Raw genomic sequence first — 141,061 nt, 5'->3', positions numbered from 1 at the left:
GTTATCTGTGGCGCCACGTAGCAATACGATCACAGCTCATACGAATTTCGGGGTGATACGAATTTTTTCGTTGGTCTCGGCCAAGGCCCATTGGCCTGCAATGTATGGAGTACGGTTGTTGCGAACCGATTTTCACCCAGCGACGTTTGATACGAACGTACGCTACCGCCCATGTACGAAGAGGTGCTGTCCACGCTGTCGCGGAAGACGCGCCAAGCACGTGCAAGCGCGGGAACGCAAGCGTGGGCATGCGCGCCGCACCGCCAAATCGTCAGAATCACGGTGTAAGAAAAACACTTTTCTTAGAGACGCGTCATGGCCTCCGAGATTGTGTGCGCGAATCTTTGAGGCTCATATGTGCCTCCGTGTGCCTTCGCGTTTAGATTACAGAGGACGTACATTAGCGCCATGCTTTTTTTTTTCTAACGCGTCGACGCAGGCTGCTGTCGTTGTGCTGTGTTTACACGTGCCTGCCTCGTGCATCAGACATCCTATGAAATGTGGACGAGGACCGAAAGAAGGCGAGGACGGTTTTGGCGAAGGAGTCAGGCCTCACAACGTCAACATGCGCGACGGTTGAGATCGCACTTGTGCGGGCACGGCCGTAAATCTCCCAAAAAAGATCCCCAACACCTCCGCAACAACAAAATCGTAACACAGGACGTGGTTTTGTAACTTTTTGGCCTTGATCCATCTCGTCAAAGCGCTTCTTTCGTTACTTTTGCTGCAGTACTCCGCTGTCACGCAAAAACAGCATACTAAAATTAGGAAGGCACTACTGCTGTCGCGGTTCACAACGCACATGGTTCATTAATTAAATACGCGTGTACGGGCCGTATATTGACATGTGCTGGTGTGGTCGCCAGCAATCATTCAGGGTTCTTCCTGACGTCGCTGCGGCGCTGAAAAACAATAAGTGAAAATGTACGCCCGCTTTCTTTTGTCGCATGCGAACTTTCCATGATTTCTGGTGATACGAATTTTGGATGATACGAATATTTTTCATGGTCCCGTGAGATTCGTATCACCGAGGTTTCACTGTAATGCTTCGCTGAACCGATGTTACGAATGCACACTGTCGGCTAAGTGTATATACAGTAAAACTCGCATACATCGGAATCAAAGGGCATCGCTAAATAGTTCGATATATCCGTAATTAAATATGCATAAAATGCCTGTCTGAAGCTTAAATATTAATTCTTGAAGGATCCGTTGATGGGCATCTCGGACTGTCCCTCGAGACAATTGTTCGTTCTAAAGCTGCTGTGAAGCCGTGAAAGTTTTCCTATTACTTATTTTTCATCAATATGGTCGTGTGAAACGTGTACGTATCGGACCAGAGAACACTTTGCGCCACTGAAGCAACCTGGCGATACTCTTTCCAGCAACTACTGCAGCCACAGGTAGCAAGCTTCACAGCGTGGCATTTAGTTTTCGTCGCATTACACCTCTGTGTAGCGGTAAAACTTACAAAACAATTCCTTCATTGTCGAGCGCAAAGAAATCTGTGCTGCGCACGCCGCCCATATTTTGACTCGTACCCTGCGTGTTCACGCCATGCTTGCACTGCCCCTTGGATTCAATGCACTACATATTTACATTATATATACGTGCTACAAGATGACAGATTCACTATAGTCAGCTTTATGGCACTGCAGCTGTGTTATGCCACAAAGTATGTACTATTTGTGCCACGGCCGCTGGATAAAAAAGCGCACGGGTACGGCCTGCCGCGTGCTCCGAAACCGGCGTGACGGGGCTAGTTTCCCGCACCGCCGCCGCGGCGCCACCGGGAAGGGGGGGTGGGGGGGTTCGCGGACGCCCGCGGGATCCCATGTGCGGCGCGCTTGCGGCAGTTATGCTTGAGCGCGTGCGTCTTCATGTGACGCCCGAAATTTACTTCTAAAATCCATCTAGCCTGTAAACATCAGTTACTTACCGATATTTCTCATCATTGATCAGTTAATTACCGATACTTGCAGCTCTTGGGAATTTTTGGTCTTGCCTTGCCCAAGATGCAACTTCGCGCACCGATCGCTTTTTGCGGAAGTAATCGCGTGGGCATATTTTTCTGGTATCCTAGAAGGCCACAACTAACCAACCTGGAGGCGCTGCACCTTTCCTAATGCGTCGAAATTCTTTATTTTGGCTCTGAGTATGTTGCTTCAGATTTAATCATTTCATTTCGAAAAAGTGATCTCATAAATTACAGCGGCCACTGTTCATTTTACACAAAATAAGATAAACTTTTGACTTCCTCCAACCATGTTTATAGTACACATACAATACGGTATCGCATGCAACTGCCATGAAATAATGCTTATCATGAGTACGACCATCTCGATCATAGAAGGAGATTCGAGCCACTTTGAAATTTCAGTGACTAATATATCTTCAATACTGACAATTTGGCGAGCTGTTACGGATTAATTAATATGAAAACGGTCAGACGGAAAGGTGGTGAAAAGGCTGAAAAACACACGAACACCGCTGCTTGCATTCCTGCGCTTTTCAATATTTGTCTCTTCCCGTCACGCCGTTTTCATGATAATGTAACGAATTCAACAGTGAGCATAAAGTCCGGACAAAAGGTTAGAAGTTATTTTATTTATTATCAATTCAGGGCTCATCCCCGCCAGCTGCAAACGGCGGCTGGTTGCAAACGTAGAAATCCAGCGGCCGTGACACCACCTTCCCGTTTTCTCTTATCTCTCGTTTTTTTCTAGTTCCCACCTTTCAGCCCGCGGCACCTTTGTCATCGGTTCCGGTTGTTTCCGAACGTGTCGCGTAGCGGTGGCGTGCGTTGCCCCGCAATGCCATGTGGTACTGATGTTGGTTGCCGTGAATAGCACGTATATCCCTTTCATTCAGAGAGTTTGGTTGTCTGTGGTCATTTGCGGAAAGGGGCACAGACTCAAGCTTACCTCAGCAAAACATGCAGAGCGGCTGGTGGGCGACGACAAGATTTCACTTCAAACAAATATACATGACAGCCAACAAACACGTTGCGAGCGACTCACAGGGACAAAGTTAAGGTGGGCCGCTTTTGACAGCGTATACGGTAAACAACAACAACAACAAAAAAAATTACACCATCTCCCGCTAAAGGGGACCATGAGGCGATGCGAAGCCGGAGCACTTGCACGATCGCGTTCCGTTGGCGTTCGTTGGGCATGCTACCGACCTCGCGTCGTGGAACGCGAAGAGGGACGCTACGCGCGTCGTATCTTCCATCTAGCCTGGCCGTTAATTCTCACAGGGCGAGCGGGGAACGCGGTCGACAGGCGGGCGAGAGGGGGGCAGCGTAGGAGAGGAGAGAGAAGGGGAGGGGACGCGCATGCGCTCGAGCTCATCGCGGCGTTGCGCAGGAGAGAATTTGGGCATGTCTAGCCCGCGTTTCAGAGGAAGAGTGGAAAGGGGGAGGGGAGAGGGTATGAGAGAGGGGAGGGGGGAGGGAAAGTGGAGAGGGAATGTGGAGAGGGGAAGGGGAGAGGGAAAGTGGAGAGGGAAAGTGGGGAGGGGAAGGGGAGAGGGTGAGTGGAGAGGAGGTGTGTGGAGAGGGTATGCGCATGCGCAGTAAGGGTGGTCACGCCGCACACCACCACCACCACCACCGCCGGATTGAGCTCGACCTTAAGATACTTCGCATCTAAAAAAAAAGAAGGGGGCGGGGGTAAACGCTTTCCTTATACTCGTCTCTGTTTTCTTCTTATTTTTTATTATTGTTTTGTTATGCCTCCAGCTTGTGAGCCCAAATTTTGGCTTCCCTGTCTACTTCCAGTCTGTGCACACCATAAAGCTATTCGTTTTGGTCCTTTGATGTTAGCTGCTGTACAGGCACTGGCGAATCTTCGTTGCACATCAACGTGATTGTCTTCTGGCAGTCTCCGTCATGTGGTTCTGTCATCCATAACTGTTTATTTTCTCTATTATGTATTGTCTACAAAGGCACCCGTGCTCGACCCAACAAAAGCACGTATACTCGACTGTCCTACAGCAGCCGTGGTTTTCCATGTTACTATACGCCTAGTGCACGCCGACCGAAGCGCCAGTGGTGGCGAACTTGCTCGCTACTCTCGGGGCAGTGAGCAGACGTCCGCCGTACGTTTCTACGTCGTTGTTCGTGTGTCACCGCGTCGTTCACGTTTTCGGAGTGAAATTAGTAGTGTCCGACGCATGTGTGTGGTGGCCGAAGCTTCAAGATATGTCAAAGAACAATTGCTGTGTGGTGGGGTGCTCGAACATCTACAAAAACTCGCCCGCAACGCGGTTTTACTCGTTCCCCGCGAGGCCTCATGAACGGGAACGACGGAAACAACGGATCGCCGCCGTTCGTCGGGAAAGGTGAGCCCCTTCACTATTCTCCGCGTTATTAATGCTTCGCTTCTTGCTCCCACGCTTTCGTTCTGCGATATCGGTGTTTGATGCGCTCGATCATGTTGACACCGGATAGCGACGAAGGTTATCGCGGCCTGCCCATGTTTTGGTTCGGTTCGACCTTAGTGCTGAGTGCAGGCTTTTCGCTGATGTTCGACGCAAACTTACCGTGCTGAGGGCGCAGCACGGTAAATTGCTATTTATTGCTATTTTCTTCATGAATAACTCTTGTTTTTTAATTTCGTGTCTTTACCTCTCCTCGTTTGTAATGAAGTTAAATCACGCAGTCTTTTTCCGAAATTATTACAGACCGATTCTTCTTTAACAGTATCTTTATTTTCGCTCGCAGGTATCTTCGATGCTAAGATCTCCTCGTCTGTGTTACCTTGCATTCCATTTCCACGGCACAGTTCAGAAGAACGAAAATGGCCCTTTACAATTTGTTCCTCATGCACCTGAGCTTCTCGTTGAGGATCTTGAGGAATCGTCACTGACAGCTCATGCTTTATGGCTGCAACGAGTGTACAATTGTAGTTCCACAAACCATCAAGCAGTTCAGCCACCACAGTTGCATCCTGACTAGGTGGTACAGCTGGTGGCAGTGGCACAACATCTTCTACTGCCTTGCCGAGGAAGCCGTCCAAGCATGAGCCTTTCTTGTAGGTTCCAAGAGCACGCACAGAAGGCTTGCCCCACAGCCTTAGACCACTTGTGCACGACCTGTTTTCTTCACTGTTGATGTAATGCACGACAGCGGCAATGTGTTTGCACCGGCTTCCTTTACCTGCCTTGCAGGTGCAGAGTGCATCTTGCAGCAGGAAGTCTGGTACTGATGCCTGGCAAGTAAACAAAAAATATTAAAGGTTACTAATGCAGTTGCAGGATTTCCTTTCGCATGCAAGCCGTTTTGTACATCTACCATCACACTTATCTTAGAACATAAATCAAGCACAATTTGAAATCTCCTGCTCTCAGACTTTCAGTTTCCTGGTAGCAGCAACACATGTACTTATTCGCCTTCCCCCTCTTTTTTTTTTTTGACGATTGGTGACAGTTCGCACAATTTCACACGCAACTCGACAGGCTCTCGGGTTAGTAATTTCAAGAGCGTGCATGCCCCCCAAATGAAAACGAACATTACAAACATGCAGCACAATTGTGATCCATGAAAAACTAAAAATACTTTTGGTGCATGCTGACGATAACACAATAAAATCTTTCTCACGGATGGCTGAGACAATGCTCGCCGGCAAAACACTGCTACCGTGCCCTCGATGCAAGTAACACAATTTGAAACCTACGCAGGTCAATAGAGCTCTAAATCAATGTAAGATATTGCAGGCATACTTAACATACATCTATGACGAAATATCGTGTAAAACACGACGAATCTCTTGAGTATCTATGTAAACTACCGTAATTATTGTTACTTGCATCTCAACGACGGAACAAATTCCGGCCTTCCGGAATTCCGGAACAAATACCAGGGCATTCCATCTGCAATATTAATGCCACAACTGATTTTCTTGGTGGCACTTGTTCGGCGATGGCACGCGTAATCAGCGGTAGCACGATCGCTACATGTGCCGGCATCTCGCCATGCGAGTTCGGAACATTTAAATATCAGTCCGCCCATACGATGTGTATTATTAATAATAGGTACAGAAACAACATTGCAGCAAAGGTTGAATTTGAAGAACAACGAGGACTGAACGAGGCGTCGCATCAGTGAACAAAACAAACCGGCTACTTACCACGAGCTCCACTTCATAGCTAGGCTTTGTCACGCTGGTCTGCGGGACGCACTTGGCACGTATACGCACTGGGTTGTCCCAAATTCCGTTGACGTCGTGCACGTGGCCACTTTTGTAGAGGGCCGCGCCTTTCCTGCAGCTGTCACCGCAGAAGTAGCTGTCAGGCACCCGAACGCAGGGAAAATCGCAGCCGCGTACTTCAGCCATCCCCTGCAGCAATGCTATGCAATGCGCCGTCGTCTGCTCGGCTCCCCGAGTGTACTGTCGCCGGCGGCCGCTAGGTGGCTTTCAGTGGCGCCTCTATAGACGGCGCACTACGCGTATATGGTTCGGCCTTTAGGACAGCCTGGGAAGGCCCCAAAATCCGGACAGCTGGAGGTCACCTCGTAACGCCGGAGGGAATCTGCACAGCGAGACTCACCATTAACAACCGGATTTATCCCGCGAACTTCGTAATCCTGCCGCGTTGCTCGAGAGATGACATCCTTGGCATGGACTTCTTAGGCCTTATGGTGCAATTATCGACCTGAGGTCTAAGTCAATAACACTGTCCACGGAAAAGGCACTACCGCCGCACACTCCGCCAAGAAAGCACGCCTTGAATATGCTGGAAGACCAGGTCACCATTTCCTCTCGCTCCAGCGTCATCATTTCCGTCGGCACTCAGAAATCAGCAGACCTGGAAGGCGTTGTTGAAGGCGACCAGCACCACTTGATTAACCGCAAGATTTGCGTCGCAAGAGGAGTAGCAGAGCTGCGGGCAGGGAAAGCAACAGTTATGCTCACGAATTTCAGCAACGAGTACAAGCACGTGAGCAAAGGCACGACGCTCGCCTACATAGAAGAAATCGTAGAAGCCAGCAATGCTTTCGGCCTCACGGATTCTCCCGAGCCTACTCCGACGAATAAAGCGCCGCAACCAGCTTTCGACATCAATCCCAGCCTTCAGAAGCACAAACAAGAACAGCTCAAAACTCTGCTCTTGCAATACAAGGACTGCTTTTCGTCGTCGTCAAGAATTCGGCAGACTCCCGTGGCAAAACATCGCATCATAACAGAGGAAAGCGCCAGACCACTCCGTCAGAGCCCGTACAGAGTTTCGACGCGAGAACGCGAGGCCGTGAAGAAACAGGTCCACGAAATGCTACGCGACGACATCATTCAGCCGTCGAAGAGTCCATGGGCATCCCCGGTGGTGCTAGTGAAGAAGAAGGATGGGACTCTACGTTTTTGCGTCGATTATCGTCGCCTGAACAAAGTCACGAAGAAGGACGTGTATCCCCTTCCTCGGATAGACGACACCCTGGATCGATTACACAACGCAAAGTATTTTTCGTCGATGGACCTCAAGACCGGTTACTGGCAAATAGAAGTCGACGAGAGAGACCGAGCAAAGACTGCTTTTATAACACCAGACGGCCTGTTCGAGTTCAAGGTCATGCCCTTTGGTCTTTGCTCGGCACCTGCGACTTTTCAACGGGTTATGGATACAGTACTGGCCGGCTTGAAGTGGCAGACGTGCCTCGTGTACTTGGACGACGTCGTTGTGTTTTCCTCAAACTTCGACGAACACCTTCGGCGCCTTGAAGTTGTACTTCAAGCAATCAAGACCTCCGGACTCACGCTGAAGCCCGAAAAGTGCCGCTTCGCGTACGAGGAGCTCTTGTTCTTGGGTCACGTGATCAGCAAGGATGGTGTTCGCCCGGACCCGCGGAAAACAGCTGCCATCGCTGACTTCCCGACGCCCACCGACAAGAAGGCCGTATGCCGTTTTCTCGGCTTGTGCGCCTATTACAGACGTTTCGTCAAGGAATTTTCACGGATCATCGAGCCACTGACGGAACTCACGACGGCCGACGTCAAATTCAGGTGGGAAAAGTCACAAGTTCAAGCATTTCAGGAATTGAAACGGCGCCTGCAGACGCCTCCGATACTTGCGCATTTCGACGAATACGCCGATACGGAAATCCACACCGACGCAAGCAGCGTAGGACTCGGCGCCGTCCTTGTGCAAAAGACCGACGGATTCGAAAGGGTCATCAGTTATGCTAGCCGGTCGCTATCAAAGGCAGAAATGAACTACTCCACAACAGAAAAGGAGTGCGTGGCCATCATCTGGGCTACATCGAAGTTTCGCCCCTACCTCTACGGCCGGCCCTTCAAAGTTGTGAGCGACCACCACGCCTTGTGTTGGCTAGCTAACTTGAAGGACCCTTCAGGTCGACTCGCACGGTGGAGCCTACGACTTCAAGAATATGACATAACCGTTGTTTACAATTCCGGAAGGAAACACTCCGACGCTGACTGCCTGTCCCGCGCCCCCGTCGACCCACCGCCGCAGAACGACATGGAGGATGACTGCTTCTTGGGAACCATAAGTGCCGAAGACTTCGCCGAACGACAGCGAGCGGACCCAGAACTCAGGGGCCTTGTGGAATACCTCGAGGGCAGGACCACCGTTGTTCCCAAAGTATTCACGCGAGGACTGACGTCGTTTTTCTTGCGCAACGGTGTTCTCCTTAAGAAGAACTTCTCGCCGCTTCGAGCCGATTCCCTTCTCGTAGTGCCCTCGACATTGCGACCAGAGGTCCTCCAGGCTCTGCATGACGACCCGACGTCAGGACACCTGGGTGTTTCTAGCACGCTCGCAAGAATACAGGAAAAGTACTACTGGCCGCGCCTTGTCGCCGACGTAACTCGCTACGTCAAGACCTGCCGGGACTGTCAGCGACGCAAGACACCGCCGACTAGGCCAGCCGGACTTCTGCAGCCTATCGAGCCACCTCGACGGCCGTTCCAGCAAATTGGGATGGACTTACTGGGGCCGTTCCCGACGTCCAATACCGGAAACAAATGGATGGTCGTAGCTACCGACTACATCACCCGCCACGCCTAGACAAGGGCCCTACCCAGAGGCAGTGCCGCCGAGGTAGCGAAGTTCTTCGTTGAGAACATCGTTCTGCGTCATGGCGCCCTAGAGGTCCTGATCACCGACAGAGGTACGGCGTTTACTGCTGACCTAACTCAGGCAATACTGAGATACAGCCAAACAAGCCACCGCCGGACCACAGCGTACCACCCACAGACCAATGGCCTCACCGAGCGGCTAAACAAGACCATCGCCGAGATGCTGGCCATGTATGTCGACGTCGAACACAAGACGTGGGATGCCATCCTTCCGTATGTGACCTTCGCATACAACACGGCCATGCAAGAAACGACGCAAACGACGCCGTACAAGCTGGTCTACGGAAGGAGCCCGGCAACGACGCTCGACGCAATGCTACCAACCGCCACCGACGAAGACGATCTCGACGTTGCCGCCTATTTGCAACGCGCCGAAGAAGCTCGACAGCTCGCCCGCCTGCGCATCAAGAACCAGCAGAGGGTCGAAAGCCGTCACTATAATCTTCGACGACGCCACATGGAGTACCAACCCGGTGACCGTGTGTGGGTCTGGACGCCGATACGCCGATACGCCGACGTGGGCTCAGTGAAAAACTTTTTCGGCGATACTTCGGGCCATACAAGGTGCTTCGACGTTGCGGCGCTTTTGACTACGAGGTCGTCCCGGACGGCATTACGAACTCCCAGCGACGCCGCGCACGACCTGAAGTCGTCCATGTCGTGCGCCTTAAGCCGTTTTTTGCGCGTTAGCGAACCTGGGGACTCTACTTTTTCCTTTGTTATTGTAATTTATTTGTCATGCAGTTGTTTTTTTCCTTTCCATGTTCTTTTGCAAGCATCGGGACGATGCTTTTTCAGAAGGGGGCAATGCCACGCCCGCTTCTTCTTTTATTTTGATGTGTTCGAGTTTGACCAGCAAGGACGGTTATCAACTCTCGACGCTGGCCGCGAAGCAGTGTTCGATGATGATGATGAAAACATTCCTTTATTAAAGTGCAAAGAAAACGGGGAGGGTCCCTATTCCGGGACTCCTATGGCAACCTCTGCGATAGCCCGGGCCCGCTGGACGAGCGCCCGACAGACCTCGGGGGCGCCTTCGCGAAGGATGCCTTCCCACTGCTCTGCGGTACGGGTGGACCGAAGGATTGGTGGGAGGGGAGGGAAGTAGGCAGCGGTGCACTCTACGGTGACGTGAAATGCTGTGGGCAGGGGCGTAGCCAGAAATTTTTTTCGGGGGGGGGGGTTCAACCATACTTTATGTATGTTCGTGCGTGTGTTTGTATGTGTGCGTGTATATATACGCAAGCAAAACTGAAAAATTTCGAGGGGGGTTTGAACCCCCAACCCCCCCCCCCTTGGCTACGCCCCTGGCTGTGGGGATGGCGCCACATCCTGGACAGGCGTTGGTATTGGCCTCGAGGCCCACCACTGGAAACGCAGGCGCCACCGTCGGCGTGACGTGCTTGGCAGGATCACGTGGTCTCAGCGGCCGCGTCGGCTGCTTGTGGCGCACTGCCGCGTGCTTTGAAAACGAGTTTCAAGTCCCACATGCGCTGCGGTCTGTTCAAATTCGGAAGTTTTCTCTCATTTTCTACTCAACTGAAACCATTGTAATAGATTGGCTGCCTCCGAAGGCGACGAACATAGGGCTCTACCGCTCGGTGCCGCAGTGCCGCGCTTACGCAAAGGAGCCCAGTGTCAGCCTGCACTGGTAACCGCGGGACAAGAAAAAGCGTGAAGCATGGGTTGTAAAGCTAAGAACCGGCAAGTAGCCATCCGCTACGAGTCTTGTGTGCAACAAGCACTTCCGCGACGAAGACTTGTTACTGCTTCGGGCCTGCGATGTTCGGTGAGTAGCAGACAGCGCGCACTGAGACGATGGCTCGCGCGCGCTTCCCGCCGGCAAATGATGCTTATCTGCCGCAGGATGGTAAAAGCGCTACCTTTTACCACGTGCGATGCCATCTCAGAACCCTCCAATGCGACCTCTTGATCGTCGGCCCCGTGCTCAGCGTCCACAAAATCGGCTGCAGATGCGCAAGTCATTGTTTAGATACATTAAATTAAAAAACGCACAGGGTCCCTTATGCATTCGTTAATGATGACTAGAAGGCGAAAGCCATCTTCTTCTTGTCAGTCGATGTACTGATTCTCCCGCGGCCCCCCCCCCCCCCAAAAAGCGTTCTGCGCCTAACGCGGTTTTGCACGGCCTCCGTGACCGATCACGGAGGCAATTCAAAGCGACCATGACGTGTGAATACGTCATCATGTGACTTCACATTATGTGACGTCATAATGACGCTACATATTTTGGCGATCTGTGACGTCATGATGACGTCATATGGTGACACCATCACGTGACGATTATTTTTTGCATCACTCGTGTTGACGCCGCCGACGCGGGACGCCGACGGGCAACCTTCCTATTTGATGAGGCATGCATTGCTTAATAAGCTACATAAATTTTGCATTGCCTCCGTGATCGGCCCACCGGCCAACCCCATGTATTTTCTTGGAGCCTCATTTATTTACGTGGGAAAGATGCCACCCTGTTGGCGTTAGACACGACACTGCTGCCAAAATTGCTGGGGTACATGCCAAATAATTACTATGCTGTTTTGCGGCTGTTGGTTGCTGCAATAACTTCTATTTTATTCACCGCTATTTCAAGTTCATGTGGGTCCTAGTTCAGAGCCGACGTTTGCAGAACAAGTCCGCAAACGTTACTGTATTTTCTTTCTTTTCCTAGGCGTCGCATGCTACTACATGCTCGGTCTCGTAGACTGGTTCTTCTTCCACCAGCAATCTCGAAGTGGTGAAGCTCTGGTCTATGAATTTGTTGATGACAGAGAGCGGCAAGTTCACTGGAATGCAAACGGAACGATAATTAAGGAGCATTAAAAAAAGGCGTCGCATTTGCTCACGTTTTGTGTGAGCACCAAACGAAACGAATGCGCTGAATAAAGAAACAGAAGCAGCGGCATTTGCCCGCTGAGAAGACCGATCAATACGCAGTGCGAGACAACTTGTCAAATGACATTGAAACGTACCCGAATTTAGACCGAAAAAGAAAAACAAAACACTGAATCATCGGGACGGCAGATCACAAAGTTGCCATGCGCACCGAAGCCGCAGTTGTAAGGAAATTGTTTTCGAACTGCTCTGATAGCGTCCGCGCAACAGTAGTTGTTTGTTTACTCACAAATTCTCATATTTTGCGGCCTAAAGTACACAGCGCGGTGCCAAAATGCGCTCGTAGCAAAAGCGAAACCATCAGTACGAACATACATGCAGACGCTCATACATGCAGAGGCACCGTCAGTCGTCGCGAACCCGTGCGATCGCTGGCTTGGGGCTTCTTTCTGTTATGCTCCGTTTGGTTATACAGGCAGTCTACTCTAACGAGATATTTCACATAGTTTGCATTCAGCGAGTGACTACCTTTCACGCAAGAAGCCGGTTCAGGGGTCTGCAACGCGGTGACAGCGTGAAGCGGGTGCTCGGTTTTCTGCAAAGAGACAGCGACTGTAGACTATCTTGTGCTTTCAGTTCGTCGAAAATGATTATTTTGACATTAAAGAACACAGTTCATTTCGAAAGTACTTACAGAAATGCCCTGGAGGGCTCCCGCGAGGTGTTTTTGTAGAGCGCCGACAGCAAAACCTATGGGGAGCGGGCCGGCGGTATCCTGCCTAGCACGCAATCGAGGCGCGTCCGATAGAGGGCGACTCCGTAACTCCTCGAGGCCAATAGCGCGTTGGATATAGTTTGTGCAGGAAGTGCAGATTTGGAAACGTTCGGGTCTGCAGTCGGCGAAGTGCGACAGCCTCCTCTCGTGTGAAGGGCGCTGGTGGTGGTTGATATCGCTGTCGTTGGCGTATGTAATGCTGTGTGACCTCGTGATAAGTGAGAAGTGGGGAACCTAGCTCTGTGTTGGCCGCCTCACTGCGCGGGGCTGCTCGGAGGGTGAGTTCTCGAGCGGCCGCATGAGCGCGTTCATTACCCGACAGTGAGGCATGACAGTCCAGAGCAGGTGTATTGTGTGGCTGATGTCTGATGGAACTTTGGATGTACGTAAAAGAATAGAATATGAGGTTTTGGGAATGCCGCGACCTGTTAGGAAAGCCCGACATGCCGCTTGCGAATCGGTGATTATGTAGTACGTTTCCGCGGGGAGGCTCAAGGTGTGTTGAATGGCCAGGGTAACCGCCAGAATCTCGCCCGAGTCGGTGGCTGAACATGGTGAGGAGATCGAGGCAGCACTTACTATCTCATGAGTGCAGCTAACGAGAAGCTTCACGATTTTAGTAGATCGTTTTGTTAAGATTGCGCGCCGCACGCGAATGTTCCAGCTTTGTCGAGAGATAACGCCGCCACCAGCGATATTGCTGGAAAGTTCCATAGCGCCTGTATAAAAGCCGACGCGCTTGACCGCTTGTCAGTTGATCGACGGTCGACGCTCTGTTCGCCGCTATCAGTGTATTGCTGTAGCTTTCAGTTTCTCGGCCACAAGTTTGGCCTAATAAAGAGTTTCATCTCGACGTGCTGACTGCTGCCTTCGTCGACGTCGCGACCACGTGACAATATGTTAAAATAACAAACGATGCATTCATTACACGCACATAAATAAAAACCACTTTTTCACACATTCAGCGCCATATAATGTTGCTACGCGCATTGTGGAATATTCTTTCAGACACAAAGCAAAAAGTTAGTCTTGGAAAAAAAAAATGCCAGGAGCTCGGCACGTACACGGAAACTTAAGTGGCTATTTAACAAGATTACGTGAACGGACTCAACTGAATGCATGATATGTCATGACTGCGATAGATGAGATGGAAAAAGAAACCGCTTAGAACAGCTGAGTGAGATCACTCTTGTGGCACCACCAACTAATCTGCTGCGGCTGCTGCCCCAACGGAGCCGCCGGCACCCGTTTCCCCTTCCCCGCCCCGTCGCGCCGCAGCGGCCGCAAACTAGGGCCAACACGCGCTCTTCCATAGACGAGCTGCTTTCACAAAAAGAGCCCAACGTACGCTGCCCCACCTATCGCAAGACATGGAGGAAACCACCCACTGGATACTCGAAGATCCACTCATCAGAGCAAGGTTGAATATACGGTGCAATGACTTGCGCAAGACGGCCATCCCCTACCCAGCAATAACAAGCACAACAAGCTCACCAGTTTGACAAAATCACCTTTTTATCCTTTTTTTTCTCTTTCCCATTTTTTTCACCATGGTGCTGAAGCGAACAAGCGAGAGCACTTTGTATATATTCCAATAAAGTTTTCACTCAATCAATCAATCAATCAATCAATCAATCAATCAATCAATCAATCAATCAATCAATCAATCAATCAATCAATCAATCAATCAATCAATCAATCAATCCCATAGAAAGCCGCCCGACGCGGCAGGCTGTACCGTGCGCTCTTTCATCCAGCGGCCGTGGTTGTGCATTACGGTGTCGACGATTCCCTGTGCAGCGAAGCCCACCAGCAGGGGAAATCGTATAACTGCCACATACGTTACCTCATGCTTTGTCTTCTTTAATTACAAAATAGGCGCCCACGCAGTCTCCAGTCACCGTACGAGCACCCAAACGTCTAATAAATGCGCAAGTGCATAGCAAAGGTTTCTTCAATTCTTCTACCTGCCACGTAAACGAATTAGCAGCAACCCTCTTCATTAGAGAACAAACCAAGCCACTTCTTGCAGTAGTGTCATGGAGAAACTTAATTATGCCAACAGAGATTATTAAAGATACCAATGAATCAGGTGGCCTGAAGAATGATCGCATAGTGAACTTGCTGCACAATTGCGACGAGCCGCTACGGATGTCTACTTGAAACGCCAGCTGCTACATTTCAGGTCAAATAATAAAGGCAGCGTCTCGTGCGCCGCGCGGTGCAGGAGCCGATCCCACACAGAACTGGCTCCTGCACCGCACGGAAGTGACGTCACCTCGTTAAAGTAAACTTAAAACTCAAATGGACAGATTGTTACTTTATAATGTGTTAAACCTACAAAAATATTAAACAAAACGTGTTTGACGACTTATTTAATGCGCATTTGTTAATTAATGACATATCGCAACCACCTTAAATCCAGGGGGCGCTGCGAAAGGTAACAGCAGGGGTGCAATCGCGGAACCATGGAGGAAAGAAAAAAATATAGGAGGGAGCACGCCTAGCGTTCACAAGCCAACCTGCTCTGAAGCCGCGCAATCCTCCTCTGAAACCGCGCCAACCTCCTCTGAAGCCGCTTGCTGCTCGCAATCGAGGCTCATTTCCCATGATGCTCCTGTTTCATTTCCTTTTTTGGTGGGCTCATGAACAAAAACAAAAATTGACGAGCGCGCGCGTCTAGCGTCCACAAGCCAACCTCCTCGGACGCCGCTCCCCCACTCTCACCGCTTGCCTATCACGTGAGGGTGCTCATTTCCCAGCATGCCCCTGTTTTATTTGTTTTGGCTGGGCTTCAAAAATGTCACGTGACGCTCCCTCCTGTTTTTCTTTTCCTCCATGCGCGGAACGATGCTATTTCCGATTCCAATGCCATATTCTATGCTATTCTTATCATCCACCACCCGCGGCTGGCTGATCGCGTTGATAACGCGGACGGACCGTCGTTCTGACCAATGGCCAAGCGCGAAAAGCACGAAAAGCATTGGAATAAAAAAATAGAATCGTTCCGCGATAGCACCCCAGGCAAACATAGCAGCCAGTAGCAGCCGCGAGAAAATCGATGTGCGGCAGAGTTTGATGATCTGCGGATTGTTGTGTTGCTGTTGGAAGTACTGCATTTTCTAGTTTGCGATGTAAAAACGTGGTGTTGTCGAGGGTGAAAGTGTACTTGCAACCGAGTACATACCTCATTTTGCTTGTCGCGAAGGGTGACGTTGACGATGAAATAAATGTTGTTGCACAGTTCGTGTGAACGTCCGGACGCACAAGAAATCCCAGTGCGGCTGCGAAGTGTTTTTACTAAGCCTGTGATCTCCGATGGCCAATTCTCCTGCACTGCAGGTTTTTCGCAAAGTGCGAACACATAGCGGCCGTTCATTCGTTGCTAGGTAAATCCTGCTGTGCTGTCACCGGCCGTGTTATTCAGCAAGGCAGACAAACTGTGCGGCACTGTTTTGTAGGTAGGTGGGCTAACGCAGTCGGCTGTTGCCATTGGGCATCGTTTATCAAGTGCTGATCGCCTAAAGTACAGTGTAGCCTAGAGCATCACGGCGACACTTCAGTACTTTGAAGCGACTTAGTCTGCCGATTACTTCGTGAGGTGGTGACGGTACCAACGGTGCACTGAGCTACATAAGATTTCGTGTTGCATATTCGGCGTGGCTACAAGAGGCGAAGAGAAACAGTGACTGCTAGCTGCTAAAAAAATGATGGCAGGAAACTTGTCCATCATTATTTGTTATGGTTATCATCTACCAGTCATGCCTTGCACTCGGAACACACACGCAATGCGATAGCGCCAGTGGCCGCCATCTTGGGGGACTAGCGGGTTGAGACGCTCCATGAGCTTTTGTTCGAACGCGCCGAGCAAGAAACGGTGACGGCTCGCCATCAGATTAGTGCCGGTGCACCCAAGCATCTTTCACACCAAAACCTCCGCGTTTCTTTGTGTTCCCCCTTGGCTCGGCTGGCGAACAAAAGAAAGCGGGGAGAGCACAAAAGAGCGCGGGGACCAAACACCTGGGTGTCCTCTGCACTGACACACTCTAATGAGATAAAAAAGTCACGGTTGCCGCCATGTTGGGGACCAAGCGCAAAGAACCTGTCTTTGACGTCACGTGCAAGGCATGCTACAGTGACGCCGGCCGAAAGCACAGATTCGCCCAGCGATATTCAAAGCATGCTGGAGTTCGACTGTGCCTAAAGCCACGCTTTACGCAGTTCGCGTTTCTTTTCATCGCGATATAGTACGTCACCACGAGCCGTTCGCGAAATCTAGGCGCCCAATGACTCAGTTCTGAAACCACGTCCTGTCATCGGAGCCTTGATAAGCCGTGCAAATCAACATTCCTGACGCGGATGCCGGAGAAACCGATGCAGCCAGCTGCATCTGATCATCAAACATCCAATATCAAAGGGCCTGTAGACAGGACCACCAGCAGCGCAGCAACAGCAAGTCCGGCTGACGGGAGGCCGATGGGGAGGCATACTCGCTTGCCGACTCGGCGAATACACGGCATATCCAAACGGCGCGCCTAACTGGAAAACGCACGACGTCACTTCCGTGCGGTGCAGGAGTCGTTTCTGTGTTGGAGCGGCTCGTGCACCGCGCGGCACAGCAGTCTCTGCCAATAATAAATGCGCAGATGATGGATTTCTTAGCGCAGCTGATAGCAGGAGCGTCAGCAGGATTTTGTCTTGGGGGGTGCAAAGCAGTGTTGCATGGCAGCTGGGGGAGGGGGAGAGTACTGGTGTAGGTTGGGTGGGGGCAAGTGCTGATGTGGCTTGAAGGGGGCAAGTGCTCCCTTTGCACCCCCCTGCCGACGCCCATGGCTGATAGTCTTAACAATCTGTACCAATTCAAGTGAACACTCGCGATGTAACATAAAGCAGGACATACACACAAATTTGAACGCAGCGCACGCTCTCGAGTGCCTCAAGTACAGTGTACTAGAAACGGGCAGTGGAACGAACCAGAGCCGTCGATGGGGAGAGTCTGGCGAATGGGCGGGGCAGTGACGTCGCAGCGCGGCGATGACGCTGTTCACGTCACCGACACGCCTCCGCTCCGGCGTCGTCCGCCATACCATAGCCATATATTGGCCTCGAGGCCCACCACTGGAAACACCGGCGCCACCGTCGGCGTGACGTGCTTGGCAGGATCACGTGGTCTCAGCGGCCGCGTCGGCTGCTTGTGGAGCGCTGCCGCGTGCTTTGAAAACGAGTTTCAAGTCCCACATGCGCTGCGGACTGTTCAAATACGGAAGTTTTCTCGCATTTTCTGCTCAATTGAAACCATTGTAATAGAGTGGCTGCCTCCGAAGGCGACGAACATGGGGCTCTACCGCTCGGTGCCGCAGTGCCGCGCTTACGCAAAGGAGCCCAGTGTCAGCCTGTACTGGTAACCGCGGGACAAGAAACAGCCTAGAAGCATGGGTTGTAAAGCTAAGAACCGGCAAGTAGCCATCCGCTACGAGTCTTGTGTGCAACAAGCACTTCCGCGACGAAAACTTTTGCTACTGCGTCGGGCCTGCGATGTTCGGTGAGTAGCAGACAGCGCGAACTGAGACGATGGCTCGCGCGCGCTTCCCGCCGACAAATGATGCTTATCTCCCACAGGATAGTAAAAGCGCTACCTTTTACCACGTGCGATGCCATCTCAGAACCCTCCCGTGCGACCTCTTGATCGTCGGCCCCGTGCTCAGCGTCCACAAAATCGGCTGCAGATGCGCAAGTCATTGTTTAGATACGTTGAATTAAAAAACTCACAGGGTCCCTTATGCACTCGCCAAAGATGACAGGAAGGCGAAAGCCATCTTCTTCTTCTTGTCAGTCGATGTATTGATTCTCCCGCGCTCCCCTCCAAAAGCGTTCTGCACCTAACGCGGTTTTGCACGGCCTCCGTGACCGATCACGGAGGCAATGCAAAGCGACCATGACGTTGAATACGTCATGTGACGTCACGTTATGTGACGTCATAATGACGCTTTATATTTTGGCGATCTGTGACGTCATGATGACGTCATATGATAACGCCATCACCGATCACGGAGGCAATGCAAAGGGACCATGCCGTGTGAATACGTCATCGTGTGACACCACGATATGTCACGTCATGGTGATGTCATAATGAAGTTACAAATTTAGGAGGTCTGTGACGTCGTGATGACGTCATATGGTGACCTCATCACGTGACGATTATTTTTTGCGTCACTCGTCTCGACGCCGCGACGGTCAATCTTCCCGTTTGAAGAGGCATCTGGCTTTCGCCTTCATAAGCTACTCGACGTTTGCTGGTGGACGTACATAGCGAGAGAGTCAAATGCTGCGGCTGTGTGCTGCATTTATGTTGGCAGTAACATTTTTTTCAGTCAAGCTTGTGTTCCCTTGACGCAAACACATTATGTCCCAAATTTATTTGTGTCACTCACAAACTGACGTTGGGCCTCTCCAACCCCATGTATTTTCTTGGAGCGCTTCATTTATTTACGTGGGAAAGATGCCACCCTGTGTGCGTTAAACACGACACTGCTGCCAAAATTGCTGGGGTACTCGTCAAATATTTACTATCTTGTTTTGCGGCTGCTGGTTGCTGCAATAACTTCTATTTTATTCACCGCTATTTCAAGTTCACGTGGGTCCTAGTTCACAGCCGACATTTGCAGAACAAGTCCGGCGAACGTTACTGCATTTTCTTTCTTTTCCTTCACGTTGCATGCTACTACCACGTACGCTCGGTCTCGTAGACTACTTCTCCTTCCACCAGCAATCTCGAAGTGGTGAAGCTTTGGTCTATGAATTTGTTGATGACCAAGAGCGGCAAGTTCACTGGAATGCAAATGCAACGACAATTAAGGAGCATTAAAAAAAGGCGTCGCATTTGCTCACGTTTTGTGTGAGCACCAAACGAAACGAATGCACTGAATAAAGAAACAGATGCAGCGGCATTTGCCCGCTGAGAAGGCCGATGAATGCGCAGTGCGAGACAACTTCAGCGCGGTGCCAAAACGCGCTCAAAAGCGAAACCATCAGTACGAGCATACATGCAGACGCTCATACATGCAGAGGCACCGTCAGTCGTCACGAACCCGTGCGATCGCTGTCTTGAGGCTTCTTTCTGTTATTCTCCGTTTGGTTATACAGGCAGTCTACTCTAACGAGATATTTCACATATTTTGCACTCAGCGAGTGACTACCTTTCACGCAAGAAGCTGGTTCAGGGGCCTCCAACGCGGTGACCGCGTGAAGCGGGTGCTCGGTTTTCTGCAGAGAGACAGCGACTGTAGACTATCTTGTGCTTTCTGTTCGTCGAAAATTATTCTTTTGACAAGAAAGAACATATTTATTTTCGAAAGTACCCGCAGAAATGTCCCGGAGGGCTTCCGCGAGGTGATTTTGTAGAGCGCCGACAGCAAAACCTATGGGGCGCGCGCCGGCGGCATCCTGCCTAGCACGCAATCGAGGCGCGTCCGATAGAGGGCGACTTCGTAACTCCTCGCCGCCAATAGTCCGCGCGACGGGCGCACGGATGAGGCTATGTACGCGCTGTTCATTCGTGAAATCTAGCGCTCCTAAACAAATTGCGAAAGCGAAATTGTGCAAGAACATTGTTATACAAATTTAATGAAGAATATCACGTGGGAGACCTAAAGCCCAGTCGGCGAAAGCTCTGCCGGACCATCAATAAAGTTGTTACCAACCAAATGGAATGAATGAGAAGTGTCCAAATAATCGTGAAACTGAGTTGTGCACGCCGATTCGAGTCCACGACGTTCTACGATACGCGCTGTGCTTTTAGAGCGCAGCTCTTAGGCGTCTGTTCCTGCGTTGTTCGGCATCGCCGTTGGCGTAGTCGGCGTAACCGATAGAGCGAACGAGGACGAAAGACAGCGAACGTGGATTCTGTCGATATCACGAGCCACTGCATCGCTTTCTTCCTCCGTCATGCGTGCTCGCCCTTCGGTCGGAGCTCGTGCGCACGCAGGGCTGGTGGGTGCGCTGCAACTGTCTCGCTTGTCGTGACGGGGATGTCGATGACGCCTGCAGTGCACAGAGTGGCGTGCGTAGCACTCGAGCACTGGCAGTTTCTGTGGCAATGTGTAACGAATGTTCCAATGCGGATAGCCAGAAATTCAAACACAGTTCGCCTTGCCTCAACACAAAGCTGCGCTCAGAATTCGCATGAGGGATTATCGTGATCATCGGTGAATTTTCGAGCTATGAAGATCTGTGGGTTTGCGTCTATCTTGGTTTTTTTAAATGCGAAGCATTTCTTAGCGAACTTCTGCGCCTTTGAGCGTATCTATCTGTCTATCTACCTATCTATCCACCTACGAATTTGTGCTCTCCTGGCGGTTTCGTTCATGGGGTGTACACCAAAATTGGCATGGCATAATGTGACTGTATGACAAACATAAATGACTGGTCATAACATGAAAATCATGACATGCATGGCATGTACAGCATGATTTACATGCCACAGTCTTGCTGCTCTTGCGGCCGTTTCGTTAATTTGATATTTACCAAAATTGGTATGGCTTGACAACAGTGTATGGCGAACATAAAAAACAAGAGTTATTATGAAAATCATGACACGCGTGTCATGTACAGCATGACTTACGTGCCACGCTCATGGTGCGCTGGCGGCCGTTGCGCTAGCTTGATATACACCAAAATTGGTAGTGCGCGGCATCACTGTGTGACGAACATAAATAACGGGAGTTAATGTGAAAATCATTACACGCGTGTTATGTACAGCATGACTTACGTGCCACGCTCATGGTGCGCTGGCGGCCGTTGCGCTAGCTTGATATACACCAAAATTGGTAGTGCGCGACATCACTGTGTGACGAACATAAATAACGGGAGTTAATGTGAAAATCATTACACGCGTGTCATGTACAGCATGACTTACGTGCCACGCTCATGGTGCGCTGGCGGCCGTTGCGCTAGCTTGATATACACCAAAATTGGTAGTGCGCGACATCACTGTGTGACGAACATAAATAACGGGAGTTAATGTGAAAATCATTACACGCGTGTCATGTACAGCATGACTTACGTGCCACGCTCATGGTGCGCTGGCGGCCGTTGCGCTAGCTTGATATACACCAAAATTGGTAGTGCGCGACATCACTGTGTGACGAACATAAATAACGGGAGTTAATGTGAAAATCATTACACGCGTGTTATGTACAGCATGACTTACGTGCCACGCTCATGGTGCGCTGGCGGCCGTTGCGCTAGCTTGATATACACCAAAATTGGTAGTGCGCGACATCACTGTGTGACGAACATAAATAACGGGAGTTAATGTGAAAATCATTACACGCGTGTCATGTACAGCATGACTTACGTGCCACGCTCATGGTGCGCTGGCGGCCGTTGCGCTAGCTTGATATACACCAAAATTGGTAGTGCGCGACATCACTGTGTGACGAACATAAATAACGGGAGTTAATGTGAAAATCATTACACGCGTGTCATGTACAGCATGACTTACGTGCCACGCTCATGGTGCGCTGGCGGCCGTTGCGCTAGCTTGATATACACCAAAATTGGTAGTGCGCGACATCACTGTGTGACGAACATAAATAACGGGAGTTAATGTGAAAATCATTACACGCGTGTCATGTACAGCATGACTTACGTGCCACGCTCATGGTGCGCTGGCGGCCGTTGCGCTAGCTTGATATACACCAAAATTGGTAGTGCGCGACATCACTGTGTGACGAACATAAATAACGGGAGTTAATGTGAAAATCATTACACGCGTGTCATGTACAGCATGACTTACGTGCCACGCTCATGGTGCGCTGGCGGCCGTTGCGCTAGCTTGATATACATCAAAATTGGTAGTGCGCGACATCACTGTGTGACGAACATAAATAACGGGAGTTAATGTGAAAATCGTTACACGCGTGTCATGTACAGCATGACTTACGTGCCACGCTCATGGTGCGCTGGCGGCCGTTGCGCTAGCTTGATATACACCAAAATTGGTAGTGCGCGACATCACTGTGTGAGGAACATAAATAACGGGAGTTAATGTGAAAATCATTACACGCGTGTCATGTACAGCATGACTTACGTGCCACGCTCATGGTGCGCTGGCGGCCGTTGCGCTAGCTTGATATACACCAAAATTGGTAGTGCGCGACATCACTGTGTGACGAACATAAATAACGGGAGTTAATGTGAAAATCATTACACGCGTGTCATGTACAGCATGACTTACGTGCCACGCTCATGGTGCGCTGGCGGCCGTTGCGCTAGCTTGATATACACCAAAATTGGTAGTGCGCGACATCACTGTGTGACGAACATAAATAACGGGAGTTAATGTGAAAATCATTACACGCGTGTCATGTACAGCATGACTTACGTGCCACGCTCATGGTGCGCTGGCGGCCGTTGCGCTAGCTTGATTACACCAAAATTGGTAGTGCGCGACATCACTGCGTGACGAACATAAATAACGGGAGTTAATGTGAAAATCATTACACGCGTGTCATGTGCAGCATGACTTACGTGCCACGCTCATGGTGCGCTGGCGGCCGTTGCGCTAGCTTGATATACATCAAAATTGGTAGTGCGCGACATCACTGTGTGACGAACATAAATAACGGGAGTTAATGTGAAAATCATTACACGCGTGTCATGTACAGCATGACTTACGTGCCACGCTCATGGTGCGCTGGCGGCCGTTGCGCTAGCTTGATGTACACCAAAATTGGTAGTGCGCGACATCACTGTGTGACGAACATAAATAACGGGAGTTAATGTGAAAATCATTACACGCGTGTCATGTACAGCATGACTTACGTGCCACGCTCATGGTGCGCTGGCGGCCGTTGCGCTAGCTTGATATACACCAAAATTGGTAGTGCGCGACATCACTGTGTGACGAACATAAATAACGGGAGTTAATGTGAAAATCATTACACGCGTGTCATGTACAGCATGACTTACGTGCCACGCTCATGGTGCGCTGGCGGCCGTTGCGCTAGCTTGATATACATCAAAATTGGTAGTGCGCGACATCACTGCGTGACGAACATAAATAACGGGAGTTAATGTGAAAATCATTACACGCGTGTCATGTACAGCATGACTTACGTGCCACGCTCATGGTGCGCTGGCGGCCGTTGCGCTAGCTTGATATACACCAAAATTGGTAGTGCGCGACATCACTGTGTGACGAACATAAATAACGGGAGTTAATGTGAAAATCATTACACGCGTGTCATGTACAGCATGACTTACGTGCCACGCTCATGGTGCGCTGGCGGCCGTTGCGCTAGCTTGATATACACCAAAATTGGTAGTGCGCGACATCACTGCGTGACGAACATAAATAACGGGTGTTAATGTGAAAATCATTACACGCGTGTCATGTACAGCATGACTTACGTGCCACGCTCATGGTGCGCTGGCGGCCGTTGCGCTGGCTTGATATACACCAAAATTGGTAGTGCGCGACATCACTGTGTGACGAACATAAATAACGGGAGTTTATGTGAAAATTATTACACGCGTGTCATGTACAGCATGACTTACGTGCCACGCTCATGGTGCGCTGGCGGCCGTTGCGCTAGCTTGATATACACCAAAATTGGTAGTGCGCGACATCACTGTGTGACGAACATAAATAACGGGAGTTAATGTGAAAATCATTACACGCGTGTTATGTACAGCATGACTTACGTGCCACGCTCATGGTGCGCTGGCGGCCGTTGCGCTAGCTTGATATACACCAAAATTGGTAGTGCGCGACATCACTGTGTGACGAACATAAATAACGGGAGTTAATGTGAAAATCATTACACGCGTGTCATGTACAGCATGACTTACGTGCCACGGTCATGGTGCGCTGGCGGCCGTTGCGCTAGCTTGATATACACCAAAATTCGTAGTGCGCGACATGACTGTGTGACGAACATAAATAACGGCAGTTAATGTGAATGTCATGACACGCGTGTCATGTACAGCATGACTTACGTGCCACGCTCATGGTGCGATGGCGGCCGTTCCGCCAGATTGATATACACCAAAATTGGTAGTGCGCGACATCACTGCGTGACGAACATAAATAACGGGAGTTAATGTGAAAATCATTACACGCGTGTCATGTACAGCATGACTTACGTGCCACGCTCATGGTGCGCTGGCGGCCGTTGCGCTAGCTTGATATACACCAAAATTGGTAGTGCGCGACATCACTGTGTGACGAACATAAATAACGGGAGTTTATGTGAAAATTATTACACGCGTGTCATGTACAGCATGACTTACGTGCCACGCTCATGGTGCGCTGGCGGCCGTTGCGCTAGCTTGATATACACCAAAATTGGTAGTGCGCGACATCACTGTGTGACGAACATAAATAACGGGAGTTAATGTGAAAATCATTACACGCGTGTTATGTACAGCATGACTTACGTGCCACGCTCATGGTGCGCTGGCGGCCGTTGCGCTAGCTTGATATACACCAAAATTGGTAGTGCGCGACATCACTGTGTGACGAACATAAATAACGGGAGTTAATGTGAAAATCATTACACGCGTGTCATGTACAGCATGACTTACGTGCCACGGTCATGGTGCGCTGGCGGCCGTTGCGCTAGCTTGATATACACCAAAATTCGTAGTGCGCGACATGACTGTGTGACGAACATAAATAACGGCAGTTAATGTGAATGTCATGACACGCGTGTCATGTACAGCATGACTTACGTGCCACGCTCATGGTGCGATGGCGGCCGTTCCGCCAGATTGATATACACCAAAATTGGTATTGCGTGATGTGACTCTGTGACGAGCATATATAACAGGTGTGATTTTTGGAACATGTCACGTGACCAGTGTTACATGAGAATCATTGCATACCACGCCGGAAAAGTCTGTGCACGCGTGCTGGCAGCAAAGAAAATAAAGAACAGGACGGATTGCGTGCCGGTTCATGATGATGACAATTTTTATTCGCCACTAACGGGGATTCTCCAAGCTTAAACAGCTCTGCTTTTAAAAGAAACAGAGATACCAGCGCACGTAATCGTATTAAGGCCATAAAACCGCAAAAGCGGGCGTACACAAGCGGCTTGGGGATCTCGAGCCCTAAAATTCCCTCTTAGAGAATTTTAGTGCCGGGACCCCAAAGTGCCTTGCGTACGTAAGCTCCTTACGTTTCTTTGTACAGTCCATGGGTGCGGCTGAGAGTACACGGGAACGTAAGAGGGTGAATAAGGAAGCGGCTTGGAGTCCCCGGCACTAAAACTCTCTAATAAGAGAGAAAAAAAAACTCACAGGATCCCTTATGCATTCGCCTAAGACCACTCGAAGGCTAAAGCCGTCTTCATTTTCTTCAGTTGACGTATTGTTCCTCACCCCCCCCCCCCCCTCGAAAGCTTTGTTACCTAACATTGTTTTGCACTGCCTCCAAGATCGGAGGCACTGCAATATTTCTACACCACATCTGGTCATGTGCTGACTTCATCGCGTGAAGTCGCGTTATTCGACGTCATGATGACATCAAATCTTTGGTCGTATGGTCACGTCATTACGCGATGATTTTTGACATCCCTCGTGTTGACGCCGCCGATGCGGGACGCCGACGCCGCGGACGCCGGCGGTAAATTTTCGCGTTTGCGGAAGCATCTCAGGTTTCGTCAGAGCAGTTGCAGGGCCCCCAGTAGGCGCGTGTTAAATGAAAACAATACCTCGTTCGGCTATAGTCTGATAGCGGACATCCTGTTGGCTTACTTTACAAAATCATTTTTCTGCTCTACTTCTTCGCGCTCTATACTTCCTAATCACGAAATTTAATTGAAGAGCTTCCTGCACGAGCACAGACATCGTGCACTATACGTGCATGACTAAAAAGCGCAAGGCACATTCGCTTAGCACAGAGGCGCAGATTAATTTACATGCGCGAATTAAACGTGAAACTGGTAGCATGTACACAAGCGGCAACACAGCGGTAAATGACATCATAGGCTGACAGCCACAGAAACGCAGACCACGTACATAACGTACAACACATGTCAGGTAACCGCCGCAGCTGACGCGCGGCTGCATTAACCTGCGATATCGAAATAAGTCTTCCCCTCACAACATCACGGTAGCATCCCAAGCTCGTGCTTACGTAATTACGTAAACGCAACACATCACGCTTGACACTTACAGCGTGATCGCTGCAAAATTTTAGTCTGCCCAAGCGATCGAACCGGAATCATAAAATTCCTTTTTTTTCAGCGTGACAAAATTATTTTTAAAGTTTGTGCGCTGAAAGGGCCCCATTTCACAACAAATAATAAGTGTGTGTTAATGCTACGTTGTTTATGATACCAGCAATATTCAAGCTAAATACTCAAGTACGTATCTCGCATAGCACGGAGCAGTCGGTCGGGGTCCATTTGCTGCGTCTGATGTTTCTGATCCAAAGGCGTCGTCGCTTCTTTTCCTTGGGAAGCCTAAAAGGCGGAAACCCTGCGCGCTGCTGTTTGAACAGCCAACCGCAACAGCAGCCCATCGCACGCAACAAATTCACGCTTGAATGCGAGGAGCAGTCGCCATGAATACGTGCGGCTTCGCACAAAGCTTCGTAACCTACGCGCGCTCCTCAGCGATCGTGTAAGTGCGGCGCGCCGGCGTCTCTCCGTCGCGGCAGCGCCGCACTCTGCGCCGCGCTGTCGGCACTGCCGCCCGCCGCCGCCGGCGAGGAGAGAGGGTTTACGTCACAAGAAGAGGGCGGCGCTGGGGCGGAGCTCGGAGAGCGGCGAGATGAAACAATCGCCAAACTCTCCCGAAAGGTATATATGGCTCTGCGCTCTTCGAGCCCTTCGCGCCATCTCACTAGTGATAACGAAAACACGCTGATGTACCACCGATCTCTGTGTACTGCCACCGGGAAATGGTGTACATAAATAGCTCGCCGTTAGCATGGCAAAGAACGTGCCGTCTGTGGCCGAATCGTTTCGCGCCGCGCGCTGCGGATCGACGGGTCGTAAGTTCGACTCCGGCGATGGAACATATTCTTCTAGCTTTTTTTATTTGCCATCTGTTATTCTCTATTTTACGTCATATCCGTGACGGAAATACGTCAGTGGAGCCATGGTCGACCCCGGCGTAGAACACTTTCGTGTTAAAAAGGAAGTCGATAATCGCAAAACAAATCAGATAATCACAAGAAAAGAACAGGAAAGGATATATCACATAATCGCGCGAAAACGAAAGAGCAGATAAACACAACACGGGTCCGCAGTCACTTTGGGACTCAGGGCTTGGGGTGGAACTGACTGATTTTTTTTTAGTTCAGGTTCAGTTCGTGTTCAGGCACATTTGGAGAATATCGGTTCCGGTATAAATTCAGTTCCGGATAACATTTCGGTTCGGGCTCAGTTCGACACCCTGATAAGAAAAAACGCATTCACCACGAAATGGTGTAGCTGTAATTCGGGTGCCAGCCTGCCTGAATCCGAAGAGCTCCTGACGCACTCACCTTTCTCAAACAAACAAACAAACAAACAAACAAACAAACAAACAAACAAACAAACAAACAAACAAACAAACAAACAAACAAACAAACAAACAAACAAACAAACAAACAAACAAACAAGCAAGCAAACAAACAAACAAACAAACAAACAAACAAACAAAGAGGAATGCTTCTTTAATGCCGTAATAAATACAGAGATGCAAGTTTCATCGCGACAAACGTGGCAGGCCGACATGCGTGCTCGAGAAACACCGCGAGCGCTCAATACCACACTGCTCGCATTTTCCTTCAGCGATTGTTTTTTTTTATTTTTTTCTAGAACGACGCCGTAAACAACAATTTATCTTTTTTTCGCAGTCTAATCGTTATCGGCTTCCTGACAACTAATATGCTGAGAAAGTTTTGTTTTCGCATACAACTAAACCGTGCATCTTCGAAGCATACTGCGCTGAGCAATCAAGTGAATTTTGTTCTTGACACCTACTTTTTGCAATAAAATTGATCAATCGATTCGTGAATCGACGTATAGCTTTCATATTTCGTTTTTTTCTCACGCGGTGTGATCCTAATCGCTAAGAATAATTTTAGAACAGGCGCATTCTCACATACGCCAAAGCTAAAGGTGCGCACGTGCCTACACAGTAAAGTCGCAGCTGACTGACGCACCGGTGAAAACCCCTACCGGCACATATTAAACAAATTAAATCAGACGCTAAATCAGCGCGATAATATTTCCGCCAAATTTCTTTATGCTAAGAGAATAATGTACAAAAGAAAAAAAAATGTCGTTCAAGTTATATACGGATGATATCCGGCGAGGCCATCGCTAAGTTGGGCGACAGTAAGATTCCGCGCATGCGTATTTCCCGCTTTCTTTCGATGGCAATTTTAACCGATAAATTTAGCCCCGAGTAGATCTTCAAAGGGAACAAACCCGTGAGCCTACAACTGCGGCGTCGCCACATACGCGCGTTGTTTTCACCCCTTACTGAGCCGTCTAGAAAACCTCCGCTTCAATATTGGGGAATTATGATCGACTAAACTGTGCATGATTTACTTTATTACATATTACTCCAGTTACAGTCGTTGCTTCGTGCGGCCACAACGTGATGCGGAGCAGTACTGTTCAACTTGGAAAATCAAAGCATAAAAAACGCAAGCCAAGTTTTAATCTGTGTTTCTGAACAGTGGCTCACGATTCATAATAAACAACGGCATACTCAAAGTGACAAGGAAGAGACAACGGAACGATAGTGCAAACAGCACACAAGCTCAGGGCGTGATGCGGGCTTGAAGAGATGAAAAACTGTGCAGCAGGGAATGAGCCGAGGCTTCGCCGGGCCAGTTTCGCGCTAACTCCAGCGTCTCTTTAACCATCGAGTGGTACGTAACAGGTAGCGTGCTTCAATTCACATTGAAACTCGTCGATAATTTTAGATGACCATAAATGATGTGTCGAAACCGGAACGAGTAGCTGCTTCGTGCAACGTCTACGTCAACCCCGCCGCATATCGAGGATGAAGGAAAGCTTCTTCTCTCTTTCTTTTTTCCGTTTATTTTTTCCTTGTTTAAGTGGTAGGCAGTAGAGCGTCTTGTTGGCTATAGGGTGCGGCTGTCACGCCCACCCGAGGCCGCATCATCACCGTCGTCGTCGTCGTCACCATCCGGCCAATCAATGGCGGCCGAAATGGACAGTTCGAGAACGTATCGAATATATAGCTCGGACAGCGAGGGCCTCTCCTTCCTTCATCCGTGGTGTACATGCATGGTGCTGGCGCGAGAAAAGAGAAACTGGCCATGTCATTCGGCAATGCAACGGGCTGTTCCAGCTTCTCGGAACTGGACAGAGGCGACTTCAGCGACGGTATGAGCGCCGGACGGTCACCGTCGTTTTCTTTTTTTTTTTCTGCCCGCTGGGCAGGAATATTGATGTAGGATACGACGTCACAAACACAGCGTGGCCCGCATTCAAGGGCACGATACGGGAACTCGCTAAATATCTCTAAAATTCATGACAGAACGAGTAAGATCGACTTGACAAGGACGTAGAAAGAAACAGACATGGACACGTCCTTGTCTACGCCCTTTTCAAGTCGCGCTTGCTCACTCTATCACGGATGCTAACCAACTAGCCCGCCAACGCGCCTTCGCCTCTAAATTTCATTTTCAGAAAAACTACATGGCTCGTATAGTTTGGCACATATCACTAGAGTACCAAAAAAAAAAGCACATATTGAAAACTTTATTGAGATCAGTGGACATCGGAAAATTGACGTCAGAAAGAAGAGCTCCGCTTTTGTAGCTGCGTAGAACAGCGATGCAGCTTTGGTCACGCCTGTCCATCTCTTCCCTTCTTTGCACACAGGCTTTCTTTTCAGTTGCGCCACTTTTTAGGTTGGGGGATGGCATAATCGCAATGCTAAATGAATGCAGCTGCTGCCCTGACAAAGTCCTTTTGTCGAAACGTCGGCTCCATTCCCCGCTCAACGATTTTTCATTGCTTCAAGTGAGGAGTGCATTCTGGCACGCCGCAGCAGCAGTCAGGCTCGCCAAAGTAGATGAACGGTTAGCCTCTGAGCTCTCGAAAACAAACGCATTTCCCAAGTCTAATTTTTTTTCCGTTATTCACTCTTTTTAAACCTGCGTGCTCTGCGCGCCACTGGAACTGCTCACTTGCTCCTTGCCGATCTCCCTATAGTTCATACTTGCTAAAAAATATTATGGTTTCTGTAACCGCTAGGACACAAATCGCTTAAAGTAGCTTGGAGATGACTGCAGCCAAATACGTGCCCAACCCCGTAGCCTATGAAATACATTACATCCTGTTCAAATACATGCAAGCAGTGCAAGCAAAGGGCAGATTTATGTGGTCGTGGCCAGCAGTAGAGCGTAAAAGTCAGGAGGTCGCCGAGAGGCTGTGCTGCGCACCTCTGACCCTGACCTGCAGGCCAGGGTTATCAACAGAGCAGATGATGCCGCCCGGGACCCTCGTGGCCACCCACCGAAATACCTTGGTTTTTAAATAAAGTTTTACTCCCGCACAGTGTACAAAAAATGCGAAGGAAATACGAAGCGCTTTGGTGTCGAAGCTGCTCTGCCAACCTGCTGCAAACTGTACACAGACGGCTTCGCCAAGGCCAACCTAAAACAGCACTTTTATAAGGCGGGCGTTCTTGCGATGCTGACAGTCCCAGCTAACGCTTTCTACGCTTCTTCGATGTAACTCGATATAACGTTACAGTTTTAGGCGGACACCTAAAATAATCGGTGTATATTCAGCTTTCTGTTCATGAAATACAGTTCAATTGAATATGAATACGAGTTTTAGGCGAACGCAACGCACAAAACACGTGTCGGTGCAGTAAGCGGTGCTGTTTAAGATAGCTGCAGCTGAAAAAAGACGGATTACACAACAACCTCCTTTTTCGGGGACATGGAATAAGTCGGCAGCGAAACGAAGATTCGTTGGCCGACCAATCAGCTCGCATTCACGTAAGGACACGCACCACCAAGATGTTCCTAGAGCCAATGAGGTTGAACCTGAAACAGCCTTTTAAAAAGACTCAGTGATCGGCAACACGACTATGTTAAAATAGTGCAGTATTGCAATGCACTGTTGTCCGATTTGGCCGGACAGACCTATAAGACTTCGATATGCACGTTGTTTGATGAATTTGTAAGTTTAGCAGAATGAGTGCCGCGTTAAATTATCAATGAATTTAAATAATGCGTGTGAGAATGACGTGCTCGCTTGAGTTACTGAACAAATGGTCGAAGCCGTGTTAAATTAGCAAATTAACGTATATGCTTACCGACTTAGCAATATTTGCACGTTTATCTTTCGCTCAGTGATCATCGACAAACCACTGTTTCTCAGGTGCTGGTTTATGAAAGGACGGTCTGGTGAAAGAACAGATATTACGATGAGCGGTTGCAGTTGGCACATAAAGCGACAAAAGATTTTTTTCACTCGCACATGTGTTGTGCATTGTTGATGAGGCCAATCAATGGTTGGGAGGCAGACACGGACTATGAGGCGCGTTCATAAGACTGACGTGGAATGTCGGTTGACGAGCCGCTTGTGCGTCTGCGATCGCACTGATCGGTAATTCAGGTTAGCTAGTCGGACATCGAAGCCGCTGTATTTACAGTTTCTCGCTTCTCAAACAATAAATAATATGGCGCTCATAACTTCACAATGGCTTGCTTGCATATCCTAAAGAGCGCAGAAGCAGAACTTCCGGTCGCCGCCACCTGAGTAGAAACTTCATGTCATATACCACTGCGTAAAATCTGAATGAAAGGAAATATTCTGCCTGGCGTTCATATGCCACACCTTTATTTAGTCAGTCCGACCTGTCCCGCCATTGTTTTAGGTCCAGGGTTATGACCAATCATGCATGCAGGTTTTTGACCATAATGGCGGTCCACTGATGTTGCATTCTAAGAGCTGTTTGCTTTCCATTTTCACCCCTGAAAGCCGGGGATCAAAAGCAGGCCGTTGTGGGAAGCGCGTCATCGCTTCATTTTCACCTTTGCGTCCACTGCGAAGCTTGTTCTCTTTCGAACGCGACCAATCGGGCGGTGGGGGTGGGGCGGCAGTGAGACCCCCTAATGGGGAACGTTATATATATATATATATATATATATATATATATATATATATATATATATATATATATATATATATATATATATATATATATAGAAAACAAGATGACTTTTAAGGGCTCGTTTTTCGTTGTTAGACACAATAATGTCACGGGAACTATAGGGGACGTTATTTGTAGTAATTAGGATATAAATGCGAAGAAAGTAAAGTGGACGAAAAGACATATATATATATATACTAAATGAAGGGAGGGCACGACAGGTCCGGGTATTTTCTATATTGAATGAACTTGCAGGTAGCACGTTTTGAAAAGGAAAAAATGCCTTTACTAACGTTTCGGCCGTGGCACGGCCGAAACGTTAGTAAAGGCATTTTTCCTTTTCAAAACGTGCTACCTGCAAGTTCATTCAATATATATATATATATATATATATATATATATATATATATATATATATATATATATATATATATACTTGAGAGCTTACATCCTAAGGGCACGATATGATTATGGGGGCGGGAGGCGGGTAGTAACACACGCCGTGCCTCTTCGCGGCGTGTGTCAGAGTCGACCAATGGCGACACACGTGACGTTTACACTTAGGTGGCGGACGGAATAAGTTCCGGTATCGCGCTCTTTAGGATACGCGCAAACTTTTGCGGCGCTACCGTGGCATGGTGCAGTTGGACGTAGCCTGCGGACAGACGCACTTGAAGCCGCCGTCGGGCGTGTCGATGCACGTGGTGCCCTCGGCGCACGGCGGTGGGTCGGTCGTGTCGCAGGCCAGGAGCGGCTTGTCGCACAGCATGCCGCCCCAGCCTGGCTCGCAGCTGCATTCCCAGGGCTTGTTGCACGAGCCGTGCCGGCAACCCGGGTAGGGACAGCACTGGCTGCAGTTCTCGCCCATCCAACCAACCCGGCATCGACATTCGTTCGGCCGGGCACAGTAGCCGTGCTCGTGATGGCATTTGGGCGAACACACCGCTGCGAGGACCGTTCACTCATTTACCCGCAGGGTTTAAGGGTGCAATAAGCATAGAACGCAGTTATTTCAGTGCATCTAGTAGTAGCGTGAAGGAATACAAGGCGATAATACAAGGTCGACCTTTGTTAGCCTAAATACAACATGACAGATTTCAAAAGTAGGCTATGAATCGGACAGAAATCAAGCAGATAGTTATTTACTAGCGGAGCTACTATGTCATGTTTGCTGATTAATTGAGGTTATATGTTATTACAGCCGCTTCAATACTGAAAGGTCTCCAAATGTCCCCTTTATTTATTTGACCACGAACAATTAAGAGGACCTAACAAGACGCTCGAGGAGAAGGACTTCCCGTGAGCTCAGCAGTGCTAGAATTACACTCTACAGAAGCCGCCTTTTTCATTTTCCTGTGCTGCCCTCTGCCGTTTCGATAGGGGTTTGGTAGGGGCCGGGACAACCGGTATTGCCAGAAGCAAAGCCATCGAGAGATGGCGAGACGTTTAGTGACTTTTCCGCTAGGGGAGAGCGCATGCGCGGGGGCGTCGTGAAAAAAAGGCGGATTACACCAGCGCGCTCGCGATCCCGCTGAAAGTGAGCCCTGCGCTCAAAGAAACAAAGAAATAAATAAAGAAAGAAAGAGAGCAAGAAATTTAAGAAAGAAAGAAAGGAAGAAAGAAAGAAAGAAAGAAAGAAAGGAAGAAAGAAAGAAGGAATGTTCCAGGTCACGACGCGCTTGCGTAGCTTCTTGCCCCCTTGTCATCCCTCCCTGTGTAACCGTCAGCGCGCTCGCAGCGTGCGACAGATCTCTGTGACTCCGCTTGTTCTTGGCGCATTCGAAGAAAAAAAAGATGCGGCGATCGGTTGGTGAGGCAATGAACTCTGATAGTGAGGTGATTCGAGAATTACTTCGAAAAGTGTTACAGGGCCCCTTTAATGTTAGCAATGGATTGCGTAAAATGCATTCCACTCACTTCTTTATAAGGTGAGTGTAAATATTTTATTAGTACGAGTGGGCATACCTTGCGTTCGTGGTCACAACAGGAAGAAACATGCACACAACGCAAAAAAATTACACCATCTTCCGCTAAAGCGGACCATGAGGCGATGCGAAGCCGAAGCACTTGCACGATCGCGTTCCGTTGGCGTTCGCTGGACATGCTACCGACCTCGCGTCGTGGAACGCGAAGAGGAACACTGTACGCGCGTCGTGTCTTCCCTCTAGCCTGGTCATTAATTCTCACAGGGCGTGCGGGGAACGCGGTCGACAGGCGCGCGAGAGAGAGGCAGCGTAGGAGAGGAGAGAGAGGGGGAGGGGACGCGCATGCGCTGGCCCTCATCGCGGCGCTGCGCAGGAGAGAATTTCGGCATGTCGAGCCCGCATTTCAGAGGAGCCTACCGAGGCAAGCGCTGGACTGAACGCGCGCAGCGCGCTACCACTTTAAGGAGAGGAGACTAGAGGAGGAGAATAGCGTATGCGCCGTGAGAGCAGACGCGAGAACGCAGGAGAAGCGCAAGCAGGTGCTGGTAGAGAAGTGGAGAGAGTAACGCGCAGCTGTTGCAGAGAGGGAAGGAAGAGAGTCGCGCATGCGTAGTGTTAGTGCGGACAACTACGCCGCGTGCGGATTACCACGCCGCGTTACATACCCCCGAGCAAGAGATACTTCGCATCTAAAAAAGAAACCTTCAGGCAAGTGCTCGCCGCGTTTTAGCCCAGTGGCCCTTCTCAGTTTGCGGGCTCGATAACAAACGCCGATGGAAGCGAGACGTAAAAAACGCCGCTGGAGTAAGTACCAGATAGTAAAACGCCAAAATTAAATATTTAAGGAAGCTGACTTTACAATAATAATGTCAAACGCCGCTCAGTGACACTACAACACTCATCGCACCGTTCTGTATGCGTTACACACTCGCATGGCCACAAGCGCTTCATTTGATCACCGCGGGAATTTGTATTGAGTGTCATAAATAGTTCGCGTGCTGTTACTCACGGATGTGGCAGAAGATGCCTGTCCAGCCAGGATCGCAGATGCATTCCAGTGGCTTGGTGCAATGTCCGTGCAGGCATCCCGGCAGCGGCTTGCACTGGTCACACTTGGGTCCCTGCCAGCCGAACCGGCAGCTGCATCGCACGTGGAAATATAGTGGGCGGATGAACAACTTTGCCGACCGAAAACTGCCATTTTATAAATTAAATGAGTTTTAAATTAGTTGAACAGCGGCATGACACGACACTCATGGCCGCCGGGTGGAAAAGCGCGTTTCCATCCAGCTGCCGTGTTACTACATATCGCTGCTGGCCCGTCGCGGTGGTACTGTGCTTACGGTGTTTGGCTGCTGACCCGCAAGTCGTGGGTTCGATCCCGGCCGCGGCGGTCGCATTTCGATGCAAGCGAAATGCTATAGGCCCGTGACTGCGCGATGTCAGTGCACGTTGGAGGACACCAGGAGGTCGAAATTTCTGGAGCCCTCCACTATCATCTCGTGGTTTTGGCCCGTGAAACCCAAAGCGCTGCACACCCACCAGATGCGATCAGATCTGTGTACACCGGAATCAGCACAGTCGTTGTCCAATATCCGCCTTTTGCATTTTCATGTGCTGTCGTTGTGTTAGGGTTTTGGTGGGGGACGGGACAACTGGTAGCCTCTGTGGGTATGGACAGAACGAAGACTTCCGAGATCGAGAGGCATTTCGCGACTTTTCCGCTAGGGGAAGGGCGCATGCGCCGTGGCATCGTGAAAAGAGCGGATTGCTTTCGTTGTGGTTTGCAAGAATCTTCTCTTTTATCTGTACGCATTACGACGGTAAGAAAAATTCACGCTTACAAGCGGCGCTGCCCTTGCGGCAACGAGTGGTGTTATAAAAATTGGGGGCGACCATCATCCTTGACTGTGGCATTCGTACGTTCGTGTTGCATTGCTTGGTTTGCCGAAGCAAATCTCAGAGTCCGCGTAGAAAGAAGCGCGTGGTGGTTGAAATTGCTCCGCCACGTGCTGCAACGCCAGCCTTTAAGCTGCTCGCAAGAAAGCTCTTTCAATGATTAATCTTCACTGATTATGCTGACAGCTGATTGGTCCTTATCTTAAGTTTATCTTCAGTAAACTCCGATATCATGTGTATCCAATATAACTTAACTCGAACCAGAACCATCGATTTCGTACCAGCTTTATTTTTTAAAACGTCGCACTTTCACTCAAGTTCTGAACCGTCTCACTTAGCGTGCAGCGTGTCAAGTCCCTGTTCATTGTGTCTAAAAGCTTTCACAGTTGTTAAATACCAGGCTTACTGTGCACGGCTCCTCTCTTAACGTGACGGTCCGACAATCACTCACGTAGGTTGCAGTACTCGTTATCGTGCCTCCAGAACCACTGGTGTCTATACCGGGTCGAATGACTCGGCGTAATATGAATGCAGTTCCTCCGTTGTTTGAATAATAACATGCAGGTGATCCATCGTAGAGTACTCTTTCCTGAAGCCAGCTTGCTATCTGATTTGATTGAAATCTAGTGTGGATCTTATCCCATTCGAAATTATCTTCGTGAACATTTCGTACAACGCTGAAAGAATGCCGATCGGTCTGTAGTTATTCAAGTACTTTACGTCTCCCTTTTTGTGTATTAGTAATATATTGGCATTTTTCCAACTAGCTGATACATTCCAAGTTTTCGGGCATAACAGTTTCGCAAGATTCTTAAATATAAAGCGTCCTCCATCTTTGATCGAGTCAGTTGTCTTCTCCGGACGCTTTTCTGCGGGACATGCCTTTGCAGGGCGCCCTTCTAGCCTCATCAGTAGTTACGCACGGAACTTTGGTGTCATGTTCGACTTTCACTGAACAACCACATAGCTCACCAATACTCTTGGAGTAACACACCAGGAGATGTTTCTACCAGCGTCTTCGTTCGCCGGAAATGAAATGCACGACTGCTTCCTCTGAATGAAAACCGCGTTTTGATTGGAAGAAGTCGAGCAACAAGTCTGGCGCGGAATACAAACAAAAAACATCCGCATACGTTATGCACATCCTGATAAACAGACTCGCAATTTCTGTAACGAACCAGAAAACCTCATGTGCGATAGCGTAACTATAGCATTTCTGCGCGATAATTTTAACCCTATGGAACAATGTTGTCGTAAAGGCGGTGACGGCGCTTCCGGCCGTCACAAGTCGTCTCAAACTTTTAATTTTTTACGTAATCACCACCAAGTTTTCACTAGAGAGAGTAGAACGCGCCTCTTTTTGTCAGCTGCTCTTTGAAAATTGAATAACTATCCTTTGCGCACTTTCTCTTTTCATACAACTCGAAGTGATACAGGGGGCGCGTTGTTGTAATGTGGGGCTCACTTTAATGCTTTCCACAAGAAGGGTTGGTGGCTACTTTACGACCACTTCTGGCGGCGAAAATTTCAGGTTGGCTCCATGGCTACTTTCAGGCTACTTTTGAGTTTCTGTTTTGGCGCACTAGGTAGTTATTTACCCTGGTTACTTGCACGTAAATTACACTAAGCTTTTCTTGTGTCAGCCGGTGCTCCCGCCACGTGGAGGCTGGTTCGGGGCAGCCCCAAAGGAACGGTGTTTGTGAGCCTGCAAATACGGAGAAGTTGCATGCACGTTCGCAAACGCGTGTCTACTCACGCTGCCCGCCATGTATGCTGACGCTACCTGCACGTTTCAAATACTGATGCGCAGCGTGTGATCTATTGTAAACTTGACAAAAGCAGAGATGCGCAACAAACTGAAGCTAGGGTGTTCATCTTCAAGCAGAGTTGGAAGCTCGACTGGTATTACATAAACTCTACTAATCATATTCGGCTGCGGCTTCAAGGAAAATCTGTTTCAACGTTTAATGTTCCTATCTTGTTGCTTGGAATGTTCCAAAATCAATCAGTATCTCGCAAGAAGTCTATCTATTCTACATAAACTATATGCAGGCGCGCTGAATTATTATACTTTATTAACTTATTTGCAATTTATATGTGGCTTGAAGACTAATCAAGAGAGAAAAGAGTTCTTACTCTTTTCTCTCTTGAGAAAAGAGAGAGTTCTTACTTTACTCAAAATGGTATGATTTATTGTTCAATAATAAAAAATGAACTCCTAATACCGCTTCTACTCTATTTGGCTACAACTTTGGCTACTTTGGCTACCTTTAGTTTGAATTCTGGCTCTTTTTCAAATACATCCATCGACAACCCTGTCCACAAGGATAACGCAAGGAGAACGTACCTGCATTGTCCTGGCTTCTCGCAGTAGCCCCGGGTGGCATGACATCCTTGACCACACATGGCTGCAAATAGGAAGTTACATTACTCATGTCGTGACACGAACACAGAAGAAATCATTTTAGTCTATTACAGTTTAAGAGAAAGTTCTGTAGGTCTGCTGCTAATGCAATTGAAGAAATGAAGGGGACACTTAATAAAATTCCATATTTTGCTGGTTAGTATTTCGGCTGTGGCACAGCCTTCATCAGAATAAAGTCAATTGAATTCATTAAAACGATCAATTTATTCTGACGAAGGCCGTGGGACTGCCGAAACATTATCTGCTAAAATATGCAATTTCTGCAAGTTACATATATGAAGGCCGGACCGCGGCCTTCTGTTGTTGCTGTTTCACACACACACACACGCACACACACACACACACACACACACACACACACACACACACACACACACACACACACACACACACACACACACACACACACACACACACACACGTATATATATATATATATATATATATATATATATATATATATATATATATATATATATATATATATATCCCTCGACTAAAATATATATATATATCCCACGACTGAAACTTCGACAGTCGTCATCGGCGACTCCCAATCGAAGTACTTGCACCAGTACTTTGATCCCAGTGCGCAAGGAACGCCGGCCTTCGTTTCCCAAGTCGGCGCCACCACTGAAGACGTCCGGTCACTGCTAAATTTTGTGCCAGAAACGGCGAAAAACCTGATGCTTCTTGTCGGTACTAACGACATGCCGTCAAGCAACGGAGCAGCAGCATTTCAAAGGTATCGCTCTCTGCTTGAACTAATTATGAAGACAATGCCAAACATCTCAAGAATTTACGCTACACTCATTCTCCTTCGTTGTACCAATCGTCGTCATGGTAACCGCAACCTCTTGTTCGTCCGACGCTGCAACCGAGAAGCCAGCTACTTCAATCAACTACTGCGTGGATTTTGCAGCCACTCGAGGAAAGTCTTCTTCGTGGACCACGGATTTCAGTACCTGCCCCCAGGCCGTGTTCTAGCCGCCGACGGCCTCCACTCAAGTTTTGAAGGCGTCGCGCTCATGGCCAGCCATATCCGTGAACTTTTCTTCACACACACTGACAACGATGTATCACTGTGGCGTGATTTCGCATCGTGTGTCCTCCACAGCGGTGCCGCCCAGACTTCTCCTAAAACGTGCTCCGCTCAGCCTTCCCCAGACGTCGACCACTGGCCTCCAGTCTTGAACCACCGTGACCTTCCCGGTGCCAGCCGTACTTCTGGAACGCGCTACCGTCAACCCTCAGCAGACGCCAACAAGGACCTTTCAGTCTCAAGCCATCGCAACCTTCGGGGTTCCAGCCGTACCCCTCCAAGTAAGAACTGTTCTTTAACTTCCCCAGACACCAGCCGCGGCTCTCCCGTCACAAACAGTCGCCACCTTCACGAGGGAGGCACACAGACTACTCCGTCTTTGGGCCGCCGCTACCCTTCCCGGAAGAACCCCGCTCGTGACAAAGCCGCCCATTGACTGCCGATTCCTGGTAACTCTGTTCAGCATCTTCCTTCTAGGACATTCTTAAGGGCTAGAAAAATTGCCGAGAAAGGCATCCGCTCTGAACTGCATGTAAGCGCACTGTCGACGTACCTGAATGCTTCTGCAGTACCGAAAGGGTTACAGCTAAGACTGAAGCCGGCCACTTGCGACCTTTCTGAGTCGAACTAAGCCGATTGGCAAAGGGTACTAAGCAACTCCTCTTTGAAATTACTGCGTATTGTTGTTAACCATTACAAATCGTGTACGATGCGTCTACATAGCGAAGAAAGCCGCTTCACGTCACAGTTAACGCCACGTGAATTAGAATGCCTGGCAGCATTTAAACAGAGGAAGAAGAAAAACTTATGCACGCTCAAACACAATAAATTTATTCGGGATGGCATAGACCCTTCTATATGTATTGCTAACATAGATACTGTTCCTACTGAACCATCACTCAGAAGCAGACCAACTGAACCAAGCGACAATGTTGTTAACCTTTCAATGTTTGTTCTTTCTGGTGCTCACATATCGGCCTTATCGAAGGGTCTTACCTTTTGCCCAACCTCTGGTGGATTTAATGAATTTCAGCTTTTAAAAGACCTTGACAACTTTGCTCGAACCATGCGCCCAAGAGAGTACTTCCATAACCGTGAAAATCCTAGTGACGCTAAACTATCTATGCCCTCATACAAAGACTGGACCCCACCAGCGCAACGTGATGTCTAGATTTGTATATAAGTGCAGTGCAACGTGAAATACTCGAGGCGTACAAGACCCGCGTCCGTTACCGACAGAATATGACGAAGGAAGAAAAAACAGCACTTGAAGAGCTTTCAAATAATCATGATATCGTCATTACACCCGCAGATAAGGGAGGTGCGATTGTTGTTCTCAATAAGAGTGATTATATCATGAAAGCGATCAGACAACTCTCGGATACCACTTTTTATAAACCCCTCGCAACCGACCCAACCGATAACTTTAGGTCCATTTGGTAGACCAGCTCACAAAATTACTAAAGCAGAAAAAACTAGACGAAAAAACCGTTAGGTCTCTCATACCGCTCAGTCCCGTGGCTGGTAGGTTTTACTTGCTACCAAAGATTCACAAACAAGGTAACCCAGGCCGCCCGATCATTTCCGGTGTGAACACTACAACGGAAAACCTTTCACGCTATGTAGACTCCCTTATTAACCAGATTCCTGGAACCTTTCCGTCTTTCGTAAAGGATACCAATAGTTTTCTCCAAGATATATTACACCTTACCATTCCGCATAATTCAATCCTTGTAACTCTCGACGTCACCTCGCTTTACACTAACATACCGCATGCCGATGGGATTTCAGCAGTCCTTAAAGCGTATGAAGACTGTCGGGTCGAAAAGCCTGTAGGCCAAGAAACCCTGGGATCGCTGCTAAAGCTTATTCTTGAACTTAATAACTTCGAATTCAATGATAGCCATTAAGTTCAGGTGAGCGGTACTTCGATGGGAACCCGAATAGGTCCGAATTATGCTAATATCTTTATGGGTATTTTGGAGAATGATTTCTTATCCAGCACTGACATGCAGCCTTTCTTTTATAAGCGATTCATTGATGATATCTTCTTGATTTGGACATGTGGGGAGCAAAACCTCTTGAAATTTATAGATGCGTTTAATCATTTCCACCCGTCAATCGAACTGTCGCATAGTTACTCGCCATTTTCGGTAAACTTTCTAGACGTCACTGTGTCGCTATGCGAAGGAAAACTGCTGACTAAACTATATCGTAAACCTACTGATAAAATCCCGCTTCTGCATTTCAAGAGCAGCCATGTACGACATTGCAAGACCGCCATTCCCTCTAGTCAGGCCCATCGCTTTAAACGACTGTGCTCCAACTGCGAGGATTTCATAGCTATTTGCGAACAACTTAAAACTTCTCTCATTAAACGGCAATATCCATCGGCTTTAATCGATGACGCAATAGGTCGAGCAGATAAATTAAATAGAGCGGAAATTCTGAGGGGCAACCGTTTGCCCGAAAAACAGAATAGCACCAACCTTGTACTAACACACTCAGCATCAGCACCAAAGGTACACTCTATATTAAAACGCCACTACAATATCCTTGCCCAAAGCGAACATCTTAAGAGTATTTTTCCTGAACCACCTCGCGTTGTGTACCGACGGTCTAAAAATCTCTGAGATTTATTAACGCCATCGAAAGTAAATAAGCCCGAAATAACTGGCTGTGCACTCTGCAACAAATCACGTTGCAAGGTGTGCGTACATATGCAAACGACACAGAAAGCCAATAGCACGTTTTCAGACTTCTCCCTTAACATTCGAGGTTCATTTAATTGCGATAGTTCTAACGTTATATACATGCTTGAGTGTACCGTCTGCAAAAAAACAGTAGATTGGCCAAACGGAAACTTCATTTAGAATACGCTTTAACAACCATAGATCGCATTCCAATAAGCTTCCTAGCCTACCATTATCAAAACACATTCGTTTACCTGGACATTCTTTTGAAAATATTCGGGCCACTATACTTGAGTCAGGCTTTCGCTCTCATCATGATCGTGAAGCCCGCGAGTCTTACCTAATCTATAAGTTTAACACCGTCTCATCCGGTATCAACGAAAGCACAGGTACACTTACAAGCGTCCCCACTAGGCACTATTAATCATAACCGGGTCTTCAACGGGATAGGCAGCTCTGTTTCTAATATCGTCCGGTATGAAGCGCAGCTTTCATACCAGACTACGTGCATACGTACTGAGTTGTGTGCATCATGTACGGTGTCTGCGCTGTTTTTTTAGTTTTTTTCAGCTTTTTTACTTTTTTTAGTTTCTTCTCGTATTAACCTTGATGTGTTTGAAGCGTACTTCAGGAGAAGTTAAAAAGTAAAAATTGATCTTAGTGCTGCGTAGATTTTCTGTTTGCGATCTCAGACTGTTTGCAGTTTAATGCTAGCATGTGATTACGCTCCCCGCGAAAAAAATAGATAAAGCGCAGATCTGATGTCATCCCCCCGCCTTTTCCTCCATGTGACGTGCAATCAATCCAATAAGTCTGTCATATCACTAGTGTGTAATGCCATATCAACTGCGTGTGCAATCTATCTTACTCTGTGTAACCTGACTTCGCTGCCACGAGTCCCAAAGGTGCGCGCATGAATCTATGTCGACTGCGTGTGACCGCTATCTTATGTTGTCATTCTTGCTATCGATAAGTTCTTTGAAACTATCTACTTTAAGCGTGTTTATAAGGAAACCAACCGCGATGTACTTATTGCTTTGACAAAGTCTGGTCCACCAGACGAAACGTTAGTGAAAATATACAGTGCCGAACCAACGAAAGTCGTAGTTTCTTTCTTCATTCCTTATTCTATCGGGGTCCGCGTGATTCTTTTCCCACTACCATATATATATATATATATATATATATATATATATATATATATATATATATATATATATATATATATATATATATATATATATATATATATATTGCCACGCCGACTTCTTGTCTTGTTTTGATGTATTCGGGTTTGACCAGCAGGAACGGTTATCAACGCTCGACGCTGTCCGCGAAGCAGTGTTCGAGAAGCTTCGCGATTTTAGCAGATCGTTTTGTTAAGATTGCGCCCCGCACGCGAATGTTCCAGCTTTGTCTAGAGATAACGCCGCCACCAGCGATATTGCTGGAAAGTTCGATAGCGCCTGTATAAAAGCCGACGCGCTTGACCGCTTGTCAGTTGATCGACGGTCGACGCTCTGCTCGCCGCTGTCAGTCTATTGCTGTAGTTTGCCTTTCAGTTTCCCGGCCACAAGTTCGGCCAAATAAAGTTTCATCTCGGACGTGCTGACTGTTGTCTTCGTCGACGTCACGACCACGTGACAATATATATATATATATATATATATATATATATATATATATATATATATATATATATATATATATATAGCGTTCGTTTAATGTAATTTACTCAGCCATTGAGCTAGAGAGAGAGACGGATGTCTTCCGCCATTTATTATCCCGGTTCTAAACCATTCTCCTCCTCTTTCTCTTCCCCATGCCTCCACGTTGATGATTCAGGCACAGACCGCTTCACTCTCCCGGACTTCATTGTTCACACCTCCTGGTGTAATATTTAAAAATATTGCTGATGGAGGCGCATTCTGTGTGCCCTGAGACTCCCAGGTACCAGATGGTCTTCAAGATACCCCGTTGCGAAGCCGTCTTGATGACTTGAAAGGGCCCACAAAACTTATCATGGGAACTCCTTATTCCTTTCCGCACCAGGACGAAGTCTCCAGGTTGTATGTCTGGTATGTCACTGCTCCGTCTGCTGTCGAAGTTTTTCTTCATTTTCTTTTTGTACGCCTTTTGCCGTTTCTCCGTTTTCTTTCTCTCAAAAAGCACCAGGTTTTCAAGAAGGCCCAGTTAGCGGTCTGCTGGAAGCACCGGTACAGTCCCTGAAGCAGCAAAATGAGGACTGCATCCGAGACCACTAGTGCAGGAACGGTTGTGATGCCTCACAGCCGCTCCGAGGCAGCATTTCCAACCACCAGGGAAGTTTGGGTACATCTTCATTAACTGCTTGACGCCTCGCATTGCACGCTCAGCGAGGCCATTAGCATCTGGGTGGTATGGTGCGCAAAACTTGACTGTCACTCCGTGGTCAATTGCCCATTTGGAAAGCTTTGTGCTACGGAAAGCCGGACCATTGTCGCAAACTAATATCTCCGTATTCCGAAAACATTCTGCCTTAAGTAGAGCCATGATGCTGTTGGCGTCTTCCTTTCCTACCCTGGCTGTAACCATTCTCGTGCACTCATCGATAGCGAGCAGGAAAGTTTGCGTCTTCCTGACCCCTTCCCCTTTCTTTTTGAGCTCCGCGAAGTCCAAATGAACAACGTCGAATGGGACACTGGAGTGATCTGTTATCATAACGTCCGCGGGCTGCTTGTATTTGACTTTGTTCGTTTGGCACTCGTGGCATGTACGGATATAGGTCCTGATGTCATTTTTCATACCTGGCCACCTAAATCTTTTCGGTAGTTTGCCGTACGCGCGCCAGAAACCGTCATGTCCGCCTGATTCGGGGGGGGGGGGGGGGGGGGGGGGTCGTGGTAAAGATGCAGAATCTTGGTAATCATTGTTGGTGCCACATGCTATTTTCCATCAATGAATTTCATTTCTTCGGTACCTTCCCAGAGCTTTGTGTGATTAATTTGTAGAGGATTGTCAACTGCGGTTGGTATGAGAAGCCTGGACAGGGCATCCGCATCACTGAGTAGAGGACTTGGACCACGGTGTTAGAATAGCTAACACCGTGACCTCGACGATGTCACACGACGAAGTCAAACTGTTGCAGATAATTTACCTGCCTAGCGATGCGGCCTTTTGGTTGTGTCATACCGAGTAGGTGAGTCAATGCTTGGTGGTCTGTAAAGGGGGTGAATTTTGCGCCCTCTAGGTACGTTCTGAAATCTGCACAGCTTTCAATACGGCCAGCGCTTCATTTTCTGTGGTCGTGTAGTTCACTTGAGCCGGCTTCAGTGTATAGCTGTAATACCCTACTACATAAAGTTTTTGATTATTCAAGTCTGGTAGCTTCTGGTACAGGACTGCTCCGGTCGTATAATGTGATGCATCTGTATTCAGCACAAACGGCAAGGAGAAGTCTGGTATCCGTAGGATAGGGTCCGATGATATTTTCTTCACAAGGTCAGAGTAAGCCCTTTCACAGTCGTCATCCCATTGGAACGGTATACCTTTCTGGGTCAAGCTTGTAAGATATCTCGTTTTAATAGCATAGTCTTTAATGAAGGACCGAAAGTGTCCGGCCAGACCCAGAAAAACACGCAATGAATGTAGGTCATAGGGCTTTACCAATTTTGATGTTCTCTCAATGGATTCCTGCTTTATGCTTTTCGTGGATCCGTCGAAAACTCTTCCGAGGAACACTAACTTTTCTTGGAAGAAGGCACTTTTCTTAAAGTTCACTTGAAGACTTGCGACACTCAGAGCTTGCAAAATTAAGGACAAGTGTTCCCGATGCTCTTCTTTGGTCTTCGAATAAACAATTATGTCGTCGATGTAAACATTGCAGAATATACCCATATACGGCTTCAGGGTTTCGTTCATGATCTTTTCAAACCAGGCTGGGGAATTCTTCCACCCAAACGCAGCTGGTTGTATTCATATAAGTCAAACGGTGTAATAAACGCCGTGTACTTCTTTGTGTCTTCCTTCAATGGAATCTGCCAGAAGCCTTTGCAAAGGTCTAATCGTGAAAAGCAACGGCAACCACCGGTCTCGTCAATGATATTTCCACGCCCACTTCTTGTTTTATTTTGAATTATTCGGGTTTGACCCGCAAGGACGTTTATCAACGATCGACGCTGTCCGCAAAGCAGTGTTCGAGAAGCTACTCGATTGTAGTAGATCGTTTTGTTAAGATTGCGCGCCGCCCGTGAATGTTCTAGCTTTGTCGAGAGATAATGCCGCCAGCAGCGATATTGCTGGAAAGTTCGATAGCGCCTGTATAAAAGCCGACACACTTGACCGCTTGTCAGTTGATCGACGGACGACGGCCTGTTGCCGCTATCATTGTACAGCGTGTATTGCTGTAGTTCTAGTTCTCACTTTCCGGCCACAAGTTCGGCCAAATAAACAGTTTCATCCTGCAAACGCCGACTGCTGTCTTCGTCGACGTCACGACCACGTGACATCTGGTGGAGGTGCTGCTTCATGATCCGGACGCCACCGCGGAGCGCTGACCCAAGCCCAAGCCGCGAAGAAGACGACTCTAAGGTCAACCCGGATCCTCGAACCAGCCGCCGGCAGAAGGGACTACAACCAGAGTACGGGCTCCTTCCCGAAAACGCCAGGCAGCCGAAGACCGTCACATCGACCGCCGAGACGATGACAGACCCCCTGCCACCTACAACGGTAGTGATGCAACAGCCAAGGGAGCCACCAACTTTCCGTGGATCGTCGTTTGAAGACCCGGAGAGCTGGCTGGAGACGTACGAGCGAGTCGCCGCCTTCAACCACTGGGACACTGAGGAGAAGCTGCGCCACGTCTACTTCTACTTAGAAGACGCCGCGAAGACGTGGTTCGAAAACCATGAATCGAGCCTTCAATCCTGGGACCTCTTTCGGACGACGTTCCTCAATACCTTCGCGAGCATCGTCCGCAAGGAAAAGGCCGCTGCTTTGCTGGAGACCCGGGTGCAGCTGCCAAACGAAAACGTCACCATCTTCACGGAAGAGATGACTCGACTTTTCCGTCAGGCCGACGCTGCGATGGCGGAAGACAAAAAAGTTCTCCTGCTCATGCGGGGTGTCAAACAAGAACTTTTCGCGGGACTTGTCCGCAACCCGCCCACGACGGTCGCCGAATTCCTCACCGAGGCTACGACTATTGAAAAGACACTGGACATGCGGACGAAACAGTACAACCGCTCGCCGCTGTCTGCAACCTATTCCGAAGTGCACTCACTAGCCACCGACGACTTGCGCGAAACCATCCGAGCGATCGTGCGGGAGGAGTTGCGCAAGGTGTTACCTTCGCCGCAGCCTCAAGTGGATTCGATCGCAGACATTGTCCGCGAGGAAATCAAAGAGTCACTGGGTGTTCCTCAGCCGGCACCGCCGCAGCTTCAAGCAATGAGTTATGCTGCTGCAGCCCGACGCAACGCCCCCCCCCCCTCCTCGCCCGCGTCAAGATGCCGCACCGCCCCAGCAGTTCCGCCGCCAGGCACCACCGCCGCCACCACCGACGCCATACCGCCCGCCAACCGGCCAGCGATACACGCCGAGGAAGACCGACGTTTGGCGCGCCCCCGACCATCGTCCACTTTGCTACCACTGCGGAGAAGCCGGCCACACCTACCGCCGCTGCCAGTATCGAAGGATGGGACTGCCCGGGTTCGCCATCGACGCGCCGCGTCCACAGCAGGGTGAACGACCACGTGACATCGCCGACTATCTGGCAGGAGCGCAGTGGACACCCCGAGGACCTTCCCGATCGCCGTCGCCAGGCCGCTACGCCTCTCCCCAACGCCGCCAGTACACTGGTCTATTCAGGGGCCGGTCGCCTAGCCCGTATCCGGAAAACTAAGGGCAGCAACCGATGGAGGTGCGGTTGCTGAACGACGAAACGTTGAAGATCCTCCGCCGTCGACGACGACGCCGCGACGAAGTTCCGAGCCCCCGCCGCACGCCGAACGACGTCCTGAAGACGAAACTTTGCGACCCGTGGAAGCAGACCTGACGACGCAACGTGGAAGCAGCGGTGCAAACCGACGTAGCCGTGACCCGACGCCGCGACGTACACGCAACGCAAGACGGCGGACTAGCGACCTCGACGTACTATTCGACGGACACAACGTTACCGCTCTCGTCGACACTGGGGCCGACTATTCCGTCGTCAGTGGGTCATTCGCCGCGAAGTTGAAGAAAGTTAGGACTACTTGGGAGGGTCCTGAAATCCGCACCGCTGGAGGTCATTTGATAACGCCGGCTGGAGTCTGCACAGGAAGAGTCAGTATGAGTGACCGAACCTATCCTGCCAGCTTTCTTATCCTGCAGCACTGTTCCAGGGACGTGATACTTGGGATGGACTTCCTAAGTGAACACGGTGCCGTAATAGACCTGAGATCTGAGTCAATAACACTAACCTCAGAAAAAGCGCTGCCGCCACACACGACGCCAGGAAAGCCCGTATTGAATGTGATAGAAGAGCACGTCACCATTCCGCCTCTCTCCAGCATCATCATTTCCGTGGGCACCGAAGAACACGCAGACCTTGAAGGTGTCATCGAGGGCGATCAGCACCTACTTCTCAACCGTCAGATTTGCGTCGCAAGAGGCATAGCCGAGCTGCGTGATGGCAAAGCAAAGGTAGTGCTGACAAATTTCAGCCACGAATACAGGCAACCTCAACATTGGTACGACGGTCGCCTACATCCACGAATTCGTGAAATCCAGCAATGCTCTCGCCCTCTTCGATGCTACCGAACCTGCTTCGGCGAATCGACGAAACCAACCAGATTTCGACGTCAACCCGAACCTCCCGAAGCACGAGCAAGACCAGCTAAAAACCCTGCTCCTACAATTCAAGGACTGCTTCTCGTCGTCGTCAAGGATTCGACAGACCCCAGTCGCGAAACATCGCATCATAACAGAAGAAAGTGCCCGACCAATCCGTCAGAGCCCGTACCGAGTTTCGACGCGAGAACGCGAGGCCGTCAAGAAACAGGTCGACGAAATGCTACGCGACGACATCATCCAGCCGTCCAAGAGTCCGTGGGCGTCACCTGTGGTGTTAGTGAGGAAGAAGGATGGAACCCTACGTTTTTGCGTCGACTATCGTCGCCTGAACAAGGTCACGAAGAAGGACGTGTACCCTCTCCCACGAATAGACGGCGCCTTAGATCGACTCCACAACGCCAAGTACTTTTCGTCGATGGACCTCAAGACCGGCTACTGGCAAATCGAAGTCGACGAGAGAGACCGAGGAAAGACTGCCTTCATAACACCAGAGGGCCTGTTCGAGTTCAAGGTCATGCCCTTTGGTCTTTGCTCGGCGCCCGCGACTTTCCAACGCGTTATGGATACAGTACTGGCCGGCTTGAAGTGGCAGACGTGCCTTGTGTACTTGGACGACGTCGTTGTGTTTTCCTCAAACTTCGACGAACACCTTCGACGCCTTGAAGCTGTACTTCAAGCAATCAAGACCTCCGGACTCACCCTGAAGCCTGAAAAGTGCCGCTTCGCGTACGAGGAGCTCTTGTTTTTGGGTCACGTGATCAGCAAGAATGGTGTTCGCCCGGACCCGCGGAAAACAGCTGCCATCGCTGCCTTCCCGCCATCCACCGATAAGAAGGCCGTGCGCCGTTTTCTCGGCTTGTGCGCCTACTACAGACGCTTCGTCAAGGAATTTTCACGAATAGCCCAGCCACTAACGCACCTGACGAAGACCGACGTGCCATTCAAGTGGGAAACGGCGCAAATCGAGGCATTTCAAGAACTTAAACGACGCCTTGAGATGCCTCTAATACTAGCGCATTTCGACGAAGACGCCGATACAGAAATCCACACCGATGCAAGCAGCCTAGGACTCGGCGCCGTCCTCGTGCAGAAGACTGACGGGCTGGAGAGGGTCATCAGTTATGCTAGCCGGTCGCTATCAAAGGCAGAAATCAACTACTCCACAACGGAAAAGGAGTGCCTGGCCATCATCCGGGCTACATCGAAGTTTCGCCCCTACCTCTACGGCCGGCCCTTCAAAGTTGTGAGCGACCACCACGCCTTGTGTTGGCTAGCTAACTTGAAGGACCCTTCCGGTCGCCTCGCACGGTGGAGCCTACGACTGCAAGAATTCGACATTCACGTCGTTTACAAGTCCGGAAGAAAACACTCTGACGCCGACTGCCTGTCTCGTGCCCCCGTGGACCCGCCGCCGCAAGACGACCAGGAGGATGAGTACTTCTTGGGAACCATAAGTGCCGACGACTTAGCTGAACAACAGCGATCCGACCAGGAACTCAGAGGCCTTATGGAATACCTCGAGGGCAAGAACGCCGTTGTTCCGAAAGTGTTGGAGCGAGCACTGGCGTCTTTTTTCTTACGCAACGGCGTTCTCCAAAAGAAGAACTTCTCGCCACATCGAGCCAAATACCTTCTCGTGGTGCCTCCAGAATTGCGACCAGAAGTCCTCGAGGCCCTGCACGACGACCCGACAGCAGGACACCTCGGTGTTTCCCGAACGCTGGCAAGAGTACAGGAAAAGTACTACTGGCCGCGCCTTGCCGCCGACGTCACTCGCTACGTAAGGACATGTCGAGACTGTCAGCGACGCAAGACACCGCCAACAAGACCAGCGGGCTTTCTTCAGCCGATCGAGCCACCTCGGCGACCGTTCCAGCAGATCGGGATGGACCTCCTGGGGCCGTTCCCAACGTCGACTATAGCGGTAATAAGTGGATCGTCGTAGCTACCGACTACCTGACCCGCTACGCCGAAACAAGGGCCCTACCTAGAGGCAGTGCTGCCGAGGTAGCGAAGTTCTTTGTTGAAGACATCGTTCTGCGTCATGGCGCCCCAGAGGTCCTCATCACCGACAGAGGTACGGCGTTTACAGCGGAGCTAACTCAGGCGATCCTGAGGTACAGCCAGACAAGCCACCGCCGGACCACTGCCTACCACCCTCAAACCAATGGCCTCACCGAGCGGCTAAATAAGACCATCGCCGACATGCTGGCCATGTACGTTGACGTCGAGCACAAGACGTGGGTTGCCATCCTTCCGTACGTGACCTTCGCATACAACACCGCTGTGCAAGAAACGACGCAGATGACGCCGTACAAGTTGGTCTGCGGACGGAGCCCGGCAACGACGCTCGACGCCATGTTACCAAACGTGACCGACGAGGAAAACATCGACGTGACCACCTACTTACAACGTGCCGAAGAAGCTCGACAGCTCGCCCGCCTGCGCATCAAGACCAAGCAGTACACCGACAGCCGTCGCTACAATCTTCGACGACGCTTCGTGGAATACCAGCCCGGCGACCGTGTTTGGGTCTGGACGCCGATACGCCGACGTGGGCTTAGCGAAAAACTGCTTCGGCGATATTTCGGGCCATACAAGGTTCTTCGACGCCTCGGCGCTCTTGACTACGAGGTCATCCCGGACGGCATTACGAACTCCCAGCGACGCCGCGCACGACCTGAAGTCGTCCATGTCGTGCGCCTTAAGGCCGAGACAGACGGTACGATTTTCCGTGCGATGCGGCGTCCGACACGGCGGTGGTGGAGAGGGAATGGTGGCTGTCCGATGCTATGAAAGGTCACCATTCCGGTTTTCCCACCGCCGTGTCGGACGTCGCATCGCATGGAAAATCGTACCGTCTGTTTCGGCCTTTAAGCCGTTTTTTGCGCGTTAGCGAACCTGGGGACTCTACTTTTCCTTTGTTATTATAATTTATTTATGTATGCACTTGTTTTTTTCCTCTCTTCTTTGTTCTTTCACAAGCATCGGGACGATGCTTTTTTTTTAGAGGGGGGGCAATGCCACGCCCACTTCTTGTTTTATTTTGAATTATTCGGGTTTGACCAGCAAGGACGTTTATCAACGATCGACGCTGTCCGCAAAGCAGTGTTCGAGAAGCTACTCGATTGTAGTAGATCGTTTTGTTAAGATTGCGCGCCGCCCGTGAATGTTCTAGCTTTGTCGAGAGATAATGCCGCCACCAGCGATATTGCTGGAAAGTTCGATAGCGCCTGTATAAAAGCCGACGCACTCGACCGCTTGTCAGTTGATCGACGGACGACGGCCTGTTCGCCGCTATCATTGTACAGCGTGTATTGCTGTAGTTCTAGTTCTCACTTTCCGGCCACAAGTTCGGCCAAACAAACAGTTTCATCCTGCAAACACCGACTGCTGTCTTCGTCGACGTCACGACCACGTGACAATATCATCAATCCTAGGCATTCGGTATGGTATCAACTCAGTTTGCTGGTTGAGAGCCCTGTAATCTGTGCACAGACGAAAACTACCGTCTTCCTTTGGAGCAATAGTTATTGGCGATGCAAGTGGTGACACCGAAGGTCTTATTATGCCAGCATCAAGCATCGCTTGTAAATCTGATTTCAACCATACCTTTTTTTTTTCTCGGGACATATACGGACTTCGTCAAACAATTGCTTTGTCCGCGAGGTCGAAAGGAACCTCATGAAATCGTATTGCTGGTGGGTAGTTTCCTATGCAGGAGAGCTCTGGGTACTTTGTTTGTAGTTTGTACGTCTTCCTCGCAGTAAATTTGTCTTAAGCGTCGAGGCGTCTCTATCTCATCCTTTGTTCCTAGGTGGTCTTCAATTAGAACCTTGTCGTCCCAGTAAATGTTCATTTTTAACTTCTTTATGTCAGGGCGAGATAGTAGGAACTCGTAAGTGACATCTACCAGCACCAACGCATCGGTTGTAATTCTATGGCCTTGAAATTCGAGAACTACAGATGCCCACTCATTACGAGAACTCACAGTCCCATCATATCCCTGCACGCGCAGAGTCCTTCCAGCATGAAGGCTGCTGACGTCCACGAGCCTCTTGTTTATTATAGACACGGATGCTCCACTGTCGACGACGGCTTTCATTTCGACGTCATTGACTTTAACAGAAACGTGGAGCAAGCAAGTGGACACGACGTAGACTGTATCAATAAGCCTGTCATTTGGGGCTCTTCATAGGCCTCTGGTTCTCTCGGCGGCAACAGTTGAGGTACTTACAGTGTCACTATCACCATTGCTGTCGTGGTATGAGCTTTCCTTTAGACAAGGCGACGAGCTAGACATATGAACTAACTGCTCATGGGCGTTCAGTTCATGTGGTACGTTCAATTCAGCTGAATTAGAAACCTGTTCTGTTTTACAGGGCGGTAGTTCTTGCGGCAATTTAGCTGTTGGCGACACGAATTCCAGGCACTGTAGGATATCTTCAAATGTCTTCGGGTCTCTTATTTGAACTTGGCTTCGGACATCGACGCATAACCCTTGCATAATTAAAGCTACCGCTACCGGTGGTGTGAGCTTAGGCTCCGCTTCGTACAACAAGCGCCGTTCCCCAAGAAAATATTCTAGCAACGAACCACACCAGTAGGTAAAGCGCAGAACCGCCTCCCAACATTCCACAGCGTTGCGAGGGAAAATTGACAAAAATATCATTTTCCGGTTTTCCCAGCATGCTGGTGGTTCAAGCAGAAGTTGCACGTCATACCACACTTTAGCTATACCACCAAGATAGCGGCGCATATTCTCAATCTTCTGGTCGTCAGAGACCCACCCATTTTTTCCGCATGCATATTCGTAAAACAAAAGCCAGTAGTTGGGGCTTGCGGAGCTTTCCTCGAAAATATCTGGTTCCACTATGTTTCGTCGGTGGTCATGCCATCTCATTACGTTTGCGAGAAATTCAGTCTGCTGTGTCATCTGTCGTTGTTGTTGTTAGATGAGGTTCGTAAAAATGCTCACCTCCGTCGATGCTTCTTTTTGAACGGTGCGTCGGCACGAAGGCTTCAAGACCCAGTCCTCGAGCTCGTCCAGTTGCAGGGCCATCCTGGTGGATCCCGTCTCTAGAAGTTCTTCGCGGCTGATTGAAGCTCTTTGCAGCACCGACTCGACGAGGGTAGCGGTTGTCGCATGTCGAGTAAGGTTGTTCGCTGGCTCACCTTCCACTTGATAGCTGGAGAAGGTTATCCCACTTGATGACGTTCGATCAACGAAGAATGTCACCCACATGTTCGCTTGACGGCTGCGCCAAAATGTAGCGTTCCTTTAAGGTAATATACGCGGACATTGAGCTAGAGAGAAACGGATGTCTTCGGCCATTTATTATCCTGATGATTATACACCATTCTCGTCTTCTCCTTCTTCCCCATGGCCCGCATTGATGCTTCAGGCACAGCCCGCTTCAAAAAAAAAAAAAAAAAAGAAAATATATATATATATTATATATATATATATATATATATACATATATATATACATATATATATATATATATATCTATATATATATATATATTAACCGGTGGGAAACATATTAACGTTCCTGGTAAACAAATGAACGCAAATGCATTTCGCTGTGCAGGATTTCTCCGGACAGGTGCAAGGAAGGGAGTTTTGAAATATTATGCCTTGGCTACTGGCTGATTTAATTTTTGGAGTTTAGGCACGTTTCGAAGGGATTAACTATGACGTCGATGTGCGCAAGCTTATTATTGATTGCGCATTAATTATCGTGGAAGTAATTATGTCCTCTGCTGCTGTGAAGTTTGGCGGCTTCCGAAATCTACATCTTTGCGGCTGCTTTAATCGCACGGTTTTAGACAAAACCGCCACAAAATGAAAGGTTCTGAAGATATTAGACATGACTGCCGAATAATCTTGAAACGTGCGCCTAACCACTGCATAAAGTGGCCTCCGGGAATTGAATGCGAGTCCATGGGGTGGGGTGGGTGGGTAGCGATTCTTAATAATATAGCCGGAGCAAACTTACGTCGGTTGCAGAAGAAACCGTCCCAGCCAGGTAGGCAGTTGCACTCGAAGCTGGCGTTGCATGCGCCGTGCACGCACCCAGGCATGGGCGTGCAGCGGTCGCAGCGCGCACCTTCCCAGCCCATGCGGCACAGGCACTCGCCGGGCTTCTCGCAGAAGCCGTGCTCGGCGTCGCAGCCCTCGGCGCACACAGGACGCTCGCACTCGGCGCCCGCCCAGCCGTCCATACACTGCTTGGCGCCGCCCTCGAGGCACCGGAACCGGGACCCTGGCTCGCTGGGTCCCGGACAGCGCTCGCTGCAGTTGGCGCCCGCGTAGCCCTCGACGCACGTGACCCGGTAGTCGAGCTCGAGGCCCGGGAAGCTGCGGTGCTGCCACTCGACGCCCACGGCGAGGAACTCGTGCAGCACGAAGCGCCTCACCAGCGACCCCAGCTCCGGCTTGTGGTGCTGGTCGTCGGTACGTCGCTGGATCCAACGTTCCGGGATGTCCAGGACGCGACTGGCCAGCTGGAGGAACCACTCGGAGGCACCCAGGCTTCGGAACCGGTCCACCAGGGGACGCCGCGTGCGGTGGTCCCGTCGGAACGCTGCGTTAGTGTGAAGCCTTGAAACATTCCGGTTGACCATATGTAAAAGCTCGTTCAGCGCGAAGGTATTTTCTCATCTCTGTACGGGGGTTTTAAATATACGTAGATGCATGATTTTAATAGCGAAGATGCAGAGAGAAAGCGGGGTGCTGCTAAGGTCAATGCGCAGTTTCGTAGTGCAGAGGACCAATCGACGAGGTCAGTACTACAGCGCCAGGCCACTGGCATGGCGCTGTAGTACTGACCACGCGGAATGCATGTGTTCGCGACTGCCACTCGGAATGCATGTGCTCAAATCCCGCCCGAACCAATTTTTTAACACGAAACTGTTTTATGCCGGGGTCCACCAAGACTTCAGTAACGTACTTCCGTCACGGATATGACGTTGTCAAAATAGACGCCAACGGGTAAGAAATAAAAACCAAGAAAAAGATCCGCCACTGGAAATTGAAACCACGACCTTGCGGCCGCGACGGTAAGCGCCCGACGCTCAACCGACTAAGCCACCGTGGCAGATGCGGGACACTTCACGAACGCGCTTTATATCTTTCACACATTCTCTCTCGCACCGCTCTGTTGGCGGTGTAGGTAGGCGGGGCGGAGCGGGGTGGTGCCGCCGTCTATGAGAGGTGAAAAGAAGTAATGCGTCACAATTGACACTTACTAGCTCTTACTCCGAATTGCACGCGACCTAGAAGGTCATGGTTAAAGAGTCTCGATACCAGCGAGGTACACTGGCCGCACTGGTACAGTCTAGCACTGGCATCGCGGAGGCACCCTAGACGCGGTTACGTTCTTTGCCTTTCGTGCAGCTTCCACATGCACCAACGGGATTTCTCCGCCGCCGACTGCTTCGATTGCGAGAGCACCGACAAACAAAACTGCTGCAATACGCGTTGCAGAAAGGCCACGATTTCGACGGGAGAATGTCGTGCCTTGGCGGAGCGAGACAGAGGCCAGCGGGACGCACGCGCTTGCGGCTCAAGCTACGAACTTCTGCCTCCCGTGTTGCTGAAGCGCAGTGTGGTAGTGTATGCATGAGCACAGGCGTCGGTTACCCATTACTAAAAAGCACACACAGTGCTGTTTCTTTCCCTAACTGACGACGTTTTCAAGAAGTGCATATCGAGTACCAGTGTTGATTATGAGCTTGTTGATGTCATCTTTACACGGGATTCACGATTCGCTGTGTCCAAATATATGTTACAACATCAGTTACCACAACGGTTTAATCATTATCATAGGCGTTAGTCATCGCGATGGGGACATGCCACTAGGCGTCAACATGAGTGCATCCACGTCAAACGGTGCTATAGCTGCCAAAAACCAATAGACATTGCACAAACTCTCATATATCCCTACACATAAGCACTACTTCTGTGAAGACACGTTTCACTTTCGTGTTATACCGGTTCCTATGACGGAGGGATCAGCCATGTTTTTTTCCCCTTGTCGTGCAGGATTGCTGGTACGGACACCGGCGGCGGTGGACGACTACTCCACCAATATAGACTGTTGTTGTGATCTCATAACAGCTGCCGCTGTAAAAAACAGAAGACCTCTTGCGAAGGACACCCACGTATACAACTACAGTAAAAGCCCGGTAATCCGAACTCGAAGGGGACTACAAAATGCGGCAGATCCCACGCACTGTGGGAATAGATGTAATGCGAAGCAGCCAGCAAAGAGCTGCATACATCGCCCTGTTTGCCTTTGAGGCAAATGAAGTCACTCATGTCATGACATCTAGTTCACTGTACATCGCATGTTTTTCATGCATTCATGTATGTACAATCTTTAATATAATGAAACGTAAATTGTGGTATATGCAATGCATGACCTGTCGTTTATCTTCGTCACGCACTCATGTCATGCCATTTTGGTGTACATCCAGCTAACGAAACTGCCGGAAGCGCACCATGCTGTACATGAAATGTACAGCATGAAACCATGCTGTACATGAAATGCGTGTCATGATTGTCATGTCACCACATGCCATTTGTGTTCATCATACAGTCGCGTGGCGCAACACGACAAGCCACAGCGCCTGTGGTTTGTGGTTTTGTGTGTCCGTTTTGTCTTTTCGCGCTACATGGTGTCTATTAGCAAGCACTAACTAGCCCAGGAACAAGTCCTTCTGCAACACCAGTGTTGGTGTATGTCAAGCTAGCGAAATGGCCGCGAGCAGCCCACGAGCGTGGCATGTAAATCATGCCTTACGCGACATGCATGTTATGATTGTCGTGTTACCACCTGTCATTTATGTTCTTCATACAGCCCCGCCATGCAATACCAGTTTTCGTGTATATCAAGCTAGCGAAACGGCTGCGAGCGCACCAAGAGCATGACATGTAAATCATGCCCTACACGACATGCATGCCATGATTTTCATGTTACCGCCTGTTATTTATATTCGTCATACAGTCACGTCACCAAATACCACTTGTGGTATACCAAGCCAGCGAACCGGCCGCGAGCGCACCATGAGCGTGGCATGTAAATCATGCTGTACATGAAATGCATGTCATGATTGTGATGTTACCACCTGTGATTTATGTTCTTCATACAGTTACATCACGCAGTACGAAATTTGGTACATGTCAAGATAGCGAAACGGCCGCAAGCGCACCATCTGCGGGGCATGTATGTCATAGCGTACATGAAGGAAAGGAGATGATTTTTCTAAGGGCTCGTTTATCTTTGTTAGACACAATATTAATGAGAACTAACAGACAATAACGCCAAGGAAAGTATAGGGGGTGTTATCTGTAGTATTTAGAACATAAATGTGAAGAAAGTAAAGTGGACGAAAAGATGACTTGCCGCCGGCAGGGACCGAACCTGCGACCTTCGAATAACGCGTCCGATGCTCTACCACTGAGCTACGGCGGCGGTCATCCTCCCGTCCACTTTTTGGGGTATATATGTTGATTAAACGTAGGAGTGTTAGTCAGCGCCAATCGCAGCCATGGCGGCGAGTGTGGAACACTCTTTTTTTTGCCTAGTGACGTCACGTAGCACGTGATCTTTTTTACGAGCTGGCAGCTGACCAATAATCCCTCGCATACTACCTGAAGGCATTAACGCCAAGGAAAGGCGTTATTGTCTGTTAGTTCTCATTAATATTGTGTCTAACAAAGATAGACGAGCCCTTAGAAAAATCATCTCCTTTCCTTCATTCATAGCGAGGGTCTCGTCCTGGCAGACTTAATGCCTTCAGGTAGTATGCGAGGGATTATTGGTCAGCTGCCAGCTCGTAAAAAAGATCACGTGCTACGTGACGCCACTAGGCAAAAAAAGAGTGTTCCACACTCGCCGCCATGGCTGCGATTGGCGCTGACTGACACTCCTACGTTTAATCAACATATATACCCCAAAAAGTGGACGGGAGGATGACCGCCGCCGTAGCTCAGTGGTAGAGCATCGGACGCGTTATTCGAAGGTCGCAGGTTCGGTCCCTGCCGGCGGCAAGTCATCTTTTCGTCCACTTTACTTTCTTCACATTTATGTTCTAAATACTACAGATAACACCCCCTATACTTTCCTTGGCGTTATTGTCTGTTAGTTCTCATTAATAGCGTACATGACACGCATGTCATGATTTCATGTTACCACCTGTCAGCCAAACATTTCATGTTAGCCAAACAGAAATGCTTCGTGGTACCAATTTTGGTATATATCCATATAATTAAACGGTCGCGAGCGCCCCGAGACCATGTCATGTAAATCATGCTGCACATGACATGCGTGTCAGGATTTGTCCGATGGGATCCGTCACTTATGTTTGTCAGACGTTCTTATCACGTCATACCAATTTTGGTATATATCAAGTTTACGAAATGGCCGCGAGAGCACCAAGGCCGTGGCATGTAAATCATGCCGTTCACGACATGCATGTCATGATTTTCATGCTATGACCTATCATTTACGTTCGTAATACAGTCATGTTGTGCCATACCAATATTGGTATACGTCCCATTAACGAAACGGCCAGGAGAGCACAAAGTCGTAGGCGGATAGATAGATAGATAGATAGATAGATAGATAGATAGATAGATAGATAGATAGATAGATAGATAGATAGATAGATAGATAGATAGATAGGGGTCATTCTATGCCAAATAATCCAGCGTTTTTCCGACCATCACAGATATGGCTTAAAAAATTTCCACGTTTTTCTTGAAGTTCGAAACTCGTTCTGCTCGTTTATTTCTGTTGCCAAAAATTTTCCCGCCTATTTGTGAGAGTCTGTAGTTTTGCGCCGACTGAGCTAAAGGGCATCAAACAACAATTTTTTTCAAAGGACGTTTATGGGATGCACTCGATAAAGTGGCATTTCCGGCAAGCTAATGAAGTGATGTAACTGTAAAAATAATGACTTATTTATGTATATCGATTCTTTGAGAGCTTTTCGCACGAGCAGAATTCAATAAAGTTGCAAAGTTTGATATTTTTTTTTCAGGAACAAGGCAAACTCAAAGGGTAGAAATGAATTACATAATGGTGGCCTGTTCGACATACTACAAAAAAAAAAATTAGTCGCTGAAGGTGGAGCAGATCGTCTGAAAAAAAAAATTGCGAATATAACTTTTTTTGAGAAAAGCTCTGTATTCAGCGTCAAAAAAACTTGCCTTGGTGGTCGGACTAAAAATATGCACGATACTTCATTTGAAAGCTCTATGTATTAGCTGAACATAGGAAAGTTACAAAAAGGTATTATTTTTTTAATTTGAGAAATATTTTTTTGAAATTTTGTATCTCCACCAGCTTTTCGCCGACGTAACTCAAGCGGCATGAAGTATTCGCAACAGCAATTTTCAGCCCATGCCCACCGACCTGGGATGCAGACGTCAAACATGGTGCTGTCTATAAAGCACTGGAAAAGGAAATGGGGTTGGACATGAGCATCGTTTGCAGCTTGACCAGCGCAGCGTCCGAATTCTCATCTGCTGAGAAATGCTGCTGGTCCGTTGCTTTGCATCTGTAGTAAATTTGGTTTGGTTTGGTTTTGCAACACATTGTGATCACTCTGGACCGACTTATGCGAGAAGCTATGAAAGCCAGGGCCTCCCAATTCTAATTAACCGTTGTGGATAGCGACGCGTTTTCCCCCATAGAATTACACAGGGCTGTGCCGGGACCAGGGAGTCAGTTCAACTTAACTATAAGCTCGAATTAACCGAGTTAGATTTAACTAGCTTTTACTGTATTCGTAGTTTATTTTCTGTGTGCTGACATAATATTATGCGAGTACTTCATGCGCGATGTGGCCTGCGCAACCTCCCGTCCGCTTCCTAACTTTTGCGCAGGTCATGTACTGATCGGACCAGGTCATGTACTGATCGATGTGTGCCTGTGGAAATAATATTCTGCTGGAAGTTAACGCTCTGCGTGTGTTGTCTCATGTCCTTGAGTATTCTTGGTCTCCTCAACACGAACATGTAATTACGCAAATCACTTCTGCGGCATCTCGCAAACTGACAACTGCCTGCTTGCAGCACAAAGCGGACAAAATCCAGTTTTTCGTCATCTCTTTCACCCAGTAAAAGTGGTTCAGGAGAGGACAGAGAGATGAAAATACACGCGGTGTCGCTTGAAGCAACGTTTCGACAAGGCAGCAACTGAAGCGGCACCCCGTGTTGGAGGATTTTTCGTCAAAACAGCGGGTTGTCCCTTTCTTGTAATGTGATCCGTTTAAAGACGTGTATTTCTACAAAATGTAGGCATTTTTTCCAGCACATTTACATATGGACGGAGCAAGGACTCCGACATGTCCGGCTGTGTGGAGGCGAGTAGTTCTTTCCTGTGCACGCGCTGGGGGGTCGCCTCGACCACTCTTTGTGTTTCAAAGCGCTGGAAGCAGCAGCCACATGAACGGCGGGAGGTTCCCTTCCTGGATCACTTCAGGAAGAACTCTGTGCGCTGAACCGTACACGTTATACAGTGGCCGGAATGGAAGTTGAAACAAGAGCCGGCCACTCACCTCCGCCTCCCATCTCTCTGGGTTATTTAGGCGAAAGCCTCGTCATGTCTCATGCGAGCGTAGCCTTGAACGAAAAGAGCGAAACAAAAGAAGCTCACGTGACGTGAGTGTGAAGCGAGTTAAAGCATGGCTGTACATGTACGTGATGATAATCAAAGCAAATCAACTCAGTAGTGACAATAATTATAAGACAATTAAGCTGTTACTGCGTTAATTAGTGAAAGTGAGGCTAGTGAGAGGTAATTTTTATAGTAACACAAGCGAATGTTGCGATGGAGCAGCCTTTCTGGCGCGTTCACGTGATGGCTCAGTCTTATTCAATGCCTGTGCACCCTGTCTCCCAAAAGGTTCGGCCACTGGAGGTCACGTTGCGCTAAGCACACAGAACGCCGGGCACTTTTTCTTTCCTTTTGCTGTCGCTCAAGTCTGCATGCACACTTCATCACGAAAGCGATGCGCTTGAGCTGATGTTCATTGCATGTTTAAAATCATGTATCTACGTATTCTGAGGGTACATGTACAAACTCACACACACAGACGTGCGTGCGTGCGTGTGTTCTTGGTACCCTCTTAGCTGACCTGTACATATTTTGTTGTTTCATATTGTTTTGGACCGGGCACTATCCACTTTAGCCTATCGGTCCAAATAATCTTTGTATATACATTTCTGCTGTTCATGAAAATGATGTTCCATCGATTGATTGATGCGTTGGCTGTCATCTGTAGTGTTCTCCGTCGCCTACGCGCAAGTGATATCAGGCTCGTTAATTTAATTAAATCACGCTAATTTATACGAACTTATATGGCCTATAGAAAATGCGAACCTGCATGCAGTTGTCCAATACTTTGCTGTCGCTATCAGCGCCTCGCCTTTCGTGCGAAACTGCAGCTTTTGTTTTACGTACCATATGACTGTTTCGTTGGGTGTTCTTTTATTTATTTATTTATTTATTTATTTATTTATTTATTTATTTATTTATTTATTTATTTATTTATTTTTGTTTTCAGCTACGATATTGGGAAATAGGGCTCTTTAGCGGGCAATATTGTTGCATACTGTTACTGTTATTGCACGAAAAGCCAGCTGAAAAGCTTCAACGCAACTGGCCTCCGCCCCATGAAACGAATATATCGGAGCATTGAGGCGTTGATGACAAGTACTACTACTACTACTACTACTACTACTACTACTACTACTACTACTACTACTACTACTACTACTAATAATAATAATAATAATAATAATACTAATAATAATAATAATAACAATAATAATGTTTATACCCTGCTGGACTAAATACAAACCCGTGCGGCGGCAGAAAAAGCCGACCTAAAGAGCTTGACGAAGCTGCAGCCCCATTATGAAAGCAACCAGGGCTGGGCAAAGATACTTTAAAATTGTATCGCGATACGATACAAGATACTCAGGCAAGAAGTATTGGAGATACAGATACAAGATACTGCCGCAATAATTGTATCCGATACGATACTCGGCAATTGTATCTTAAGATACTTCGATACATCCTCAAATTTGTTGTTATAGATCCATTTAATGTAGCAGCAAACGCCTATGCACGAAAATGTCTGCTTGAAAATTTCTTAACTGTGACCTATTTTGTTTCATTTGAAGGAAATGTCTGTTAGTATCTCAAAAGTTTTGCCCTTCTTGCTCAATGTACATTAGTTTCCTTCTCCAAAACAACGTATTGGGGTTTGTTTTAGCTTCTCCACAGTACAACTCTTTATACACTTCGCTGACAGCAGTTCTTGCTTGTCATTTTCGCAATTGAGGGAGTCGCTGCTCAGCTTGCCGACCAGCTAGCGGGGTGCCATATAATCACAAAAAGTCACAGTTTCGCCGCAAGGCCGAAGCAATGAATGCGATAGCAAGAAACTAATGCTATGTGAAGTGAGGCTCGCCAATGGTACTCTCAGTTTGAACAGCGCTCCTGTTGCAAAGGCGGCCGAAGCAGCGAAGGAAACTAGCGTGCTTCAAGTGTCGAGCTGTGACACTTGATAGCTCGCGCTCATCTTCTGTTTGTTCGTTTAGCGGCGTCCCTTGAGCTCGAGTGGCTTTCGTACGCTCCGTAACATGAGCGCGGACATCACGGTGAAAGCGTGAAACATCCCTCTTCCCCTCAGCACAAGAAAATCCCCTTCCTGATATTTTTAACATGGCTCCTAATCATTTCCATTATTATAATGCCAACTCAATTTCGCTGTTTTCCTAAGTGGTAAGCAGAATGTTTTCTACTGTATACTCAAGGCACAACCACATAATTATATATTTGTTTTTAAAATCGACTTGGCAACGTGTAAGTGTGTAAGCAGTAGTAGAAATAAAGCAGACAGAATAATAAAGCAGAGATCTTATTTTGGGAGCGCGTTATAAAAGACATACTGCAGTGACCAGACCGGAGAAACAGTACAGAGACCTAGGTAATCTATGGGATGCAAAATGACAGCTAAGACAGCACTTGTGCTAATAATCAAAGTTTGATTTAATAAATTCTTTGAATATATGTAACAGGAAGGAAAAAATACGGTACGCCAAGATAGTTTCTCTTAGGGAAACGCTTGCTCTATTAGATATAGCATCGGTACCAGTAGTGCTAAAGTTGTTAGAATCTTATTTGCATATAAGTTTATTCATTGCATGCAAGTCAAACTTACATCCACGAGATTCTTCAAATCGCTGATATGTAAAATCCACGACACGCAAAGCGACCCCATTCTTGCACGCATCACATTTCGTTACGAAGCAAGACGCAAGGGAGTCTTCAATAACGACACTGTAGCAATATCAGACTTTGCGCTATATACGCCGCACGCATTGGAGTACGCGGTGCAGGACTAAGAGCAAGTGTCGCGGCATTGGGGCAACTAAAAAGAAAAAAATCGAGAAAACAAAAGGTACGTGGGCTCGGCGTACACGTCCGCGCGCTTGGCTTCCTCATATTGTGCCCTCACTGGGGGACTCTGGCGGGAAAGTAATATTGCGTCACTGCCCTTATATTTATTCAAATGGCCTAGTGGCACCAGTACCAGCTTGAGAAGCGGAGCTTGGCCAGCGACTATTGTTTCTCACGGTTGTGTTGCGATAGAAGTATCTTGTATCTTAGGATACACGATACATTATCGAATGTACCGGAAATACAGATACAGATACTCGTTTTTCGAGACGTATCGCGATACAGATACAAGATACCCTCAGAGTATCTAAGATAGTATCTAAGATACATGTATCTTCGATACTGCCCAGCACTGAAAGCAACGAACACAAGACATCATAAATTGAGGTGCATTAGAGTTGAAAATTGCAGATAACAAATGACAATCAAAATACGACATACTGGAAACATTGGCCCTACTGAGCAGAGTTGGCAGTGAACCTATGCATGTTCTCTTTTAGCATCGATGTATCTACCAACTGCAGTGAAACACATCAAGCAGGGAAATGTGGCTTCGAGACGTTGTCCATTCGCGGGGCTAGCGTACGACGTATACAGTGACGGTTATTGAGTACCGTTTGGGATCACCGTTATCGGCCCTTGGCCGCGCACACTGTGGTTCGTTGACCTACACGGTTATTTGGCCACTGACCCGGCAGTGCATTGCGGGTCACTTGAAGACGCTTGCGCATGCGCCCTGCAGGGGAGAGGAAGCCATGCGAGACACGATGCGCTCCCGCGGCATCAATCGCCGGTCTCGCTTGCTGCGCCTCGAATGCATCTTGTTCGCTCCCTTGTCGAGAGTTTTATACTCACCGCCTTCCGGGGGCACCGTTCCATTCTGGGTATGCCACGCTTCGAGGGTGAGCCTGAAGCGACCCTGCGGGGAAATAATTAAAGGCCGCCTTAGTACAAAAAGGGGGGCGAAATGAACTCGACACACGCAAGCGCTCAGATATAAAGTACGAGCTAGAAGTAAAAGAGTCAGACTCGTAAAGCGAGAGTATGTGCGCTCCTTTTTAGGTACTACGTCCATTTCGAGCTGTATTATGTGTTCTTGTTGATTCGTGCCAGCCGTGTCGCTGACGCATAGGCCGATGTTTTCCACGGATTGCAAAACGAACCAATACTATGAGTAATTACGTCCAATGTTCTTTCAAAGCAAGGGTAACGAAACTAAACCTTCCTTATTTTGGCCATGTAGCGCAGGATGCCGGTATAAATTAGCGCTAGCCAAAGTGGAAGGTAACAACAACAACAACGAAAAAAGGACAAGCGATTGATAGGTTAGGTGGGACTGTTCAGGGAAACATCGCCGTTCCTAAACTAAGGCGTTTTTTTTTTCACAAAGAGTCAAATGCAGAACCAAACCGAAACTGGGCTAAATTTCACGGGAGCGTAAAGCACGCCTAAGTACCGTTAACATTTAAAACAGTTGGAATCAAAATGGGCCAATTCCTGACTGCAACGTGAGCTCAAGAAGGCAGTTTCTAATAAAAAATTAGCCATATCCTGCATCGGTTTCTATCAAGCTGAGCCACATTCATTAAACCAGCGCTGCGTTAACAGTCGTGACCAAAGCAGCCAACATGAGGTCTCATTCAATCTGTTTCATTTGTGTCCTAGTTGCTCTGCTATCGTGTTTACGTCCCACAATTAGTTTTTCTAGGGCGAGTTGGCACTTACTCAAGGACGTGATGTTGTAGGGCAAAAGTCGAATATAAGAGTAAGAGGCCGAGTTTCCTACTTCTTTCTGCCTCTTGGTGTTTCTTTTCGAGTTTATCGCTACACTAGCATGTCCTTCTTTCGCTCCAAGGCGGCATATTCGACATAAAAAAAGAAACATGAAATGAAGATATTGGCATAGTCCATGATGTTCCTTGAAGAAGAAGTGATCCAAAACGGCGCGGCATAAAACGAGCTCAGAAGAAGAGCTGAAGGCCTTTTGAAGGCCTTCAGTAGGCCTTCAAAATCAAGGCCCAGTCCTTTATCGCCTTCCAGTTACGGCGTTCGTCGCTGTGGCCAGATTTAGAAATTGCTTACTAATTGCTTACTCCAAGTCTTGCTTCATCACCGGATTTTCGGCACCTTCAGTTTCCTTGGAGCAGAACATGGTGTAAGACAAGGCAGACAGAAGTAGCAATGACAAGATTGCGATGTAGGATCCCAACTCTTAATTTATACATGCACAGAGCTGGTCTGGCTATCTCTCCTACATGTTCCTTTTGCAGTGAGGTAGAAACACTTGAACATTTCTTGCTGGACTGCCGACATTTTTCCTCTCTCAGAAAACGAACTATCGAAATTTTAATGCGGCACCTTGGTCTGCCAGTTACTTCAACTGTACTGTTGTCATTTGGGGCTTCTGTGCTGGGGCACTCGAACGGAGTATATGCAGTGCTATAGAAAAATGCATATGCGAATCGGATCGTCTTATTCGACACATCAACCGCTAGTGTTTTTTAAATTGTCATAATGACATAATGATTTTAGGTCATTTGCCAGGTTATGCAACATGGTATCGCGGCTAAAACTGGTATTCATTAAAATTAACCCTTCATTCTGACTCTACAACCTGTATTATAACTTAGAAATTTCAGACTATATGATCCGCCCGACTCTTGGCCGATCCCCCAGAGTGGGTAGGTCATCCCAGGAGCACCATAATCATCATCATCAGATGCCAAGAACAAGAACAGATTCTGGACTGCCGACAGTCCAGAATAGTGCGCCTTTTGCCAGGAAGGACCACTCGCTATATTCAAGTCTAGTGATCGCCATTACGCCCATGCGACGAAGTACGACACCGACGGAAGCACAAGGATGATTGCAGAAGGGTTTCTTGAAGGGCCAGTTGGTACATGATGCTGAGGGGAACAGCGCAAAAAACGGGACGGAGTGTCGTGTGTCGTGTGCTCAATCTTTCTCCGTCCCGTTTTTTGTGCTGTTCCCCTCAGCACAAGGATGATGTTAATTTTATCGCAAAATAGTGCTATACCCTACATTCGAACCGCTTTAGACTTATTTTACGACCTAATTCAAGCCTTAATGAAATGTTTTCGTCTATAAGAGCTACATACAAATTTTACTCCTGAATACCGACGATAGTGGGCATATAGATTTTAGCCGCAATATAGGTTTGAGGTATTTAGGGGACAGGAACACAATGGCAAAAATTGTTAGAGCAGGCCAGAGTCCCGACCATACGTCACTAGCAAAAAAGTGCGTATTTCTCAGTTTCAGTTGAAGTGCACTTGGCTCTTTTTGAAAAAAAAGAAACGCCACAACTGATGGGTGATCTCGATGACGACAACAACAACGTCTCACCGGCCACGGCATGCGGAAGGTCATGTTCTGGCCAAGCACGAATCCCGGCGGCATGCTGTTGTTGGCCACCACAGGCGACACCAAGAGGCCCATGGAGCACGCCGAGTCCCTGGACCGGGCGAGGCAGCTGCGCATGAACACGCGACAGGCACCGGGGCACAGACCGCCGCAACACTCGCCGCGGGCGTCGGTGCCGTCGGTGAAGAAACGCCCCAGCCGGAGCTCAAAACGGCCAGCGCCTTCCACCTGGGATCGGCAAAAATGTCCTCCTCTCAGAACATATCACTGAACAAAACCATTATTACCGACAGTAAGCTTCAACCATGAGCGCCACGAATTTTCGCAGGTGAGTTTACTCCGCCATACAAATATATATATATATATATATATATATATATATATATATATATATATATATATATATATATATATATATATATATATATATATATATATATATATGTATATTGTTAGCGGAACCGAAATGCTAGGCTGGCAACATGGGCAGAGAAGGAGGGTGACCCGTGATGGAGGCAGTCGTAACGCACGTTGGTACTCCTCTTATTTTCTCTTATTTTTCAATTAAAGAGTTCTTTGTTTAAAATCTGTGAATCTGCGAAGAATTCCTTAACAATATATATACATATATTGCGAGACTGCATGTAATCTGGCAGCCTTGTCCCAGCACGGGTGTTATGATGCGATGCCTGGAGACGGTGCTGCCAAGAATGTTTAAGGCTGTTGTGTTGTCCAGTAGCCCTACGTCTCCTTTCACACAAGCAGCGTCTTGTACAGGCTGGTTGCAGTTTTTGCCGTTGCCGGACAACACTCAGCCCACATGGTTATCCCTCGAACAGTATGTAGAGCTGCCTGAAGTGACGCCACATGAACCGAAGGCAGCACCACTTTGTTCAAACGATGCTATGTTGGAAATGCCGTTGCCACAGCTTCGTGATGCTCACATAGGTCCACAGCTACGAGAAGAAGTTACTGCAGTTCAACATGTCTTGCGTCAGCATGGTGACCTCTTCGCCACAGATGACAATGACTTGGGCCTTGCAAGTATTCCATTGACCTTGTGCCGGATGCATCACCATACGACCGTCAACCTTATAGGTACAGCACAGAGGACCGCGATTTTATTGAGCGCCAATGTCAAGAGCTTCATGCAAACGTCTCGGGCGTCAAGAAGACGCCGCTGGACCCGGGACTTTTCCGGACAGCCAGCCAACTGCCACAGGCCAATCAACTGAAAGCCAAGAAACGACCGGATGCCAAGGCCAGCCTGGGCTCGGCTGCACTGGATCGTGCCAGTTCTCTGTATGAGCCCCGACAGCAGCTCAGCCATATGATTGAGGCTTTCCGAGGTAAGAGACCAGCACGAAGTGAGCGCAAGGCCAACAAACAAGCCGTCAAGCCAAATGCTAGGCCAACCGAGAACAAGCGACACAAGTCAAGTCAAGATAGCCCAGCCCCTGCGAGCAACACGAAAGTGGGAAAGGGACCCCAGCCTGCAGCTGCCTTCCATCTCCACAGCCACATCATGTAAAGTAAGTTCGACCTGACTGGCTCGTCACTTGGGACAGATGCACGACCCAAGGTTGCAAAGATGAAGGTTGTCCGTCAACTGGAGGTGAATGTAGAAAAGATGAAGAACCTTGAGGAAGATGACCCGGAACGACGTGCAAAAGAGGCTCAGGAGAAGCGAAACTGGCACCGGGCTCTCGACAGGGCAGAAGGGATCAAGGTGAGAGATGACCCTGTTCTTCTGGAGGCATCACTGAAGAGGCGCGAGAAGCGGCGGCAGCAGAGGCGCAAGAAGTGGGACTCACGCAGTCAGCGCGTCAAGCAACGTCAGATAGAGCGCCAAAAGAAACGTCGGGACATCATCAAGACACGCAAACAGGCCAAGCTTCCGACAAAGATGAAGCGTCTCAAGAAGAAGGACCACATTATTCCAGGATTCTGGGAAGACGTGGATGTTTTGGTGGCTGCAAGACTATTAGACTAAAAAAGAAAAAAAAAACGGGGTGGGGTGTGATATCGAAAGCCCACCGAGCACTTCAAAAAAAAAGAGGGGTCGGATGCTATGGTCGGATGTGAGACTGCACGTAATCTGGCAGCGTTGTGTTGCATGTTGATCTAGCCGTGACGCAGTTTCGGAGTTGTTCTAGGTGCGCGTGTGCACCAGTACTGTAGTGATGCCGTGCCATGATGCCTATTAAAGTCGATCAGGACGTCTTGAGGGGCTAGTTGGTTCATACTATGCAGGAAAATTTGCGCTAAACTAGAAAAGGACAACACAAAGAAGGAACCACCTCGATCTGTTTAAGTGTTCCTTCTTTGTGTTGTCCTTTTCTAGTTTAGCGCAAATTTTCCTGCATCCTATTAAAGTCCTCTTTGTCATATAATCGCCTTGTCTACGTTGCCGAGTCCTCACAATAAATAAATAAATAAATAAATAAATAAATAATAAATAAATATATATATATATATATATATATATATATATATATATATATATATATATATATATATATATATATATATATATATATATATAGTTGAAGGAGTGGTTGCCTTTGGTTGCCGTATAAGTATAAGAGGTGGCACTTCAAGAAAACTTCATTTATTACGTCGACGTTTCGGTCAGAGCCTGACCTTTCTCAAGACGAAATGTTCGTGCATATTTGCGTGTTTATATGGACATCAAATGAGAGGGGAAGGAGGTGACAGAGAGAGAGAAGGAGCGGGAGGGGGAAAAGTTTGCTTAGGGCCCATCAGGAGCGAGGAGTCTTGAAGTGCCACCTCTCATACTTATATTTATACGGCTACCAAAGGCAACCACTCCTTCAACTACTACTACAATGGCTGCTCCTCGCACTTCAGGAAGACCTGTTATTTGGAAGTACCCCTTGCATCGTCCGAAATCGGCTGTGATCGGTGATTCTCAAACCAGGTATTTGTCCAATCACTTCAATCCTGCGAATCCGGACTCTCCTGTGTTTGTGTGTCAACACAAACACAGTATTGACTCTATAGCGGATCTTACGGACTTTGTGCCTCGGGGTGTGACCAACTTGGTGCTGCATGTTGGCACTAACGATGTGGCCCGCTCAAACTCCTCTACTGCCTTCGAGAGATACGTGCGACTGGTGAGACACATAAGGACTACTAGGCCAGATATCCGCACGATAGTTGTAACCTTGCTACTGCCACGTGGGCCTAACCAGCGACTACACCGGCCTAACTGGCGTGCTGTTAATCGGTTCAACAAAGAGAGTCATCACTTTAACTGCCACTTAGCCCATTTTTGCCGTCGAGAGGAAGGTGTGTTTTTTCTGGACCATGAACTCTACCCCTTCCCACCGTGGATGGTGCTAGTAGCCGACGGAGTACACCCGAGCTTTGGTGGCGTATCTTTGCTGGCATGGAAAATACACAACCTCCTCCTACAAGTGCAGGGACCCGTTGTGGCAGATTGACGGGACTGCGCAGTACCCGCGGAATGTACTGATCAGCCAGTCACTGCGAGCTACGCGCAGGCGGCTTGCCAGCGACCACAGGGCAACGACACCGAAGCCTACCGGTCGACTGGCGCAAGGCCTAAAATCCGAGCAGGGACTGCACCAACACCTCCCGCAAATCCACCTGCGACACACTGCCCTGAGGCACAGTCAGGCACACTGCCCTGAGGCACCCATCAGGGCAACTCTCGGCGACTTATCGGCGACACATAGCAATGCGGAACGCCACCCGAGGACAACTCGACTCCCAGCAGCGCCTGCTTCCCATCACCGCAATGAGGGAAGCAGTGAGGCCTCTCCGGGACCTCAACCATTGGCCGAAGAACCAACATCCAAATACCGGTGCACGCCAGACGGCACTACCGAGCTGAATGCTACCGGCCATCCACAGGCTACAGAACACCTCGAAACCACCCCATCGGTGCAGGGACCCAGGACCAATGTCTGCACCTCATCGATGCAGGGACCGAAGATTAACGCCTGCACAACTCCAATTACTAACAGGTATGATCTCCGGAGGCATTGTGGCTCTGCTCGTCGCGTTCCCGCGGATTGAGATAATGGCCGAGCAATCCACCCGATACCCTCGCCCTCAGACTGTACAGCGACTGCTTCACATGAAAATTCGTTAAGCTTTCTCAAAATTAGAAAATTGGTAGATAAGCGCGTACGGCATGACCTTCATGTCAAGACGCTCAAAACATATATAGAAGCTGGTGTTCCACCGAGAGGCTTGCGCGTATCGCGGACTCCAGCTATGCATAATCTATACCCGACTGAAATCATAACATGGAAAAACATTCTGAATTCGGCCTCACTGGATCTAACCAAATTATTAGCTGAACATTCTGAGAAAACGCTGCTGTCGCTGGGGGTCGAGGAACGTCGGGCTAGGGATATGGGTACCCTTTCCGCATCACAGGCCACTGAACTAGTTATTTTCGAAAGAAATCTAACTGATACTATAGCCGCTATGAAAGAGGGCATCAACTCGCACAGACACGCCACCTGTACCAGCATTAGGCTGCCACAATAAAAAACCAAACTCAACAAGCTTGCCCAGACATCGAAAAGATCATAATAATGCGGGCGAAAACATCATCAACTTATCCGACACCGAGCTCACCACGGATGAGCGCTCAGTATTGTCTCGCGGACTTATATTCTGCCCAGATAATGGAAGATACGCAGAATTTGCGCTATTAAGGGATTTTGATAATTTTGCACGAAATCTACGCTTAGCAGAATTCTTCTCCAACCAATCGCAGAATAGAAAACCAGAATTCCATCACGCCACAGGGAGACAGTGGACCCCGGACGCCCAGAGAGACAAACACTTAGATATATATATTGAAGCGGTACAAAGGGATATTATAGAAGCTTATAAGGCTAGTAAACCCGGCACCTCTAACTTATATAGAAAGGAGCAAGAATCACTTTTAGCGCTAGGCAGTCGTGAGGATATTGTTATAAAGCCAGCTGACAAGGGCGGTGGAATAGTCGTTCTCAACAAGGAGGACTACATCAAAGAAGGCGTACGGCAATTGCAGGACAGGAAATTCTATAAACCCCTTGATTATGACCCAACAAAACAGCACAAAGAATTGATTACTGCGACCCTCCAGGACCTTGCAAAACAGGGTGCAATAGACATCAAGCTCTGCCAATCACTCATTCCCGCTTGCGGCACACCTGGACGTTTCTACATGTTACCAAAATACACAAAAAAGGCAACCCTGGAAGACCTATAATATCAGGAACAGGGACACTTACTGAACCAATATCTAGCTACATTGATTTCTTGATTAGGGACTTTCCGCCTCGGCATCCATCGTACCTGCTTGACACAAAGCACTTCTTGAGAGAAATTGAAAATCTTACAATAATGGAAGGTGCTTTTCTCGTCACACTAGACGTCACGTCACTATACACAAACATACCACATGATGATGGCATTCAGGCTCTTGTGAAATCCTACAGGGAAAATGCACCGGCCTCTTCTCCACACCCGATTGTCCTTGAAACTCTAGCTAAGATCGTCCTCGAATTAAACAGCTTCGAATTCGACAACCAATATTTTCTTCCAATAAATGGAATGGCGATGGGAACAAGAATGGCGCCGAACTATGCCAATATATTTATGCACGAGATCGAATCCAGTTTTCTGTCAACATATCCCACGAGCCCCGCCTTCTATAAGCGGTACCTGGATGACATCTTTCTTATTTGGACATGCACTGAAGAACAACTAATTAAATTTATCGATGCATTTAACAACGTTCATAAAAACATTTCTTTCACGCATACTTATTCTAGAACTGAAATTAACTTTCTTGATGTTAACGTAAGGGTGGAAGGGGGTAAACTGATAACTAGTGTTTACAGGAAGTCTATACAGACGCGCAACAATACCTCCACTTCAAGAGCTGTCATCCGCGGCATTGCAAAACCAGCATCCCATACTCCCAGGCACACCGATTTAGGAGAATATGCTCTGAAACAAAGGACTTCAAAGAGAACACGGACCGCCTACGTAACGTCCTTATAAAGCAGCATTATCCACCTCCAATCATCGACGACGCAATACAAAAAGCAGTGAGTCTGAACCGCCACCAAATCCTACACAATCAGAACAAAGAAAGTAAAGGGGAACGAAGCAACCTAATTCTTACATTCACTAGTAACGCGCCGAATGTTAACAAAATTCTAAAAAAGCATTTCAATATCATTGAACAAAGCTTCGACCGCCTCAAAAAGCTCTTCACTGTCCCGCCGCGGGTGGTATACAGACGCCCGAAAAATGTGAGGGACTATGTACTACACTCTAAAACAAAAAGAACAGGACAAGTTGGCTGTCATCCCTGCGGGAAAAGTATAGATGTCAGGTGTGCAAGCACATGCAAACAACCACGATAGCTGAAAGTACGCATGGTAATTTTACACACACCATACATGGTGACCTTAACTGCGACTCCCCAAACGTTGTCTACCTATTGGAGTGTGGAATCTGCACTAAACAATACGTTGGACAAACTGATACACCTTTTCGAATCAGATTCAACAACCACCGCTCGCATGTGAACACACTACCGAACCTTCCCCTTTCCAAACATATTAAGTCAGAAGGTCACAGTTTCGATTCCGTTCAAGTAACACTACTCCAAGGAACTTTCCGCTCTCAGAGAGAACTTGAACAGCGTGAAGCGTACTTAATACACAAATGCAACAACGTTGAACATGGAATAAATGAACATCCGGGTGCTCTTCCTGTTTTACGTGCCTTAAAGCGCAAATAGTACTTTAAGTGAAACTAACATCAACCCAACAAAATACGCAGCAAAGATGCATGTGTAAGCCAATGCCTTCGGTGATCGTGCCTGCAGTGTTTTTCACCCTTTCATGTGTGCCGTCTTTTACCTTCCCCTGTTTTGTATTGTGCAGCTCTCGGAGAGAGGAGCAATCGATCAATCTAAGCGGAAGCCCCGCCCTCCCTCTTCCTTCCTTCTTGCCCCTACCTTCTTTTTTTTTTTCTTCCCTACAGTGGGCCCTTGACCGGAAGTCGCTAATGTCAATCAACGTGTTCGTTCTCGCTTTGGAAGCGGGCGTCGTTTATCAGACAAACGAGCAGGCTCGGCAAGTTAGACGGTAGACAAGACTCTTTCGGCATGGCCCAAAAGTACAATACGCCGCGTCAACAGTGCTCACCGACACCCACTTAACCCCCCCCCCCTCATTTTTTTTCCCAATCAGCCGGTTTGAATCGCACACCGGTTGTTTTTAATTTGAGCCGGCTCTGCGTCCAGCCCTCCGGGACAGAATAGAGCGACGACTTTAAACAATGAGTAATAGCCGGCGCATAAGTATAAGCTCTGTCGCGAAGCACTCCGCTGTCGGCGGCGGCGTGTTACTCCTCGCTCCTGATGGGCCCTAAGCAAACTTTTCCCCCTCCCGCTCCTTCTATCTCTCTCACCTCCTTCCCCTCTCATTTGATGTCCATATAATCGTCTTGAGAAAGGTCAGGCTCTGACCAAAACGTCGACGCAATAAATGAAGTTTTCTTGAAGTGCCACCTCTCATACTTATATATATGTATAGAGAGAGAGAGAGAGAGAGAGAGAGACAGAGAGAGCATAATAATGAGTACTAACCGACAATAATGCCAAGAAAAGTATAGGGGATGTTATTAGTAGTAAATGTAAGGTAAATGTGAAGAATGAAAAGTGGACGAACAGATAACTTGCCGCGGGCAGGGACCGAACCTGCGACCTTCGAATAACGCGTCCGATGCTCTACCAAATGAGCTACCGCGGCAGCCATCCCCCTGTCCACCATGGCTACTGGCAGCGCTGACTGACGCTCCCACGTTTAGATGTACATATATACCCCAAACACGCACAACACGCACATTGTACCGCATTCGTGGTACATTGTGCGTGTTAGGTTGTTTGTGTGTGTCATATTGACATTATATTGAGTTATTTGGCATGTTTCTGTAGTTATTCGTAAGATTCGGCTGGCGAGCTCGCTGTTATGTAAAAGCTATTAATAAATGTCCACGTGTTCATTGTACAACGGCTTGTACTGTGTCCGTTCGTTCGGAGAGCGGCTCCTTGCAGACCCTACAAAAGCAGTGCCCTTTTGGAGGACCTGAACCTCTGTAAGGTGCGTACTTGTGCCAAGAGTAGTACCGGGATGTCTCTATATACAGCTTTTTAAATGCGAAGCATTTCTTAGCGAACCTTAGGCACTTCGAGCGTTTCTATCTATCTATCTATCTATCTATCTATCTATCTATCTATCTATCTATCTATCTATCTATCTATCTATCTATCTATCTATCTATCTATCTATCTATCTATCTATCTATCTATCTATCTATCTATCTATCTATCTATCTATCTATCTATCTATCTATCTATCTATCTATCTAGCCGCCTACGTCTGGGTGCTCTCGTGATCGCCTCCTTAACTTGGTGTAGACCAAAATTGGCATGGGAGGGTAAGATGATTTGACGAATATAGCTGTCGTCATGACATGAATAACGTGAAAGTCCAGTCGCCTACCTCGTCAAATCCTTTCCTCCAGACACGTGTGGCACATACCCGTTTACCACAGGCCGCGGTGTACGGGTATGCGCCACAGGTGATTGACAGTTTATATCTACCCAGGAACGGCAAGAAGAGACATTGGTAATTTAAATGCGAGAGCGTTAAGAAAAACCGACATCGGCAGCGTTGACCCGACGAATGCAAAGAATAAAAAGGATCACAGTAGGAATCGAACCCAAGCATTCTGCGTGGTAGTCAGCTATACTAGCACAGAGCCACGCCAGGTCTAGAAACTGCTTTGGAAAAACAGCCTATGCAGGCTTAATGACGGTGCAATGTCAATTGTGGTTGTGGTGCTGGTTATCTAATTTTATAAGAAAACAATAAACACATATGTAGTCGGCGTCATATCAAATCAACATCTATGGTTCCAGTGTTGGCTCCGCTTTTATAGCAGTCTAATAAACATTACACTTATATTCGTATGATTCAGCAAGCTATATTGAAGCGTTGCTCGACCCCGGAGGAATACATTGACGAAAGTTACGTAGGATATTCACATCATTGCACCGTAAAATGCACTTCGTGTCGATAATACTGGGATATGTGCTCTAACGTGAGTGCTGACGTTGCGTCCCACCATGAATTACCCTTTAAGCCAGCGTTGTCTACGTTCCTGGTAAGCCCACGATGTGCACACAACTACCACGCTTACACAGACATGTCGATCCACCTCGTAACGCTTGCCTCAAAGCCATAAAATACAGCATAAAAGTACTTGCTGACTGCTTCGCTTGAAACAGATTCCCACAAGGCGTGGGATCTCTCGAATTTTTTTTTATCTGTAAAAACTCATAAACTTGCCTTTCGGCTCAGTTGTTTCCGAAAAAGGCACACGTGCTGTGGCAGGGTTCCTACAAGACTACCTCGCTAAAGTGGAGCTAAAAAATCCGTTTATATTGCCTAATTCGGCGGCTTTGGTACGGTACTTAAAGGATAATAACCCACGAGGGTGCCAAGCATGCAGCTTAGGTGTGGAAGCTGTGTTTTATGCAATCCTGCAAACATAACTTTTGGTGGCCGTAAAGGAGTGCATGGCGGATAATAATGACGAGCGCATTTTCTCGAGGCTTTTTTGGGTCTATTAGGCATGTATCTCTCGTCCACGTACATTCCCTGGCGATGTCTGTAGCGGCCGTGGTAATACATTCAGAATTCAGGAGTGTGTCCGTCGCGACATCTTTTTATCTAAAGTGAATAGAACTAGTAATAAAAGAATAGGTGGCGTAGCTTCCCGTGTGTTCCGTTATATGGACGATTACTTCATCTTTGTAGGTGAAGGTATATATAGGCTGGAAGAACAGGCTCTTCAAGCGAAACAAGTCTTTAGTGAATCGGGGCCTTACCTTTACGGCTGAACTTCCTCGTGATAATTAGTTGCAATGTCTTGACATCCACCTGCGTTTTGAATTGTCTCGTACCTGTTGGCTCTAAGGTCTCAAAAGACACCCCTGTTCACCAAGATATTCAAAAGTAAGGAAGATTGTTTTGTCCTGCATAGATGCTGCACCACGCAAGTCATGCGCACATCTTGAAATCCTTTCCCTCAGTCATGTGTTGTGCACATCCGCATACCACGGCCCGTGTGATGCTGGCACGCACCACAGGTGATTCAGTCTATATATCAAACCAAGAACCGCGAGAATAGACCTTGGAAATACGAACGTGAGCGCGTTAAGGAGCCCGTGTCGCAGAAAATCCGGCGTCGGCGGCGTTGTCAGTGAGCGAAAAATCCGAATGGACGCAAAGAATAAAAGTCACGGTTGGAGCCGGAATCGAACCCTGGCGCTCGGCATCGCAGGCAAGTACGCTACCACAGAGCTATGCCAGTGCTTGAAACTGCGTCGTAAAGAGACCTATATATGCAGGGGTAATGTCGGGGCAACGTCAATTGTGGTTGGATATCCGCGTTTGTAACAATGTAATAAACAACAGTACATATGCACAATGCTCGGCGATTGAAACGTGATACTCAGAAAGCGTCCGGTAGAATACCGTTCGGTCTGTGTTTCTTGGTGGTACGGAACTGCACGGCGGCAGAAACAGTGTCCATATAACTGCCATCGTAATGAAAAAAAAAAACAAACAAACTCGGGAGCCCTGTGGGGAAAATGACGTAGCGCTTCTCTTTCTTTCTGTCGCATTGCGCGATGCTCCCTCCCGACTGTTTCCTTCCTGTCTGAAAATAAAAACACGACATACTTGACCTTAACAGTCATTCATGCGATGTTCGCGTTTTTCAGAGCTTTGGCTTCTTTTCATTAATCACAGCTAGGTCCGATCCATCGGGCACTAATACGTATATTAACTGCCCACATTTTGTCCAGTTTGACGACGAGCTCCTCTGCGGCTGTAATAGACGATCAGTTTAGTGACCATTGTCCTGTTTTTCTCAGAATAGGATCTGCTCCTTTGTCCCGTCCCACAAACCATAAACAACTCACGACATCGGTGTTTAACGCATAAACATTTGTTTCCTTAGTCAACCAATTAGATGTCACACAAAATGAATCTCTTGAGCAAGCCTGCGACTTATTTTCTACTCTAATAACAAGCTGCATAACACATCGTATGCCCCAAATTCTCGGTGGTTTAAAGAGCGAAGAAACCCACTAACGGATTATTGCGCTCCATTTCCAAAGAAGATAGAATGCACAAGAAGCTAATATCTCAACTAGAGGTGTGCACGGGCTCCGGGTAGCCCGAAAGCCCGAGCCCGAACCGGCCCGCGGGCCGGGCTCGGGCGGGCCGACGTATTTTCACCTCGGGCCCGGGCCGGGCTCGGGCCTCTTGGAGTTTCATCGGGCCGGGCTCGGGCCCTGCACAAAGCCCGACTCAAGCCCGAAATATAGAGAATGAGCGGGAATCGCTTTCCAGCACGCATACAGCGCCTTTTCCGCGACCGCCCTTTACCGCTTTTCCTTTCCATTCGCTACTTTACACAAAAGGGGAGCAGGTAAAGCACTGCCTCTATTGCACTCCGACAAGCAGTGAAGTAACACCACCTGAGCTAGTGACGGCGCCACGCGACTGTTCGCGTTAGATTTAAGGCTAAATCCCATATGAGTGAAAATGCACGCGACAGCGACGAGCGACCCGACGTAGATCGCCTTCGTGCAAGCTGACGCTTGCATGGGCATACCCCATACACGTGACGGCTTTGGCGAGCGAACTCCATTGTTGCTGGCATGAGGCCGTCTACTTGTAATTTGTAATCTGTGTTATAGAGACTGTTCATCGTGTGTCGTTTGATCATATTTGATATGCTCAATAAAATGCCCAATTACCGGAAAACGATGTTTTGTTTTCGCAGCGAACCTTCAAAAAGCCGGGCCGGGCCCGGGATTGTGTTTTTGTACGTCGGGCCGGGCCGGGCGGGCTCGCAGCCCTTTGCCGTCGGGCTCGGGTGGGCCTTCGACAAAGTCAGCGGGCCCGGGCCGGGCTCGGGCTCGGGCTCGGAAATACGGCCCGTGCACAGCTCTAATCTCAACCATTTAACACAACGCTACAAATTCACTATAAGAAACATTCGAATACATTTGGTGCAGCTTTGAAACGTGCAAAACGTGAATATTTTGAAAAGCTCACATTGATTAACGGAACTGATACTAAACGAAACTAGCAGCTAATTAAAGAGTTCCTGAACAAACGCGATTCCCATGCGCGATTAACTAAAATAAATACTGCATCCAGCACATGTACTGAGCCAATTGATATTGCTAACGCTTTTAACAACCATTTCGCCAACACCGAAAATAATCAACACACACCATCACTTCCCCCGCGCTGTCCGCATTATTTTTACTTATATGCTACTTCTAGCGCTGAAGTTTGCTCTGTCGTATCATCATTTAAAACAACCGGGGCTGGTTTAGATTTCATTCTCCCTTCAAGAGTTAAGCTAGTAAACGATAAAATCGCATCTGTTCTTTCTAACATCAACAAAATGTTTAAAAACGGCACATTTCCAACTTCACTAAAATACGCTAACTCCCATTTTCAAGAAAGGTAATCGTGAATGTATTCACAATTACCGTCCGATATGCATTCTTCCAGTTTTTAGTAAAGTATTGGAAAAGATTTCATAAAAACGCCTAACGTCATACTTAAAAAAAGTTCGACTTACTCTCTGCTCATCAATTTGGCTTCCGTCCAGGCTTCTCAAGTGAACTGGCTCTCATTAGTTTCACGGACAAAATCAAGCTAGCTATTGATGACGGTTCACTACTTGGTGCAGTCTTCGTTGATCTTACTAAACACACTATTAATCACGCCGTTCTATTTCATAAACTCACATCTTACGGCATTACAGGTCCAGCCTTGAGCCTTATTACTTAATAAACAGATCGCAAGTTGTTCAAGTCGACGGTAGCATTTCGAGTCCCAAAATTACTAACCAAGGAAAGCCTCAAGGGTCTATTTTGGGCCCTCCACTATTTTTTATCGATTTGCCCCTAACATTTGGCCATCTTGTTATATGCGGACGATACAACCCTATATTCATCTCATAAAAGCATCCCCGTACTTCTAGAAAAGCTAAACGTCGACTTAAGAAATGTCAGTGACTGGTGCAGTAGTAATTGCCTGCGCATTAACCCAACTAAAACTTCATTCGTAATATTTCATTCTCCATTATTAAAAGTGGCACCCGCGGTGCTCACGATAGGGGACAATGAAATACCGGTTACGAACAGCGCCAGGTTTCTAGGCGTTACATTAGATAAGCAGCTACATTATAATCTTTACGTTCATTCACTAAGGCAGAAAGTTTCTTTTGGCATACATGTAATCATTAAATCACGTAGTTATTTCCAGAGCTGTACCCCTCCAACATTCATATTCATCTGCGTATCGTCTTGGGCTTATCACTGTCACCTGGACTGTCTTCACAACCAAGCTGTACGACTAATGACCTTGAATAATGTTTCTACACCCTCTAAACCGCTATACCAAAACCTAAATATTCTGCCACTAACAGAACTACTTAAACAAAAGCTATTTCAATTTATTTTTAAGCTTAAGCAATGCGGCACGTACCTCCATCCCGGCTAACTCAAATGAACTGCTTATAAATACATTGCCAGGTTCTCTTCAAACGGCAATCTACTTCTTCCCCACGTTCGGACAAATTACGGAAAACTAACTGCCCTCTTTTCAGGCATATCATTTTGACATTTAATACCATACGAAATTAAACCATGGCCATCAATACATATATTTCAAAACCTAGCTTCACAGCAAATGACCTTATGTGAGGAATCACACTAACTCACTAATCTGGCATTCTTTTTTTTATTTTAATATGATTTGCTCATTCCTTTTTTATTATTGTGCATGCTTGATTGGCTATCATTACCTCTGAATATGTGTTATTGTTTCTAGATGAGTTCACCTTGCATTTGTTTCGTAGCGGCAATTTGTATATTGTTTTGTATTGATTGTTTTGTATATTACTTTTGTATTTGATTTTATTGTATTCACTCTGTTTCGATGATTTATTGATGCCTGCATCATAAAGATTTTCACTGGCATTTTTTTCTTCAGCTTATACTATTACATAATCATAGATTTATATACCATGCCAGTTTTTTAATTATTTTTTTTCCTTTCATTTGTAAATCTTGCGTTCTCCTTAGCTATTCAGTAAAATTTTTATCAGTGCATTCTTTTTTCTATGCTGCATTTGATGTACACTTAACGTGGATGTGTTTCAGTATTAGGAGGTCCCCCCGTCAGTTCTCGCAACTATGGGACCTCCGAATGTAATAGATATCACTAACGATGTCACATTGTAAAGAAAACAAAAAAAAATTCGGCAGATCCCACGTACTATGGGAGTCGATGTTAAGCGAAGCATGCGGCGGGAAGGTGACTGTGGCGTAATTTTTTTTACTGAGCGAAACGTTACAAAATGACGCTAAATATTTGTATAAATTTTATACGAACACATATAGGTTGAAGAGCCGCATATGTTATAACCAGTTCTTTAGAGTTGTGTAACGCTGCCAACGGCAACGTGGGTATTATACCAACACCAGAAGCGGTAAGCTGACATGTAGTGCTTATACTTGTCCCTTATGATGGAGAACGCACCCATGTTTCACGAACCCGTGTGCATGTGTGGAAAAAGTTTTTGACAGTTCTTGAACAAGGTCATCATCCTCGTGATCAGTGAGCACCAGGAGCTGGTCATGACTTGTTATCGGATCAGGTCGTGATCGCGGTGACGAGGGGTCCATGTGTACTGAAGTATGAGGTATAGTACAGCTGTTGGAAATCGTGGATGCTTCGGTAATTTCGTCGACAAATTGTCTGTCGCTAGAGCAGGCGACATGTCGGAATCTGAAGTCACCCTTCGCGTTGGGGAGGTATAGGCCGTCGAGGCTGGTATACGCCTGAATGCTACGTAGACCAACATCAGTGGATGGCGCTTGTCGTATTCCTAGACTACCTGGACGTATGTGGCCTACGTAGCCTAGTCTACAAAGCGGCCGTCAATCAATCTGGCTTCAACCTCAGTCAGCACGAGGCCATCGCCCACCTTCGTAAGAAATGAAGAGGACACTGCGTCGTTCTGGCGGACTAAGTGCACTTTATGGTGCGATGATGTGATGATGATGATGAAAAAACATTTATTATAAAAAGAAAAAGAAAGAGAGCTTGGGGGTCAAAGCATAACCCCGCTACATGGTCGGCGTCCCTAGTCCGCGACACCGCGTGACGAGGCCCCGTCTCGCGCCCGTCGCACCAGAGCTCGTTGCGACTAGGAGCAGTTGAGAAGGGCAGTCTCCCATGCCTCTCGTGAAGGGGTAGGGGAAGGGGGCAGGTGGGGATTTTTAGTACATGCCCACACCATGTGGAAGATATCACAGGTCAGTGTGGGCACCGCCCATCCGTGTTCGGGTCGTAGTGCTTTAATATTGCAGGACAGAGTAGAGTACCTGTCTGCAGGCGCCTTAGAGTTCGCTCATCCGCCTTACTCATGCAGGAGCCGGGAAAAGGCGGTGAGTGTCACGATAATACGCGAGAATTTCGTTGAACCGCAGCAGCGGCGTATTGGCCTCCGAGCCAGGGTGAGGAGCCCGGTGGGTAAGCGCTCAGGTGGCCGCGTCAGCGGCCTCATTACCTCGTAAGCCCTGATGGCCAGGAGCCCATATAATTCGTTTTGGGGTCGGATCAATGGCAGCCCGTTTTAGAATTTGGCCGGCTAAGGGGGATATCTCCCCTGCCAAGTAGTGATCACATGCTTTACGGGAGTCCGTGATGATGACTTTCGAATTGGGATCCGCGGCAGCAAGCGCTATCGCTACGTCCTCAACTCGCTCTGAATTTTGCGCTCGGAAGGAGAGCCCGTTGACGTGTTTTTCCTGGTGAATTACAGAGGCCGTGTAAAATCCCTAGGGCGAAGGCCCTGCTATGTCCACGTAGAATACACCAGGTCGGGAGCCGTGTTGTCTTTCAAGCGTCCGAGCCCGCGCTTGTCGTCTGCTTTCGTGCGTGTGCGTATCCATGTTACTGGGGAGCGGAGAGACCGAGAGCACATGGTGCCACAGTTCTGGAATACGCTCCGCCTCCTCTGCAGGGCAAACGTGTTGGATCTGTAATCGGCTTAGCAGGCGGCGCCCGGGGGCCGTCTGCATGAGCCGCGTATATTATTCACAAGGTGGACCTCCCGCAACTCCTGGGTTGAGCACACCTAACGCTCTGAGTTTGTTGTTGGAGGTAGCCACAGCGAGATCCAGAGCTCGCTTAGTCGCCTTGCGGATGATGGCATCTATTCTGTCGTCTTCGTGCTTGTTAGTGCGAAGGTATGGGACGGCGTAGAGTATCCGGCTAGTCACGAAGGCACGAGCGAGCCGAAGCGCGTCCCTGCCCCGAAGACCGCCCCGCTTGTTGGAAACGCGGTGGATCATGCGCCCTACCTGTTCGCCTACTCTCCGGAGTTTCGCAATAGTGGAGTCCGGCCTGAGTCTGTGGTGAATGAACAGGCCCAGAATCCGAAGCTCCTCCACCTCCCTGATGGGAACCCCAGACAGAGAGACGTGTATGGCTGATTTGTCTCTTGGCTTCGCTCTAACATGCAGAAGCTCTGATTTGGTTGGAGCACATTGGAGTCCACAATCGTTGGCATACGCCTCGACTATGGATGCGGCCCGCTGAAGGCGTTCCTGCATTTCCCCAATGCTCCCTTCGGAGGTCCAGATTGTAATGTCATCGGCATATACTGCGTGTTGAATGCCTTCTACCCGTGCCAATTCATTTGGGAGGCGCATCATAGCAATGTTGAACAGCAGCGGTGATAACACAGCTCCCTGAGGAGTACCCCGTGTTCCCATAATGTACGGGCCATATTCCCCGATCCGAAGAAGGGCCTGGCGCTTAGAGAGCAAATCTCTGATGTATGCAAAGGTTCTAGCCCTGCAATCAGTGGAAGTCAAGTTAGCCGCGATGATGTGAATATCACACGTAACATTAGTTAATGTATCCCTCCGGGGTTGAGCAATGCTTTAATATGACTAGGAATACAAATGTAATGTTTATTAGACTGCTATAAAAGCGGAGCCAACACTGCAACCACACACGTTAATCTGATATGACGCCTGTATCGTAGGAGTATACACATTGTAGGAGTATCATGTAGCGTTTATTGCTTTCTTGTAAAATTATAAATAGCAAGCACCACAATCACAACTGACGTTGCACCGACATTACGCCTGCATAGGCTGTTTTTCCAAACCAGTTTATAGACCTGGCGTGGCTCTGTGGTAGAATACCTGATTGCCATGCAGAATGATTGGGTTCGATTCCTGCTGGGATCCTAATTTTCATTCTTTCCATTCGTCGGGTCAACGCTGCCGATGTCGGTTTTTCTTAACGCTCTCGCATTTAATATCTGTTCTCGCCGTTCCTGGGTAGATATAAAGTGTCAATCACCTGTGGCGCATACCCGTGCACCGCAGCCCGTGGTAAACGGGTATGTGCCACACGTGTCTGGAAGAAAGGGTTGGACGACGTACCCGACATGCGTTTCACGTTATTCATTTCATGACCCGACAGTCATATTCGTCAAATCCCCTTACCCTCTCATGCCAGTTTTGGTCTACACCAAGTTAAGGAGGCGATCATGAGAGCCTCCAGACGTGGTGAGTGAGTGAGTGAACAACTTTATTGAACGATCCGGCAAAACAAGGAGATGTGAATGGGGTGGTGGAGACTCTTGCGTGCATGCGAGCCTCTCAGCCGCGAAGGAAGCCCCTCGCGCTGCGAGGGTGGCATGTCACGTGCTGGACCTTGTCTCTGTGGGTAGGCTTGCTCGTGTCTTTTGCTGCATGTTGGTAGCCGAGGTCCTGGATTCCCCTAGCTGACGTCCTGCGAGCGGTCCGTCGTGCCGGGTTTCTGCAGGTCCGGGAGTTCGAGGACGTGCCGAACTGTGTCCCGTTGAGTTTCGTACTCCTCGCTGGTGATCTTCTTGTCGATCTCTTCGGGTATCTGCCCGTTTTGGGTGTTGGGTGGGGGAGGCAAGCACTCCCAGAGTATGTGGTTCTGGGTGGCTCGTGCCCTCCCGCACCTTTGGCACGTATCTGTGTGGTCATGAACGAAGAAGGGCACGAGCGATTGCGCTAACGAAGAACCATCGGGACGATCTCGGGACGATCCAGACGTGGGCGGCTAGATAGGTAGATATATAGATAGATACGTAGATAGAAACGATCAAAGTGCCGAAAGTGCTGAAGGTTCGCTAGGAAATGCTTCGCATTTAAAACACGAGAAGCCACCGTCCATGCCGGGAATCCGGCCCGATTCATTTTCCTGTGCTGCCTTCTGCTGTTGTGGTAGGGTTTGGGTAGGGGACGGGACAACTGGTATCGCCAGAACGAAAGCCTCCGAGACCAAGAGGCGTTAAGCGACTCTCCCGCTGGGGGAGGGCGCATACGCCGTCAGATCGTGAAAAGGCGAAATGAGCCGTCATCCACGTGTTTAGCAGCGCATAACTGCAGTTGCTGCAGCCAGCGACGACGGTGACGCGTTCATATCCGCGTAAGAATGAAATGTGGAAACGTGAAGTGACAAGCCACCTGGATAAAAGATCAGATTTTCGTATCAGAAAGGGCTGACTGCTGACAAGCCCACGACCGAGAGATCATGAGTGATTAGAAAACAACGCATACGAACACGCATGTGGCCTGCTCAATCCCGCACACCCCCGGAAACTATGCGATGACGGCGGCATAGTGCACGAATCACGCCGCCGCCACCGGTAACTCGTAGAAGCCTTGCGTAGACTGCACAAAAGAGTAGGGGTGTGCGAATAGTAAAATTTCACCTCGAATCGAATTCGAATCGAATAAAGGCCAAAAATATCGAATATCGAGTCGAGTATCAAATTATATATTTAGACGAAATGTGTAACGCCAGATACGGCAAGACAAAGGAAAAATCAGGAACGCTACGGCGTGACAACAGTTTTATTCGAGAGTGGCTTTTGTTTCAGTTTTTATGGGCGCTCAAGCATGTTGATAGAAGAGCCGCCATTCCAGTCAGCAGCTCCACTCCAAACCTCCTAACGACTAACAGAGGGGTAACGGTAGCTAGTTTTTTCCCCATGGTCGCGCAGTACGGCTCATCTGACAACGGTAATGTTGCGCTTCATCGCCATGGGTGCTCCGGGCCCCTGTTCACAGCAGCGTTTTAACTGCGTGCTGAAACGATGGAAGTTTCTGAACGAGTGGTTCGGTGCGGCAATGGCGACTGCCCAGCGTGAACAAATTTTTACAAGCAACGCAATGACCGAGGGTTTCGCAGGCCAAAGTCAGGACGTTTTACGGCGCTTGCGGCATACGCGACCGAACTACGCAACAAGACAAGTCCGTGCCTTCGTTTCGGGAACGAAGTTGTGAAGGGTTTGACAGTTTTCTCATCTCTCTCTTTACAAGCGGAAATGACATAATCTTCTTTAAGATCAGCATGCGCTCGCTTTTGAACCAGGATGTCAGTGAAAGTTTTAACGAAAGGCCTACTGTAACGACGTTAGCGTTAGTTTTTGCCACCCCACCCTAACCAAGTTGCACCATTGGCCTTTGTCGCGTTGTAGATATTCGTCCTGTCGAATTGTTCGAAACATCGAATACTAGCTATTCGAAAGTCGAATCGAACTATTCCATTAGGTACTATTCGATTCGAATTCGAAACTCGGATATTTGCACACCCCTACAAAAGAGCGAGCATTAGGAAAGGGGGCCTCTTTCAAAGATAATGAAAGACAAAGATGTCATCCCCAAAGCCCAAAGTTTCGTGAACGCCGTAGTCTTTCCCGTGGTTATGTATGAAACCGAATCACGGGCCTTGCGGAAGTGTGAAATAAGTATACTGCGACGATGTTGAGCGTGGGCACTACCGCTGAATCAAAAAGAAGAAGGAAAAAAAAACTCACAGGGTCTTTTATGCATTCGCCTAAGACGACTCGAAGGCGAAAGCCAACTTCTTTTTGTTCTCAGGCGACGTCCTCCCACGCCCCCTTCCCAAAGCTTTCTGCACCCAACCTGGTTTTGCACTACCTCCGTGATCGGCCCACCAAGCGACAATGTCATGCGATGACTTCATTTGACGTCACGTCGGGATGTCTTCATGATGACGGCACAAATTTTGGTCATCTGTGACGTCATGAGGACGTCATATGGTGACGTCATCACGTGATGACGTTTTTTGCATCACTCGTGTTGATGCCGCCGACAGTCAATTTGCGCGTTTGATGATGAGTCTAAGGCTTTCGCCTCGAGATTCTAGGGGCCGCAAGATTCGTATGGGTACGGATTACCAGCCGGACGGTTTCTGCTGCATATACGGCTCTCGTTCCTCTGGCGTGAGACGACTGCAGAGGTCTCGGGTTCTTTGGCGCCATTCTCCGCTTTCGCTGTCTGCATTCGCGTCGTTGCTGTCGGCGCCTCTCCGCTTTGACCTTGCGCGTGAGCGGGCTGAGCCGTCCCGCTTTCTCTGGTTGCTCGCAGTGCTTTACGTCATAGACAACAGTAGCGCCACCACACAACGCCGAGGGAAGCGCGCCACCGCCACACTCTTTACAGTTTTCCGGCGTGACCGTGCCTCGCCATCTCCATTCCTGTCGTGCGCGAGCAGCTCTGAATGGGAACCCCGTGGGAACGCACGTGCTGGATGCATTCACTGGGAAGCAGGGGCGTAGCCAGGGGGGGGGGGGCTTATGGGGCTTCAGCCCCTCCCCCCGAAATTTTTTGTGCTCCAGGGGCGTCACCCGGGGAGTGAGATTTATTGGGCTTCAGCCTCCTCGCCAGCCCCCCCCCCCCCCCCTTGAAATTTTTCTTTTTTTCGTTCTATTATACAGCGCCGTCCGAAATAACCATCTTCACCGAAAACCACCCAGGATGTCGTCTAAAATGTTTTTTTGTTTTCGAGCACGACAATGCCATCGACAGTTGAAAGGTTCTGGAAGGTGGCTTTTCTGCAAGAATTTTTTCAACCATGCAGTTTGTGAAACAGGGTATCACTCTTTTTCTTTTGTGAACAATAAGAAGAAAATTGACTCTGGTCAGATTATTCCCATTTTTACCTTGCTTTCACGCAGCCGGCGTCTGCCATTGTGTTCTTCCTAACCAAGAAGGTCTACAAGGCGACGCACGTTCCAGTGCATTAAATTTTTAAGGACTAACGTCCCCGGGTCTAACAGTTACTCTCCGTGCAGTTACTCCTACAAGACAACTTTTAGTCCTCACAGATCACCTCGCCAGACGAATAGTCGGTCCGCTCACACACTCCATGCGAATGATCTTTTTATCCCCAGTTCAGATGAGCTAATAATCCCCAGAGATTATTTTTCACATTTATTTAGCGCAAGGCTGCGAATACATTTTGTCGCGTGTTGTGACGCAATATTATTTTTCACCGCCTTTTAAAGCCGTGGGGATTTTGTACCTTTTAGCAGTTAACACCGTGACCTAATATAAACATACGAATACGGGCATCTGGTGGACATTAAACAGCTTCACCTTGTTCACAGAGAGGTCGGCATACGCGGCGTTACCAAACAAATTCAGCCATTGGGAAGCCGTACTAGCGGCATTGTTTGTTACTTTCATTTGTCGTTTTTGTTCTTCATTGCTTTTTGAACTAGAAGCGACAACCCTCCTTTTATATTGAGTGCAAAATAGTCGTTCACACTTTTAAAACAGTTTTGAAATAGTTTCTTTCGTTATTTCTGCGTTCTTCCTTAATAGTTCCGTCCACGTGGTGCGTCCGAGACAGCAGCTTGGCCTAAGGACATATCAGTTTGTGATTGTGCAGCATGTTCTTTTGCCTTATTTTGGACATTATGTATAGTGATCATTGCTTAGTTCCGTATACTGACTGCATATTTAAATGTACAATTGTGATGTTTTGTGTAAGCATACTGCGCACTGTTTCCGGTTACTTATGTTTTGCCCGTATTCGAGGTGTACTTTCCCATTGTTGTTTTTCCCTGGCCGCATCATGCATTTGTGCAAAAAGATGAACATTTTGCGTAAACAATCTGCATTAAAATATTTGATCTCGTCTTGGTTATATTGTGGACTTCATTTTTTGTTATCGGGCGCTTCTTCGGTTTAAAACTGATTCAGTTCCAAAGTTTACGTGATATCTACCGTACCTCTTACACACAAAAAATAAAAAAATGAAAAGATTGAAGAGAGTTATTCCTGGAAAGATTTTGCGGGCATGCCAACATAAGATTTTTATTAAAAAAAAACACATTTCTTACTCGTTCTTGACAGTGCGCAGCATTCAAGAAGTGATTTGCAGCATCCAATACAAATTGTCACCGGTAATACATGTTATTTATATACTTGTCGTTCGCAAAATTCAATGAGGAGGTCGCGCTGCAACGTGAGCCCCGCCCCACCCCCACCCCCACCACACCCGAACAAACTTCCTGGCTACGCCACTGCTGGGAAGAGCCCCATTCTTTAGAGCTATGGTCTTGAGAATCCCGTGGACTTTATCTCGGTCATAAGAGAAATCATCTGTTATTTGGAAGCAAAGGTATAATCAAACTAAGATTTACTTATTTTGCCCATGTCACGCGAGCCACCAGTTCAGTGGAGCAAAAAACTAATGCTAGTCAAAAGTAAGCGGCAACAGTACACGAGGCTGGCCTTGCAGGCGATGGTCGGATGGTATTCTCGAGGTAACGTTGAGGAACTTGCATTAAACCGGTCTCACTCGCCTACTCGCGATGTTACCAAGAGTCGCCAGCTACTCGTTGGTACTTAACAACACTGGTATTATAATACGACAAAAAATGCATTAACGTCATACAAAACAACCTTGAAATGCAATAACACAGTTGTACACAAGAAATAAATACGTGAGCACTTGAGTGCCCTAAAACTGTCCTCCAAATACCATTCTTACGAGAGAGGTGGAACAAAAGCTGAAAAGAAAAGTTGGGGCATTTACGAAGTGCATTTTTCAAGGTGTTTGAAGCGCAGGTGCCGAAGGAAAGGCGACACAACAGAAGGCAAAGAGGGACTCAGCACATCTTCCGTTCTTCGGCATTTACAGTGTTGGTGGGAAGAAGGGTTCCATTGGTGCGCTTGACTTTACTCGTAGACTATTCAAGAGTGACGTCGTCGGCACGTACGGTTGGTTTTTTGCCGTTTCCTTCTTACATCAAAGAAATCCGGTAAGGCCATGGGAACTATGCAGATTACGGTAATCAGCAGCAGCCCTGACGACGCTCGACTTCGAACGTTGTTAGTTGACCCAATATGGGATTCCATCGAAGGAGTATTGACACTTCAGTTGTTGTTTTGCGTCAAATGAAAGGCCAATTCAGGCCTCAAGAACCTAGAAAATGTACTGGCAAGCATGAGAGCACCCTCAAAAATTAGTTACATGTCTGTAAAAGAACGTTTCTGTTCCTACTGTACCCTGACATCACGACACGGCATGAGCTTCTCGTCACGTGCTCGCACAAGATATCGTGACGTATTCACGGCTGTTCTGCTGCCTGGCTCCGTTGGTGACGCACGAGCAGCAATGTTGAATGTTTTGGTGGTGCGCAAGCGGCCATTTTTGTGTGTTTTGGTGCCTGACGTCATCACAACTCGCCATACTGGCGCGTGAAGCCACCAGAATTGACACTGTAGCCTAACGCCACGCTAGTGTCTATGTCAGTGAGGGCGCCATGCAAAAATTGACTTTAATATCAAAAATAAAATATCTTATCAGCATTTATTCAGCTTCACACTTTCTAAGAGCCGTCTCCGTATACAGGAGATTAGCTTCGAAAATTTGTCTCGGTACCCTTTTAATTATTGTTACAACGCGGTACGGTGCCAGCTGAGTGGAAGATCGCGGGTTCACATCCCAGCAACGGCTGCAGCTTTGTACGCTCGCGTGTGCATAGAGAGAGAGAATAAAAATAAAAGAAAGGCAGGACGGTTAACCAGGGCTGAGCCCGGTAGGCTACCCTGCAATGGGGAAGAAGGTTATAGAGGAGGAGGAGAGAAAAGTCACTCTTTCAAAAAAAGAAAAGTCGCCCCATGGTCCCAATATTTTCTCGACAGTGAAAGCGCTTCCGTAAAGTTGATTTAGTGCAGTGCGGAGGTGAAGCCTCTCGTTTGCGTATGTCGGGCCGTAACACAAAAGCTGCTCAATACTTTCATCATCAGCACAGTCGTTGCACTCGGCGTTGTCGGCCATCTCGATCGTAAATGAGTAGGCGTTGGTGAATGCTACACGCAGAAGCAAACGGCACAACACTGTACCTTCCTCTCGGGAAAGACCAGGTAGTAGTCGCAGTCGTAGAGATGGGTCGAGAGAATACAGTCGATGGTGTGTAAACTGTGATGTTTGCCACTTTTGCAGTGTCATGTTCTGCGCCAGCCTACTTAGGTATCCAGCCGCGTCAATCCTGGATAACGGTATAGAAACAAAGTTTGTATCTACGTGTGTTTTCTGGCAGCTTCATCGGCGAGGTCGTTGCCGGAGATACCGCAGTGACTTGGTATCCACTGAAACACAACGTCGTGTCCTTTTTCAATCGCATAGGGCAGCATTTCTCGTATCTCCCACACAAGTTGTTCGTACGATCCACGACGAAATGCCGACGAAGTACACGGTAGAGCCGCCTTTGAGTCGCAGAATATTGCCCATCGATTAGCCGGTTGTTGCTTGATGTAATCGACGGCACCTCGCAGGGCAACAAGCTCCGAACCAGTCGATGTGCTCACGTGACAAAGTTTGCAAGCGAGCCATCACCTGCCAGAACAACGACCACAGGCGTCGTTCTCCGACGTCGTCAGCTCTCACTGCGCTTCGCTGCCATCGTTCGCCATCCGCCTTCTGGTGCAACCCGAAGTGCGCCTTTCCGTCCCAGGAATCAGAAACAAGAAAGACCTTTCTACCTTGGTCTTGAATTAATCAGCTCTGGACTGTTTGCAAACTTTCTATGCTGACAGAATTCACGTATTCACGGATGGCTCTACGACCCAGGCCAGCTCCACCGACGTGTACATAAATTTGGCAGCTCACTGTGTATGTGAAAGGTTGGTGAGAGCTCCTGATTAATTGACCCCCCGGGGACAATCATTATCATCGGTCGCCAGTAATCGAACCCACGACCTCAGTAAGTGAGCCAGTATGCTTATATGGGAAGACACTTCGTCTTCGCCGAAATATATACCACCGGCCATCCTACAGTCGCACGACTGGGAAGGTCGCGTACAGACCGCTATCTACAGCACTCCCGGATACGTTCTTGAAGGTCACCTTTCGAAGGCTTCTTCTTTTTTTTTTTGTCGTTTGTTAAGGAACAAGTGCGCCGGCCATAAAATGGAGTCATTACACTGCAGTGATCGCACACTTCCAGAAGCGTTGACCGCGGCCATCATCGTGGAAGCTGACCGCGGGTGCCCTCTCCTTCCGGAACACTTCTGTGTAGATAAACCTCGTCGTTCCGCCGTCACCAGGCAGGGGCACTTGCCTCAAACAGCTGCGATGCATGCTTGTTTCTTAGTCGAGAGTTCGACGGAATACCGTGTGCTCAGGTAAAGGCATTGTTAAAAGACAGGTCACTGACCAATGTCAAAAAGAACTAAAATGACGTTTCGGGATCCGTACGAATCCCTTGTTCACAACCTTGTCCACAACTTTGTTCACAATTGTGAACAAGGGATTCGTATGGATCCCGAAACGTCATCTTATTTTGTTTTGACATTGGTCAGTGACATGTTTTTAACAACGTTTCTTTTTTCTTCTTTTGCTTAAGAGACGCTGATTCGTGGTTTCGAAACTTGCAGATTTCACAGACAACCAGGCCCGAACTTTGATAATTCTGTTTCCTCAAGCTGGTAGAATTAAGATTTATCTCTTAAATTGTGCAGATTCATTTCGAATTGGTTGAGCGGTTATCCATTTTGCACTTGGATACATATCGGTAACGCCTTCACTTGCGACGTCAGAATGTATCCGGTTTGTTGTTTTGCAAGACGTCGAGGCACGCTCACCACCTAGTCGAATAAGTGAGTGTCGTATGCGATGGAGGTACGAGATGACTAGGAACTGAGTCGATGAAACACCTTGTTACTATAAAAAGTTTTACGCGCGTTACGCACGTTATTGTAGAAAAGCTTTGCGCATGATATACTCCGATAACGGCAGTAGTTCATGGCAGAAGAATGTCTAAAGTTCGATAGAAGAGCGAGACGACTCCGGTCTCTGCCATCCTGCGATTTGGTTTCCTATGAGAAGATTATCAAGCGTTATTTTTCACTCTGCATTTCTCCAAATGAGATTCACCTCCGCGTTCAACCGGTGCTCCGCTGATTCTAACTTGTTTCACATTTCACGCGACGATAACTCGTGCTAATGCGTAACGTTACCAGCCAAAATGCATAATATTTGTATACACAGCTATGTCAAACGTTAAAGTGTGCATCCAAGTGAAATGCAACAATGACGAAAAAGAAAAAAAAAGTAAGTATGGTAAGCGAAAGCCGAGCATCACCTTCAACCAGATTCCTCTTTCGCGGAATGCAGCTGCGCAATTTTCCATTAAACGATTGTGAGCATGTGATAAGAGCACGCACTTTTCATTTTGTTCGCGTCTCTTCCTCCGAAAGTCGGTGAAAACGCTTTGATGTGACGTCGCTCTCAATATTTTTCGTAACTTGTTAAAAAAAAAGAAAAAAAAGGGAGGAACCTGACCAATCGTATAATAGCAGTGGAATTTCAACACGGGCACTAAACAAGACATCCACTAACACAACGGCGGCGCTGCTTCCTATCTGCACTATCGTTCGCAAATTGCCGCATAATAATTGTTTCTGTTTACACCTACGGTTCTTCTTGAAGACGTATACCCTGACCACACAGTAAAACCGTCCGTACGCTGCATTCTTCCACACCCGTAGTCTATTAAACACGACTTCTTGCATACTGGTTCGGCTTCGCAGAGATGCAACGCACCCAAGAACAACCCAAGAATCAAGATTGCACTTTTTCTGAAGCAGCATTCTCCCACCGAACATATGAAGATTAACAACATCCAACCGCTCGAGCACAGAAGACAGAAGCAGAGCCATGAAATTCTTAAACTATTTTACACTAGCAGATTAACGTGAAAGTTTGGGCGAGTTAATTTCAACAGCGCGGGAATAAACACGCATGCACGAAAAGAGAGCTGACACGGACAATTTTCTTCACACTAGCAGTTTATCGCAGAACCATATCCATATACCAGAAGTAAACGCCATCGCATAGACCTGAAAAATTCTTGAACACGGGGTGTCGGCGGGAGCTAACGTTTCGAGGAGCAGTACTGTCTTCTTCAAGGCTGCAACCTTGAACCTCAGTCGATGCTGCAGTCTTGTAACCTCAGTTGCAGCCTCGAAGAAGACAAGACCGCTAGTCCAAAAGTTAGCTCCGGTGACACCCCCTGTTCTTGAATTTTTCACCTCTTCCCCCGAACTTCTGCCTTCTTTGGATTACATTATAGACATATGATGCATAAACACCTTACTTTGCATGAACGAACCCATATAAGCATTATTCTTTTTTTACCTCGTGCTACAACCGAATGGAATTGTGTAATACACTCCACATACTAATCTCGTATAATACGTGTCTGTTTTCGTTCTGCCAAACACTCCCTGCCCGCATTATTCGACAAATGAATAATTGGCCTTCGCACTGCGACCTTGTTCGGCGTGCGCCGATGGCCGAGTTCCTGCGGCTGCGAATATGTGGCGCTCACCGGTTCCGCCGCCAGAACGGTCAGGAGGAGCAGCTGGAGGAGCGGGAAGAAGATGCACCGGGAGACCATGCTGGCCGAGTGTCGGCTGGCTCCTCCGAGCTGGGAGAGAGGCCTTGTGAGTGAGGAGGCAAGTTCAAGTTCCGCCTGGCGGTGACCCGGCTGGGTCACGCTTCCTGCTCGTCGCTTCGTCCGTCAACTGGCCCGCTATCCCCGGACGCGTGCTGGACGGTGAAAGCAGTGCTGCTGCGAAGACAGCGGGTCCAGAAAACGACAGTAGCTGGCTGATGTCACGTGACGGCAACGCTTCACTCCGTCGCCCCTATTAGCCATGCGCGTGTGTGCGACGCCTCACTACAGATCCCCCGCGCACATTGCGCATACCGAAAGACGGCACTGCATTATTGAACCACTGGATGGAGACGGTCTCAACGCGAGCAGAACGCGCGAGTAGGCTGTTCTATTTGTTGCATCATTTGCTGTCTGCACCAGCACACCATTATTGTATACTTGATGCAAATAAATCAAACTGTTAACTTGAACCATTTCAGCGTTTCTAGGACGAAGAGTGGATAATTGCCGACGAATAAGTACACCGATGGAAATAACACAGGCACTGACGGCAAGGACGCTCACGTCGTAATAGATACGTTGCACAAGCGGCAGTTCCGCTTATAATAAGCGGATTTGGGCTTCTTTTTTCGCCAAGTCACTTGTAGAATTTTCCAGTCGCTTGTCGCGTTTTTTGGGCTTATTTGCATTTTTTAAAGCAAATATAGTTATTTTAGAGATCATCACGCTCACCAATAGCCCGTCGTTCATCGATTACTTTGTGTAGTTCATTGTTGAAGCCAGATATAAGTTGGCGGAATCAACAAGTAACGTCAATCATGCAAACGTGCATTCAACCGAATAGTGACAATGTTAAAAAGTAAATATGTGCTTTGTGTCGTAGTTGCGCATACTTTCACTGTATAAAATAATTAGCGTGATTTTTTCAACTCCCCTTCGTATTGGAACGAAATTTTTTATTATTATGCGGAGCACACTCTCATTACGAGGGGCGTACTCTTAGAGAGGACGACCCATTAGAAGGCGCTCGAGAGGACGACCCATTATAGGTTTCAAACGCCTTGCTACAATAACCCCGGGTACGAAAAGGAGCCGCCTGGTGACCTAACAGCTTGTCACAATGAGCGGGTCGTGGTAGGCCTCGAGGCGCTCCACGTTGACAATGTCGCGCCCTCGACGGCGCATGTCCGAAGATGGTTCAATGGGTTCGATCAGGTAGTTGACCGGGGACGTGCGTTCGACGACACGGTAGGGGCCTTCGTATTTCGGCAGTAGTTTGGAAGAGAGGCCAGTTGCAGTGGTATAGGGACCGAGAGACATGCCAGCGCTCCAGGGAGGAACGTGGGCGCAGAAGTGGCGGTGTCACCGCGAACGCTCTTCTGCCGCTCTTGGTCATGCGTAGTAAAGGTTTCAGCAAGCTCGCGACACTCCTCAGCAAGTCTGGCTGTGGCAGAAATAGGCGCACACTCAGATCAACCCGGCTTGTATGAAAGGATTGTGTCGATTGTGTGCGACGGGTGCCTGCCTACAATAAGAAAAAGGGTGAGAAACCAGTAGTGTTTTGAGGGGCGGTATTGTAGGCGTAGGTGACGAAAGGCAGAATGGCATCCCAATTTGTGTGATCGGCAGCGACGTACATACATCGAGAGCATGTCGCCGAGCGTGCGGTTAAAGCGTTCGTTGAGACCATTCGTCTGCGGGTGGTAAGCAGTAATTTTGCGGTGAACAACGTTGCACTCTTTGAGAATGGCTTCGACGACTTCAGACAAGAAGACACGGCCTCGATCGCTGAGCAGCTCCTGGGGTGAACCGTGGCACAGCATGAATCGGGGGAGCAGGATTAAGGAGGCAACATCGCGCGCTGTAGCCGCTGGGAAGGCGGTAGTTTCGGCGTATCGCGTACGGTGGTCTACAGCGACGATGGCCCACCGGTTACCAGCCGACGTCAGAGGAAGTGGCCCATGCAAATCGATGCCAACGCGCCCAAACGGCCGGTCAGGGCAAGGTAAACGTTGCAGACCTGCTGGTGACAGCTGCGCTGAAGTTTTGCGGCGCTGGCAATCGATGCAGGAGCGAACGAACTTCTGCACGTAACGGTACATCCCTCGCCAAAAGTACCGTTGGCGAATGCGGTAGTATGTTTTCGATACCGCAGAGTGCGCACACTGCCGATCAGCGTGGAACGATTCGCATATATCAGAACGCAGACTGCGGGGTATCACTAGTAGCCACTGGCGGCCGTCGGCGTTGTAATTGCGTCGGTGAAGGAGGTCGTCGCGAATGGCGAAATGGTGGGCTTGACGACGCAGCGCGCGAGTGGATGGTGTTGCCAATGGATCAGTGAGCGAAGCGATCCATTGATCCTTCGGTAGCGATGGTGTGAATGTCGATGGAAGCAACGGCATTGTGAGACACTGAGCTGTGGGTATTGTCGTCCGGCAAGGGGGAGCGCGAGAGTGCGTCGGCGTCAGCATGCTGGCGTCCGTTGCGGTACAGCACGCGGATATCGTAGAGGCGAAGTGCCCAGCTGGTGAGACTAAAGCCCGTATACTTCGTAAAAGTACCACTAGAGTCACTGTATATGCTACCTTTAGGTGGCAGAGTAGCGCATAGGTCCGGCTAGCAACCACAGCTATGCGGTGAAGTCGCACTTCGTTTTTGCAGGCGACATGCCTACTGTGTCGCCGATTAACCTGTCTGGCGTGTCGAAGACCGGCGATAAACATTGGCTGTCGATGGCTAGTGTTAATTCAGTTCGCTGCAGCGGCGCGTCGAGAAATAAAAAAAATTGGCCCAAGCGGCAGCTTCTCCGCAATGCACGGTTGCTAGCGGCGTTGGAAGACAGATGCGCAACTCTGCTACCTAAAGGTAGCATATACAGTAACTCTAGGTACCACTAGAGTCACTGTATATGCTACCTTTAGGTAGCAGAGTTGCGCATAGGTCCGGCTAGCAACCACAGCTATGCGGTGAATTCGCACTTCGTTTTTGCAGGCGACATGCCTACCGTGTCGCCGATTAACCTGTCTGGCGTGTCGAAGACCGGCGATAAACATTGGCTGTAGATGACTAGTGTTAATTCAGTTCGCTGCAGCGGCGGCGTCGAGAAATAAAAAAATTGGCCCAAGCGGCAACTTCTCCGCAATGCATGGTTGCTAGCGGCGTTGGAAGACATATGCGCAACTCTGCTACCTAAAGGTAGCATATACAGTAACTCTAGGTACCACCATCTGGCAGCGCCCTCTAGAATGCATCTGGTCTCCCCTCCGCCGCCTCCTCTCCTGCGCGTCTTTCGCGTGCGACAGCGGCGCCCCCTCGAACGCGCCGCGTGGACAGGCCCCGGAAAGTCTCAAGTTCCAGCGATCGCCGCAGAGGGCGAAAAAATCGACCGCGGCGAGTTCCAGCTTTAAACACCGGGAGTGGATCTACTTAGCTCTGCGTTAGGACAACATGGCGACGTTGTTAAAGTGTAGAGGTGTGCGCCGTGGCGGTTTCGACCGGCGGCGGCGCGGGGGTCGTTCCGAGTCGGCGGCGGCGGCGTCGTCGGCGCACGCCGGGTACATCATCGGCGGCGGCGCACGGCCACTTTTCGTCGGCGGCGGCGGCGCCGGCGGCGTGGAAACCGAAACTACAAGTCCTAAAACCTATATTTCACTGCACCCTCTTTGCCAAACTGGCTGAAATTCAGGACTTTTAACACTAAGGGCTGAGAAAACCGCACAGAGAGATGTAGTGAAAGTCAGAGAACTGGAAAACGTTTCGTAAATGTTTTGTTTTTCAGCCTAGATATTGAAAATAAAAAAAAAGAAGGGGACTTATCTCAGCAAAAGGGAGAGTTCGGCTAGTTGGTTGGGGTTCATATTTAACAGCGCAAAAAACGAGACACAATGAAGAGACTGCACAACACGAGCGCTGACTGACAACTAAATGCTTTATTCAAGCACAAAGAAAAGAAAAAGAAAAGAAGGAAACAGAAATGCGCGCGCACCCTAAGCACATGACAAGAGATTGCAGGCATACAGCAAATTTAAGTATTGTCCAAGTAAGCCATCTCACAATCGAGCAACGCAATCGATGGAGTGCTGACACACGTGTCACCATTTTTGCTGATAGCAAAAGCTTCAGCTATCTCTCTGATTCGCGCCTCATTATGTCCAAAAACAGTGGTCGTGCGGCAGAACTCCGGTGAGCAGCCACAAGCGGCACAGTGGGCGGCCAAATGCGAATACGGCGCACACTTGAGAGAGCTATGATCATAGGCGTGCGCACAGGGGGGGCGGCCGCCCCCCCTAATCACCTAAGAGGGGGGGGGCGCAAAACCTGCCCGGTACATTGACCCTTCTAGTCACCCAAGAGGGGGGGGGGCGCAAAATCTGCCCCATACATTGACTTAGTAGAGTGGCGGGGGGTGGGGGGGGGGCGCTGCGACAAACCTTTGTCGGGGAGATGCTCGCGCAGGCGAATGTTGAGGCAGCGCCCCGTTTGCCCCACGTACACTTTACCGCACGACATCGGAATTGAGTACACAACTACAACTGCAACTGCCTTTCACTGGGCTCTGGGGTCCTACCTATATAATAATAACCAGTCATTATATGTATGTTACACAATAAAACTGATTGATTGATTGATTGATTGATTGATTGATTGATTGATTGATTGATTGATTGATTGATTGATTGATTGATACGTACGTTGCTTTTGCAAGGGACGAACTGCATGCGGTGTTTACGTGCTCCCTTCATTATCACCACTTTGTGATCGGTGAATATGCAGGGAAAGCGTCCGCTCTCGAGCGAAAGAGAAAGCGCGCAAGAGCGAGCGGGTTTTATTACAACACTCCCCTAGCGTACGTCGCCGCACTAAATCGAACGATTGCCTTCCACCAATGACACGTGCCATATGTGACGTCATTCCTATTTTATAACAGACTTCTTTTTAATGTGTACGTAAACGATGTGACTGAACTAAATAATGATTCTTCCAGTGTAATCGAGCTTGTGGAAAAGCATAAATCGCTTGGTGTCGTCCTTTCTGCTGATATGACGTGGACGGCTCACTTTGACTATCTTTCTAAATCACTGTCTTCAGCTACGGGAGCGCTATCGCGGTGCCGCCATTTCTTTCCTAGCAAGATCAAAACGCAAATATATAACGCTCTGTTTAGCGCTCGTGTAAACTTGTGTACACTTGTGTGGGGAACAACTACGAAATCTGCGCAGAATCCTCTTGTTACAGAAGAAAGCATTACGATGCATCGCTAACGTTTCCTACGCTCATCCCACTAAAGATTTTTTTCTCCGTTATCAAGTAATAAATGCCACTCTCATGTATCAGTACCGCATATTGCATTCGTTTTTCTTTTCAAACAAAAGTACTATGAACTTTCTAAGTAATAACAGCGGGTTAAAAAAAACAGATAAGCGATCCAAGAACCAGAGGCCACGAGAAATGGTTAGTACCGTGTTAAGGATTTCCCCTAGCCTCACGCGGGGACCCCAACCACCAGTAGCCTCACCCCGGGTCCCCAAAGACGAAACATCTCAGCATTGGGATGCAGGTTGCCTCTCACAACCCCCCACGCAGGCACGCAGTCCTCCCCCTCCTGTCAACGTAAATGTACACCACACCGCCCTCTCAGGCACGGCAGAAACAGCGCGACGGGGTTGGGGGGCTTTCCTGGAAAGGCATCTGGACTGCGCACGTGGCGTTCAACAAGTGAAAATGGAAGCAAAACAGAAGAAATACCACGAGTAAGCCACCATACCACGAGGGTGAGAGAGTGGCCGGTGCGGGGGAACTTCGGTTCGGAGACGAGGCAGATACTTTTGAGCCACGAACCAAGAATCACGTCTCAAGGCAGTTGTAAATTCTGTAAATAAACTTCTTGTTCTAATTGTAATCGAAGCTTTCATAACATACCGCGATGGCGCACAACTTATGGCAAACAATCACTGGCTTTCAGTGTACCGTATCTTTTAAACAAATATGAGAAGCAGGGTATCGATTTTAACAATGTTTGTAAAAAAAAGTTGCGTGATTATTTTATGTCTGAACTGTACTGAGCACTGGTATCTGTTCTTACCACCACACACTTCTTTCACCGTACAATGTAATATTTTTTTAAACAATTGTGCGGAAAAAATGTTTCGATATAAATCTGCTTACAGCAAGCACGTTTTAAATGTACGTATCATGATCCGACGTCATTTTTAGTATACTTACCTTTCCGTTTATGTATGCACGTGTATACAGTGTATATATGTATGTCTTACGTTTACCAGTATTCTATGTCCTTAGTTTTTTTTTACTACTTTAAATATCCTTTCTTCATTAAGTACCCTATGTTGCCTAGAAATGTATGTGTACGCTGCCTTGTGTATGGGCCCCCAAGCACCTTCAAGCTGCATTTCGCCGCTTTTCGCCTGGGGTGACCCCCAACTTTATGTTGGAAATAAATTTTCTTGATTCTTGATGCTGTGCCCACTCGCAGCTGAGGACAATTTATCAATTCTGGCACACAGGGTATTCAGCTGATTCTTAGCGGAAAAGTGGACGTCAATATTAAACTTGTGTGCAATCTTTTTAATACGGTGAGAAAGGCCAGGAATATACGGGATCACCGCCAGTTCGTTACCCTTTCCCCGTTTGTCATCTAGCGGTTTTGCTGGACCCTTTCTATATCTACCTTTGTTCATAATTTTTAATGACGCAGAAACAATGGCGTCAAGAGGGAAGGCCGCGTGTTTCAGACGCTGAACTTGAGATAAGAGGCTAGAGGACATTTTGTGGACACAAGATTTGGTTAGGGCAGAAAAGTTTTTGGACACAATGAGGCGCGAATCAGAGAGATAGCTGAAGCTTTTGCTATCAGCAAAAATGGTGACACGTACGTCAGCACTCCATCGATTGCGTTGCTCGATTGTGAGATGGCTTACTTGGACAATACTTAAATTTGCTGTATGCCTGCAATCGCTTGTCATGTGCTTAGGGTGCGCGCGCATTTCTGATTCCTTCTTTTCTTTTTCTTTTCTTTGTGCTTGAATAAAGCATTTAGTTGCAGTCAGCTCTCGTGTTGTGCAGTCTCTTCTTTGTGTCTCGTTTTTTGCGCTGTTCAATATGGATTTATCTCAAGTCACGTACAGTGTGTAGCAGTAGTTTCTGGCGTTTCACGTACCGAGACTACGATATGTACATGATCGAGGCAAGCCACAGTGCTCCGGAAGTTTCGACCACCTGGGGTTCTTTGACGTGCACTGTTGGCATCGCATGCACACACGGGCCTCTTGCATTTAGCGTCCGTCAAAACGCAAGCACCGCGGGTAGGATCGAACACGCGTCCGTTGGGTCAGCATCAGAGCAGGGTACGTGCCGCGATGGCTACGCGTAGTGAAGTGTGGCTGTTAACCTATTCGAAATTATCTTCCTGAAATCTGAATTCTACGTGGTGAAAGAAGGCTATGTCTGTAGAATTTGTGGGCGCGAAAGGTGTAACACTTCTTTCGTTCAGTTCGCGCGATGGTGAAGACCTTCCGCACGTGCCTGTGCATGATGGGAAAATAGCGGGAGAAGGGGGGGGGGGGTTGTAATGCGGCCGATTGACGATAATCTTGATTATATTTAGTGATGTCCTTAAGAGGGAACCAGCACAAGACAACAAAAGGATAACAACCAGACAGGACAATAAGTGCTGGACTTACAACTAAATGTTTATACTTGGCTTCACAAATTTCACGTTCAATCTTATTTCTTCCTTTGCCAATGACAATCACGTACTGATTTGAAATCAGGGGCGCAGCCACAGCCTTTGCAGTGCAGACTGCAGAGGTTAAATTTCAGTAGAGTACCGAATTCCCTTGTCATGCGGCCCCGTCTACATCGGTCAGACGGGTCGAAGGAGATGCCCGAATGACAGATCGCGTGGACGCCGAAATCTACTCCCCACAGGCCCTGGTGGAAACTAATTACCTCTACACTGCAAAGGCTGTGGCTGCGCCCCTGATTTCAAATCAGTGAGTGTCATTGGCAAAGGAATAATGAGATTGAACGTGACATTTGTGAAGCCTTCGAAAAAAAAAAACATAGCAACGTGTTTTGTGATCGAGTGATCGCTCAGTTTTCCTTACAGATAAACAATTCGCATTTCTAGATAGCGGGTAAACGGGACGTTGATATTTTGGTATTTCGTGGAAATGGGCTGTTTGTACCACTTTGACACGTTTCTTGGCTTTGTAATTAGTTGCGCAACTGTGACACGTCTTAGCCTACAAGATGTATGAAGTTGGGCATGTTGGTATTGCATAACTGATCACGTAGCGCCGAATTTGACACGTACATGACAAGAGAAGAGACGATGAAGACGTACGAGCGCTCTTGTTCGTCCCTTCTCAACTGTCCTAGCTGTGTAAAATTTTGCGCAACGTGATCAGGATCAGATAGCCTATTTACGCATGCGCTGCTGGTTCATGTGTGTGAGGACTTTCTTCAATAAACATTCAGTTGTAAGTCCAGCGCGCGCTTGTGTTGCTCTCCAATTCGCTGTCTTCGTGTTTTGTTGTTGTTGTTGTTGTTGTTTCCTCTTAAGAATATTATGAACCAACTCGCCCAGCAAGCTACGTTAGTGATGTCCTGTTTCAAACACAGTTGTGACAAAACGGCACCTAGATCTAGATAGTTGAATTTAGTCCGAGATAGGAAACGGACGAAGGAAAGGCAGAAGATAACTCAGTTTGATATCCTGGCATGGAGCATCGCCCGGAATGCAGGACAAAGCGGAGGAAACACAAGACATTATACACCCGTACCCACACTTTAGTGTTTTGTCCGCATTGTCCTGTTCTGTGCGTTACTTCACACTAACTATATGGTGATCACCATATCGTCCAACTGTCGACCTTGCTGAACCTGCCACCCTTGGGGATCCTTTCTGTTCTGTTACAATATGTTGTGCATTTCGTCTATTGTCCTTTTCTCTTTCTTTCTTCATTAAAGGCTTGTCCTCATATTCCAGTTTCTTAACTGATTTTTTTTCTAAATGTATACCCTAAACAGCTATGGCTTATTTAGACTGCTGAGCGATATAAGCGATTGATTCCTTCCATCCGCATCGAATCAAAGTCAAGCTTGTACAATAGGTTAACCCCGCCCGCCTCCATTCCTACACCCCGCCCTTCCCCCTTGAACTGCCGCTGTTCCTCGACTCGCTTTCACATATTTATTTTTACTCTCCGCCGCCTTATATTACCCTTCAAATCCCGCCTCATGTAACACATTTTGTTTGAGGGAGCAGATCGTCAGCCAGAATATGTCGACAGTCCTCGCCAAAAACCACCGTTGGCGCTGTCACTAAATTTACTTGACATTCCCGTTGATCTAGAATGCAACACTACCTTTCCGCAACTTTTTGTGGTCCAGTGATTTAACTTGAAGCGGCAGGCGAATCATTTGAGGTGTGTTTCGTACACCTAGTGGGCAGAATTAAAGAACCGAGCCTTTACTGGTGGCAGAAGGTGCCAAACAAAGTTAGATTTGCTGAAAAAAAATTTAATCGTACTAAAATGGCGCGCCGATCGCGCCGAGAGTACCGAGAGGAGAGGATACGTCGGCGGCGGCGGCGGCGGCGGCGCGCCGATCAGTTGGCCTCGGCGGCGGCGGCGCAGCGATAAGTGTCGGCGGCGGCGCGCCGACGTCTCGGCGCACACCTCTATTAAAGTGACACTATAACGTTGTGGTGGCCGCCATTCGCGCTATTTGACTTTTTAGGTAGGGGCGCCCTCGTCGGGGCCAAACTTCAAATCAAAATATTCTTGAAATAAGGAAGTTTAGTTGTTTGCTTACTGTTGCACTTCAATAAAACAAATTGCTGTTTATACAAAGTGGCTTTGCCTTGCCAGGTACCGCGTCATCAATCTTTTGTAATAATTTTTGCTCCAACAGACTCGTAGTTGTCAGCAGCCTATCGGCATCATTATCTTCGTTTCAAAATATACGGCGGCAGAGGCAGAGGCAGCGCAACGGGCAACGGCAAGTAACGGTTCGCGGTGCATTCGGATGGTTCTCGCGCTGTTTCGTTTAGCTGTAAATGTTTTGAGCCACTGCCGGCCGACACACTCGCTTTTGTTCTGTTCGTTTTGACTCGTTAAAATCCCTTCGCGAAGTGCATTCAGCTGACTTCAGGGGAACGAAGGAACCGTTGAAGCTTTCACCGGATGACACTCGTTTCAAGCCCGAGAATACACGGACCGGTGAGTAAAAACCCATTGCTTCAGTTTTTTTTAACCAATGGCTTTGTGTGGGTGTCACACGGAGGCGACGCACTGCAATATTCAATTTTTCAACGTCATACTCTGTCGTTGAGAAAACGTGCGTTCCTTGCGGCGTGGCTTCACGTGGGAGCGAGTTGCTGAGTTATCGTTCGGTTAACATTAACCAGGCCGCTGCAATAAAGAAAGGCAACTGCATCACCAACGCCTCGCATTTATCTTCGTAACTAGCCCGTATATCAGTGCAAAAAACATATGGGTTATAGTTTGCCGGAGTCGCATTTGAGAAGCCAGGTTTAGAGGTCTCATTTTTCCTGTTGTCAGTTTAGGTTATTTTAACTGCACATTTAGTACAACAAAAGCTTCACATAATTATGAGTGTACTTTCACTTTAGTGTGATAAAAACCGTCACTATAATCAGAATTTTTTTTTTCTGCTGTAGCCTCCTGGCCTGACAAGGAAACAGCTGTGTGCAATGAGCAAGGCACCTGTTACATGACACGCCTTGTAAAGAAGCTAGCCCGAGCGATACAACATGCATTAAGGTACGTTTACATATATGTATAACAAACCGCTGTTTTTGTTCACTGTGTTTATATGTTTACTTTTGCAAAATTTAATATTCATTGATTATGCTTATCAATATCTGATGATGTCATTACTTGTTTTTCCAGGATTGCCAGGCAACGACAGGGTGACTACCACCGAACGTCCACTCTGCAAGTGCAGCGAAACATGTGAACGTCTGCTACAACAGGTCATCTTGAACCTCACGCTTGCAATGCTGTATTTGTGAATGGTTTACCAGGCATCTCATGGAGGGGTGCCTACAATCGTCCATAAGTATTAGCTGTCTACTGTGTCATGCAGTCCACACCGCACTATAGCGTTGAAATTGAACACTAGCTCCGTGCATTAGTTACGTTACGTGGCACTGCTGAGCTCAACGACACAGCCAATGTGACCCAGCCACGGTGGTCAGATTTCATTGGGAGCGAAATGCAAAGACACTCGTGTGCTTAGATTTGCGTCTGAAGTTCAGGCAAAGACGGAAGCTTGAAGGGATGAAAAATTTGTGAACAAGAGGTGTCGCTGGAGCAAATGTTTCGACAAGCAGTCTTGTCTTCTTCAAGGCTACAACTGCGTTTGTTTAACTCCAGGCAGTTAGAATCAATCTAGAGTTGCCCACTACTGTATGACTCAATCATATCAGGGTTTGCATGTGAATCATTAGAAATTATAAATTTAAAGGTGAATATATAGAAGTCTGTCTGGCTGGGCAAGATTATAAGAATAAAAAGACTCTCGAGCCACATTTAATCATTAGTCTTCTTAATTTAAAAAAACTTAGAGACCGAACGGGTCTCTAAACGTGGGGTGTTTTTTTTTTAAATTATAAATCACATTACAAAAGGAACATCACGGCAGTGAGGGGAATTAACAGTCTTTCCAACATCTAATAATATCTGGGTTTTAACATCCCAAAACCACGATATGATTATGAGGGACGCCATAGTGGAGGGCTCCGGAAATTTCGACCACCTGGGGTTCTTTAACGTGCACCTAAATCTAGGTACATGAGCCTCAAACATTTTCGCCTCCATCGAAAATACAGCCGCCGCACAAATAAATGCAACATTTAGTTGTGCCTAATGAGACAGTTTACAAACTACGCTCAAAACCGTTTTGCCTTAATTAACTGTGTTTAGATCATAGAAGTTTACAAAAAGATACGACAAAGTTTTACAAGGCTGTGCTCAATTACATTAGCCTTTGCACATATGTTCAATCAGCTCCTTAAAATTATTTACAGCTAATAAAAAAATTATAAGTGTGACGAGCACTTCTTCCAGCACAGCTTCACCAAGCACGTTTACGTTGTCGTGAAGAGTGAGAGTGTGTTCAGTGAATATGGTAGTGTTTTTTTTTTTTATATAGCAGAGAAACGTCCCAAATTTGTTCGAGCACACCTACTTCTGCTGTTTGAGTAAATTAACATGCCACAGCTGTAGCACCTAGCACTATGAAGTGAAAGTCTGTGAACTACTGTCACGAAAAAAACCTAGGAAATCGAAGAGGTAATTTAAAACATACATGAACTTGGACTTATCCACAGCCACACTACAAAATTTTACGTATTGTCACGGGGTCGTGACATCGACGAAAGCAGCAGTTGGTGTGTCCAAGATGAAACTTTTTATTTGGCCGAGCTTGTGGCCGGGAAACGAAAAGTCAAACTACAGCAATACACACTGCACACTGAAATTGGTGAACAGAGCGTCAATAAACTGATCCACGGCAAGGCGCGTCGACATTTATACCTGCGGCATCGAACATTCGAGCATTATCACTGGTGGCTGCGTTAGTTGGAGAATACACTCAGCTGTTCGCGATTGCGCGCCTAACAGAAGATCCTAAAATAATCTGGAATGTTCCCAGACATTCTGGCACGGTTTGCGCAACGCAGTAACTACACGTGCAATTGGCCAATAACATAAAACATAGAAAGAAAGGTGCGCATGTGGCAGTATTTCAAGCCGGAGCTTCTAAAAGTAGCAGGGAGAATACATACTTGAGCTCTCAAGCCCAAATATATTGAAAAAGTAAATAACACAATAACAAGTATGCAATATATATATGACCTTTATTTATCCAGCATTGGCACAGGTTCACATCATGCCCCACAGCTTGATTTCGTGAGTCTGCTTGCAATAGAGTGCTCAAGTTCTATCGACATGTCTATGTGATACAGAGATTGTGCTTACGGCTGAGCAGTTGTTTAGTGTTCTGTGCGAACACCAACAAAGATGTACAGTGCATGCCTAAAGCTTATTTTCTTAGAATTGTGCTTCTAGAATCTGTAAGCACTCGCGTTATATCTCTGTTTCTTTAGCATTCATATATGCTGCATACTCAGCAGTCCGATTACTACTAGCGCCAAGAAATTCTAGCTGTAGAAACTGTGTAACTGAACTATATCGAGGAACAAAACGAGCCTGAAATATTTTCTTCCACCTATTACCTGAATACGTAATACCTATGGTATGGCTTCACGGCCGAGAATTTAGCCGAGAAATTCGTGCCTGCCCTGTAGACACAACGCGATATTCTTTATTTGTAACGCATTCAAGGTGACATCGCAGAGCGAGAAGGATGCAGAACTGTACGCATCCGCGATTGTTTACGTAAAAGATTAATCAAAACTACATTGCTCTCACTGCGCCAACTATCTGTCGGCGTAGCGCACGTTTCGTTTCCGACTCCACACCATGCACTCAAAGATCAACACAACCTGGCAAGCGCCGCATAACTAACGGAAGGATAAGACCATTGTCCTAAATCTATGCTGTTCAAACTCGGACGCTGCTACACAACGAGAGCAACGTTCTTTCAGCGATCTCGGTGTTCAGTTATATGCACATATTTGTCAGCTTTCAGACTGATTACACACGTACGGGTTGAAAGCTTTCGATGTGTATGAGTGACTTGTTTTGCTTGGACCTGACTGTATACATTGCTTGTACCAGCTTGGGCACTCACAATAAACGATGCAAACCTTACTTGATTGACGTTGTTTTTGCCAGTCGAGGCCAGTTTGGTCACCTGGCGATAAATATTACACACGCGAGCAGCGATTTAGCAACGACAAAGAACAAAATACCACAGGGAACAAAAAGCGCAGTAGCGCGACCAGGGCGAACCAACCGTAAAAACACGTTTTTCTAATGATGATGATAGTACTTGCAGCGCCATCTCGCCTCGCTCTATTGCAGTTCAGTACGCCGCCGCTACCCTTATTTCCGTACTACAGTCAAAGGTACAGTTTCCGTTCTCTAAAGTGGTAGATATTCTCTGGCGTGGACGCGTGAATGGCGTGAAGCTTTCAGGCCAGTTGCGCGCCGCCAATGCCACATTAGCCACAGCCTCTCCAGGCCAGCCGTGGCCGCGTGCCGTGCCTCGCATATGACAGTGTGTAATGATTCACTCTTCATTTCTGCGTTCATTCTCTCAGTTGCATGGTGTGGGTTTGCGCACCATCTGATTGGACCGTCTACCGCTCGAAAAAATTTTGCTGATTGTGGTGAAAATGAAAAGATCGTTCGCCACATCGGCGGCAACGAGCATGCTTTTGTCCCATTAAAAAGAATTATATTTTTAATTTGATGTTGAAAATCGTGAAAGAATGACCGCTAGCGTCACCCAACGGCGATGTGGTTTAATCTACTGGTAGGACAAGAAATCCTCGCAGGTAGACTCATTTTGCTTAAGACCTCACATGTATAACCTGTAATTGCATTTTACGCACTTGAGGTAGCTTTCGGTTGCGTCAGAGAGTAATTTTTTGCTTTTTTTTTTCTCACGCGCCCAAAAAGGCGCCCGGTGGCGCTGCTTGGGGCGCAGTCTTCGATTTTGTCTGATTCAACTCATGCGCTATGCCATGCGGTCCTCCGTGCTGGTCGTACCCGTGCCGCTGTATTGTTGTTAGGATGTCTCACATGTGCTGTGCCGTGAACGCGTGCATTTATCGTCTCTTTTTGATTAATCAACTTGGCTTGGATTGCGGCAGCAGTGCCAAAATAAACGCATAGACTGCGATTACAGCAAAACAAGTGTTCTGTAATCGTAGAATAAGGCTTCATTTAACCGCCAGCGCGCTACAAACGACTGTTACATTCATTACATTAGTGTTCAGCGAAAATGAACTAATCCCACAGAAATCACATGTGCCTTCGGTTTTAATTTTTACTGGCCCTACAATCGTCATCGCGTCCACCAATCAGTGTTGTGGGCACGTTTCACACCAATGGAAGAAGACCGAACGCAGATCGAAAAGTTCTGTTTTAAATATTTCTACTTACTTTCCACAGAAACCGCTGCAAGGTTGGACACTTCAGACGGTACGCTTTCTATTGCGGTACAAAACGGAAAAGCGATGAAGGACGACGGTCCCTTCGATGATATAGCGCGCCAGAAGAGCTGCCGCAAGGCATGCACAAGTCGTAACGCACGTCCGTTACGCTTCTTTTCGGAGCGCAGCACTTCCCCGTGTATCTGGCGCGGATATCGGTAACTGGGTTTACATAAAAAAGGTTGAAATGAAGTTCTGTAAACACGGAGTGCTATTTATTGTATCGGTAAGGAATATTTACATGGCAGCTGTGGTGTCAAGCCACGCCGTTTAGGAAGGAATAGTTCCCGTGCGTGTAAACTATCTGTATCGTATATAACTGCAGCAATGCCTGCAATGCCATGAACGTGCTCAATCAAAACTTCATGACATTTCACATACGTTACTTCTCTCGGACTGCCCGCCGCTGTGATGTAGCGGTTTCGGCGCTCGGCTGATGACTCGAAGGTCGCGTGTTCGGTCTTGACTGCGGCGGTCCCATTTCGATAGAGGCGAAATGCTAAAGGCCCTTCCTAGCCGCGAAAGTTACTTGCCGAGCAAGTGACTATCTTGGTGCATGACAAATTACACAAAATATCGCGTGACAATTTGGGGAAGTAGTACACCACATAATGTCGCACGGCAAAGCAAGACACCAGTTAAGAGTAAAAACGCACGAGCACTTACTCACAAAGCCGCGCCGATCTCGGATCGAAGTTGGCTTATTCTATGGAGCCAGACATCGCGATGACCTTCGTTCTCTTACCCGCACGGAATGGCAAAAAGCTTTTTCTCTTAAATGTCACGGAATAGATTTGAGCGCAAACGGACGAAACACAAGAATAGAAGACGACTACACGAGCCCTTGTGTAGTCGTCTCCTCTTGTGTCTCGTCCGTTTGCGCTTAAATCTATTCCAGAATGAACCTACGCGCCCAACGGTTACGTCAGCTAAACGCACAGCAACCCGGCATAGCGACAAAACGAGCGAGACGCACGCGTGCACTTCACACATCGTGCACTTCGCATGCGGCAAACACACAGCACATAGCACGTTGGAGCTTCCAACATGGCGCCGAGGGGCAAAATACCAAGAAAAAAGGGCGCGCGCTACCACGTGACCGCAGCCGCCCTATCGGAGGCGTGGAGACGAGGAAGCGGCGTAGATTAAGAGAAAGCTGTGCTTTTCCGAACGTACGGGGGCTTTAGGTGCAGTGTTGGCGGTAACGCGTTACTTTTCTCAGTAACTAAGTAACGTACTCGTTCCTATTTCAGAAGTGTAACGAGTAACGTACTTCCGTTACCATTTTTCGGTAACGTGAGGTGTCACGTTACTCGTTACTTTCCATTGCAATTATACTCGCAGTCTTACACAAAATTCATTCGTTTTGTAGGAGCGCCTTTCTCAGAGCTCGCCCCGACGTTATTTTTCCGCTGCGGCCGACTGCTGTCGGCCCGCCAAGCACTGACAAAGCGACACCGCATGGGGCCCTTTTCAGTGTTTTACACGTTCCCCTAAAACAGGAACGAAAGCTCGTTCCTCGTTCGTTCCCAATCTTGGAACGAGTTACCGTTACAAGTTCCTTTAATGCGGAGGGAACTCGTTCCAGTTAGTTAAAAAATTGGAACGTGTCGTTACATTAACGTTACATTTGACTTAGCAAGACTTGTGTTTGGGCAAGTTGGTTCATACATGATACGGACATACGAGCGCTATGGGACGGGGACATAGACAGAGGCACACAGAGTTTGCGCGCACTGATTTCCTTAAGCGTTCTCATGACAGAACAGAAAGGGAAATCGTGGAAGCATACCATATTCACAAGTCTGGTGATAAGTGTATCAGTGTACCTTCTATCACACTCTGTGACAAGGAAGTCGCCTTCCTAGAAGGTTAAGCTTCCATTCTTTGGCGTAGATGTTTTGTGCTGTTGTCTTTGTTTATAGGGTTCAGTGGGTAATTTTTTTAATACTACGTTTACCACTGTTTTCTGACGCAGCTCCTTGTTGTTTAAGCATTGTTAATGACCTATTGTTTTCTTATGGTTTTTGACGCGGATCTTATGTGTTCAAGTTTTGTTTTTGGTTTTAAATGCGAAGCATTTCTTAGCGAACTTCTGCGACTTTGAGCGTATCTATCTATCTATCTATCTATCTATCTATCTATCTATCTATCTATCTATCTATCTATCTATCTATCTATCTATCTATCTATCTATCTATCTATCTATCTATCTATCTATCTATCTATCTATCTATCTATCTATCTATCTATCTATCTATCTATCTATCCGCCTACGACTTTGTGCTCTCCTGGCCGTTTCGTTAATAGGACTTACACCAAAATTGGTATGGCGAAACATGACTTTATGACGAACATAAATGACAGGTCATAACATGAAAATCATGATATCCATGTCATGAACGACATGATTTACATGCAACTGTTTTGGTGCTCTTGCGGCCGTTTCGTTAGTTTGCTATATACCAAAATTGGTGTGGCGTGACAAGAGTGCATGACGAACATAAGTGACAGGTCTTAACGTGCAAATCATGACACGCATGTCATGCACAGCATGACATACGTGCCATGCTTATGGTACGCTGGCGGCCGTGTCGCTTGCCTGATACACACCGAAATAGGTATCTCGCGACGTGACTGTGTGACAAACACAAATAACAGGTGTTAACATGAAAATCATGACACGCATGTTATGTACACCATGACATACGTGCCACGCTCATGGTGCGCTGGCGACCGTTTCGCCAGCTTGATATACACTAAAATTGGTATAGCGCGACGTGACTGTGCGACGAACACAAATAACAGTTGTTACATGAAAATCATGAAACGCATGTCATGCACAGCATGACTTACGTGCCACGCTCATGGTGCGCTGGCGGCCGTTTCGCTAGTTTGATATACACCAAAATTGGTATCTGGCGACGTGACTGTGTCACGAACCTAAATAACAGGAGTTAACATGAAAATAATGACACGCATGTTATGTACACCATGACATACGTGCCACGCTCATGGTGCGCTGGCGGCCGTTTCGCTAGCTTGATATGCACTAAAATTGGTATCTCGTGACGTGACTGTGTGACGAACCCAAATGACATGAGTTAACACGACAATCATGACATGCATGTCATGTACAGCATGACTTACGTGCCACGCTCATGGTGCGCTGGCGGCCGTTTCGCTAGCTTGATATAGACGAAAATTGTATTGCGTGACGTCTGTGTGGCGAACATAAATACCAGGTGGTAACACGAAAATCATGACATGCATGTCATGTAGGTATGATGTAGACGCCACGCTCATGGTGCACTTGCGGCCATTTTGTTAACTGGATATATACCTAAATTGTTATGGCATGACAGGAGTGCCGAACATAAATAGCAGGTCACGCATCCTATATATCTAGGAGAATATACGTTTCATTAGCATGGCATATACCAGATTGTACACGCATGCATGTATGACAATGTCGCGATATATGGCGAACTAGATGTCACGACATGAATGACTTCATTAGCCTGAATGACAAACAAGACGATGTATGCAGCTCTTTGCTGGCTGCTTCGCATTACATCGATTCCCACACTGCGTGGGATCTGCCGATTTTTTTTATGGTGTTAGGGAAAAAAATCACAGCATATCCACGGAGTGAATGATGATGAGTGGGCGAAGCTGCGGAGGTTCATCGGTAAACCGTGAATATTCCGTGAATTCTGCCCAGTACATCATCACCGACGTGAGATCGGGCGCGTTTATACTAAAGGTTCGATGAGTTATGGCGACTTGCAGCTCACTTTAATTTTACATGTACGCTGTGAATTGTCATTGTTTAGAAAACCTTTGCTTTAGAAAACATCTGGCGTCTTTCGTTAAGCAGCTGGCGTCTTTTCGTTTTGCTTTAGAAACATCTGGCGTTCTTTCGTTTTGCTTTTACAAAACATCTGGCGTCTTTCGTTGGTTTATTTCATCAATCAACGGCGTTTTGAACAAAATTTTTATTGTTTAATCACGCACAAGAGAAATCTCACCAGGCACTACCTTGGAGGTAAAGAATGGCTGCTAATGGGAATGAGAGACAGAAGAAGTCGGCTTTTAGCTAACGCTGCGAATTTTTTATTGTTCAACAACGCACAGGAAAAATCTCCCACCGGCACCACCTTGGAAGTCAAAGCGTAAGACTGGTTACGCACTACGACTACTACGACTACGACTACGACTACGAGGGACGAACGGGTGCCGCCTTAAGGAGCTTCGCCCCTAAAATTGTTTATTTTACTTACACGGCTCGTGGTTAGGTTTTTTAGGAGTTCCGTTGAGCATATGTGCAGAGTCTGTAGCCCACTTTTCTTTTTTGTCCGATGGTGGGGTAGTTTGTCTCCACATTGCTAGGCTGGTTCGTTGACGGCCTGTTCAGTTTTGATGGCGCTTGCTTCCTTTTGGATTTCGATGTTAAGGCTTGTTGATTTTGATGTTAAGGTTTCTTGAGTGCGCATGCGTCTTTCCAGGTATATATTTTTTAAATGCAAGTGTGTCGCGGTCTTCAATATCGGACGTTTTCTAACGCCTTTGAGCGGTAGGAACTTGATTCGGCGTGGTACGTGGCCATGACGCGGTTTTTTGGTGAGCTCTTGGCACTTTTGTTATCGGGTGGATGATTCACAATTGTTATCGCCCTTGCTGGTTGCTTGTATAAATTTTACATGTCTGCTCAATAAACCTCAGTTGAAAGTTGAGCGCCTGTCCTGTGTGCCTCTTGTCTATGTCCCCGTCCCATAGCGCTCGTATGTCCGTATCTTACATTTGACTTCTAGATGCGTAGCAGCTTATGGCGGGGGCTTTGTCCCTCCCTCCCTCCCGCGTCCGGCGGTGTCCACCTCCCCCCCAGCGCATGCGCGTACCCTCACGCTCTCTCTCTCCTACGCTCCCTCTCTCTCTCCTCTAGGAATCCTCTACTCTACGGAGCGGCGCGCACGTCCCCTCCCCTTCGCTCCCCCCTCTCTCTCCTCTAGGAATGGCGGCGAGGACATAAAGTGGCGGCATCTGCCGGAATCTCTCTGTGACGTATAAAACGGCCTCACGTGGTACCGAGTGCGCGGAGTGTTCGACGCCGCCAGTGTTCAGCCATGGTTTTTCTCGTTTGCAAGCGTTGAATGCACTTGTATTAGCTGTGAAGCAATCAGTGTGTTTGCCAGCAAAGGTTTTTCGTGAGCCAACGCGCTGTCATCGTCGCGTCGTGCACTCTCGACGGAGCGAGTGCGCGCGGAGCCATGGACACCGAACAAGAGGCCACTCTTGTAAAAGGTGAGTTATGTAATTTACCTAATAATCTGTAACTCGAAGCGTCCTCGCATCTCGCGTACATTTATGTTTACTGAGACAAGCGCGACATCGCGCACCTATCTCTTGCTTTTGCGTGGAAGTTGCGCGGCAGCTACCGTTTCGATCGGCGCGGACTGCCGCGCACAATTCTCGTCCCGTTTTAATTAAAGGGACCGTCCTTCATCACTTTTCTATTCTGTACCGCAATAGAAAGCGCACCGTCTGAAGTGTCCAAACTTGCAGCGGTTTCTCTGGAAAGTGAGTAGAAATTTTTAAAACAGAATTTTTCGATCTGGTTGGTGGACGCGATGATGATTGTAGTGCCGGTACAAATTAAAACCGAAAGCACATCTGTATTCAGTAGGATTGGTCCAACCAACCAACCAACCTTATTTTCGCTGAACATTAATGTAATGAATGTAGCAGTCGTTCTCAGCGCACTAGCGGTTAAATGAAGCTTTATGATGTGATTACAGAACACTTGTTTTGCTGTAATCGCAGTCTACCTTTATTTTAGCGCTGCTACCACAATCCAAACCAAGTTGATTCATCAAAAAGAGACGATAAATGCACGCCTTCACGGCGCAGCCCATGTGAGACATCCGAAAACAATAGCGGCACAGTACGACCAGCGCGGAGCGTCGCATGGCATATATATCTAGCGCATGAGTTGAATCAGACGAAATCGAAGACTGCGCCGCAAGCAGCGCCACCGGGCGCATTTTTGGATGCGCGAGAAAAAAAAAAGCAGAAAATTACTCTGATGCAACCGAAAGCTGCCTCAAGTGCGTAAAATACAATTTCAAGTTATACATGTTTGTTTTTAAGCAAAATGAGTCCACCTGCAAGGATTTCTTGTCTTACCAGTAGATTGACCACATCGCTGTTGGGTGACGCTAGCGGCCATTCTTTCACGATTTTGAACATCAAATTAAAAGTACAATTCCTTTTTTTATGGGGCAAAAGCATGCTCATTGCCGCCGATATGACGAACGATCTTCTCATTTTCCCCACAATCGGGAATTTTTTTTCCGAGCGGTAGACAGACCCTTTAAGCGCTGTTTTATTCTTCAACCAGCCCAATTCAAGTTCATTTCTAATTCATCGGGCCCAGCTTCCTACAGTCGTCTGTTATTTGTATCAGCATGCCAAGACTGTACACGTTTTCTCTTAAAAAAGAAAGAAAAATACATCTGGTCCCGTCGCTGTTTCATTCTTTTTCTTTCCCGTGCTTTCCATGCATAACTGGAATTCGGTACGAAATAAAAAGCTGAGGAAATGGAACGCATTCTCTTCATTTGTTAACGGTATACAAGTTGCGAAAGCGGCGGCGGCATGCAGCAGAGCGAACGTGAACGTTTCCGACGCGTGCGGACTCGGTTTTCCGGCCGCTTTGACGTTTTCGCTCGCCTTTCGCTTCTCAAGAGTGAATGCGCCTTTAATGTAATTCTAGGATGCACGCTGTCTTCAGACTCGTACGTCTCCTTGAAAGCTACAAAAGAATGCACACAAGTTTTCAACTATACGTCGGAAAGCGCACCCGATGTCACTCTTTGATCATCATTTGCGGCTGCTTGTTGTCAAGTCGGCGTCCACGATAACTCCGCGACTGCTGTAAGCGGGGTATCTATAGGCATTAAATTCTTTAAATAAGGCGAGAGAAATTCTGTTTCCCTTATGAACAGCCTTGTTACACGGATTGTGAAATACTGACCGTGACAGCACAATTAGAGAACGCGTCAGCAGTCTTTAAAGTACATTTTCAGGAAAAACTAAATGACTTGTGGTCTGGCAGCTGCCAGACCACAAGTCATTGCCAGAGTACCGAAGAGAACACACATCTTTACAGCTTTATTGAGCCCAGCGAACATCGGGAAATAGCCGCAGTTGCTCTTTAAGATGATTTCATGAAAATATTATTTAAAACACGCCCCACTTTGAAGCCGACGACAACGGAGATCATCATCGCATTGTCGAAAATGAAATTACAAAGCTAATGTCGTCCATGACTTTATTTCGCTTACACGTAAATATCTACCGTCAACAGAACTTGTAGCTGGGCAAGCTGGTTCATACTTGAAGGAAAACTGTCATGCGCAAAACGATAGACACACGGTGAGGTAAACACAGACGAACGAAAAGCTTCAATTGAAATTTTGGCGTGCATTATTATATTCTGGCAATGGGACCTGCTTTGCTTGCGCACGTGTGTTTATGCGTATAGTATTTGAAGAATGGCGAAAAATAAATGCCAGTTGAAAGTTTTCGCTCGCCCGTGTCTATCGCTTTGCGCACGACAGTTTTCCTCGAAATCCACCGGTCGACATCGATGTGCGTGTGCCTCTCTGTCATAGCGGCGCCAGATTAAATGATAATACTATCGGGGGTTTTACGTCCCAAAAGCACGATATGATCACGAGGGACGCTGTAGTGGAAAGCTCCGGAAATTTAGACCATCTGGTGTTCTTGTACGTGCACTGACATCTCTCGCATTTCGCCTCCATCGCAATGCGACCGCCGCGGCCGGCATCGAATCCGCGACCTTCGGGTCAGCATCCGAGCACCACTGTACCACCGAGGCGGGCAGCGCTCATAATAGAATCGCGACATTACTCTAGCCTAGCAGGCACGATGGCATTCGATATAATTTTACGCTGTTAACACACACTACAGAGCGTGCTTGATTTGTAGAAGCGATGCCACGAATGATACGCTGCAGATGTGTCCCTGTTAGAGCAGCAGGCAGCGTTGCACGCACGAGTCCCTGTCGGGGAATCCCCCCTTGGCGAGGCACAGCTGCATGAAGGGCAGGCATCGAGCCTCGTCCTGGTCGTAGAAGAAGGGCAGCCGCCGTTGCCGCCACTCGCAACGACGCACCACAGCACCCGCACCACAGAACGACGCCTGCGAGACGGACTACAACAAAGAAACAAAATGCTTTGCTCGGCGCGTCGGTCGAGAATAGACGTGAGGGCAAAAGGAAGAGCCACTAAACGAGCGCACTCTACCAATTGGTTTTATTCGAAAAAAAAATCATGGAAATATAAAGCTCATAGTACACCAAAGGCGCGCACATCAAGTGAGATACATGGCGAAGGTTTATCATAAATTGCGCTCAGTCAACTGATACTCACTCCCCCGCAAATAAAACCAGTTGGTAGCGAGCGCTCGTTTAGTCGTCTTGTGTCTCGTCCTTTTGCGCTCAAATCTATTCTATAACAAAGAACTACAGTTCCTCCGATCGGGGCTAGAAGCTGATCGTTATGGCGGTGATATGCGCAATGATGTGGTTCTGAACATATGCGTGCGCAGGGTTCCCCATTAGGGTCTCAACGCAGTCTTCCCCTCGCTCCCCGTCGGTCTAACGAAAAGAAGCTTCGCAGTGGATGCAAAAATGAAAATGAAGCAAACGTGCTTCACACAGCGGCCTGCCTTTGGTCACCGGCTTTCTGGGAGTACAGGTGGGAAGAGTTCTTTGAATGCGACATCAGGGAGTTAATCGGCCGCCATTCTCGCCAAAAACGGCCATAACCTTGCACTTTGAACAATGGCGGGACAGGGAGGACTGAGTCTTCCCCTCAGGCCCTGTCCCCCCTCGCATGTACTGTATCTTAAATGTGAAATACTTTCCAATGAAGCTGTTCTAAGGTCAACGCTGTGGTGCTGTTGTTCCTTGTCTAAGTCGTGATTGTGAGCTGGTTTATTTTCACGATATTGGGGGCCACCACTACTCGTGGCCGTGGTCTCTGTGGTGATGTTTGCCAACATAGAGTCTTGCATCAAGCGCATTTCTTTCCAGCGAAGTTTACGATACGTTGGGTTTGCGTTACTTTAAAAAATAGGTCCATTATTAGTTTATCGAAGCGTCTTACTGTTTTCCCGCTGCTGCAGGCGTCCCGGCATTCGGCGAGCGAGGCGAACCCGCGACCTTCGACGACGCACATATCAGGTGGCAGGCGCGTGCAGCGAAACCGTTCAGTACTGTTGTTGCCGGCCAGAGCGAGGCCCAGCACGTATTCAAGCCGGCGATCCCCGTCTCGGCAGGCTCGAGTGCGCAAGGCACCACACCGGTCACTAGCACGCGTAGTGTCTGCGTCGTGGCATACAGGCGAGCTCTTTGAAAAGGTATGCGTTTACGTACGTACGAAAACGTTTACGTATGGCAAGGTAAAACTTTTCTAAAACATGCGTTCCGGTAACACGGTAAACGCAATCCGGTATTCCGGTAACACGGTAACGTTAAAAAGTATACGTACGAGCTAAAAGTCCCTAATGTTTCAGTCTATAGATGGTAAAGCAGCGACCATATATAGGCGTGCGCCCGGGGGGGGGGGGTTGGGGGGGGGGCGACCGTCCCCCTAGTCTTTAAGAGGGGGGGGGGGCGCAAAGTGTGCCCCATACATTAACTTACTAGGGAGAAGAGACGAACCCCCCCCCCCCCCCAAAAAAAAAAAAGAACCCTGCGCACACCTATGGCGGCGACCATCTATCTATGAAAACGTGGTCAGTCAAGTGCACAGCGAGCTCGAAGGGGCCCCATGGAAGTCTATTAAGTTGCTTCGTGAGCATTCGTCGCGGTCACAAGGGCTGACTTTCAGTGTGCGCTAACTGGCTGCTTCTTACGCATCTGATTTTGTGCCTTGAATGCGAGGGTGGAGAATAAAATGGTGACCCCTCGCCTCCTTTTCAAGCGAAGTATTGCCTCACAAGTGGGCGTTGTAGGCGTGACCGAAAAAAAAATGTATAGAAATGCGGGTCTTCGAAGGCGCGCCGGTCACATGCGTATTCGTATGCGTATTCGATCGTGAGCTTGTCGGCGATCCGCCGCTTCTGACACGGCAGTCTGATCATTTATCGATGTTATCGAGGCTACGTGTCATTCCACGTTGCCACATTTCATTGTTGCCGGGATATGAACGCACAGCCGTCGTTGTTGCCTGTGGCAACTGAAGTGTTGCGCTGCTAAGCACGTGGATGAAGATCCGGCATGGAGAAAGGAAACACTTAGGAGGGAGCATTGCACAATGCGATAAACAAGAAAGAAAGAAAGGAGAAAAGTAGTGCGCCAGCCACGAAGACGCAGAGCTTCGCAAATCGCCCCCATTTTCTCGATAGGTCAAGGGCTCCTGAATTTTTTAGGGGCGAAGCTCCTTAAAGCGGCACCCGTTCGTCCCCGTCGTAGTGCGTAACCAGTCTTAACGCTAGTACCAGATCTTGACCTCCAAGGTGGTGCCGGTGGGAAATTTCTCCTGTGCGTTGTTGAACAATAAAAAATTCGCAGCGTGCGCGTTAACTAAAAGCCGACTTCTTCTGTCTCTCGTTCCCCATTAGCAGCCATTGGCATGTTCCAGTAGGAAACGTTAGTAGAAGTAGAAGTGTAAGTGTTAGCTAAAAGCCGACTTCTTCTGTCTCTCATTCCCCATTAGCAGCCATTGTTTACCTCCAAGGTAGTGCCTGGTGAGATTTCTCCTGTGCGTGATTAAACAATAAAAATTCACAGCGTACATGTAAAATTAAAGTGAGCTGCAAGTCGCCATGACTCTCATCGACCCTTTAGTATAAACCGGCCCGATCTCACGTCGTTGATGATGTACTGGGCGTGAAGCTGCGCGACGCCGCCGCCAAGATCCTGCCGTACGAGAGCTTCGCCCCACTCATCATCATTCACCCCGTGGATATGCTGTGGAATTTTTTTTTTCAACGGTGAGAAGGAGCTTTACACGCAAGTTCAAAGGCTGACGTCACTGCTTGGCGGGGCTCTTTTAAAGGGTCGCACATATTTACAACAGCCCGGAGGGGAATATGGCGACGCCCAAGAAGCTTGTAGTGAATACTCGCTGAAAAGGTGCCAGACTAGTATGCGAGCGCTATATGGTTGTTCGAGCTCACTCTGGCAGGTCCTCTGACACTCGGCCAGAGAGGCGAACGCGTTTCCCCCGTCTTCGAGGCACTGGCTGCGTGGCTCCCAGCGCTGGCAGAAGCCGTCCAGGATGCTAGCGCCTGAGAACACCCAGGCCGGCACCGGATGCGCGCACCGTGACACGGACGGAAGTGACGTGCACTCGGGGCGCGGCGCGCCTGAAGCCAAACGAAGATCAAACGCCGCGATGTTTTAAACCGATCATCATCATCGTCCCAAACTATTCTATGTCCTCTGAAGGACAAACTTCCTGATTTCACCACCTCTGGCTCCGCCGTCCTTGGCGTTCGTTTATTCCCATCCTTGGCTATGCATTCGGCTACTTAACCTGTTGTCTCCCTTACGCAATACGTGGCACGCCCAGGTCCATTCATTCAGCTTAATTTCAACTATCTACAGAATACCCTCGCTTGTTCTTACACACATTGTACTGCCGTCCGATCTGCCGTCCGATGTCCCGTGTCTTCTTTGTGTTAATCGCCTGGTTTGTGCTGTATTTTACCCATGAACTATGCATCACCAACTAGCCTGCCAGCAAATGTTATTGACGTCCGATCTCCCAACGTTACGCCTACCACTTTCAGCTCTTGCTATCCTCCAAGTTTCAACCCCATATGTCAGTACTCAGAATATGCAGATTGCCTTTCAAGATTTGGGAATGCCTTCCTTTTTGCGCTCATCCTTCGGTGACTTTCCTTTTCATGAGTAGGCTTCCCTGTTAGTAAATGACCAAGGTATACACACTCTAGCGCAGATTCCAAGCGCTATAGTCGCCAAGTTTGAGTTCTTGTTCTTTCGCCTGGTTTTTTGAGCGTCACCTTTCTCTTCAGCAAATTCATTTTTAGCCATATATATACTTTTACAGATCCTCGTTTTTCGAGAAAGGCGCCCCCCTAAAGTAGCGGTATTTCCTGTCGCCGTCACGTGTGGGAGAGTCACGTGACCTGAGCAGGAACATCCAATATGACGTCATTGGTAGAACGGCACGACACTGTCTGCTCCGGTTCTGGCAGTGGTGACGCTGGAGAACCGCACGGCGTGGGTTACTGCCTCCCCCCCCCCCCCCCCCCCCCCAGCGACACGGGCTAAGGTAGCGATACTTATGCAACGCCAGGCCGATTCTTTCATTGAAATTTCCACGGTGGTATGACGTAACAGGTGAAGTCCGTGCTCACGTGACTCTCGCTCATAAACGGCAACCGGAAGTTTCGCAAGTGCGCTCTTCATGGTGTGGAAACACACTGCTGGAAGGGAATTACCACGTACGTTGCTGACCAGCAACCACATGTTCATTCTTTCAAGCACCATATATGGTGCGTCACTTGCAAGAAAGAAATGCAAACAGAAAATACAGAAAGAAAGCGTGCGGCCATGGAAGTGCAATGAGTGTGATGCAGAACTATCGATGGTACTATCGAGTCCCTATCAAACTATCGATAGCGTTATCTATAGCAAATGCGATAGTACTATCGATAGTCAACCACCCGAACTCATTGTGCGTGGTGTACGGCGGAGGAGGAGGAGCAGGCTGAAGGGCAAGAAAGTTGATATGCTTGTGTTCCTTAACCGGGATTTTTGGCTGGCACAATTAAGTTGAACTGTTAAGCTGAAGCGGAAAGGAAGCCATTGCATGTGGCGGAGCTGCGTGGGTATAAATTTATATTGTATATAATTGCCTAGTTTATTGCCTGTCTACAAATTCAGATAATGCTATGTTCGTCTGCGCACTGTTGATTTTACATAACCATCATATTACTAATCAATAAGCGTTAAACCCACACGTCATGATCATGACGCTGGCGTGTGGGAATCAGAGTCCGTCCCTCATCGATAAAGTTTCCGATGTCGTCGCTGATGCCTTCACAAGAAAACTAGAGGAAATGACTGAGCTGCGGATAGTGGAAGAAACACTGAAAGAGTCAGTTCAGCTGGTTCGCTTTCTTTACTGTATATGTACAACGGGTAAAAACGTTGCGAGAAAATTTGATTTTAATTGCTGGTATTTGACGCGCCAAAACCGCAATATGATTGTGAGGCATGCCGCAGAGGAGGGCTCCGGAAATTCCGACCCCCTGGGGTTCTTTAACGTGCACTCAGATCTAAGTGCATGGCCCTCTAGAAACACAAGTGTAATAGATAACATTTCTGAAATTGCTCAATTGCATTCCTTGGGTAGTAATGCACAATTTTATTCGATTGGTCCTTATAGTGTAGTAATTGTAACTGTAAGCGGTTTCATTTCGTCTGTAACACGTAGAAATTTGATTACAAGCTTACTGGCTGAAGGCGACGAATATAGCAGCGTGATGTATTTGCCACATGCTGTGGTGCTTAGCGGCGCAGTGACTAGGCGCTGCGCTATTGAGCATGAATGCGCGGTTTCGATGCCCAGCCACGGCATCTCGATGGCATGGGGAAAGGTCCACGTATGTACTTAGCTTTAGGCGCATACTAAATAACTTTAGGTGGTGAGGGTCGGGCCAGTTGGCTCCTGTTAAGGTTCATGTTTACTAGCGCAAACGGCGTTTGCCCCCTGTATACTATGTGTCTTTTATTTTTTTTTCGCTGGCCAACATAAATCTGAACTCCAGGTGGCCAGAATTCGTCAGGAGTCCTCCAACACAGCGTACATATAATCAATCATTTTATCAATGGATTGTTTAACGTATCCAGGAATCATTCCAATGTCTCAGTGCTTACGTGCAAAAAAAAAAAAAAGCTAATCATCAGCAGCAGCAGCCTGACTACTACGCCATGCACTGCAGGGCTCTCCCATGTTTCGCCAGTCAACAAGGTCCTAGCTGTACTTGCTGCGGCCCCGCAGACTTCTTAATCTCATCTGTCCTCCTAACTTTATGCCTCCCCTTGGCGCGCTTGCATTGTCATTGATCCTGTTTTAGTGATGTTGCATAGTGACCATGTTTCAGTCTTGTGACTGAGTGCTTGTTGATACGCCATTGAAATTTATTGAACATTTTTGCTGCGCTTTGACGCGTTTGTTATTTTGTTGTTGATTAGCACAAGATGTTCATTCAAGTTTGTTGCCTCTGTCTATTTTTTGACCACGTGGGACCATTCCAGTATTGTTAATCCGTGTCTTCATATGGCAAGTATCTTTGCATAAAAAAAAGTCACGTACAGTTTCGCCACAAGGACGAAGCAACGAATGCGACAGCAAAAAATTGGAATGTCACACGAAGAACGGCAAGTAGCTCGAAACTTGCAGCGCGCTGCTAAAGCACAAAGGATGCACGAAGAGAACATACATAGGACGAGCGCGAACTAACAACAGTCACAGCTTGACACTTGCAGCGCGCTGCTCAAACCCGAAGAAGGACGCACGAAAAGAACGCACAGCTATAAAAAAGTCACAGTTTCGCCGCAACGGCGAAGCAATGAATGCGATAGCAACAAATTGGAATGTAACGCGAAGAACGGAAAGCAGCTCGAAATATCCAGCGCGTCGCTCAAGCGCAAAGGACGCACTAAAAGAACACAAACAGTACGAGCGCGAACTATCATGCGTCACAGCTCGACACTTGAAGCGCACTGCTCAAACATAAAGCAGGACGCACGAAACGAACGAACAGGTACACACAGGACGAGCGCGAACCAATTATCACAGTTGTTACTTATTTCTGTTTGAACAACGCGCTCCTTTCGCAAACGCGGCCGCTGCAACGAGCGAAGGGACCTTCGTATGCTCTGTGACTTCAGCGCGGACATCGCGGGGAAAGCACATGACAGACAACCCCCCGCTCCCTTCTTTCCTCGGATAAGCGCACGAATGCGACCACGCCACCACGCCCTGTAGGGCGAAGAGGAACGGCATTCGCAGGAGCGGGGCGAGTTGGCCGACGCCTTTAAGTGCGCCCGTTGCGCTCCTAGCGTCATCTCGCTGGTTATGAAGAAACGCTTATAAGCGCCTGCCGTCTCTGAGTACAGCGGTAGAAGGTGTGTATATAACTCTCGCCGTTAGCCACCTGGACGATCTGCGCTTCGTGGCATAGTGGTTAGAGCCACGCGCTGCGGATCGAGAAGTCGCTGGTTCGATTCCGGGCTTCGGAAGCTTTTTTGGAATTATTTTCTTTGGGACTTTTATATATATATATATATATATATATATATATATATATATATATATATATATATATATATATATATATATATATATATATACATGCTTATACATATACGCAGCATGACGGCGAAGGCGAAAACCAGCCGAGACTGTCCATATAATAGGGGATGGATGGATGCTATGAGCGTCCCCTTTATAACGGGGCGGTGACATGTCTGCCACCAGGCTCGAAGAAAAAAGAAAAAAAAAACTTCCTTGTTTCATTTAATACCTTATCTACATTGATTAAATCTATGTTAATTAAAAATGTAGGGCGCCATCTGTCGACTATCGGGTAAGCTCTGTCCGCCATCTTTTGTTGGGCGTGAAAAACCATAGAGTTTTCTAAAATTAACTAGAGGGGACTCTGGCGCTGCGATCGTTCAGCTACCATGGGAATTATGGGTAGTACACAAATTTGCCTAGTCTTCGTGCTTGCGGCTTCAAACGTACTTGTGGCTTTGTTTATTGCTATGTTTCGGTTTTCTTTCGGATAAAAGAATGGATCGTTGTGAACTTCGTGACCAGATTTGAATCGCTGAGCCTAAAGAAGTTAAAGTGGCGAAGTGAAACTGCTGACTTTTGCTGAACTTCGTTTTGCGACAAAGCGGATGCAGCCGACGCAGAGCCAAACGGAGCCTAATGTACGAAGCTTAGACAAATTTGTGTACTACCCATCGTTCCCATGCTGGCTGAAGCGTCATGCGTTGCAGCTCCCATAGACACTAGCGCCAGAGTTCCCTCTAGTAAGTATTGTAGGAAACTCTATGTGAAAAACAAAACCAGTCGCATGTTAGCATATCGGCAGCTGGGTGTTGCATCTTTGCCGTCGTCCTCCGATGCCTGCTCACTGCTGCGTGCCGCTGTGCACGCAATGAGGGAGCCGTGACAACGCCGGGAACAAGGTAACACTGTTTTTAACCATATACATGGGTTATTTGAGCGATAAAAAAAGACATACCGTGGCGGTATTGTGTATGTTCGGAATCAACTGTGGTCGGCTAGCGTTAAAGCGCCGTTTAGCTTCGTTTCTCTTTTTGCCGTGCGCTTTTGTTGTCTTCCCTAGCACAGAAGGTAGACTTAGCGAACAGCCGCTGACAGAGATTCTACACGCTCATATTTTAAAAGGGTTTTTAGCATACAAACGTCACGCTCGCAGGAGCGTGCATCGATCGCGTTTGCTTCTCGTTGCCGCTAACGGACGAAACTAAGCGACGTTTCGCGAGAATAAAGATGCATACATCAATGGCCTAAAATGAGCCTAATTTTGAGAATACTTGAGCCACATTTGACGCGCACATCGCTACTGCAGCGCGCAGTATAATGTACGCGTATATGTGTGCTGAGCCAGCTGCGTCTCGCCGCGCGTCTCTGTAAAATTGCGTCGTGCGGCATTCGTTTCTTAGAACATAAACTTACGAACGGAATAAACACAGGGAACCTTCTATGTATGTACGGGGCGTAGCATACACACCTATCCCCGCTACACGCGTACGCGATCGCTATCAGCGCATATAGCCCAGCCCGCCGTGAGTTCGCAGTGCAAAGTACGCGCCGCGCACAGATCGTCCGCACATACCGCGTCCGGTTATAAACACCCCTCCCTCCTACCCCTCTTTTTTTTATTGCAATAGCAATTATATGGACAGTCTCGGCTGGAAAATGTCCGTCCCCGTCGCCGTCATTCACCGTATATGTATAAGTATGTATATATATATAGAAAAGCCACAAAGAAAAATAATTCAGAAATTCTTTCCGACGGGCGGAATCGAACGGGCGACCTCTCGCTTTGCAGCCCGCCGCGTTAGACGTTAGGCCACGACAGCACCGTCTTTCAGCCTGCTAACGGCGAGCTATTTATTTACACCATGTAATTCAGCATGCTTTCTTAGTGGCCACATAGATGGCGCGACGTGCGCGCGCGCTTTAAAGATCGTCGCCCCGCTCCTGCAAACGCCGTTGCTCTTCGCTCTACAGGGCGTGGTCGCTTTCGTGCGCTTATCTCGGGGAAAGAAGGGGCGGCCGGTGTGGCGCTTCGCTTCGCTCGCTGCAGCGGCCACGTTTGCGAAAGGAGCGCGCTGCTCAAGCAGAAATAAGTAACAACTGTGACAATTAGTTCGCGCTCGTTTTGTGTGTACCTGTTCGTTCGTTTCGTGCGCCCTGTTTTATGTTTGAGCAGTGCGCTTCAAGTGTCGAGCTGTGACGCATTAGTTCGCGCTCGTCCTGTGTGCGTTCTTTTCGTTCGTCCTTTGGGCTCGAGCGACGCGCTGGCAATTTCGAGCTGCTTTCCGTTCTTCGCGTTACATTACAATTTATTGCTATCGCATTCATTGCTTCGCAGTTTTTTCGTTGCGATTGCGAACATGCTGGAGCTGATGGTTCGGTCGATTAATTTATCGCAGTCGCGCCCGGAGTCACACACAGAAAAAGGCATACACAGCGTAAACACGTGTAAGCAGCAGTAAATTAAGTGCGGCCAGACTGTGAAACACAACCCTGTGTTGGCACGTCTGGTACGCAGAGTATTTGACTGTAGAGTCATCTTCACCGGCGTTGCTTCGTGCTATGCCGTGAAGATGCACTGTAGAAATTTTGTCATCGCTTTGCAAAGCACTTAGCAAGATTGCCTTTTGTGAAAATCACTGAGCTATTTGTGATGCATGATAAATATATCTGAAAATTCTCCTATCTTTTGCTCACTATTAATGGTTCGATGCATTAGTACCGTGCAACTTCAAGGCAATACTTTAGATCTAGCTGCACGAAAAAAAAAAAAAGATCAATGTACATATCACCGTCGCGAGATTGCAGTTTCTTATAATACGAACGAAAACGCAAGCCTTTATGTTTCATGGTTTTGTTCTGTTGTTGGAAAAGTTAACACGTACATTATCATAAAGCTAGTCAGCATGCAGTACAGGAATATCATTATATGAAAAATGACAATGTTTTATTACTGGTTCTTGTGCAAGACATGGTAATTTTTGCTTCAAGAGCGCACCTAGAAAAAAAATGACGTGGCGATTATATGAATACCCGTACATATCGCACCATATGTGCAAAGTACCTTTGATCAGTATATATAGCATATTTGGAGTTACGTGTTTGTCATTGTGAAACAGCCGACAAAATGATAAACATATAAAAATTGAAATAAGAATTGTAGTCTTACATTCAGTTCTTTCGTATTTGAGTAATCACAAAAAGCGGTAAAACAGCTTAATTCATACCTGTTATTTTTTTAAATTGTCGTTACAAGAATACTTTGTAACAGTGATAGCCTACATGAGCATTTTCAATCGGCTTCGTAAAATATCCTGCATACATGAGAAAAAACAAGGAATTTTTCAGGCAGTATATTATGGTGTAATAAAATGGTACCACTGCCTTCACATGGTTTCTTTCTGCGCACACTATAGGTACTCTAGCTCTGAGTGCAAGTATACTCAAAATACAATTTCTTGAATAAGTTCTTATGAATATATATATATATATATATATATATATATATATATATATATATATATATATATATATATATATACTTGGCCTCCAGGTATCCTTCCATGCATTTCCAAGAAATCCAGAGTTCCGCAAGAGATGGATCATTGCAATCAAGCGGGATGAGGGACCTTTCTTCACTATCAACAAGAACACAAAAGTGTGCAGCAAGCACTTCAAGGCATGCGATTTCATACCCAATATCGCAGGTGGGTGGCACATTCTTCGTGACACAGCTGTGCCTTCGGTGTTTCCATTTTCACTCTCTAAGAAGGACAGGAAGCCACCAAAAAAGCGAGAACCTTTGCCCAAGAGGGTAAAGAAGTGCCCAGTGCAGCCACATTCGACGCAAGATAACGAAGCTGAAGTTTCAATGAAGGTGAAGGTGTTTCTCATTCTATAGACATGGTGTCACCTGAAGAAGACTGGGAGACACATGCTGACCAAGAGGCTACCGAGGCACTTGCGGAGGTGTCACAGATCAGCATACTAAAGCAGCAGTGCAGCGATCTAATAGAAGAGCTTGCAAAAGAAAGAACCCTGTTAACCAAAGTGATTAAAGAAAAGGCTTACATAGAACACCTTCTTGAGGAAGAAAAAAAGAAAGAATGTGCCATTTTCTTTGAGCAGATTTAGAGATAGCAGTGAGGAGTTTATGTTTTATACTGGCCTCCCTGATTATGACCATTTTGTTGCATTGTTTGAGTATGTTTGTCCAAACGGTCACAGTGATACGACTCACTCTGAAAAGGTTCAGACAGCAAGCTATGGAAGAAAAAGAAAACTAAGCAAAGAAAATGAACTATTTCTAGTTCCTGTAAGGCTTCGGCTTGGTCTCTTTGAGCAGGATCTAGCACATAGGTTCAACATCTCACAGGCAACCGTGTCTAGGATATGCTCATCATGGATTAACAGGTTGTATTTCAAACTAGTGAAGTTGCCTCTCTGGGCACCATGACACATAATAGACGAAACAATGCCTGTTACATTTCTGGGAAAGCACTCGGCAATAAGAGAGTTTTTGGATGCAACTGAAGTCAGGTGTGCAGTGCCTAGTTCTCTGGCATTGCAGTCCAGCACATACTCTGCATACAAATCTACAAACACATTCAAAGGACTAGTTGGCATTATGCCCAATGGTCTGGTCTCATATGTATCAGATTCACAGGTTCTATATCAGACAGGGAATGTGTCATACAAAGTGGCTTTCTTGACCTTGAATTTGATGAAGGAGACGTGGTCATGGCAGACAAGGGATTTACAATCGATCTTCTTGAAGAGAAAGGTGTCGGTTTAAACCTGCCTCCTTTTCTGCACGAAGGAAAGCTATCGGAAGCAGAAGTGAACAAGACTCGAGAGATAACCTCACTGAGAATTCACATTGAAAGAATGATTAACCGCATTAAATCCTTTCACATTTTAGACCGTCCCATTCCTCTCACATTGGCACCACTCATTAATCAAATATGGACTGTAGCAGCAGTACTGACAAACTTTCAATCTGACCTCAATGCTAGATTGGAGCCAATTAGTGGAGCACCTGAATTGACAGAACAGGGCAAAAAAAAAAAAGAAATTTAAGAGTGACCGACTGCCCCGCTCACATTTGTCAAGGATTGTGTGTGTAATCATGTGCTCAATTGATACAGCTGCAGGCTGGGGCAACAAGTAATACTGTAATCAATAATGTGACATTGTTTGCTCTTGCTAGATAAATAAGCATATCTGGGTTCATTTGTAATAACGAAACTTTTCAGTTTTTCTTTATTTTGTGTTGTTCAGGAAGGAAATAGCCTAGGTGCATCTATAATACTGTCACGTGGTCGTGACGTCGAAGAAGGCAGCAGTCAGCACGTCTGAGATGAAACTCTTTATTTGGCCAAACTTGTGGTCGAGAAACTGAAAGTCAAACTACAGCAATACACTGACAGCGGCGAACAGAGCGTCGACCGTCGATCAACTGACAAGCGGTCAAGTGTGTCGGCTTTTATACAGGCGCTATTGAACTTTCCAGCAGTATCGCTGGTGGCGGCGTTATCTCTAGACAAAGCTGGAACATTCGCGTGCGGGGCGCAATCTTAACAAAACGATCTACTACAACCGCGAAGCTTCTCGAACACTGTTTCGCGGACAGCGTCGAGCGTTGATAACCGTCCCTGCCGGTCAAACCCGAATACATCAAAACAAGACAAGAAGTGGGCGTGGCAATACATTATCACAGTCTGATTTTGTTAAGTTATTCGAAGATGTAATAAGTTGTTAAAAAAATAGTTTTTACTTAGGTATAATTGTCAAAACTTCCAGTTCTCTGAACTATAGCTGATATTTACTTCTTGTGTTTTCTTTGTTTTTATAACATTGTAATTATCTGTACTGAAATTTAACATGAGGTACACTACTTATGTGACTTGCGCTTTTATTAACAGTATTGTTGTAAATATGCACACTGAACCTGTTTGTTTCATTTCCATATTGAAAAACTGTTGTTTGTACGTATGCTTACATATTTTTATTGTTTCTTATTGTGAAACTCGCATTGTTTGTAAACATGCGTGCCCATCCATGTGCTATGGTCCCAATGTGAGACTGGCAGTAATGTAAATAAACAAGTTTACATCATTTTATTCAATGGAGTCATGCCTGTGACACAAAAATGGTCATTTTATATATGACCCATATCTTTTGAGTTAAATGATTGCTCAATATTCTACTATCAACGGCAACAAATAGCAATCAATACAATAGAATTGTTCGCTCTATTGCCTGTTAATATACCTTCACAGTTTGACAGATGTCACAAAGTAGAACATAAACAGTACTCGACAAGAACACAATGCTTTTGGCAAGCTTCACAGACAAGAGCAGGCGTTACTGTGCAGCAAACAGAGGTCATTTTGGATTGAGCAAACCAACAAGTAAACAAACACACCTAGTTGTGCACACACTTATTAGCAAAAACAGACCTTAGTGTACAACACTACAAACCAGAAGGAGGAGATCAAGTCACCAGTGCATGGCTGTAGGATGTCGGAAAGAAACTATTTATGCATTAGAACTCAATTTTTTGCCCTTCACGTTGGGCAAAAAAGTTGTTCAGCACAGTAGCAGCAGTAATCCTTATTTTAGACACCAGCAAAGCCAGTTTAAAAGAACAACTAGATACTTGTGCTAAAAAAGATACTTTCTTCTCCAAATGATTATACAGAAAAGACGAATGATATAACGGTTAAAGAGCCTTTCACCACGTTTTCTATGCCTGAAATTGAACACTGGCTTACGTTTCGTGATGACAATCACAGCTGCAACATCTCACACTGGTGTGCATTAGAAAAATGGCTAGAAAATAAAAAATAAGCCTGCAAACCGTTATTCTTGCAGAAGCAACTTGCCCTTTGTAGTTGACATCATAGAGGAGGTGCTCACGCCTCAGCTATAGCACTTGCAGCACTAATAGCTTAATTAAGGTTTCTCGTGCAATTCAGAGGTTGCAACACTGCTTGACAATACGTTATTTGCTGTAGGAAAACAAGTTAAATACATAAAAAGTGGTGAACACTGCAGCACAGAAAACCCTGGAGAGGGATCTTTTACTTGTGGGTGCTGGTTGGGGCAATGCGAGACATCTACTAGCTCACTTGTTTGCACCATGCCTCACAATGTTTAATTTACTTCTTTTAACGGCGGAGCTTTTAAGCCGAGCATTGGATGGGTGAACAGAAATGATCATCATCATCGTGAACCCCTTCTTCATGTTCTGCTTCGCTCCCAGAACACGTGCGCTGATTAGTCCAGCGTCGGATGCAATAACCCGCAAGAGAACGAGTACAGAGAGATAGAAAAAAAGAGAAACATAAAATTTTTTCTTGGCAAGGTGGCATTTGAACCCACGATCCGAAGGTGAGCGTCGTGACCACTCGGCTATCCGGGCACGCTAGCAGAGCATAACATAGCCTTGTATAGTATAGTATAGCAAGGGGGTGGGAAAGGGAAGTGAGGGTGAATAGAAGGGAAAGGAGGAGGGGAGAGAGTAAAGCATAGCATAGCATAGCATATAGTTTCAAATTACACATGACATCACACATTATATTATAGCGCATTTGTAAAAAATGCTCGGAACTTGCAATACTATATACTAACATACAGTGCTATTCTGTATGTTTTGGTATGAAAATTCATTGTGCAGTCTATATATATGTGCTTGACAGCAGCATCAGCCTCTGGAAGAGGCCAAATCAAAATTTAATTGATGTACACATAGCTCCATTTGTTTGAAACTTCTCTCATACTCACATCAAGGACGGTCTTCTCGCACTCTGTGTATGAGCCGATCATGGACATATCCTGTGCTTGTCATGAATAGCTCTAGCTGGGGAACCGGATGAAAAGTGCCTGTCCCAGGGGTCAGATTTCCAAGCCAAGTAGTGAAACCAGAAGGCTGCTGTGCTTGGTGGTATGATGCAGGGGAGTCTCGTGGGGCGAGTCCAAGCTTTGTTGTCACTAGTTGTTCATTGGTGTTGAGCAAAATGGAGGAAAAGAGTGACTTTCCCAGGGAGCCCAGCTGGTGACCAAGTTTCCTGATGAAGGCATTCACTTGGCTCTCCTCCTCATCATGCGGATTTACAGTGGAGGATTTGGCATACCTCGGGATCTCCCGACCTCCTTCACAGAAACGCCGCCACTCAACATCCTGCACACAGGCTGGTGCAACACCAGGTTGACGAGGGCGCCTCCGTTGCTGTGGCAGCTCTGTACAGGACAGTGCAGGAGGTGGCTCCTTGTAGCCCTCATGGAGGATTACAAGAAGACGTAGTAATGCAAGCACATGACTGCATACACCACTGCTGCCAGCTGGACAGGCACAACTGCTGGCCGCAATGCTGTCATTTTCTATACTGAAGCTAACTTTCACTTGATACGGCTGGCTGGATTTCTTCTGGCTCTTGTAGCAGTGTCCACGGACATGGACAAGGCCAGTACTGCAGAGAGGAGGACAAAGGTCACGTTTAATATAAAGCAGTTAAGCTCAGAATAGACCAAGTTAATTGATAATGAAATCTTCAGCGCAGTAGGTTAAGTACATTATTATATGTTACAGGCAAAATATTGATAACAATATCTAACTGCAAGAAATGCATTCAACAAATTTGTGTTTTCTCATTATGCATACAGCAAAGTTTCATTACCAATTTTCCTATGCATAGAAAAACAAAAACAAAAGTGTGATGCTGTTAAGTACATAACGATAAAGATATAAGACTGATGGTTTCGTTCCAATTTTATTTTTCATGATTAAAACAAGAAATATTGCATTAACACTTTATTAAATAGTCTTGCTTGTCAGCTCGTAAATACTGATGCCACATTGAAAAAGTAATTTTAATGCTTTGATTAGTCGGTTTTTTAAAATAAATATGTGCAGTTTGAAATAAATATTTACGTTCAAGAATTCCAGAAGCACTTTTTTGGTTTGAATGCTAATTAACTAACTAGATTAAGTAATAAATAAAAATATTAATTATAATAACTTCTTAGCTATATAGCTCAACCTGCGCACATGTGGTGTGAAACATGAGCCTGAAAAAAAAAACAACAACTCAGCGTGAAAAAAGACTTGATTATATAAATGTCATACATATATACCGCGATCATGTCAATGGTACAGACTAGTGCTTGCATAATTTAACAGTCTTGCGTCCCGTTAGCTTGTCGTCGTGGCATTTTTACTGCTGCTTCTTTTACTAAATATATATAATCAGAATTAAGACCTAAAAATTGCGGACAATCTTCGGCCGTCCATCGGCGCGTTTGAGGCCCAGCTGCGGCTGGTCACGTTTCTCCAGCTGTATTCCGTGACCCTCGATCATCAGCTGCCTGGTGGCGAAGAGAAAATAAAGAAAATTTAAGAGCGTCTGCAAGAGAAGTGGCCCGAGATCGAAGTTATTCCGCCGAACTCTCACACTTTCGTCACGCGCGCACCCTCATCCGTAATTTAAACTGTGGATAGAGGTAATGTGATTATTGCGAAGACGCTTACAAGAGATATAATGACATATCAAGAGCCTAAATCTCCCGGGCGGCCCCTTTAGAAAAAGAAAAAAAAGAAAAGATACGGCGCTTGTTTCCTGCCCCGCGGCACACCTTTGACACGCGTACGCTATCAACAAGCAGTCGGCTCACACTCTAAAAACTGAAACTCCTGCAGTGAGAGTTATAGAGCTGTGTTACTCCCACAGATCTCATCATACTCTCCCTCAGGGAGCCGCTTTACTCTCTCTTGGCCAGGAGGAGTGAAAAGTTTCACTCCTCCTGGCGAAAGAGAGTAAAGTGCCTGGTTCACTCCCGCATCCCACGAGAGAGTAAAAGGTTGTTTTACTCTCTTGCCATATAAAAGCTTGTTTTAGTCTTGCAACTCTCCAAATATAACGAGCTGTAAAGAAAAGTTCGTGCAGTCTAATATCTTTGGCAGTAGCTCAATCGATGAAGTGACGGCGATAGATTCCTCGTCAACTTATCGCGACGAAAACCGCTGACATGCTCAAAGAATCTGCGATCATAAATGTACGCGATTATACTCACACGTACGCACACTCTGAGTCAGGTCCTAGTTATTAACTGACTAGAGGCGGCACGCCGCAGTGTACGCAATAAAATGCTGTGGACAGAAAGCACGAGAAAAAAAAGAAAAAAAAGGGGGGGGGACTCTTAGTTTCGCCTTTAAAACGCGACAGCGATATTCGTACACACGCATGGTCGCGCGCGCGCGCGCGCTCAAACACACACACACACACACACACACACACACACACACACACACACACACACACACACACACACACACACACACACACACACACACACACACACACACTATCGCCTTCTCAATCGCTAGCTTGCCTGCGCTTCTCAATGGAGACGTATACACAGTGCCGCAAGGAAAGCCAAAGTGCAAACGCCCTCTCTCTCTTTGCATCTACCTCGACTTTTCGCTCACGACCAACCAACGCTGCTTTTTCGCTCAGAACCAATGACGCCGACGCCGCCGACACCGGAATTTCTGCGAGACGAGCTCTTTGACGCTATCGCGTCCAAAAAAAAAAAAAGATATATATAAACGCAACTTCCTTCAAGCAGCCGCTGAACGGGAGGGCTGTTAAATGAGTCGCCGAGAGAAAAACGATAACGCAACCTTACGACGCAGGCACGCAGGCGCGAGTGAGGAAAGACAAAATAAAAAAAATAAAAAAAACAGACACACACACACACACACGCGCGCGCGCGCACCAGGAGAGGAGAAGCGTGCGTGCTCAAGTCGAAGTCTCGCCGTCGCCCGTCGCTGCCTTCGCCATTTTCTCCCGTTGCCCGGTCATCGAAGTTTCCGAATTGCTCAGCTGTGTCGGCTGTGCGTGCCCGTGTCCTGTGTGTGCGCGACTCTGATCTCAACGCTGGACGTGAACGGCGTTTAGCGACGGCAGTGCAACATCGCGTACTGTGAGCGTGTTCGTGTTGGTTTCATGATGGTCTGAAGACTCAAGCGTGCTTGCGCCTTCGTGTATTCGTGTTCGGCCAGCACCTGGTTAGGCACAGTCGGAAATGCGAACGGTAAGTGGTGCTTCTGTGTTCTTCTGTGTTCTCAGTTTCGCGTCGCTCACGTGTGTAGTGCTGCACAGTGTGTCGCGTGGAAAGTACAATAAAAAGCAGAATGGAAAAGCATTACGCGCACGTACGTGTGATGCCTGATGCGCGTTTAAAAAGCTTTTGTGAAGGCACACGCTTCGCACGGCCAGTCTATCGAAGAGCGGGTACGCCTCAATGAAGACAATTTGTGCTATACAATTTCTTTGCTTGCCATAAAGCGTGAATGCGGCAGCGTGCTTTCAGAAAATATAAACAAGCGAGAGGCCGCGGTTATCACTCCGTCATGTGTGCATTAAGGCTAACTTTTGTTTTCAGTTGATTCAGTTATTGTAGTTGTCAGCCTCGGTTGTACGATGGTTGCGGTGCTCGGCTGCCGACCCGAAAGTCGCGGCTTCGATCTCGGCCGCGGCGGTAGCATTTCGGTGGAGGCGAAACGCTAAACGCCTGTGTACTCTGCGATGTCAGTGCACGTTAAAGAAAACAGATGGGCGAAACTTCCGGAGCCCTTCGTTGCGCCCTTCACTTTTTTAGAAAAACGCCTATTTTCATAATTCATTTTCGGTAAAACACCCCCCTCCATCAGAATTTCGCTCCCCCCCCCCTTCCCCTGTGGCTACGGGCCTGGCGTACGCTATTCCAAATCTCCCTAATATTAGTAAGTGGGAATACTTTTCGATAACAGTTTTGCATTGCGCACTTTGTTCGTCTCTAAGACAAAAAAAGAAACAGCATACCATATATAGGGTAATAACGTCATTAGGTTGGACTAGAACGAATAAATTATGCTGCAGAGATATGATTATGGCCATATTATGTGAAAATTGTCTGCTAAGTGACAGCGTTTATGGTGAAGCACGTGTATTTTACGATATTGCCACTTAATTCGTGACAATTTTGTGACATAATTAGTGACATCTTCAACTTTCCTGAATTTCATGTGGATATTCTCATCGAGTTGAAGATGTGCGAGCTGTGCCAGGCTTATTCAGTCACGTCAGTCTAAGTCAGCTCAATGCAATACTGATGGCAGAGGGACAATAATTATAAAAATGTGACTCTCATAAGACTATTATGAAGCTTTGAAGCAAGGCTAAGCAGCCATTAAACATTATCACAGTTAAAAAAAATAATGTTCAGCAAGAACAGAACACCTTTCGTCATTTCTTATGGTTTACTTCTTTAAGTCATATGTAAGCTTCCTACCTTCATGCTTCTTGATGAATGTGAATGTTGTGTTTAGTGCAGCACCAGAAGCAGTAGACAATCGCAAATTCTCAAAGGATGTGCTGTTGTGCACCTACTCCTTGCTGTATCATGCTTTGTTTTGAGCTCTTTCATTAGCATGATACACGGCAAACAACTTAATTTATCAGAAACTCAAATGCTGTGTTTTTGACGAAATGGTAGGTGTGGAGTGAACGTGAAACCACAAGTATTTGCTTTCTAGTCTCGCACAGGCAGTGAAATTTGTGGTTGGCTGTAGGTTGGCTGTAGGTTATGAATGCTTGTGCAGTTGGCAACACTACACTACTGAACTTGATGTGTATATTTGTAAATGCTGCAAGACTTAAAATGGAGGAAGGAAAGAAAGAAATAGATGGGAAGACAGGCAGGTTAGCCACTTCTCAAACTGGCTTGCCATGCTGTGCAAAGGAAGAGGGTACGAGGAATAAAGGATAATACAAAAGAAACTTTACAGAAAAAGAACAAAGCAGGAAAGAAGAGTATGATGCCTCGTAAAGTCTGTCTCTAAGCTCACTTTTGCGTAAGAAGCACAGCAGCACTTTCAATGCTAACATCAAACGGGAGCAGCAATGAAAAAGCTCTGGAATCTGTTTTCCCTGAGATTAAAAAAAAACGCTTTATCTACACTGCCAGTTTTGTATTATGTACTGAATTAGTTCTTGGTGTTCGAGTGCATTAGGATAATAAATTTAGAGTTGAAAGATTGTTACATGCATGGACGTCTAACTGAATTTATGCCGGTTATCTGAATTAGGTATTGGTGTGCTTTACAGCTGTTTAGTGCAGCATGAAATAGTGAGTCACTGCAAAAAATCTGTACATATTTTTTTCTTTGCAGATGGTGCTCAAGATGGCACATGCAACGCTATGCAGCTGTGGACACCAGCAGCTTGATAAGAACTCTTGAAGCTCATCTGGATGCTTCACAGAACCTGGGTTGGTAGCAGTAATCTCGTTAGGAGAGAGTGATCAAATAGAATCCATTTCTGAATTGTGCAATGCATACCTGTGTTTAATGAAGCAAGTCATTGATACATTGGAAACATTGAGAGTATGACTATTTTGAGTCCAATGTCGTGGTAGCTCTTATCTCATTCATCCGATACAGTATGCAGAATCTGCACCTGCGCTCTGTCACGCCTATAACACTATATTGAATTTACAGTGGAGTACCTCAATAATAGACACCTGTAGCATGATATTGACTGTATTGTGAGGGATTCATAGTGTTCCTGGCGAAATGGTCAGTACTTATATAACGGCAGTGCTAAGAAGACAAGGACAAGAAAGTGCACATCAAGAGTGCTTACTCACAACTGAAAGCTTTATTGCCTAAACTTGAACCTCGCCTATTACCCGCCAACTAGTTCACATTCCCGTTTTGCTTCGAACGGTCAGTATTGTGATGCATTACCTTAACAATGAAGTGGCATATACATCGATATACATTGAAGCTCACTAACGCATTGTTATTATGGTGTTTAACTTTATTTTTGTGTTCGGTAGTTGCAAAACCGTTCACAAATTTGCGACACAAATGTTAGTCCTGTTGTGAGTCACAACAGGACTAACACAGGATGGGCTGCATGCGCCTTGTGATTTAAGTTATCACTGTTAGGAAAATTTTTACATTCATTTCCACTTGATAGTTAT

General features: G+C 47.5%; 2 protein-coding genes across 2 annotated transcripts; both read right to left on the bottom strand.

Moving 5' to 3' along the window:
- Positions 1–33,499: 33,499 nt before the first annotated feature.
- Positions 33,500–96,502, bottom strand: LOC119373634 (delta-like protein 1). Its single transcript, XM_037643687.2, has 7 exons — positions 96,425–96,502; positions 68,525–68,770; positions 66,014–66,077; positions 55,676–56,263; positions 39,046–39,106; positions 35,809–35,939; positions 33,500–33,819 (listed from the first exon to the last, which is right to left on the bottom strand). The coding sequence occupies exons 1-7, from the start codon at positions 96,491–96,493 to the stop codon at positions 33,500–33,502; spliced, it is 1,479 nt and encodes a 492-aa protein (XP_037499615.1). The 5' UTR covers positions 96,494–96,502.
- Positions 96,503–119,717: 23,215 nt separating this feature from the next.
- On the bottom strand, positions 119,718–124,134 carry LOC125756387 (uncharacterized). Its single transcript, XM_049411080.1, has 4 exons — positions 124,083–124,134; positions 122,877–123,065; positions 120,860–121,077; positions 119,718–119,891 (listed from the first exon to the last, which is right to left on the bottom strand). Exons 1-4 carry the CDS (start codon positions 124,132–124,134, stop codon positions 119,718–119,720), a joined length of 633 nt encoding a protein of 210 aa, XP_049267037.1.
- Positions 124,135–141,061: the final 16,927 nt, after the last annotated feature.

Source organism: Rhipicephalus sanguineus, chromosome 11 (assembly GCF_013339695.2).
Source record: "Rhipicephalus sanguineus isolate Rsan-2018 chromosome 11, BIME_Rsan_1.4, whole genome shotgun sequence".
Lineage (NCBI taxonomy): Eukaryota > Metazoa > Arthropoda > Arachnida > Ixodida > Ixodidae > Rhipicephalus > Rhipicephalus sanguineus.
This window is presented reverse-complemented; position numbering and strand designations above follow the sequence as displayed.

What these genes read in the sequence shown, in the direction of transcription:
- LOC119373634 (XM_037643687.2), bottom strand. Translation starts at nt 96,493, where the DNA reads ATGGTCTCCCGGTGCATCTTCTTCCCGCTCCTCCAGCTGCTCCTCCTG. An exon ending in GAGAAGCCAGGACAATGCAG is followed by an intron (nt 35,940 to 39,045) that starts GTACGTTCTCCT and finishes CGTGCGATGCAG; the next exon opens with CTGCCGGTTCGGCTGGCAGG. An exon ending in AGGCATCTTCTGCCACATCC is followed by an intron (nt 33,820 to 35,808) that starts GTGAGTAACAGC and finishes CGGTCCTCGCAG; the next exon opens with CGGTGTGTTCGCCCAAATGC.
- LOC125756387 (XM_049411080.1), bottom strand. Translation starts at nt 124,134, where the DNA reads ATGAAGAGCGCACTTGCGAAACTTCCGGTTGCCGTTTATGAGCGAGAG. An exon ending in CGTTTATGAGCGAGAGTCAC is followed by an intron (nt 123,066 to 124,082) that starts GTGAGCACGGAC and finishes GTTTGGCTTCAG; the next exon opens with GCGCGCCGCGCCCCGAGTGC. An exon ending in CCTGCAGCAGCGGGAAAACA is followed by an intron (nt 119,892 to 120,859) that starts GTAAGACGCTTC and finishes TCCGTCTCGCAG; the next exon opens with GCGTCGTTCTGTGGTGCGGG.